This window comes from Melanotaenia boesemani, chromosome 23 (assembly GCF_017639745.1).
Source record: "Melanotaenia boesemani isolate fMelBoe1 chromosome 23, fMelBoe1.pri, whole genome shotgun sequence".
NCBI classification, from domain to species: Eukaryota; Metazoa; Chordata; class Actinopteri; order Atheriniformes; family Melanotaeniidae; genus Melanotaenia; species Melanotaenia boesemani.
The window spans coordinates 6,116,717-6,240,900 of record NC_055704.1 but is presented as its reverse complement, the minus strand read 5'-3'; the positions used below and the strand labels follow the sequence as shown (position 1 = coordinate 6,240,900).

The 124,184-nt window shown below is 42.6% G+C and overlaps 6 protein-coding genes across 11 annotated transcripts in view; 1 reads left to right on the top strand and 5 right to left on the bottom strand.

Moving 5' to 3' along the window:
• Positions 1-3,467: 3,467 nt before the first annotated feature.
• LOC121634349 (GTPase IMAP family member 8-like) lies at positions 3,468-14,891 on the bottom strand. The gene is made up of 6 exons (XM_041976912.1): positions 14,824-14,891; positions 13,869-13,934; positions 9,454-9,513; positions 8,580-9,179; positions 6,755-7,921; positions 3,468-5,670 (listed from the first exon to the last, which is right to left on the bottom strand). The coding sequence occupies exons 2-6, from the start codon at positions 13,882-13,884 to the stop codon at positions 4,298-4,300; spliced, it is 3,216 nt and encodes a 1,071-aa protein (XP_041832846.1). The 5' UTR covers positions 13,885-13,934; positions 14,824-14,891; the 3' UTR covers positions 3,468-4,297.
• Positions 14,892-21,789: 6,898 nt separating this feature from the next.
• Positions 21,790-45,054, bottom strand: entr1 (endosome associated trafficking regulator 1). The gene is made up of 9 exons (XM_041977050.1): positions 44,885-45,054; positions 37,337-37,440; positions 37,004-37,110; positions 35,276-35,408; positions 34,985-35,058; positions 34,792-34,903; positions 34,592-34,654; positions 30,626-30,765; positions 21,790-22,148 (listed from the first exon to the last, which is right to left on the bottom strand). Exons 1-9 carry the CDS (start codon positions 44,970-44,972, stop codon positions 22,058-22,060), a joined length of 912 nt encoding a protein of 303 aa, XP_041832984.1. The 5' UTR covers positions 44,973-45,054; the 3' UTR covers positions 21,790-22,057.
• Positions 45,055-45,107: 53 nt separating this feature from the next.
• chek2 (checkpoint kinase 2) lies at positions 45,108-57,599 on the top strand. 5 transcript variants are annotated; one of them, XM_041977048.1, is made up of 16 exons: positions 45,109-45,277; positions 45,596-45,692; positions 45,774-46,040; positions 46,116-46,240; positions 46,324-46,456; positions 47,318-47,408; positions 47,486-47,582; positions 47,795-47,848; positions 48,001-48,065; positions 48,501-48,600; positions 48,678-48,764; positions 56,164-56,327; positions 56,412-56,527; positions 56,669-56,754; positions 56,907-56,996; positions 57,425-57,599. In XM_041977048.1, exons 3-16 carry the CDS (start codon positions 45,779-45,781, stop codon positions 57,539-57,541), a joined length of 1,587 nt encoding a protein of 528 aa, XP_041832982.1. In that variant the 5' UTR covers positions 45,109-45,277; positions 45,596-45,692; positions 45,774-45,778; the 3' UTR covers positions 57,542-57,599. The 5 variants fall into 5 exon arrangements, with proteins under 5 accessions (XP_041832983.1, XP_041832978.1, XP_041832982.1 ...); XM_041977047.1 differs by having other exon boundaries at positions 45,111-45,256; XM_041977049.1 differs by lacking the exon at positions 45,596-45,692 and having other exon boundaries at positions 45,108-45,256; positions 57,428-57,599.
• Positions 57,600-60,354: 2,755 nt separating this feature from the next.
• On the bottom strand, positions 60,355-67,644 carry gstt2 (glutathione S-transferase theta 2). Of its 2 annotated transcripts, none has more exons than XM_041977051.1 (5): positions 67,366-67,644; positions 66,854-66,941; positions 66,620-66,791; positions 60,723-60,899; positions 60,355-60,636 (listed from the first exon to the last, which is right to left on the bottom strand). In XM_041977051.1, exons 1-5 carry the CDS (start codon positions 67,487-67,489, stop codon positions 60,490-60,492), a joined length of 708 nt encoding a protein of 235 aa, XP_041832985.1. In that variant the 5' UTR covers positions 67,490-67,644; the 3' UTR covers positions 60,355-60,489. The 2 variants fall into 2 exon arrangements, with proteins under 2 accessions (XP_041832985.1, XP_041832986.1); XM_041977052.1 differs by having other exon boundaries at positions 66,620-66,770; positions 67,366-67,641.
• A 9,330-nt stretch (positions 67,645-76,974) lies between these two features.
• LOC121635097 lies at positions 76,975-80,805 on the bottom strand. Its single transcript, XM_041978157.1, has 3 exons — positions 80,693-80,805; positions 78,230-78,371; positions 76,975-78,005 (listed from the first exon to the last, which is right to left on the bottom strand). The coding sequence occupies exons 1-3, from the start codon at positions 80,803-80,805 to the stop codon at positions 77,106-77,108; spliced, it is 1,155 nt and encodes a 384-aa protein (XP_041834091.1). The 3' UTR covers positions 76,975-77,105.
• A 36,544-nt stretch (positions 80,806-117,349) lies between these two features.
• Positions 117,350-124,184, bottom strand: part of LOC121634588 (cryptochrome-1-like) — a 9,268-nt gene continuing 2,433 nt past the window's right edge. The window contains exons 3-15 of the mRNA XM_041977345.1: positions 122,592-122,700; positions 122,377-122,519; positions 122,110-122,294; positions 121,938-122,026; positions 121,710-121,850; positions 120,825-121,136; positions 120,596-120,747; positions 120,320-120,522; positions 120,093-120,191; positions 119,445-119,549; positions 119,299-119,358; positions 119,075-119,175; positions 117,350-117,697 (exon numbers count right to left, since the gene is read on the bottom strand). Coding sequence (XP_041833279.1) covers positions 119,078-119,175; positions 119,299-119,358; positions 119,445-119,549; positions 120,093-120,191; positions 120,320-120,522; positions 120,596-120,747; positions 120,825-121,136; positions 121,710-121,850; positions 121,938-122,026; positions 122,110-122,294; positions 122,377-122,519; positions 122,592-122,700 — 1,696 coding nt within the window. The 3' untranslated portion in view covers positions 117,350-117,697; positions 119,075-119,077. The remainder of the gene's footprint in view (positions 117,698-119,074; positions 119,176-119,298; positions 119,359-119,444; positions 119,550-120,092; positions 120,192-120,319; positions 120,523-120,595; positions 120,748-120,824; positions 121,137-121,709; positions 121,851-121,937; positions 122,027-122,109; positions 122,295-122,376; positions 122,520-122,591; positions 122,701-124,184) is intronic.

Genomic DNA, 124,184 nt, shown 5'->3' with positions numbered 1-124,184 from the left:
ATACAGCATTGCATGATCGCTAACCACAATATTTCCAATTTCGCAGGAAGAGACCTGATGTATATGGGACTTGAGAATGAAAAAATAGTCAATACGAGTGTGGCATTTGTGAGGAGGAGAGTAAAAAGTAAACTCTTTGTTAGTGGGGTGAAGAGTCCACCAAACATCAGATAGACCCATTTCACCACAGATGGCAGACAGGGCTTTGGTTGGCTGGTTAAAGACAGGCCTCGAGTAGGATATCTATCCACCAAAGGATTGAGTAAGCAGTTAAAGTCACCTCCCACCAGGGAAGTGGTGGAGGATAATTCAATGAATTCAGAGAAAGTTTTAATCAAGAAATCTGGAGAATCATTTGGTGGGTAGTACAGGTTCATAGTAGTAATTTCCTCACCCTGCAAGATACCCTTAATAATAACATATCTTCCATATTTATCCTTGATACAAGTCTCTATCTAGAAGGGGAGATCCCTATTCATGAGTATGACAACACCCCTGCTACTGGTTGTGAAAGAGGCAAAGTAAACCTGGCTAAACCCGCCATATTTAAGTTTCAGATGCTCATTATCATTAAAATGTGACTCCTGTAATAGCGCCACATCCACTTTCTCCCTCCTTAACAAAGCAAGAACTTTCCTCTGTTTAATCTTTCCCCTCAGACCCATTCCATGAACAAAATTTGACCTTATTAAATGACACCATGACAGTTACTCAGATATGTAATTTCCCTGTAAAAGTAAAGTAATTCTAATACCAAGATTTGCACCTCAAAACATAACATTAGACCAGTGCTGAGCAGAAAGAACATCCAAAAACACCAAACATGGAAACAAAAAACAACAAAGAACAATGAACTATAATAAACTGAAATGAGAATTTGAGGGATCTCTCCCCAGATTGTGTGGAGATCGCTTTCCTGAGAGGCACCTGGGAAAGGTGCACAAACAACTAGCAGAGATGGCATACCCCGTAGCAGGGAACTACCCAAGCGCCCTTAAACATGTTGTGTTAGGAGTAGTTTTCTATTAATACAATAGAGATGCCAGTTATAAACAAGGTGGGTTATAAATGATCACATCTTAAACAAAAACACTAGGCATAAACTTAGTCTTAATAGAATTCAGTCACATCGCTATAAACGTATAACCCACCGCGTTTTCTGGGACCAGCCTTGCTGGGAAAAGCATGGAGTATTCGGCACCGATTTCTCTCAGACGTTGTTTAGCCGATGTGAATTCCTTGCGCATTTGTAACACTGCAGCCAACAGGTCTTTTCCATCCAGGGTAATTTCGCCCCTTCCGCAGACTTTCTCCGCAAGCCGCCATCACTCTCTGTTTGTCTGGAAATGCGTGGAACCTGATGATGACCGGGCGCGGCCGCTGCCCGTCCCCAGGCTTGGGTGCTAGGGAGCGGTGTGCTCTTTCAAGCTTGACTCGTCCCCCTTTCATATCCACGCCGAGGAAGGTTGGCAGCCAGTGTTCAAAAAAGTCTAAAGCATTATTACAGTCCATGTTTTCAGGAATATTAAAAATGCCGACATTTTTGCGCCACCCCCTGTTTTCCAGCTCGTTGATGTGATCCGCAAGAGTTTCAGCTTTCTTCTCCAGGGCCCGTATGTTAGCATGGAGCGGCTCGTTAGCCGTCTCTAGCTGTAGCACTCTAGCCTCTGCTTCATTTAGTTGCTCACTGGCTCTCTTCAATTCAGTCGTATGTGAAAAGGCTGTTTTAGCTAGCGGGTCCAGCTTATCGTTGATCGTCGACATAAGTTTAAACGTCATTACCTCCAGTGCTTTGGCGAGAGCGGGTTCCAGCTCGATATCACTCTCATCGTCCTGTTCGCCATGTTGGGCCATGTGCACGGTCGAATTATCAGCGAGTTGTTTGGTGGTTCTACGTTTAGGATTCGGCATCATTTGGTGCTGTTCTAAAGTCATAATACACCCTCAGCACAGAAGAAAAATATGCAGACTCTAGAGAGAATTTTCAGATATTCCTTGGGCACCTGAGGAGCTCCCAGCAAACACGTCTGTCCCCTAAGCCGCCATAACGTGACCTCCGAATACTGTGATTTTATTATATGGATGAGGTTTTATTGTACACTTAACAATATTCTACTGTAAAAAAAAACACAGTACTGTAATTGTGATTAATACAGTAAATAATTGTAAATTTCACAGCCGTTTGTTACAGTATAGAGGACCAAAGTCAGGAACTGGAAACAGACAAGAACAGACGGAACCCCCACCTAAAAAGGGATGACTGTGAAAGGTTTACCAATAATGACAGAAAAAATGACAAGACAAACTGAAGATGTCAGATGACCCAGTCCTGGACACACTCTGACAGTCCTGTCAGAGCTTAACAAACCAGGTGCTCTTAAAAGTTCCTAGACGCAGGTTAACGGCAGAGGTGACCGAGCTTTTTCTGTCGCTGTTCCCAGACTCTGGAACATTCTGCCTTTTAGATCAGCACAGAGCATTGAGCATTTTAAATCATTATTAAAAACACTCACTGCCCTTTCCTCCAGCTTAAGCCTTAGACTTTGCACCAAATACAAATGATAACAGATTTAAGAATTAGTTTACAAAAGGCTTAACTTATTACCTCATTTCTACACATGGAGGCGCTCCAGAGCTTTGAAACTCTTCAGAAAAACTTTGGTTTGGAAAAAGATGATTTTTATTGACACCACTTTTACCAAAATATGAAGACAATTCTGGAAGAGTAAGGGTTAGGATTTATACAGGTGTGTATCTTTAACCTAATCATGAAAGTGTAGTAAAGTCATCTCTGGAATACATGAAGGTATTCAAGCATCAGGTATTCAGCATGAGGGGACACCATTGGGTGGTGACCACCTTTCTGGTTTGCGATGCTATTTTGATGTAAACTACTCGAAGCAGGTGATGTGACAAAAATTAGCTGGAAGTAAACAGAGCTCCAGACAATACCTTGATAAATAAGAAAGGTTTGTTCCAAAAAGTGACATCTTAAACAGATCTGCAGCATCTGTGAGGTCTCTGGCCAGTTGTAGGGAATCCCACTGACCATGCATACCAGTGGTCTTACATACGTTCACAGACATTGAACATTTCTCAGTTCACCTCTGACACCTCCCCTGAGCTAACCTAAACATCTGGAGCGTTAGTTGTTAATTGACTTTACCAAGTTCATGTGATACTGTCTACCCTGAAGGTCATTGTGTTTGCTGGCTCCATGTAATACTTACAGAAACAAAGCCTTATGCCAGGGCTACTCAATTCGGTTCTACGAGGGCCGCAATCCAGCAGGTTTTCCATGTATCCCTGTACCAGCACACCTGAGTCAAATTAATGAGTTATTGTGTAGAACCTGATTGGCTGTTAGAGCCACCTAATTTGACTCAGGTGTGTTGGTGCAGGGATAAATGGAAAACCTGCTGGATTGCGGCCCTCGTAGAACCGAATTGAGTAGCCCTGCCTTATGCTTAAATTTGCTTAATGTGATTGTACTACCTACATGATGTTAATAACTAGACATTACACTACATAAGGAGGAAGCAGGGGAAAAGAAGGGGAAACATTGATCGCTGTTGAGAATTGGCAGGAATGATGTGATTTACAGTGAATCAACATCGTCAAACATATGGACTGGGTTCTGTTGGAAAAACATTGAGATTTTTTATTACACCCATCCAAAAACAGGACTGGGATAAGGGTGATGCTTGTTGGAGACTCCGTGGGACCATGGAAGCTGGCCACATTCATATCTTTTTGGAGCTGCCAGTTTATTAGACCCTACTTGGAAGAGATCCATACTGGAATAAATATTCCCTTTCTGTTTATAACTGTGTACCTGGGTGATATAACTGAAGAAAACTGGCACACTGACAACAGAAACCTACTAAATATGTTACAAGGAAATGGCAGAAGTCTCCATTCCTCACTACTTGGAGGAATGGATGAACATGTGTTTGATATGTATCACATCAAAGATTTTGTGTTCTTTGAGGTGAGGTATGTCACACCATCAGGATGTAGGCTCCTGGTTCACTGCTTCAGCTTATTGAAAGGAGAAGGATGATCTTGGGGAAACAATGCAGACTTTTTCATACAACAATAATAACAATATACTCGACAAGGAAAGAAACAAAAAGTCTTGGTGGGAAGTTTGTAAGAGTTAAATTTTTCTTTGTTATTGATCATCTAGAGCAATGTGACAATAAAGCCAAAAAGCTCAGATTGAAGTATTGTATGGTCCTGTACATATGAAAATATAAACCTGTATCAGTAGAAAACAGACATGATCCTGATAGACCTACATGACATGGCATGGTTTAACAGTATGATCTGCAACGTTCAGGAAGGAAGTGTAGAACTTGTATTTCTCTATAATCTCTGCTTGTTTTCTGGCTTCCTCTCTGAACGTCTTGACCATGTCTTCCATTTTCTTCTTGTACCTTTCCTCCAACTCTTTCTTTTCTTGGTCATGCGCTTCTCTCATGCTTTGTTCTTTTCTCCTTTGTATGTTTTCATGCATGTCTTTTTTCCTCTCATATTCTTCTTGGAGACATTTAAACCTTCTTTCCTCCCTCTCTTGACTCTCTCTGTCTTCCCGGTATCTGTTTGCCCACCACTCATTTCGTTCTTTCTCCCAGCCTTCTCTTTTTTCTTTTATTTCTTGTCTGAACTTCTCCAGTTTTTTGTCTATGATTTGTTTTTCTGCTGACTCTGACATGATTTGTTTTTCCAAGGTATCTCGTTCTTCTTCCCACTTCTGTTGCTGTTGTTCTTCCTCCTCTCTTCTTCTCCTCTCTTCTTTTTGTCTAATTTCCTGTTCTTTCTTTTTCTGCTGTTGTTCTTTGAAAATGTTTTCTTCCAGGTCTTGAAGTTGCTTTTCTATCAGTTTTTTCTCTTTTTCTATGTCTGCTCTCTCTTCTTCTGTCCTCCTCTTTATGGCTTTCTTTTCTTCCTCATGTTGTCTCATCATGTCTTCCCTCAGTTTCTCAATTTCCTCATCCTTCTCTTTCAAAATTCTCTGAATTTCTTTCTTCATTGTTGCTTCAGCTTGCTGCAGCATCTCATTGGTGAAACAACTGCCTCCATTCTCCTTCACCATGGTGTTGATCTTTCTTGTCAGCTCACTGACCTGTGAGCGCTCATTAACGCGGTTATTAAAAACGTGGTATCTCCCTCCACAGTCAGAGATTAACTTCTTGAAGGAATCATCAGTTTCCTTTTCAATGTACTCATCAATGTTCTGTCCATCATATTGCAAGTTATCTCCTCCAGTTAAAAGGATGATGGTGAACTTCTCAGAATTCTTCCCAAACACTTTTTTGATATGCTGTAAGGTCTCCTTATCCTCAGGTGTAAATCGCCTGATGTGTATCACCAATAGGAAGACATGTGGTCCTGGAGCCAGAAGGTGGATGCACTTCATCAGCTCCTCCTGAACTTCTTCATGGGTTAAACTGTTGTCAAACAGACCAGGAGTGTCAACCACAAACACAGGATGTCCATCCACTTCTGTCTTTTTCTTATGGCACTTCTTTGTGACTGTGTTTTGACTTGATTTGGTTTCAAACTCTTTTCTTCCCAAAATGGTGTTCCCAGAGGAGCTCTTTCCATTGCCGGTCTTCCCAATCAGCACAATCCTGAGACTCTCTGGACTCTGCTTCTCTTCATCAGCTGCACAATTACAGGACATGGGATTAGAGTCAATGTTGAATTGTGTCGGGGGTGGAAGAAATTACAACAACAACAACAATAATAATAATAATAATAATAACAGAGGCATGAAGTTGCACGTAAATATAAAAAATAAATAAATAAATAAAAGACTCTACATATGAACAAGGAGCAGGTTGTCCAACCATCTGGAGCTGCAGCGTTAACTCTGTCATCTCATTTCAATACAGAAAGAAATTATCACTAACAGTTTCTGCAGAGGCCCTTTTATACAAATATACAAATTTATACAAATTTGTATCTTTTGATGTGTTTTATCACATATGAGAAAATGGTTCAGGATAGGGTAAAAGGATGAGGTGGGTGGTCATTCTCACATTACAAAGCATGAACTCTTTATCACTCTTACTCCTGGTAAGTCATCATCCTAAGAGAAGAGCCTTTGTGAGAAATCTGGGTGCTGATAGAGCAGTTTGTAAGGAACAGCATCTGGTACTGCAGATAAACTCTACCTATTATGGTGGAAAGTTCCTAGGCTCATTAAAACAACCTAGTACGGCAGCCGCACCACTATCTGCTGTACAAAAAAGTCCATCAGGACCCACAATACGTTAAAACTAAAACCACACACCAGGCTAACAGGGTGCAGTGATGGATGTAACCAGGTAGCTGTGATAGTTTACAGTAGAGATCACCACCTCTCGTCCTCAAGGGTCACTGTCCTGTTTTCTTGTCAGGTTCTACACAAGCCTCTTCATGACCCATCAATTTAAATCAGATATGTAGCAGCAGGGAAATATCTGCAGGACATTGACCCTCAGGGGCCAGAGTTAGTGACCCTTAGTTTTCAGGAATATCATAAGTAAGAATGGGTCTGAGGTTCTTAGGTTTGAGCAATCAAAGAGGCCGACATGTGAGGTCTCTGTCCAGAAGACAGCAACAATTAAAACCCTGCGTAGACTCTTGGGTCACCATGATTGGAGCTTTGGGATGGCATAAAACCCTTTATATCAACCCTCACACACACATTCACTCTCCACACACAAGCTGGAGAGAGAGATGGATGAATGAATAAAGAACATACCAGTTACGGTCATCTTTGCTTTGAGCTCCAAAAGTTCAGCACGCAGTTGTACATTTTGATCCAGTTGTGCACATGCAAAGGTTTGGGTTGTATAAGAGTTGTTCTGGTCAGCTTGCATCTCCTCCACAGCACCCAGCAGCTCTGGGATCTGTTGCTTGTCATTGATGTTGAGAACAACAGATTGTCCTCTACAGCTCTGATGGAGCTCCTGGATGTTTTTATCGCCTCCAATGAAGTCAGCAACAGCTGGAGCTGCAGGATCTGACTCCACCATGAACAGAATCATGGTGAAGTCATTGACTCGGGAGCTGAATGTGTTCTGGATGGTCTGCAGCTCTCCCTTATCTTCATCAGTGAGGGGACCCACAGGTAGGACCAGGATGAAGGCATGGACCCCCTCAGGATCAAAAAGGGAGACACACCTGAGTGACTCCTCCATCACTGCCTCCTGAGGCTTTCCATACAAGGCAGGCATCTCCACCAGCGAAAGCCAGCGTCCACACACCTCTCCCTGATGTTTAACACACTGTGATGAACTGGAGGCTGAATGAAGCTCTGTCTGACCTAAAATGGCCTTGGCTACTGAAGTCTTCCCTACTCTTCTCCTCCCAAACAAAACCAAGTTTAAAGATGCTTTCACCTGTTCACACTTGGCTCTTCTCATCTCTCCTGTGATAGTGAGGAAGGTTCCTTTGTTTTCATGCACAATTTTTTCCATCTTCTCCATTAGCTGCTGATGATCACGTTCATACATGTTGTACTGTCTTCCCTCACATTCTTTAAGGAGCTCCCGCAAAGAGGAGTTTGTTTCATCACCTTCATGTGTTACGATGACCATAGTGTGCTTAAAGGCATCTTTACCAAACAAAGTCAGGCTGGACTTCAGACTCTCTCTATCCTTCTCTGTGAAGTCAGAAGGCTTGACCAAGAGCAGCAAAACATTTGGTCCAGGAGGACAGAAGCACTTTTCCATCTCCTCTCTCGTTATTTTCAGACTTTCTGGAGCTTTCTGAATTATCAAGCTCGTTCCTCTCCATCTTCCGTGGAAAACCTGGCTGGTTTTCCAAGATCTTGCAAAATCCAGGTCTTTTTTCTTCATAATGAAGTTACAGAGTACTGTTTTCATTGACTGACTTGTTCCAAAAAGCATGATGCTAATTCCACATCCTGTAAAACAGCAAACACAGAATCAATGGAAGATCCAATCCACTTTATTTATTAAGCACATTTTTAAAACAAAAACATTTCTCCAAAGTGCTGCACCTATTGAGAAAAAACTCTGAGCTACAGCAACTGAAACTGATGATGGACAACAGAAGGAGCCTAGCTGGTGTTAACAGCTAGTAAAAGCCCTTTAACAAGCTGAGGGAACAGCAGTTGTTCCAACCAGGGTGATATAAACCTGCTTCATGCCTTCAGGTGAGACAGATCCAACCATCATGGAAACTTTTATAGTTACCTCTGAAATTAGCTTGTTGTGTATTTTCTGTTTGTTAGAATAATTTGGTTTCTCTTTATTTAAAAGTTATTAATCCTGAAGGCAAAAATCGGAATATCCATCCAACTTTGCTCTGTAACTGAAGGAAGTTTGAACTTCTGTAGGCAGAGCTCCGAAATCTGAGAGCACAGTTTACGACACTTTGTAAATGGCACACTTTATAACTTTTAGAAAACATTTCCACTGACTTGTTTTCCAGCAGATCTGGTACAAAACACGTGAAAAAAAGGAATTCTGACTTCAGGTCTCTATGTTAATGCATCTGTTATGTAAGAGTCAATTACCAAATCATATAAGATCTTTATTAAAACATTTTCTCAGACTCACCACCAGATGGAGCAGATTCCAGAGGTATGGGATCTCTCCTTGGGTTCACACTGTGACAGATTACATGTCTTCCTTTGTTCAGCTCTATGATTTCTTTTATGTTTCTAAGCAAGTCAGAAGGTTTGTGGACTTTCATCCTCAGGGCATTTTTTCTGCATCGTCTGATCATGTCCTGTAAAGGTGGGCGACGTAAGTAGATGTAGGTCTGATATAAACTCTGTGTTCTGGATTCTGATATGAGAAGCAGTGAATGATTAAAAGATTCGTCACTGAAGAGTTGGAGGACTGTGCAGAGCAGCAGTTTGTGTTGTTCAGTAAAGTCTTCAGGCTGCAGAACCAGCAGGAACACATGAGGTCCAGGAGAACACAGTTTCACACAGTTTTCTACATGTTCTCTTATCTGGTCTTCAGACTGGTTTGGAGACAATACATCTGGCATGTTGACAAGAACTGTTTCTGTGTTCTGAATCAGTCCACGGATTCTCACACAGTGGTTCAGTTCTTCTTTAGTGGTGAATGCAGCCTCCCCCAGCAGGAAATTTAAAACTGAACTCTGCTCAGACCAGCGACCCCCCAGCACAACCATGCGCAGCTCTGACACTGAAATGGCAGGAAATAAAAATAGCACTTTAAAAACTCACATACATGCATTTATTTCTAGTTATATGCTGGAATAAAAGCTTTAGTTTCACTTACAAACTGGTTAATAAAGCAGGAGACAGCATTTCTGAATGCAGTCTGTTGCTGTTAATAAAACTATAAAAAATATCCCTTTAGAGTTGTTCTGTTGTGTCTCCTGATTTTGTTTAGGTTGCATTTTTCCATCAGTCATGAGTTTAACCCACAAAGAAGCAGTTTAGTCTTAAAAACTTACTGTAGGGTGGCAGGAATTCATAGCTGTTCCTGCGTCTTCTAGGATTTATCCCCTCAGACACTGTAAACGTAGAAAATATACTTGAAGGAAGTAATTTGTGCCATGTCGGAAGGTAATGAGACACTGCACTCTGCACTCTACTGCACAACATTTTTCAACAACCCAACCCCCCCCCCCCCCCCCCCCCCCCTCTGCTGCCCCATCTCTACTCCACTGACTCTTGCAATTCTCTATAGTTATTCTTCACCCAGAAAATCTCCAACATCCACCAACACCTCTGCTCCGACTCTATGTCTCCTTACACACCTGACCCCGTCATGCAGACTGTACCATTTTCTCATTTTCTACTCCCTGATCCATCTGAGATTACCAGTCTCATTCTGAAATCTAAGCCCTCTACATGCCACCTTGATCCCATTCCCACATTTCTTGTCAAATCCTAACTCCCCTTTCTGCTTCCCCTCATAACTGCCATTATTCTCCCCTCACTTTCCACTGGTGTTGTTCCATCTTCCTTCAAAAGTGCTTCATTCATTCCCATTCTGAAAAAAACCTGGGTCAGATTCCAGTGACTTCAATAACCTCCGTCCTATCTCCCATGTACCCTTTCTGTCTAAGATTCTGGAAAAAACAGTCACTTCTCAACTTCATTCCCATTTATCCAATAATAATCCGTATGAGCCTTTTCAATCTGGTCCCCCCCCCCCGTCACAGCACCGAAACAGCCCTTATTAAAATAACCAATGACCTTCTCCTCGCAGCTGACTCTGGTTTTCTCTCCATTCTGATCCTCCTTGACTCAAGTGCTGCTTTTTTTTTTTTTTTTGCTTTTGACACCATATCCCATTCCATCCTCCTCAGTAGACTCTCCTCACTCAGTGTCACTTCCACTCCCCTTTTCTGCTTCCACTTGTATCTCAATGGTGCACTCAGTTCATAAAACTCAAATCTTTCACTTCCGATCCCTCCCCAGTCTCCACTGGTGTGCCCTAAGGTTCTGTCCTGGGGCCTCTTCTATTCATCACCTATCTCCTTCCCTTTGGTCTCATCTTCCGTAAATTCAATATCTGTTTCCACTGTTATGCGGATGACACCCAGCTCTACCTGTCCTGTAAACCAAATTCCACGCTCCCACCCACCTCCCTCTCTGCCTGTCTCCTGGAAATAAAATCCTGGTTCACCTCCAACTTCCTAAAACTGAACAGTAATAAAACTGAAATTCTCCTTATTGGCACGAATCCACCCTTTCGAAAGTTAACAGTTTCTCCCTGACCATCAACAGCGTCTCAGTTTTCCCCTCCCCCCAGGTCAAGAATCTGGGTGTCATCCTCGACAGCACTTTATCATTTACTTCACACATCAATAACATCACCCGTTCAGCCTATTTCCATATGCGCAATATCAACCGTCTTCGGCCCTCCCTCACCCCCCACACCACCTCTATCCTTGTGCACAGCCTTGTCACCTCCCTCCTGGATTACTGCAGCTCTCTTCTCTTTGGCCTCCCACTAAAATCCCTTCATAAACTCCAAATGGCTCAGAACTCTGCTGCCCGCATCATCACCCGAACTCCTTCCTTTCATCACATCACTCCCATCCTGCAAGAACTCCACTGGCTTTCAGTTAAGTACAGGATAGAATACAAGATTTTCTTCTATACATACAAATCTATACATAAGCTCTTATCTTCTTACCTCTCAGACCTTCTCCACATAGTCACCCCTTCCAGATGTCTTCGCTCCTCCTCTTCTATCCATCTCTCTGTCCCTCCTGCCCGCCTTAGCACCATGGGGAGCAGAGCTTTCAGTCGCTCTGCTCCCCAACTCTGGAACACACTTCCTCCTGACCTCTGCAATACCGACTCTCTCCTCACCTTCATTTCCAAACTCAAAACCCATCTTTTCAGAACATCATACTGTTTGTAACCTTGTTTTCAATCACATCCTCACCACTCTGCCTTTTATGTTTTGGATTTTAATTGTTTTGTATATGTTTCATTTTCCTGAACTGTTAATGTTTTCTTTTATTTCTTTTGTACAGCATCCTTGGGTGTCCTGATAGACGCTTTAAATAAAATGTATTATTATTTTATTATTCCACTCCACCTTCTATCAAGCTGCTATCAACCTCCACTCCACTTGTTCTCCACCTACTGCTAAGTTTCTATCAATGTTCACTCCACCTCCACTCCACCTTCTATCAAGCTGCTATCAACCTCCACTCCACTTGTTCTCCACCTTCTGTTAAGATTCTATCAATGTTCACTCCAACTCCACTCCACCTTCTATCAAGCTTCTATCCACCTCCACTCCACCTTCTATCAAGCTTCTATCAACCTCCACTCCACCTCCGATCAAGCTTCTATCAACCTCCACTCCACCTTCTATCAAGCTTCTGTCCACCTCCTCCCCACCACCTTCTGTCAAACTTCTATCCACCTCCTTTCCACCTCCATTCCACCTTCTATCAAGCTTCTATCCAGCTCCTCTCCACCTCCACTCCAACTTCTATCAAGCTTCTGTCAAACATCTATCCACCTCCACTCCACCTTCTATCAAGCTTCTATCAACCTCCACTTCACTTTCTATTAAGATTCTATCCAGCTCCACCCCACCTCAACTACACCTTTAACAAAGCTTCTATCCACACCACCTTCACTCCACCTCCTATCAAGCTTCTATCAACCTCCACTCCACTTGTTCTCCACCTTCTGTTAAGATTTTATCAACGTTCACTCCACCTCCACTCCACCTTCTATCAAGCTTCTATCCACCTCCTATCAAGCTTCTATCAACCTCCACTCCACCTGCTATCAAGCTGCTATCAACCTCCACTCCACCTATTGAGATTCTATCAACCTCCACTCCACCTTCTATCAAGCTTCTATCAACCTCCACTCCACCTCCTATCAAGCTTCTATCAACCTCCACTCCACCTTCTATCAAGCTGCAATCAACCTCCACTCCACCTTCTATCAAGCTGCAATCAACCTCCACTCCACCTTCTATCAAGCTGCTATCAACCTCCACTCCACCTTCTATTAGAATTCTATCAACCTCCACTCTACTTGTTCTCCACCTTCTGTTAAGGTTCTATCAGTGTTCACTCCACCTCCACTCCACCTTCTGTCAAGGGTCTATCAACCTCCACTTCACCTTCTGTCAAGCTTCTATCCACCTCCTCCCCACCGTCACTCCACCTTCTGTTAAACTTCTATCCACCTCCTTTCCACCACTTCTCCACCTTCTATCAAACTTCTATCCATCTCTTCTCCACCTCCTACCCACCTCCACTCCACCTTCTATCAAGCTTCTATCCAGCTCCTCTCTACCTTCACTCCACCTTCTATCACCTCCACTCCACCTTCTATCAAGCTTCTGTCAAGCATCTATCCACCTCCACTCCACCTTCAATCAATCTTCTATCCAACTCCACTCCACCTTCTATCAAGCTTCTATCAACCTCCACTTCACCTTCAATCAAGCTTCTATCCAGCTTCACTACACCTTCTATTAAGATTCTATCCAACTCCACTCCACCTTCTATCAAGCTTCTATCAACCTCCACTTCACCTTCAATCAAGCTTCTATCCAGCTTCACTACACCTTCTATTAAGATTCTATCCAACTCCACTCCACCTTCTATCAAGCTTCTATCAACCTCAACTACACCTTCAACAAAGCTTCTATCCACTTCCACTCCACCTTCTATCAAGCTTCTATGCAGCTCCACTCCACCTATTCTCCACCTTCTATCAAACTTCTATCCATCTTTTCACCACCTCTTATCAACCTATACTCCACCCTCTATCAAGTTTCTATCCACCCCTTCTCTACCAATAAATCACTATTTTTATACAGAAATCTGTTCAGACCAACTTAGTTCAATGCAGTCTTACATTCTTATATATGCAGTGTTCTCAACAGGATCAGTTTTTTAGCTTTTCTGACTAAATTCTTGCTAAGTATTTTTCTTTTCAGAAGATTTTTTTTTTAGTCAAAGTCGTCACTCAAAACCTGAATATATATTGAAGTGTGTCACACCCGCACCAGTCCTTGTCACATTCTGCCCAGCCAAACTCCCCAGTAATCACTCCCCTGATTGTCCTGCACTACAGCAGTCAGTCCCTGGATTGTTAAGCAGTCACACCTGCACCCAATCTTCTATCTCAGTCCTTTTATAGTCCAGTACCACACTCATATCTTGTCGGACCTTAACGTAGCAACATCAGTGGACTTTTCTCCATTCCCTTTCGAGTCCTGACTCTTTGTATGTGTGGATTTACTCCAGTATAAGATTCCTCTGTGTAAGTTGCTTCCTTAATACACTGTTCTGTAAATAAACCTGTTAAGTTTGATCTGTCTCTGAGGAGTCCTGCGTTACAAAGTGATGCAGATAAATCTGAGTGGACTTACTGGATGCTGAAGCCATACTGTCACTCTGCTGGAAACAGAAATAAGCTCAGCTGCAGGACTTGTTGACTGTTAATTAAACGAAAAAACATTAAATTCATCTTTAATTAGTTTTGTTTGACAAAGTTTGAAACTTTGAAACTGGCATTAGTGCATCTGGTTTGATTTAGCTCATTCACCACACCTGTTCCTGATTAGTCCCTCAGTGTATGTATACCCACTTTCAGCTTTTAAATCTTGCATGTATTTAATTTATTTTGTAAGTGTAATGTGAAATTATCCCCGACTTTTGGTGCTTTCTGCCACCGTTTTGTTCCCTAGTCCGCCGCCATACTTTTTCCCCTAGTGGACTTTATTGTGCATGTGCAACTCTCAGCAGAGAGAAAAGAAGAAGAATGTCTCACTCGGTGTTTTTTTTTTTTTTTTTTATGCCGACAATAGTCGACGGTTCTGATGATAAAACTGCTCTTTCATCCAAATGTAGGCTTCAGCTTCCCATGTACAGGGTTGATAGTCCAAGATGTTTTATCTGTAGTTTTTAGTGTGAATATTAATACTGCAACTAAATGTTAGTTTATCTCTTGACTTTGCACTTTAAGCTTCATATCTGTAATAAAGTTTCCTTTATTCATGTTCTGGTGTCTAAATCCAGTAAATTAAAAGTAGATTTTACATCTTTCAGATAAAGGTCTGAAAATAAAGTCTGTATGTTTAATTTTCTATTAACCATTACGGTTGTTAAACGTTTGTGTAGATTTTCCATCCATCTGCAGGGTTTTGATGTTTCTATATTAGCAACAATATCCATACAATGATAATTAACGTCCATATCATACTCTGCTGTGCCTAAACAGCCCCATGCTCACCGGATGCAAATGATTAAATAACTAATAATATGACATGCTTTTTAAAAGTGGCTTTTTAACTTATTATTGATTGTATATTCAGTTTCACTTACCTCATACATGAAGTGTCTTTTTTCTCTGTTCGCAAATGAGGACAGTTCCACACTGGTTTGAACCAACCTGTGAGATACCTTTTAGTTTCAGGAAACTGAAGCAAGTCAATGTTTAACTTCAACATGCAGCTTTGCGTCACAGAACTCTGATGCTAAAACAGTTTTTGTGATGAACCAATGTTTGTTGGATGTTTGAAAAGCAGCCATTTTACTGATCAGATTCTCAGAAAAAAAGTTAGTAGACAGGCTTTGAAAGACTGGCTCATGATTAGATTTTAACAGGAATGATAAGGGACACCTACATAGGGGCCTGCATTTGTTTTTGACTCAAGTGTGCATACAGGGACATGTACTGCACAAGTTATCTCCACAGAGTGGACTCTGTTGGAAATCTGTCCACGCTACAGTTGTGTATGTCAGTGGTGGTTGGATGGCCAACCCTTTTATTAAAGGAAAAGAAGAATCATCTTTTCATCTGGTAATCTGACCACATGAATCCTTGTTGGACACATTTTTCTCACTTATTGTAGATTTGACTTTTTTGTTTAAAATTATCTTTATTTCTGTGTGTTTTTAGTAGCAGCGTCACCACATTTATGTTATCTCAAAAGATAAATCCTCAGGCTTGATGCTGAAAAACAAGTTTAGTTAATCCTCTTATACTGATTATTTAAGAAGAAACCTGCCACCCAACAGTTAAAACTTTGTACAGTCCAGCAGTAGTTTACAATATTTTATCATCTTCAGCCTTGATTGACCTCTTCTTGACAAGACCCCCTCCACAAGGTCCAGCATGAGGTCCTGCAGTCCAGCGGATGTTAGCAGACAGCAGGAAGCAGCAATGCTAACATGTAGCATAGCAACATGACAGGAGAAACTCAGCTATAAGACTCTACCAAGCATTGGCATTCAAACCAAACACAGTTGTGTGGGAATGTAGAAACAACGAGAACAGCTCTGTCCACTTCAGAGCTTCTGCTAATTTCTCCCCACAAACCAGGAGTCATATAAAAGCTGAGATTCTGCTGGTTCCAGAGATATTGGTCATGTCTCTGTATCCTGCCTACAGTAGACATGCCACACCTTTGTGCTCTTTGTACCCAAAGGAAAATAAACCCTTTGGTTTGATTGTGTCTGTGTGATATGTTTATGGGGCTTATAAAACCTCAGTTACCTTTTTATCCACTTATCACTTTAAAACTGAAACTAACATAATATACATTTATTCTGTATATGTTCTCTGTTCCTGGTAAAGTTGGCCTCAAAACTGTAAATAGTAGCACACAATAAATGTTGGTTAATGCATCTTCAGAGAACTCATGAGAACATATTTTTTCTATTCACCAAACATAAATATTTATTAAAAAACAGAGTTAAACAGATGTTCAGTCGTAGATTATTTAGTATCACTATATACAGATCAAGGACACATATTTCACCTAAATGAGTAATTTTGTTTTGTTAATATAATTTGATAATAACTATTATCAACTGGTAAGTGCATGACATCTGGTAATATCCCCAGACAGCTTTGTGACTGAAATGTCTGCTCTGATGACATCATTTTCAGTCACATGTTAATTTTCAGTCATGTGACATACTCTAACTTTCATGTCAATGATAAAATCTGTTTTACATTCATGTTACTTTGATTAACTTAAACTAAGCTGACAACATTATTCACCGGTTAACTGGTTGTGTTTACTGCTTAACTGGTTGTGTTGACTAGTTAACTGCTGGTATTAACTTTTTAAAACAGCAGATCTTCCTGAACTAGTCTTATTAAAAGTGAGATTATTTTTAACCATTACTCATCAACATTAACAGTGAGCAAATTTCTGATTTTTTTATTTATTTATTTATTTATTTTTTATCTTTAAGAAGTCAGCTACCTAATATTTTTGTATTAAAATGTTCTGTATTGGTGTTTATGGACAATATACAGAAATAAAACCCTTAAGATTTAAATTATTTACCATATGTTTTGTTGAAGCTGTTTCTCTTCATCAGAGTCCAACATTTGACTCTCTTTAACTCATTGCATGGCTTCACGTCCATTTATTAATCTGCCCCTCAACAGGGCGATTTGGTTTACAGCAGACATGTACAATCATCAATCACATTTAACACATAAGACATAAAAACACAAGAAACATAAAATATATAATTATGAGCAGCTAATTAAGATAGATGCACCAAGTGATCAGCCCAACATCTAAAAATAAGGCTCACAGTAATGCAGGTGCACAGAGCAGTTACATCTTCTCTCTGTGGCATTTAGAGCCTGGATAGAGAGGCACCAAGGAAAACTTGGATCTGGTTTTTGGAGCTGAAGGAACAGCAGGTGGAGACCAGACGGAAGTACAACTTTTAAGGAGTTGTGGTGTGCATAATCGTATATGGGCTGGTCTGGGGTTAAAACGCCAGGGCCCATTTGTTGTTGCCTAAATCTGTCCCAGTTAAACCTTTGACACGTCACCCTCGTCAATTCCGATACTAATGCGAGTGGGTGCCTCTCTAGCAGCTACATGTCCTAGTATTACTGTATCCTATGGATATGGATTCTCTAATGCCGAGACTCATTTAGTCGAGAAACTTTTTACATACTCAGAGCAAAGTCCCACATCGGTGAGGTTCCGTGTGTGGCAGGATGAGGTCGGTTCCCTTGTCCCCCTCTCCTCCCTTAATTGCACCTCCTTCCCCAGGTGTAATCTATCTATGGAACAGAGCGAAGGTTGGTGTATTAGATAAGAGCTTGCTAGTCAGGGTGAATTCCCTCTTTCTGGGTGGCCCTGGGAGACCTCCGAGCCATCATGGCAGAGGTGATCGAGCCTTTCAGCTGAGTATACCTGTGGTGTGCAGCGGCGCGCTGCGTACAGGTTGCCGTCACTGGCAGCAGGGGGTTTCCCAATTTGTGGATCAGTCGCTGAGTAGCTTGGTGGCGAATGGAGCTGAAGCCAGGGTGGGATCATGAAGGCCGTCTGGCAGTATTAGTTTCTCCCCCTGTAGAAAACCGCATGTATGGTGAGGCTGCTGTCCCTCTCGAAGCTATTCTAAACCCAGTGAACCAGTAACCTGAATTGTGTGTGTTCCGCCAGGCCAGTGGATGAGTTTGCACTGAGGCACATCACATGTCGGCACTGACGGACATACTGCTGTTTTATTCTGGAATTGTTATCCATTGAACTGGATCCTGCCCACCAGGTATCCTGGACAGGCGGCAGATGGGTCATCGCCACTAGCATCCAATAGCATCTGGCTGTCAAGAAAGGGATGCAACCTGTTTATAGTTTTGTAGAGGATTCTTTATAGGTTTTTAGTATTGTGTTTTTTTATTGGATGTATTAAACCCTTCTTTTTGTTTTCATTGTGATCCCTATAAGAACCCAGCCATTGCACATTGGTTTTATATTGGAGTGATTTTATTTATTTTAACCCCTGTATTTATTTTAATAAAATATTACTTTTAATTTGTGAATCCATTTGTCCGGGTGCATTAATTTGAAACCACGTGCCTTTTCAGGCAAGATTTCCTGGGGTAAAAATCCCCAGATAGCGTTGTCATTTTTAATTTAAAATTATTATCTTTTTTTAAACCAAAATGTATCATTCGCCACACATGCTTTCCTCTGGATGCAAGGAAGCCATGCCGCGGCTGGAGAGCCAGCTATGTCAAAACCTAAGTGACTAACTACAGACTATAATAGTCTGTAGTTAGTTGTGGATAACACGTGACATCAAAGTCCTTCTGAACCAGAAAAAGAAGTCTTTAAAGATGGTGACACAGGAGATTAAACTAATACAGAAGGAACTCAGTCAGGGAGGCAAAGGAGCAGTACAGAAGAAAAATAGAACAAAGGATGCAGAACAACAACATGTCGGTGGTGTGGGAGGGGATGAAGACAGGCTGCAGCTCTAAAGGCAGATTTATACTCGAACAGCGTCTGCATGCGGTCAGCTATGACATAGCTAACGCTGGTGAGTTTGCTCTTGCACTTGAGCATAGGGGGGACGTGTCGTTTTGGTATTGTTACAGTTTCTCCTCCTAACCTGAAGGTGGCAGCAGGGGTGGTATCAACCGGTAAACTCACCAGGTCGGAGTTCTTTTGGTGGTTCACTTTAGTTCAGTAGGGTAGGTATTTCCTGTTTTAAAACAACAATGGCGTCCAGTAAAGTTCAGTGTCTTTATTATCTTGTGGAAGCAAACAAAATAATTCGATCAGCCTCTCATCAACTTGATCCACTGGGTATTGTTTTTAAAAACAGCGGTTACCACACAAATTCAGCAAGAAGATCCAGAAATCCGGAAACTCGTAATTCTAAACTGACCAATCAAAAGGGAGTACCTCCGCGTAACTGTCTGCGTAGCAGGGGTGTATGTCAGGTCTAGAAGAGGTGCGCATCGGGCCTCTGCAGAGCTACGCCGAGCCTACAGTGGTGGCGCAGATGCCTTGCAAGTATAAATCCACCTTAAGAGCGGTGCCCCCACTGAGGGGGACATGGGAAAGGAAAACCAGCTGATCCATTTCTTTAATATGTTTGATCACCCCTACCCATTCACCCCTCTGAACACAGCAGACCCCACTCTCCTACTCTCACAAGCCATCACCAGCACAGAAGAGGACACCTCCACCCCCCCAACACCACCCACAACAGGCCACAGTAGCTCAGGTCTGTGGAGAGCTGAGGAGGCTGCGCCACAGCAAAGCTGCAGGTCTGCATAGAGTAGCACAGCTACTACTGAGGGCCTGCATGAGGTAGACCCCCTTCAACACATATTTAACCTGAGCTTGGGACAGGGGAGGGTTCCCCAGCTGTGGAAGACATCCAGTCCCTTAGAAACCACATCCTGGGGAGCTGAATGACTTCCGGCTGGTCGCCTTGACGTTGCATGTGGTGAAGACCATGGAACAGCTGCTGATCCATGGTCTGAGGCCACAGACCCACCACACTCTTGACCCTCTGCAGTTTGCTTACCAGGAGAAGGTGGGAGTGGAGGATGCCATCATCTTCTTGCTCCACCAATCTCTCTCTCACCTGGACAGAGGCAGTGGCGCTGTGAGGATCACATTTCTGGAATTTCAGTACAACTCAGAGCTCTGCCTGTACAGAAGTTGGCGGACGACACAACCATTGTGGGTTGTATCAGGAGTGGACAGTTGGACAGAATTGATTCAGGACTTCGTCACATGGTGTGATTCCAACCACCTGCTCCTCAACACCACCAATACCAGGGAGATGGTGGTGGACTTCAGGAGTCCCAGGCCGGACCCAAAGCTGGTCATCATCAAAAGGGACTGTGTGGTGGTGGCACACCTAGAAATACCTGGGACGGAACTGGACTGTCCTCATTTGCTTCACATATTTACTTCATTATGACTTCATGAATCACATCACTCATTCTTTCTTTTAGATTACATTTATTTTTACTACATTTTATGACATTTTACATTTATTAAACATGATCCATGTTACATTCACTTTAAGGTTTATTCATCTTAAAGCATGATCTCCCATATCAGAGCACCCTGCTCTGGGTGCGAATAGGCTCCATCTCTCAGACCATGGGCCTGGTTCCAGCTGGTATTTGTGGGAGACACAAATCTAAAACATAGCTGGGTTTCTTCAAGATAACACAGGTTGTTTATCACACAAATCCTGTTATTAACAACATAGGTCCATGGGAGGCTCCAGCCTTAGTTGGTCATGATGACTCCTGAGACAACACGGGGTAGAACACAGCTTTCTCTTGTCTTATCATTCAGAGCCACCTCAGACTTTGCAAGAGTCTGGTGATGCTTTCCTTGTGCAGGATTGTCGGGAAAAAGGGTGATATTAATAAGAAACTCAACCACTAAAATATGTTCTGTCATTGTGAAACAGAACTTCCATGTTATAAAATCCATCCAGTTAAATAAGGTGACAGTCTGCTGCAGTCAGTGTGAAAAGTAGCTTTGGTCCTTCATTCCAGCAGAGCAGGATGCAGACTGGAGGCTGGAGGTCTAGCAACTAGAAAGAAATAAACTAAACTGCTACCAATCACAGATGTATCTGTACATAAAACAAATAACTAAATTACCGTCATCAGTACTGTCATCTAGCAGACTGTAGGATTCGAACTTTAGTCTCCCACATGGCAGACGGATGTCCTGCTGACTGAGATATCCAGCCGGAGCAACTGTGGCGTGTCTTCCCTCTGACATGGCGTTGACAGCATCTCCACCTGCTGCCCTCCTCTGCCTTTCTGACCCTGGTGATGACCACGCCATCCCCACCAGATAAAAACCTGTTCTAGTTTTTCAACGTTGTCCATCAGGATGTTAGTCTCAGACAACTAAGACTGACGGGTTTTTGTTCTTTTCCCTCCTGAGCCATCATGGAAATGATGTGTTGAATATTTATTACAGGCGTTCACCTGACCTTTTATAGCCACCATGTGAGCGTGGGAAGGCGTTCCCTCATGTGCACCCGCTTTAGAGATGATTTGAATTATAAACGGAAACAGGTGTGGGACGTGCATGCTTTTAGAAACCTGGAAGTTTTTATGCACCACATTTTCCTTTTTCCCTTCACGCCACCTGTAGTCTGCTACACACAGTTTGATAAATGAGGCCCCTGGACTACATCTACACCGCCCAAGTCCAGAAGAGGGCTGGACGCATTGCAGCCGACCCCACCCACCTGGGCAATGCCCTGTTAGTAACGCTTCCATCAGGAAAGCTGGACAGGAACATTAAAACCACCAGAGAAAGACTCAGAGACAGCTTCTTCCCCTTCTTTTTACTTAAGTATGTGTGGCAGTTAAATTTCTATTTTCTTATTTATGTGTGTTAAGCCGAGAGACTCCTCAAAATTTTGTTATGCTGCATAATGACAATAAAGATCTTGGAATCTTGAAATCTTACTACACTATCAGCACAAATTAAACACACGAAGAACTTAACAAAAACAAACATGAAACACAAACAATTCTGAGAATATTTAATCAGACTGAAGATAAAAACCATCAACGAGCAGTTCACCAGACTGACCAATCGCCACGCAGCGGTCTGAGCAGCTTGTTAACCAGACGTCTGCTTCACACCACCATGGACGTGGCTGGTCACATGACACTTTTCATTTTATATTTGTCTGTGAGTTCCTTCAAATACAACACCTGTACAGAAACATGATGGACTGGCTGACATCTCCTTCGTTTCCACAACAACCACATCCTCGCATCCGTTTGAGGGGGTCAGGACTCTGCGTGGACAGTGGAGATCTTATCGATGGACTGCAGCAGCTGAGAGACCAAACGGAGACGTTCTGCTTCACCCAACAGCTGCCTGAACACACACACACACACATACACACATGTTATAATGACAGACAGGTGAAGAGGTAAGAAACATCTATATATATATATATATATATATATATATATATATATATATATAGCACCCGTATGATCCTGTGTTTCCTGTTCAGTGGTCACATGACCTGTATCAACTACTACACGAGTGGATAAGAAGTGGTAGATTTATAGATTAATCACTGAAATGGTCGTGTTCCAGTAACACTTTGGGATTGGTTCTTGCCTCCTCCCTCTGGTCCAATCAGGACTCTTTTATTTTTCCCTGTTCCACCTTGGGGTCCAGCACGGGAGGGTGGGACGGGTCTCCTATATGGTTGGTACATCTATAGCGCCACCATATCGGTCCTGGCCAGTTATATTAATTAGTGTTTTATCCTGTTGGTGAGCAGGTGTGAGAGCCTTTAATTCCTTTTCAGACATATTCTGACCACATGTGGATGATCGTCATAGTACCTCTTCAGTAGCGTTTATATGATTTATTACTGTATATCCTGTCACACGTAAATATTGGTGTCACATAAATACTGTATTGCCGTAACACTTCAGAATCAGAACACTTTATTAATCCCGGAGGAAATTGTGCGCACACAGTCACTCAATACCAAAGAAGAAAGCATAAGATAAAGATAAAATAACAATAAGAAAAATTACCAACAGTTACAGGATACATCCTGCTGTGAGTACTATGATAAACGGTAAAGTGTAAATGTAGTGCAGAGTGTAAATGTATAACAGTGGATGTTGTTGCTATATGGAGGAGTTATACAGTGTGATGGCCACAGGTAGGAATGATTTCCTGTGTGGTTCAGTGAGCATTTAGGTGGTATCAGTATCTCACCGAACGTACTCCTGTGGCTGATCAGCAGGTTGTAAAGCGGGTGGGAGGTATTGTTCAGTATTGTCTTTATTATGGACAACATTCTCCTCTCAGACACCACTGTCAGAGAATCCAGCTCCATCCCCACCATGTTACTAGCTTTGTGGATCAGTTTGTTCAGTTTGTTTGTGTCTTCAACCCTCAGCCTGCTGTCCCAGAATGCAGCAGCATAGAGGATAGCACTGGCCACAGCAGACTCATAAAACATCCTGAGCAGTGTTTGGTAAATGTTAAATGACCATAGCTGTCTCAACAAATAGAGACGGCTATGGCCCTTCTTGTAAACTGCAATGGTGTTCTTAACCCAGTCCAGTTTATTGTCAATATGCACCCCAAGGTATCTGTAATCCTTCACCACTTCCACATTGACGCCCTGCATTGAAACAGGTGTTACAGGTGTTTTGGATCTCCCAAAATCCACAATCAGTTCCTCAGTCTTTGTCATAATAAGCTGCACATGATTCTGCTCACACCATGTGACAAAGGAGTCCACAGCAGCTCGATATTCCACCTCATCTTCTCCACTGATACATCCACCTACAGCAGAGTCATCAGAAACCTTCTGAAGGTGGCAGGTCTCTGCAGTCAGATGCTGTGGCCTTCTGGTCAGGTAGGTCACAATCCAGGACACCAGAGAATCCTCTACCTGCATCGCTGTCAACTTCTCACCCAGGAGGGTCGGTCTGATGGTACTGAATGCACTGGAAAAGCAAAAAACATGACCCTCACAGTGCTCGCCGGCTGGTCCAGGTGGGTGTAGACACGATTGAGCAGGTAGATGAAGACATCCTCAACTCCGAGATGAGGCTGTTATGCAAACTGAAGGGGGTTCATATGTGGTCTAATCATTGGTCAGAGCCAGTGTTGTTTTTGGCTGGCATCTCAGTTTTAGTCTTAGTTTTAGTCATCAGGACGAAAATGCTTATTAGTTTTAGTCACATTTTAGTAGTTCCTAAGTTTGATAGTTTTAGTCTCGCTTTAGTCGACGAAAACTCAAAAAGGTTTTAGTCTAGTTTTAGTCAAATAAAAAAAGTATTAGTTTTTAACAAATTACTTTAGGTTAATAATACGTATTAAAAGTGGAATCAAGGTTGACAGGTTATAACAAGTATTGCAATATATAAAACATTAACCTTAATGCTTTTACATAATAATCAGGTCCTTTACCAGACTGATAGCTTTAGCCGAGACTTTCCCATCAACAGGGATGCAATGCTGCCATGATATACTTAACTGCTGTTGGGCAGAAACCTTTAATTTCTATATTTCACCTTTTTTCATGAATTGATGCCCTACTTCATCATACAAAAATGTCACACAAGAAAATAGCTGATCTAAAAGTTCAACATATAGCAACACATTGTGAGCTTGTTGTTTGGTTATTTTCATCAATAATTACAAAATTAAAAGGAATGCTTTTAGACTTAGAAGGTTTCCCAACCAACAGCAAATACTGTAATCAATTACTCCAAAAAAGCAAAGAGCAACAACATCCTTACTTTGGTAACTGTGACTTTATTTCTGAGAATTTTCTGAAGTGCAATACTCCACCCTGAACATACACATGCCCAAAATATGAGCAGTGGATGAAGAACATATGATGGATTATAGTTAAAATATGTCCATATATCATTTCATCGCTTCTACCAAACCCCTTTGTTGATGCTGCCGCCATGATTCATCTTTGTATTATGGGATGTGTCTAACTGCTGTGTGTGTGGTTCAGCCAGTTCAGTGCATGTGTGAGCGTGAGTGAATGTGCACATGGAGGGAAACGCACATCGGGAGTGAAGAGAGCGGAGAAGTGGTATAAAAAGTATGAACGAGGTCAACTGCTGCCTTCCTTTCCTCGTGTTTCATTCCGTTAACAAGTGTAAAGAGCAGCATAGGGAGTTAACCCCAAAGCAAACGCTACTTCAGCCCTGGAGAAGAAGGACCTCCCCCGTGTCTTCCGACCAATGTCAGAAGAGGAAAACTGGAAAGGCATATGAATGAATAAACTACTTGTCTGTCTCGTGGTGGGCGTGGCCAAGGTGCAGCTGACAGATTGCGCTCACAATAGGCAGAAATGTCCTGCATTTTTAATGTCGGTCCATCAGCCCCTGAACATTTTTGTCTCATCTCGTCAACAAAATCCAACAAACGTCTCGTCATGTTTTTGTCATCAGAGAGCCATTTTTAGCTCGTCACAGTCTTGTTATCGTCATGAAAAAAAGGTTCGTCAACTAAATAAATTCGTCATCACCATCGAAAACAACACTGGTCAAAGCTGATCCAGTATGGGTCTCAAGGGTCTCCATGACATGTGAAGTCAGTGCCACAGATTTGTAATCCTGGGGGCCACTGGGATATGAGGTCTTTGGTACAAGAACGAGGCATGACGTCTTCCACCACACTGGTTCCCTCTGCAGACTCAGACCCATGATGAAGATGTAGTGTAAGCCTCTACGAGCTGGGAGGCACAGGCTTTAAGGACACAGGGACTCACCCGATCCGGTCCTGCTGCCTTGCCTGGGTGTAGTCTTCTCAGTTGTTTCTCAACCTGATTACATGTGAAGCTGACAGGTGAAGGACGATTGTCAGGTCTATTGCCGGAGGCAGAGGTGCAGTAGGAGAGGAAGGGAGATTGGGTGGTGTGCCAGGGGGTTTCAGGCTTGCTCCTGACGACTCAGAAGGGGGCTGAGCGAGTCCAATCTGTTAAAAACCATATTCAGCTCGTTGGCCCTGTCCTCATCGCCCTCAGCTTCTCCGCTGTTGAATGGCCTGAAACCAGTGATGGTCTTCATACTGCTCCAAACCTCTCTCATGCTGTTCTGTTGGAATTACCACTCCAGCGTTCTCCTGTAATTGTCCTTAGCCTCCCTGATCTTGACTCTCTGTAAGCTCTGGATCGTTCTCACCTCTTGTGTCCAGCCCTGAAAGCCTCTTCTTGTCATTGAGGAGGACTTTGATGTCTTTTGTCACCCACGGCCTGTTATTTGGGTAACAATAGACTGTGTTGGGACAATGCTATCAGTGTAGAAATCTATGTAGAGTGAAATACACTCCTCAGTGTAGGGCTCAGAGTGCTCGCCAGTCTGTCGCTTCAAAGCATCCCTGTAATTTCTCCAACGTCTCATCCGACCAGCTCCTAGCAGCCCTTGTGGTCACCGGCTGCCTCTTCACAATCTGGCACATAGCATGAAGACAGACAATGAGGTTGTGGTCTGATTTCCCCAGTGGGAGGAGGGGAGGAACAGTAGGCATCCTTAGTGTTTGCATACAACAGGTCTATAATTCTCTCCTCTCTGGTGGGACAGTCCATGTACTGCACAAAGTTTGACAGTGTAGCGTCTATGGTCACCAGAGATCACAATGAAAGCACTCGGGTGTTGAGTCTGTAACCAGGCGATGGTAACATGAACAGTGTCACATGCAGCAGTGGGGTTTGCAGAAGGAGGGACATAAACTGTCACTAGGATGACATGGGAAAATTCCCTAGGCAGATAATATGGTCTGAGACCAACAGCACACAGTTCAATGTCCGGTCCCCAGCTTTGCTCTTTGATGATCATGTGGGCCGGGTTACACCACTGGTTGTTGACGCTCATGGTGCATTTTCTGTCGGCCCGGACAGTGTGAAAGCCCACGATGGATATGTTGTCATCGGGAATATTCTGATGCAGCCTTGTCTCCAGGAAGCACATGAAGCTACACTCCCGATACTCCCTCTGACTCCGGGTTAGTGCTGTCAGCTCGTCCATCTTATTTGCCAGTGACCTCACGTTCCCCATTATAATAGACGGGAGACACGGCTTGTAACTTTTCCTCTCTGTACGCCTCCACTGTCTCACCGCCTCCCTTTTTCTTTTCTTCTGTCCTCCTCCTCTGCATCTCTGGTGTGTTTTCAGCCAGTAAATCGCTGGGTCTGTCCACTGGTCCGGCCGGCTTCAGGGCGATCAGCTGATCTCTGGATTTGCTATTTGGTCCCAACTCTCCACGAAAGTAAAAGTTCTGCCGTGATAACAAGTACAAAAACTCTTTCAACCCACATATTGAGAGAGCAGCTAGTTATGGCCAACAAAACAAGACGTACAAAGAAAAAGCAGAAGGAGTTAAAAAGAGTTAAAAGTACGGAAAGGGCCGGAGTGACTGAAAAGCTTTTTAAAAGCATGCTTGTTAACACATGCGCACACTTGAGACCATTAAAGATGTAAATATCTTTATTATTGTTTGTAAAAGGGTGTCTAAGTATTTCACCGCTATGAAAGCAATGACAGCAGTTGTTTCACTCTTTGATTCATATTTTCTAAAACTTTGACGTTTCTGACATGATAAAATGGATCTGTTTATGTCTGCATTAACATACAGTAGAAGCCTGAAAGGTTGTCTGGGAGCTGCTGGAGGCGGAGTCTGGGAGAGGCTGGGCCGCATCAAGTGTTCCACAAAAACAGTACAACTGATCCAGTCTTCTCAATCTTTATCATTAACAGATCTTCAGAACAGGGGCTTTTCTCACCTCCGCCTTGCTGCAAGAGACCTGGTCACTCACGCCTTATATTTAACATTTTTATCACCCGGTGTCCACAAACAAACTTTTTACTGGAGTCCTTTTAAAAATCAGAATCTGACTTCTTGCTTTAGCTGCTGCCCCTGTGACCTGACCCGGGTAAGCGGTAGAAAATGGGTGGATAAATTTGGTTATCGCGGCAAGAGAAGCTGATTGTGGTTGTGTCGTGGCGGTGAACAGAATCCATCAAAAACCACTTTATCCTAACAAGCTTGGCATGTGGCCAGATGTTCGTCCTCTCAGCATCACAGACAGCTGCTCTGATAGTTTACAGGTTTCAGTCCCTGTCACTGTTAAAGCTCATTTCTGCTGCCTTTACGTACGTGAACAGCTACGTCTGTCTCAAACTTCACTACCTTCATACTTTTGTTAGCATAGCTGTTAGCAAACACATCCACCAGAAGGCAGTGCAGAGTTCTCCTCCGAGTTCTGATGTAAGTTTCATAACAAACATGGAGGATCATGATGATCATGCTCAGAAACGGATCAGGAGGCAGCTCAGTAGATAGAGGAGGTCTAGTCTTTTAATACATCACGGCTGCTTCTTTTTCTTTGTTCCTTTTACTGGTCGCATGTCAGCTATACTGCTCAACACTGCCCCCTGTGATTTCTTGTGGTATAGCTCTATTCTATTCTACTATTCTATTCTACAGTCATTTAGCAGACGCTTTTATCCAAAGCGACTTACATTTGAGAGTAAGAACAACACAAGCATGAATTCAAACAAGATGGGACATCATAATTAAGTGATAGTCATACCGCTTTTGGACCCAGGTGCTGTCATGTAGTGCTAGTGCAGTGCATGTAATTAATTTTTTTTTTTTTTTTTTTTTTTTTAGTCATTTTATTTAAATACAAGATTACGATTTCATCACACAATATCAACTTGGTCATAAGTGCATGATTTCATCACATAATATCAACTTGGGCATAAGTGCACACAGCTTATTCAGTACTTGGTTGAGCCAAAGAGCTGGACAAATCTTTCTAACTCATTTAGTTAAGCTAAATGTGGAAATGCTCCTTAAACAACTGAGTCTTTAGCTTGGTCTTTAGCTCTATGTGCTCCATCAGGGAATGCAACTGCAAGAGCAAATTATGCGAGTAAAGGACGCAGGAGACGAACGAAGTGCTCCGTATCACCGTCTTTTGGGCCTTCATGTCACCATGGTTTGTATGCGTGCGGTCATGCCAACCTTTGGTAAAAATGGAGCACACAAAACAATTTGGAAAAAGAAGGTGTGTTCTAGGGCTGGGAGTTTGAGACCCATGGTATACAACAAATAAGGCTGCACTACTTTATGTAGGGATGCCTTTTAAACTAGACGATAATCATAGTCAGAATTTTTTGTCTAAACCAGGGAAATGAGTACAACTACTCATGATTAACACCTGTGTTAGCCTTTCCCACCTGGTATATAACTTAATGAAAGCCATAAACTCTCTATTGATCATCTGTCAGTGATAAGTGTTTATCCATCCATCTGTACATCCATCCATCCTTCAATCCATCATTCAATCAATCATTCCATCCATCTGTACATCCATCTGTCCATCCATCCATCCATCCATCTGTACATCCATCCGTACATCATTTCATTCACCCATCCATCCTTTTTCTGCCACTTATCTGGTGCCTTCTCCCGGTGGGACTTACCCAGAACACCTCACCAGGGAGGCGTCCAGGAGGCATCCTGACCAGATGCCTGAGCCACCTCATCTGGCTCCTCTGGATGTGGAGGAGCAGCGACTCTACTCTGAGCCCCTTACAGCAAACTTCTAACCCATTCTCTAAGGTAGAGCCTGGCCACCCTGCAGAAAAAACTAATTTTGACGGCTTGTATTCGAGATCTTGTTCTTTCGGTCTCTACCCAAAGTTTGTGACCATAGATGAGGGTGGGAGCGCAGATCGACCGGTAAATTGAGAGCTTTGCCTTTTGGCTCAGTTCCTTTTTCACCACGACAGACCGATGCAAAGTCCGCATCACTGCATACGCCGCGCTGATCCACCTGTCGATCTCCCGCTCCATCCTTCCATCACTCGTGAACAAGATCCCGAGATACTTGAACTCCTCCAATTGGGCAGGACCTCATTCCTAATCCAGAGACAGCACTCCACCCTTTTAACCTTAAATTTTAAAATAAAATCTCAATCAGATTAAACATTTATTCCAGTTTAAAAGTAACACTGGTTCACACGTTTAATGAGCTTTCTCACCACAACAAGGACGCCGGACACGTCCCAGCAACAAGCTGAGGAAGTCTGTGTTCAGGTACATGCAGTGTTCATGTATGTCTGAGCATGTGACCCCTCCCACACAGTGTCCCCTCCTACTTTTAGTTACTCCTTGACTGTGGCAGAGCATGTCATCTGAAACCACCTCAAGTCAGTTGGTAATGTCCTAAGCCCTCCAGGAGGTAAGAAAGATCCATAATGACCAAGGGAAGACTTCCCAGATGTGAGGATGGTCGATATAAGACAGAAAGCTGACCCAGAGTCCCTCAGTCCATCAGCAGTTAAACTATTTATTATAATGTTAAACCTTAATGTGATAGTCAAGTTTATATGATTAAAACAGAATTAAAATTTCTAGAGTTCTTAGTTAAAAGGAAACTAGTCAGCAGGATTAACTTAAAACTGAGAAGTTCCATTTTAATGGCTGATACTTTCAGCCATCAGGTGTGTTTACCTGCTGGAATTGAAAAACAGGATTATAAACTCACATCTTCTACTCTGTGAGAGGAAACCTGGTTTTACCAACTTTTTAAAAGTACAGATTTAAAAATAATGAGAAATGCTGTGCAAAGAGAGAATTCCTAGGCTTTCGGTAGTAACGCCGTGATACAAGTGCAGCACATCAGGGACAAATCTTTCCTGTGTGGATCAAGCTGAGCTTTGTTGGAACTGGAGGAGGAACAAACCTTGGTTCATGTGAGTGCGTTGGGCCACCTGAAATGTTCTTCATGGCAACAAAACTGCATTAATGTGTGTGTGTGTGTGTGTGTGTGTGTGGGTACTGACTGGATGGAAGAGTGGGCGTGGCTCGCTGTCTTGTTCAGGTACTCTGATGCCACCTGGGCATTTTGTCTCATCGTCATGACGAGATGAGAATCTGCTGCTTTCAGTTTGTTGTTCTCAGAGCGCAGAGAGTCCACCTCCACCTCAAACACACAAAAACACCCATGAACACATCCTCTAAATCTGAGATATAGATCAGTGATTCCCAACCATGGGGCCGTGGCCCCTGCTCAGGCCTTAAGTGCCACCTAGAGGGCCAAAAAGAGCCCAGAGGCTACATTGGTTTTATAAGTTAGCAGTTCAATCCATACAAAATATTTGAAAAGAGTGCCACACCAGTGGCTGGGAAACCCCCGCCATGTAACGTCAGCAAGAGAACAACTTACTACTGGATGACCATCTACAAGCACAATAAAAGTGGCTGAAAACATGGAGCACATCTAGTCTGGTTTGTGTGGTGGAGCCATCAGTCAGTTCCAGTTCAGGAGAGTGTGGTGATGCCGAGGAATATGCTAGCATCACACCTTAGAAGATCGAACTGTACCGAGCGGACTATATGCTTCTGAGTCAGACTCTGAGTTGGAGAGAGACGGTGGAGAAGCAAACATGGCCACCGCAGCAGCAAACACATGGCAGGGGAATACAGACTGGTACAAACTATTTTTCATAAATGTAATTTATTTAAACCAAATTTCAAACAAAAGCAGAACAGTGTATTTATTATCAAACTGAAATATTTACCTGATTCTGTGATGAGGATACTATGTAAATAATTAAATCTGAGACTACTGTAATTGTTGTAATATAGACATAACATGACTGTACATGTGATAGTAATCTGACCAGAAAATTTAATACTAGAACGACCAAGGTGGACATTTTGATTGCTTTGGAATTTGCATAATCAATAACTTAGTCAAATAAAATCAGGAAGCCATGCTGCTCCCTGACTTTTCCTAAAACTACTTGAATTTTTCATTAAAACTAGTTTTAATATTTACTATGTAAAGAACAGTGGAAATACGATAATTTCTACCTATTTTGGCTACAGGAAGTCATTTTGACTAAACGCTGTTCTATGTTTAGATTCCTGACATTCTGGATCAGATGATGTGGAAGTATTCTGTAAACTAGGGTGTATGCAAAGATGGATCCATGCTGGGTTTTACATCATACTGGACCTTTTAGGAATAAATGTCCATCTCAGCATCAAGAAGTGTCCTGAAACCCAAACAGCTGAAAGGGGTGTCTGCAGAGGAATGTCTAGCGAAGTTTATGAAGGGAAACAGCCAGCAAGGTCGGTGGAACCAAGTGGACTGCAGTACAATTTAAAGCTGCAACAGACTCCTGAAAGGAGGAAGAGCCAGGTAGGAAGAAGCTCGGAAAAAACCTCTGACACTGGCAGCAGGCAAAGTTGTAAGCAGAAGCTGAGAAGTGGTCTGTGCTGCCAGGACTTCTGAAGAGTTAGATTTTTGCCTCATAGTAAATTACTCAAATTAATTAGTCATGGTGCAGCTGTTAGATCCATTTAATTTGATGCAAATGTGTTGAAGCAGGGACACATGGAAAACCTGTTGAATTGCAGCCCTTATAGGACCAAACTGAATAACCCTGATGTAGATGGCCATGACAAAACCATCTGGCCTCACTCTTACTTATGTCATGTTGTCTGGGTGTTCTTCACTTCAGGTTTATCCACCCCAGCTCCGTTTTTTTGTAAATATATAGGCTTCTGCAATTTGATGTTTAGATTTAGTTTGTTTCTCTGGAAAACAAGGCCACGGTTGCTGCTTTATACTTTGTTTTGTAAAACATTATTTGATTAGGGCTATAACCTATAAGGTAGAATTAGTTTAGCTGTATGTTAGCTATAAATGGAATTAATTGAAGTTTAAATGTAGTGGTCAGATTTACCGCTGGTGGCCATTTTAGTAGTTACAGAATCTGGATCATTCTAGTTTTAAAATGATAAGACCGACCCGTTTTTAAATTTTTGAGGGGCCAGTGTTATCTGTGTGTGAGCATGACAACGGAGGAGGAGAGTATTTGCTGTTAGCAGCAGGACAAGGTGAAGCAGAATGATTTGGATGGTGCCATATCATCAGTCATCAAAACTTTCCCATGGTGTGTCTAAATGAACCAGCTCAACCTGCAACATCTCGCCAAGGCACAGGCAAAACTGTCTTCAGAGCACCTGGTCCAGGTTCGAGTCCTGGCTTTGGAGCCTTTGCTGCATGTCATTCCCCATACTCTCTGATCCCCTTTCCTGTCAAGCTACTAAGGCCCCTAGGGCCTCAAAAATGTTGTCCGGTGTTAGCTAATGCATTCAGTGTTGAATAATGCCATCCAGTATTAGCTAATGCTATCCAATCTTAACTAATGCCATCCAGTGTATTTTACATCATACTGGACCGCATACAGCGTTACCTAACATCATCCAATGTTAGATAACGTTATCCAGTGTTAGCGATTGTGATCCAGTGTTAGCTAACGTCACCCAGTGTTAACTAAAGCCATCCAGTGTTAGCTAATGCTATCCAGTGTTAGCTAATGCAATCCACTGTTAGCTAACATCACCCAGTCTTAGCTAACGTCACCCAGGGTGTGTCCCAAATCGTGCACTTCTATACTTCGAACACTACATTTAAGTGCTTAGTGCGCTGACACAGAAATTTCAGTAAAAACTCAGTGCACTGAAAGTGCCCGGATGCTGCCCTAAACTCGGCCAAAAATCTAGTGCGAAACGATGGACACTACACGCACTAAACGGACGCCATCTTGCTGACGTAGCGGAAGGGGAGGGACTTTCAGCCAGTTTTTCAGCGCTGGCAGCCACCGACTCAGCGGTACCGATGCAGGCGAAGGGTGTTTTCTACTGTTGTAAGTATGAAGTTATTTGATCAAAATTCTAATATAAACTGTAGTATGCTTCTTATCTCTTCTATCCCTGATGACAGTTATGGATCTGATTATTTGTTGGAGGCTGCAGTAGAGTTAGCAACGTAAATGTCAGCAGTTTTATAGCCGATTTATATAAGTGTTAAAAATTATTAATGCTATAGGTTCCGTATGTTTATTCATGATTGTTGAACCTCCAGATTAAGCACTGCGGGGTCTCTGGCGTAAACGAAATGGTCCTTGATCTGAAAACTGATTAGGAAACACTGCTGGTTAGAGAACCGGCCCGTTTCCATGGTACCGCTGACGAAGCCGTAGCTGATTGCAGACGCTTATCTAAAGTGATGTTAAAAGTACCCATAAAGTACATAATAATGTTTGCTTTTATATAAACTTCCATTCTGTGTTCACCGTAGGTCACTGTGGCATCAAACTACCAAGCCAACAGTGACACTGAGGCATTTACCACCTGCGGGCCAGGACGCTGTTGTGGAGAAGAGGAGGCGGCAAGAGAGAAATGTTTTAATAAAAATTTTAAATAAAATGTTTTCTTTATTTCAGTTAAGAAATCTTTGCTTATTTAAAAGCTGTTTTTCAGTGTTTTAAATTGCACTTTATACTAACAAGTATGGGGGAGACATGCGTGTGCTGATGGTTTCTATTGTTATGCAAACACATATGTTGACGTGATTTTGGATTTTGGAAGAAAAAAAAAAGGTATATTAACAGAGCGGCGCTGCTAAGCTGGTACGTCACTACCGGTAAATGCAAAACGTTAGTGCTCAATTTGGATCAGGACTTACCCACGATAGTGTGCACTACAGAAGGTAGTGCTTAGTGCGCACTACGCACTACCTTCCAGTGCACTCATGTAAGTGCGCGGCTTGAGACACACTCCCAGTGTTAACTAAAGCCTTCCAGTGTTAGCTAACGCCATTGAGTGTTGGTTTTCTTGCTGTTCACATGATAAATAAATGTCTTTGTGATGATATCATTGGATTGTGTCATTTAACTGATGACGTTAAGTTTGATAAACTGGAGATGGATTTGGTTTAGATACAGAAAACTGACCTGCAGCTGCTGAAGCTCCGCCTTCAGTTTGGAGACGCTGTTTTCTGCTTTCACTGCTCGCCTCTAACACACACACACACACGCACACACACACGCACACACAGACGCACAGAGACTCCAGCTTATCTCAGACGTTACAACCTGTTTGTAAACACCAGAGATCAGCAAATGCAGAGTGTGTTTCTGTGTGTGTGTGTCACCGTCATCAGGTGCAGGTTCTGCTCCACAGATTGGACCATGCTCTCCAGGTCCTGCGCCTCCTTCTCTTCCTGACGCCTCCTCAGCAGCAGCTCCTCCGACAGCTCAGAAGCCCTGCAGGATGGAGGAAGAGACACAGAGCCATTGTGGGTAAACAGTCATGGCAGTGCCATGCTGTGATTGGTCGTTGCTGACCTGCGATGGTTGTCCTGGGCTCTCCTCTGCAACTCCCGAATGGTTCTCCTCAATGACATGTTCTCCTCCTCCAGCTGAGAGACAGCGTTTATGTGATCAGACACTCGAGTTTCAAGTTGAACTTTCTACCAGATTGTCCCCTAGTGTCCAACAAGACATTTCTTCTAAACACCAACCAGGTTTCCTGTTTAAACACATTCAGCTCCTCCTCTTGTGTCTCACATTACATCTCTGATTATTTTCACTCATCATAGAAACATCACAGTTATGTTTAAAAGGAATTTGTTTCACCTTCTGCATCAGGCTGCTCTTCTCATTGCTCCTCCTGCTAAATGAGATGAATTCTTCTGCAATTGAAGTATCATCTCCTTCATAGTTCTCTTGTCCTTCTGCTGTGGGACCCCCTTCAGGTTGAGAGGAAAACCTGGAAAAGCAGGTGATGCGTTAACCTGGAGCAGCAGGCATAGCGCTAACCTGAAGGAGCGGACATAGCCCTAACCTGGAGTAGTGGGCATAGCGTTAACCTGGAACAGCGGGCGTAGCACTAACCTGGATTAGCAGGCGTAGCGTTAACCTGGAGGAATGGGCATAGCGATAATCTGGAGTAGTAGGCATAGTGTTAAGCTGGAGTAGCGGGCATAGCGTTAACCTTGAGGAGCAGGCGTAGCGTTAACTTGAAGTAGCGGGTGTAGTGGCCGTAGAGTTAACATGGAGTAGCAGGTGTAGCGTTAACCTGGAGGAGTGAGTGTAGTGTTACCCTGGAGTAGCAGGCGTAGTGTTAACCTGGAGGAGCATGCATAGCGATAACCTGGAGTAGCGGACGTAGCGTTAACCTGGAGAAGCGGGCGTAGCATTAATTCGGAGTAGCGGGTGTAACATTAACCTGGAGTTGCTGGCGTAGCATTAAGCTAGAATAGTGGGCGTAGTGTTAACCTGGAGAAGCGGGTGTAGCATCAACTGTCGACTGGTCTGCCTGGGGTGTCCCCCACGGGGCATGGTGGGTGGCTTATGTGTGACGTGACTGTGTGATAGTGAGTGCTTGTGGGTACGGAACAGGGGAGGGTGTGAGTGTGGGGTGAGATGGGGGGGGGGGGGGGGGGGGGGGGGGGGGGGGGGCTGTGCCTGTGCCCCAATACCGTGGGGGACTCTTGCTGGGGCTCTCCTCTGCTGCCCTTCGGGTGGGGTTGGAGTCGTCTTCGTGGTGTGGTAGCTTGGGTTAGTGCTCTGGGGCTGCTGCTGAGGGCCCGGGTCTCTGGGCTGCCCTGGTCTGCATCTGACCTCCGTAGAGACGTGGTCGCATTTGCACGATCTCACCACTCTTCATCACTGATCACTCCTTATTCCTCATGCTCTGCATGCTGACACAGTCACTGAGTTGTCCAGTGGGTTTATACACTAAGAGATAATTCTTCTTTTTTTTCCTGTGAGGTAGCATCTGGTCGCTGTTGTGCTACTTTCATGATATGTCTGTTTGATTTGGTTATTATTTAAGAACTCTTAATGACTAGCAGCTCCGTTTTTTTTTTTTGTTTTTTTTTTTTGGTAAAAGTTGTAGGACATTTTTTGGTGTGTTCATGTACAGGAGTTTGTTGTCTGGGGATGGTGTGGATTGAAGGGTCGTTGCCTTCTGTCTGTGATGTTTTTGTGTCCAGCAAGATTACGTGATTAAAAGTAAATTAATAAATTAATTAATTAATCACATTATCAAGAGGAACCTTACCTATAGGCCTCCCCTTGGCAGAGCAAATTTGTTCAGCACAATACAGCAACCAGATTATCATATTGCTTGCTATGATGCTGGACAGGACAGGTTAAAAAAAAAAAAAAAAAACCTGAAGGAGTTGTCGTAATGTTAGCCTGGAGCAGCGTGTGTGCGTTAACCTGGAGTAGCAGACGTAGCATTAATCTGGAGTAGAGGGCGTAGTGAAGGTGTGTCAACCTACATTAAGCGTTTCCACCTCAGATTTCAAGAAAACGTCCAGCTTCAACACAGTCAGGATAAGATTTTACCACACTCACCTGGTCTTTTCCACCTCCTCCTTCTCTTCCTCCTCTTCCTCCTCGGTGCAGAGGGAGGATGTGCTGTCTACACCTGACAGGAAACTCCGCCCCCACTCCTCCTCCTCCTGATTGGACAGACATCACACAAACAGTGATGAGATCGTTATAGCCAAGTATGATGGGAAGCAACAAACTGAACAGTTAAGCTATGATGATGTCAGTGATGATGTCACTGCATGTGCAGCCAGAGGAGCCTCTCACAGGAAACAGCTGCTAAAGCTCCCAGAATTCAGAAACAGATTTTAGACCACTTCTGAAACTCTTTCTCTAGTTCTGCTGGTACTTCCATACCTGCCCATGACTCTGGTCGTGGTCCAGATCTTGGTCAGAGTCCTTCCAGCGGAGAAACTCTTTGAAAGAGAATGGGTTCAGTTCCTCGGCCGGCTCCTCGTTATCTGAAGAAAGATGAAAAATCTTTAAGCACTAAAAGGCCAAACATCTAAGAAACCTAGCAAACCTAACAATAGACCCAATCGGAGACGGTCTGTCCGCAACACGTCACTAAACCACGGGTCGGAGACGGTCTGTCCGCAATACGTCCCTTAGACATGCGTCAGAGACGGTCTGTCCGCAACATGTCCCTTAGACACGCGTCAGAGACGGTCTGTCCGCAACATGTCCCTTAGACATGCGTCAGAGACGGTCTGTCCGCAACATGTCCCTTAGACACGCGTCGGAGATGGTCTGTCCGCAACATGTCCCTTAGACACGCGTCAGAGATGGTCTGTCCGTAACATGTCCCCAAAACCCGTGTCAGAGACGGTCTGTCTGCAACACATCACTAAAACACGCGTCGGAGACGGTCTGTCCACAACATGTCCCTTAGACGCGCGTCGGAGACGTTCTGTCTGCAACATGTCCCTAAAACACACCTAGGTGACGGTCTGTCCGCAACACGTCCCTTAGACACGCGCAGAGATGGTCTGTCCGTAACATGTCCCTAAAATACGCGTCGGAGACGGTCTGTCTGCAACATGTCCCTAAAACACGCCTAGGTGACGGTCTGTCCGCAACACGTTCGGCTGACACTTCCCAGAGATTAGTGGACAGTTGATTAATCACATTTTAATCTCATAACATTATTTGCCCCAAAAATCAAATTTTTTTTTATTTAAATGGACAACTGAAGCAAATAATAGACACAAATATTAATATTTTAATCTGAGCTCTAGAAATGACTGCTCATTGAGAAGAAGTAAACGTGCTTTCACATCAGTTTCCAAAAGTTTCCAGTAACACCAGAAAAAGTCTCTAGATTAGTTGCTAGTTGCTTCTTTGAAATCGAGTCAATAGACAGGTCTAAAAACTTGCTAAATATAGCGCCAACATAGCTCAATTAGCATCACTGACCTGACACACTAACCTGTGTCTCAGTTTAATTGGTGTACCAGAAACCCTGTACTGACCAACGTTCCACGTTGTTTGGAACGTAAAATCAAATTAAACGCATTAATTTTTTAAGGCATTAATTTTATTTAGACATGAAACCTATAACATATTAACTGATCAGAAATTAACCAGACAGGCGAGTAGATATGGATCTGATTCCAGATCAAAAATGAAGCTATAAATGATGAGTGTGATGGTGAAGTAGACTGGCAGTTTTTATCCATCCGTCTGTAAAACGTCTGCTTTAACATTTAATTACAACGTTTATAGATCCATGACAGGTGTAGGAACGCCCACAAACAGCAGGTAAACACTGACAATGGAACAGGTGGAAACATCTGGTTCAACCATTAATCCTGTTTCTGTATCGTAGCGACTCCTGTCAGCTAATCATGGCAACGTTTCTTTCTAGCATGTTTTTCTAGCATGTTTTAGACTTGTTTTTTGCAGTTTCCTAGTGAGAAACCTGAACCAGGAGCCAGGTTCCCCCAACATGGCAGACAAACTACACCATGTCCGATGCACGCTCTTGTTCATGGGAAGGGTTAAAACTGTGTTCATCTACCAAAATGACTCGTTTGGGTTTCCATCCTCACTGCCAGAGTTTTCCCTCAACCGCTGACCACAGTGTCAGGTGACCAACAGAGCATGATGTGACTGGCTGGGTGCCGGTTTGACGTCACCCTGGACTGATGACGGATTTTCTGACAGCTAATTTTAAGCATCGACTTTGGCCTTTTGATTTCTTTTCTTTGGTTTATTTATCTTCAAATTTAAACTTAATTTAAAACACTGAAAAAACAAGTCAAAATCAACTATTGAGAAAAAGAAGAGTTTAATTCAGATTTAAAAATTAAATGTATTCATTTGCTGCATAAAACTACTGGTTGAAATCCAAACACTTGTATATATGAAGTTGTGTTAGAGCAGATTTACTTCATACCACCGTCTCACACCTCTGAAGGTTCTGGGTAGAAACTTCTACATCTTGCAGGTTTCACAATAAACCGTTTTTTGGGTGAAAAGGCAAGAATTGAGGAGGAAAAAGAAAAAAAAACCTACAGATGAGTTATAATATTGAATATGTGAAGCTTTACTAGCTTAGCTCTTTAATGTTATCAGTAATTATCATCAAACTAAACATGATGCAGCTCCTGTCCTCCAGAAAGACAGGAAACACCATCTGGACAAGCTGAGCCTATCCCAGCTAGAGGCGGGTTCACCTGGTACACCTGACAGATCAGCTGGACAGATCAGTGTTCACTCTAAATCCTTTTAGACAAATATGGGGCTATTATTGTAGCAATATTATCTACAAATCCGTGTTGAAAGTCACAAATGCATACAGAGAGTCGTGTATCCGTATCTTAATTTGTGTGTGCACAGTTGGATTCGCAAATGTGTAAATAAATCCACAAATGTGTGATGAGATTTCTGTGTCTGTACAAGAATCTGCAAATGTGTAAAACAACTTGTGTGTAACCCGGTTTGCAAATGTGTAAAAAAATTCCACAAATCTGTATTTAAAGTTGCAAATGTGTAGACCAATCTGTAAATGCGTGCTAAGATCTGCACATGTGCAGACCGATCTGTATCCACAGAGAGACATGAATGCCTGGAGTATTTCAGCTACAAGACCCAGAAATACAGACAAATCGCTGGTTACGAGTCAAGCAGCTTCTGGATTGGCTCTCTCTACACACGTGGATTTTGCTACACTTGTTCCGTGAGAAATCCACAAATGCGTGTCAGGATTCGTATCCGTAACGCTTGGGTTTGCGTGCCCTGACGCTGGCTCACAGGCTGCCTCACTCCGGCTGCCGTTGGTTCGCTTGCTCTGCTGCTGGCGGTAATATAATTACTGCGGTCAAGCCAGCCGCCTTTCGTTTTCGCGTAGTCAAGCCAGCCGCTCCTACATTTTCAGTGCGCACCTACCGTCAGTTTACGGTAAATGCAAGCGTACTGCTGCAAGGAAATTATTTCCGGTTCACAAAATAAAAGCACGAATTTAAATGTGTATTATCAAGTGATGTTTTAAGAAACTGATTCACGTTAACTGTAAACTATCGGGGTATACTGCTAACATTTACACTAAATAAATACCTTAGAATGTATGGAGTTGAAAACAGTTTTATCTATCTATCTATCTATCTATCTATCTATCTATCTGTCTGTCTGTCTGTCTGTCTGTCTGTCTGTGCTAATAAACATATACTGAGGCCTTAAAGCAAATACTAAGTGGTGTATGTTGACCATCCTTGACGGCACTATCATTCTGGACTGCTTTGGGGTCAATAGGTCACATGACCTCAAAGCTATTGAGCGAAAATGCTCATATTTACACTTTAAAAATCATTTAAAATATATTAAGACCTTAAAGCAAATACTAAGTGGTGTATGTTGACCATCCTTGATAGCACTATCATTCTAGACTGCTTTGGGGTCAATAGGTCACATGACCTGGGAGTTATTGTAATAACTTTTGAAATAACATGAAATATATATGTGTGTGTATATATATATATATATATATATATAATACATTTTATTTAAAAACTCCTTTCAAAAAACCCAAGTACACTTTACAGGAGAATGAAAACATTTAAAAACATAGGAGAGAGAAGTATACAAAAAACTAACAAGCAAAGCACTAACAAGCAAAACAGACGACAACAGTGTAATGGTGAGTGAAAAACTAGATGGCATAGGACTGTCTGAACAAGTGTGTTTTCAGTTTAGATTTAAAGAGAGGGAGAGAGTCTATGGCACGAAGATCAGGGGGGAGGGAGTTCCAAAGACGGGGAGCAGAGCGGCTGAATGCTCTACTCCCCTTAGTGACAAGGCGGGCAGGGGGAACAGAAAGTTGAAGAGAGGTGGAGGAGCAGAGTGAGCGGACAGGAATGGAAATGTGTAGAAGCTCAGATATGTATGGTGGAGCCTGATTGTGAAGTGCTTTGAAAGTGATAAGGAGTATTTTGAAATTAATTCTTTTTTTTATGGGAATCCAGTGAAGTTGTTGCAGGATGGGGGTGATATGATGAGTGGAGGGTGTCCGGGTGATGATTCGAGCTGCAGAGTTTTAAAGGAGCTGCAGTCTTTGGAGGGCTTTGTTGGGGAGACCAAAGAGAAGTGATTTACAGTAATCAATTCGTCAGGTGACAAGGCTATGGACGAGAATGGCAGTGGTATGGGGGGTAAGAGACGGACGGAGACGGGAAATATTTCGCAGATGAAAATATGCTGACCGAGTGATATTATTAATGTGGGACTGAAAAGAGAGTGTGCTGTCAAGGACAACACCCAGACTCTTTACTTGAGGGGAGGGAAGGATGGTTGAATTGTTGATGGAAATGGAGAAACTATTAGATTTGGAGAGAATATGGGGCGTGCCTATCATTAGGACTTCTGTTTTAGAACTGTTGAGTTCTAGGAAATTGGAAGAAAACCAAGAATGAATTTCTTGGAGACAGTGGGTAAGGGAGGTTGGTGGAAGTGAGGAAGATGGTTTGGTAGAGAGGTAAAGCTGGGTGTTGTCCTTGTAGCAATGAAAATGAATATTATGTCGACGAAAAATGAAGCCAAGTGGAAGAATGTAGATGATGAATAGTAGGGGCCCCAGGACCGAGCCCTGGGGCACACCAGCAGAGACAGGGTAAGGGTTGGATTTGTGTGATTTAAGTTGAACAAACTGTGTGCGGCCAGAGAGGTAAGAAGTTAACCAGGTGAGAGGGGTGCCGGAGATACCGATAGATGACAGTCTGTCAAGAAGAGTGCGGTGAGAAAGTGTCAAATGCTGCTGTGAGGTCAAGAAGGATGAGAATGGACAGTAAACCAGAATCTGAAGCTATAAGGTCATTGGAGATTTTGAGGAGTGCCGTTTCAGTGCTGTGGAGGGGACGAAAACTGTACTGAAACTGCTCGTAAATATTGTTTGTGATGAGGTGGTTATGAAGCTGAGAGGCAACAGACCTTTCAAGAATTTTGGAAATGAAAGGTAAATTGGACATAGGGCGTAAGTTATTAAAATTGGTGGGGTCCAAACCGGGTTTTTTCAGGATAGGTGTAACTGTAGCCGTTTTAAGTGCAGGAGGGACGATTCCGGAAAGTAAAGAGGAATGAATGATGTTGGTAATGAGAGGAGCAAGAGAGGAGGAACAGGTTTTGTTTTTTGTTGTTGTAATTAGGTTACACATGTTAAGGAAATGTTTTTGTTTTAAAACTATTTGAAAAGTGCCTTTAAGATAGTTTGATATTGATGTGTAAATAGTTACAGTAAATATATATATGTTTACCATTTTTGGTCATTTAAATATTATTGTCTTTGTTTATTTGTTATTATTATTATTGTTGTTATTTTCAATTTTATTGGTACTATTGTTGTTCTTAGAGTGATGAGGTTACACATGTTGAAGAATTATTTTTCTTTTAAAACTATTTGAAAAGTTCATATACCATTTGACCATTCTATTTATTTTATTTAATTTTATTGTTCTATTGGTTTTAGATCTACTTTACTTCCAAATATATATTTTGATAGACATTTTGAGAGTGACATGTGTAAATAGTTAAATGTATATATTAACTATTTTATGGTCATTTCCTAATTCAAATTGTTATTATTACTAGTATTATTTTTATTTATTATCATTGTGTATTTATTGATGTTGTTTTTGAGGTCATTTTAATGTTAGATATCATTATCATCATTTTTTCCCCACAATGCTTAAGTTACACATGTTGAAGAATTGTTTTTGTTTTAAAAAGGTTTGAATTTGAGATATCTGAAGTCCTTTTACTGTGTGACCACTGTATATATTGTATTTCATTTCATTATTCTATTGGTTTTTGATCAAATTTACATAACAAATGGGAGCATTTTCGGCTCAATAGCTTTGAGGTCATGTGACCTATTGACCCCAAAGCAGTCCAGAATGATAGTGCTATCAAGGATGGTCAACATACACCACTTAGTATTTGCTTTAAGGTCTTAATATATTTTAAATGATTTTTAAAGTGTAAATATGAGCATTTTCGCTCAATAGCTTTGAGGTCATGTGACCTATTGACCCCAAAGCAGTCCAGAATGATAGTGCCGTCAAGGATGGTCAACATACACCACTTAGTATTTGCTTTAAGGCCTCAGTATATGTTTATTAGCACAGACAGACAGACAGACAGACAGATAGATAGATAGATAGATAGATAGATAGATAGATAGATAGATAGATAGATAGATAGATAGATAGATAGATAGATAGATAGATAGATAAAACTGTTTTCAACTCCATACATTCTAAGGTATTTATTTAGTGTAAATGTTAGCAGTATACCCCGATAGTTTACAGTTAACGTGAATCAGTTTCTTAAAACATCACTTGATAATACACATTTAAATTCGTGCTTTTATTTTGTGAACCGGAAATAATTTCCTTGCAGCAGTACGCTTGCATTTACCGTAAACTGACGGTAGGTGCGCACTGAAAATGTAGGAGCGGCTGGCTTGACTACGCGAAAACGAAAGGCGGCTGGCTTGACCGCAGTAATTATATTACCGCCAGCAGCAGAGCAAGCGAACCAACGGCAGCCGGAGTGCGGCAGCCTGTGAGCCAGCGGTCAGGGCACGCAAACCCAAGCGTTACGGATACGAATCCTGACACGCATTTGTGGATTTCTCACGGAACAAGTGTAGCAAAATCCACGTGTGTAGAGAGAGCCAATCCAGAAGCTGCTTGACTCGTAACCAGCGATTTGTCTGTATTTCTGGGTCTTGTAGCTGAAATACTCCAGGCATTCATGTCTCTCTGTGGATACAGATCGGTCTGCACATGTGCAGATCTTAGCACGCATTTACAGATTGGTCTACACATTTGCAACTTTAAATACAGATTTGTGGAATTTTTTTACACATTTGCAAACCGGGTTACACACAAGTTGTTTTACACATTTGCAGATTCTTGTACAGACACAGAAATCTCATCACACATTTGTGGATTTATTTACACATTTGCGAATCCAACTGTGCACACACAAATTAAGATACGGATACACGACTCTCTGTATGCATTTGTGACTTTCAACACGGATTTGTAGATAATATTGCTACAATAATAGCCCCATAGACAAATCGATATGCAGAGATGATGACCTGAGCAACTAGTTGTCCTCAGTGCTGATAAACAGACTTGTAAAAGCTCTACTTGTCCTAGAAGACACGTCCCATGTCTGTCCTGTCATTTGTGTTTAATTTCTTTTTTCATTTCAGTCTAACTCTTGTCTTTGTTTTCTTAGAAGAAGAAATAGTTTTATTTACAATACCATCCTGAACTGAGGACGTCCATCCCGCCCAGACCTCGTCCCACTGCTTTGTCACAGCGTGTAAAATATTCCAGATTCGTTTCTGACCCGACCGGATCCGGGTGTAAACTGAACCAGGTAGACCTCAGGACTCACCGTCTGCGATGATCAGGGTCTTCCCGCCTCTCTGTCTGGACATGACGGACCCACAGAAGCCGGTGCGGTTCTGTTCGGCCGTCAGCATCAATTCTGACTGATCATGGTATCAATTTGTTGATCGCGTCTTCTGATAAAACCAAACCCGGAAACGATGCCTCCTCCATACCACGTGGCCTTTGTTTAAACTTGTCATTGGCCAAAGTCGTCACGTGACATCAGGGTAAGAAAAAAAATGACATAAGGAAGTAAGTCTCCTTTGGAATCCCGGGAAAATTCTCATGCGCGTGCCGCGTTTGACGTGTGCTGTTGGTTTGTTGTGGAACTGTTCCGAGCCGAAGTAAAGCCGGACTGCAGCAGGCAGTTTGAACGGTTAGTGCACGCGATTTGTCGGTAAGTTAGCCCGGTTCAGCACGGCTCAGCACACTTCATTCTGCGATGGTAGTTTGAAGTTGCGCGGTGGGCTGGAAGATGTGGCACCAGTTGGTAAATCACGTGGTGTGGTTCTGGTTTATGTTCGGTCTTGTGTCATTACTGGTTCCTGTGTTGACTGGTCCCTGGCTGCAGGTCCATAACGTTCATGTCATACCGTGCCGATCTCCGCTGACAGTTAATGTAAATTAAGAGCCACTTTCCACGTGTTAATGTGCAGCATTTCGTGCGTTTTATTTGTCAGGTCCTCGTCGAGCCATTGATTTTCTCTGTGTTTAGTTAAAGCCGAATTAAAGAGCGAACCATCAGAAGGTGAAGGATGTCTCAAACTTGTTTCTATGTTGCTGTTTGCACTCACGAGCCAAGTGTTGTTAAAGTGAGAAAATTTAAAACGCAGTTTGGCCGCCCTCACCCCTACAGTACAAGACCTAACATGTCCTCTGATGTGTCTGCACAGGCGACATGTCTGAAGAGATTCCATCCGTGGGAGAACCGTCTCAGTCCCCATCCCAGTCCACTCTGTCCCCATCCCAGACCAGGACCCAGTCTCAGACTGGTTCTAGTTCCTCCAGCGGGCCGACCTCAGGAAGCCAGTCGTCCAGTGGCTCAGGGACTCTGAGTAGTGTGGACACCATCCCTGTCACCCTGCCATCTGTCCCTGAGGAGCCAGAACCACAACCCTGGGGTCGCCTGCTGCCTATGGCCCGAGGCTTCAGGAGCCATGGTAACCATGCTAACATCACACTGACATCAGACAGTCGGTCTGAAGACCAGCACACATTTGATTGTTTGTTTACAGACTGCATAGAGGACCAGTACCTGTTTGGACGGGACTCCAGGTGTAACTACGTCCTGGATGATCCTGATGAAAGAGGATCCACAAAGTTCCGGATCTACAGCAAGAAGCACTTCAGGATTTACAAAGTGAGGAACCAATGCTGCAGGGAGACAGGCCTGTCCTGGAACTACATTTACTCGCATCCACCTGTCTTCCACCTGTCTTTCAGGAGGACTCTGAAGTCTTCGTGGAGGACTACAGTAACAATGGGACCTTTGTAGACGGGGTTCTGGTTGGGAAAGGAAAAAAACTTCCGCTGGTCAGCAACGCTGTCCTGGCTCTGGCTGAGCCGAAGAATAAAGGTGACACCTGTCCCACCTGTCCTTCCTCTGACCCACTTGTCCTTCATCTGTCTCATCTGACCTTTCACTGTCTCACCTGTCTTTCCAATCTGTGCTTTCTCTGTTCCACCTGTCCTTCCTATGTCTCACCAGTCCTTTCAGTGTCTCAGCTGTCTTCCCTCTGTCCCATCTGGCCATCCTATGTCTCACCTGTCCTTTCAGTGTCTCACCTGGCCTTCCTCTGTCCTATCTGTCCTTTCAGTGTCTCAGCTGTCTCCTCTGTCCCATCTCTCGCATAACCTTTCATTGTCTCACCTGTCCTTTCTCTGTCCCACCTGTTTTCCTCTAACTCGTTCTTCCACTGTCCCACCTGTCCTTCCTCTGTCCTGTCCTTTCAGTGTCTCGCCTGCCTTTCCTTTGTCCCATCTATCCTTCCCCTGTTTCATCTGTCCTTCCTCTGTCTCACCAGTTCTTCCTCTGACCCACTTGTCTTTCCTCTGTCCTATCTCTCTTTTCAGTGTCTCATCTGCCCTTCCTCTGTCCTATCTGTCCTTTCAGTGTCTAACATGATCTTCCTCTGTCTCACCAGTCCTTCCTTTGTCTCACCTGTCCATTCTCTGTCTCAACAGTCCATCCTCTGTCTCACCTGTCCATCCTCTGTCCCATCTGGCCTTCCTCTGTTTCATTTGTCTTTCCTCTGTCTCATCTGTCCTTTTAGTGTCTCACCTGTCCTTGTTCTGTCCCACCTGTCTTTTTAGTGTCTCACCTGCCCTTCCTCTGTCCAATCTGTCCTTCCTCTGTCTCACCTGTCGTTTCGGTGTCTCACCTGGCCTTGTTCTGTCTCACCTGTTTCCACCCTGTCTCTCCTGTCCCCGTCTGCAGTGTTTGTGTACTTAGATCTAATGTCGGATGATCAGTCCGCTCTCCCTGAAGGCCTGAGGGAAAAATACATTCTGACTCGGCGAATTGGCACGTGAGTCTCCTCCTCCTTTTGTGATGTCACTTCCTGTGCACGGTGCCTGGTTCATAGCGAACATGTGTGTGTTTCAGAGGAGTGTGCGGTGAGGTGCGTCTGGCCTTTGAGCGATCCTCCTGCAGGAAGTTTGCAGTGAAGATCATTAACAAGAAGAACTTTTCCTCTGAGATGGTGAGTCGTCTCTTCTGCTCTGGTTGGTTGACACCTCTACCTTCATTCAGCCCTGCTTCCTTCACCTTTTTCCTTCCCCCCTTTTCTCCATCCTTCCTTCCATCCTCTATGTGCAACATCAGAAATGACCTCTGGCACTCGCAGGGCACTGACCAATGGCAAGCTGAGGATAGCTAACATGTGACCTGTTTGCTTTCATTGTCCAATCACAGACAGCGACCCGCAATGCAAAGACAGAAATCGAGATTCTGCAGAGGATCGACCACGTGAGTGTGAAACCAATTAAGAAGATGCACACTCCATCATTAACATTTCTCCTCATTTACTTCTCTTGTTTCCTCTTTTCTCTCCTCATTTTGTCTCCTCATTTCCTCATTCCTTCTGTCTCTGAGTTGTATCATCTCATTGTCTCTTGTAGCCTTGTCTCATAAAGACAGAGGACTTCTATCAGACGGAGGACAGTTACTACATCGTCCTGGAGATGTGAGTTCAAGCTCTGTGTGTGTTGATGCTAAGCTAACTGTATGTGTGTTGATGCTAAGCTATGCTTACTGTGTGTGTGTATGTGTGTTGGTGCTAAGCTATCTGCGTGTGTTGATGCTATTCTAAACTAAATGTGTTTGATGCTAAGTTATCTGTGTGTGTGTGTGTGTTGATGCTAATCTACACTAAATGTGTAAATGCTAATCTAAGCTAACTGTGTTTGTTGATGCTAAGCTGTCTGTGTGTATGAGATGATGTTAAACTGTGTGTGTGTGTTGATGCTAAACTAACTCTGTTGATGCTAACCTAAACTGTTTGTGTTTATGCTAAGCTGCATGTGTGTTTGTTGATGCTAAACTGTCTGTTTGTTGATGCTAAGCTATAGGTGTGTGTGTGTGGGTTTTGATGCTGAGCTAAACCAATTGTGTTTGTCAGGATGGAGGGCGGAGAACTCTTTAACAGAGTGAAGTTGAAGCAACAGTTGAATGAAGCAGTTGCAAAACTGTATTTTTATCAGATGCTTCGGGCTGTCCAGGTAAGCTTAGACTGCTGTTGCCATGGTAACCGGTACTCACAGGTGCTACACTGGTGACTTTGTGTGTTTTTGTGTAGTACCTACACAGGAGGGGGATTATACACAGGGACCTGAAGCCAGAGAACATCCTGCTGTCCTCCAATGAGGACACGTGTCTGATAAAGGTTTGCCTTCATCTTCCTCATGACGCCAGTGTGTCCAGTCTGTGAGATTACGTGTGTGTCTGGCAAAGACGGGGACTCACGTCTGGGACTGACATAACCGCACAAAAACACAAATACTACATATCGCCAGCACACCTGCTGCACCTCTCATCAAAGTTTTTGGTTTAAAAATTTGATATCAAGGACAAATTAGCAGTAAAGGTCTGTGGAATAAAAATCCACGTCCAAATTACTCCACCTTGAAACACACCTGGAGGAGTTAGTCTCTGAAATATGAAGCTTATGTTAGCATCTCTGTTAGCAACAATTTTCACCCTTTAAAAACGGAACAGCTGCAGGCAGCCACCAGAAGTTCCATATTAGCGTAATTACGTTTAACTGCTCTAAAATAAAACTCTCATACCGAGAACAATGAAAAATTTTTTAGCTTAAAGCAAAGAGTGCTTTCTCAATCCGCAAACTTACCTGAGTGCACTGGAAGGTAGTGCACTCAGTGGGTAAGTCCTGACCCAAATGGAGCACTGATGTTTTGCACTTACTTAGTGACATTCTAGCGTTTTGACGGCGATTCTTCTGCCCACTTTAATTTGCAGAATGAATTTCCAACTCTTGATTTTACCTGTCTTTACTCCTTACTTAACCTCACCTGTAAACTACGTTCCATCCAACGGCAGCGCAGGATCCTCCTCCGTTTGGCTGAATATGAGTTAGAATGCAGTGTCCAAAATTAACTTTTTGACTCACTGGCCAAGTTTGCCGGTAGATGAAAAACTCCATCGGCCAAGCATATCTTTTCCTGGCCAAAATATTAAATTATTTTACACACACATGCCTCTAGACACATGTTATTTCTATAATACGCTGTTGTGTTGTATCCAAACTGAAAGTGGATGTTACAGCAACATTAAACAAAAGCAACAAGAAAGATGGTTTTATCTGATAAAGTGTTAATGTCTGAATTCATTAACTAAAACTTGATCAGACTCGTCCCTTTCTACTATAAATTTGAACCTTATTGATCTGATTCATAATAAATCAGTAATTATTGACTATAAATAGCCTATCAATAATCATAAAAGATGATTTATAATAATAATGAACTTAATAACTGATCAATGTAATAATAATAAGCATCATTATTATTGATCAGTTAATCATTAGACAGCTGTTTGTCGTCTGCTCGTTATGCAGTCAGTCTTTGGGTTGAAAGCAGCTAAGCTAACAGGCTAAGATCACGTCCAACATAGTGCTCCTGTGCTGACAGCGCGGCACACGCCGGTGTGTTACCGCCTAACATGACAAGCGAACGGAACCGAACCGTGAAGCGGACAGAAGGCACCGCTATATCCAAACCATCATTTTTCACTGAACTTTGTGGTTGGGGCTGTAAGCCCTGCTGATTTATCCTCCAGTTCACCTTACTTTCTTTTGGAAAGCTGGCCGGCTCCTGCTAAAAATCTCCACATATTTACCCTACTTAATTATCTTGAGCTAAATAAAAAACAGATCTGAAATAGTGCATGCGTGTTGTCGTGTCACGTCCAAGTGTTTGCGTCAGTGCATGTTTGTGTACATGAGCGTCGTTCATACATGCAGACAGCAGAGGAACATGAAGACATCCACCAAAAGGAAGACTGAAAAACATGACTAATTTGTTACAAACATTTACTCGCCATTTGGCGGATAGCCCTCTGAGATTTACTCGCCAAACAAAAGATTTACCCACGTTTGGCGCCTGGCGAGTGTTTATTTCGGACCCTGTTAGTATGTATGCTTATTAATTTATTTTAAGGTATGTAAAATACAGGTGAGACAAACGATCAGATCCATAACTGTGGTCAGGGGTAAGGGGATGGGTAGCATGCTGCCGTTTACATTAGAATTATAACTGAACAACTCCATACTTCTGTACAAAATAGCCTCTGCCTGCACCAGTATCACTAAGTCGTTGGCTGCCATTATTCAGCTCTGGAAAACTAGTAGAAAGTCCCTCCCCTTCCATTGCGTCAGCAAGATGGCGTCTGTTTATTGTGCGTCATGTTCACCATTTCACTCTAGATATTTGGCTGTGTTTAGGGCAGCAACCGGGTACTTTCAGTGCACTTTTGGTGGAAGTTTCATCTCCACTGCAGCATAACAGCTAAATGTTGTTGCTCCATGGTCTGGACTCTGTTTTGGACCCTGCAGATGTAAGTACCTACACAGAAGTAAAAAGGATGTTTCTCTCCATCCCACAGTGCAACAATACAAAGTTAACAGAGTTAAATGTATCTGGAGGCAGAGGGAGGGGAGAGAGTTCAGCTTTCTGACAGCCTGGTGGGTGAAGCTGTTCATAGGTCCGATACAGCAGCCTGAAGGCTCCAGTTCCTTCTTCCAGAAGGCAGGAGGCTGAACAGGCTGTGCAATGGGGACTTGAGTCCCTCACAATGCTGGCTGCTTCGCAGGTGAGGTGGGTGTTACAAATGTCCAGGAGAAGGGGACGTGAGACACCAGTGATCTTCCCCGCTGTGTTCTCTATGTGCTGCAGGGTTTTTCTGGTACAGTGTAACAGCTGGTCATGATGCTCTCAAAGTTGCACATGATGGGTTGGGGGGCTCTCACTCTCTTCAGCCGGTGGAAGAAGTAGAGGCACCGCCAGAACAATCTTCTTGGTCTTGTCGACATTTAAAAGGAGATTGTTGTTGGTGCACCACATGGACAGATGGCTGACAGATGGCTTGTTGTTTGAGATAAGACCACCACAGTCTTATCTGCAAACCTCTGTCGTTGGTGACAGTCATAGGTCAGAAGGGGGAAGAGCAGGGGACTGAGCACACATCCCTGTGGGGCTCCTGGCTCAGTGTGATGGAGATTGAGGTATTTTTGTCGACCTGTACTGCTTGTGGCCTCTCACTGAGGAAGTCCTGCAACCAGCTGCACAGTGAGGTGTTGAGTCCTAGCTGGTCCAGTTTGGTGATGAGCTGTTGTGGGACGATAGTGTTGAATTTTGAACTGAAGTCTATGATCTGCATTCGTACATATGAGTCCTCAGTGTCCAGGTGTGTGAGAGTAGCACAGATTACATCCTTGGGTGACCGGTTAGCTCTGTACACTAACTGGAATGGGTCCAGGGTGGAGGGGAGGGTGGGCAGCTGCTTTCTCCCTCTCCTCTCATGTTTTTACATGAATCATGATGGCTGTTGGTGATCAGCCGATCGGCTTTTCTCTCTTGCTTTGTGTGTTTATGGTTCAGCTGAGAAGGAGGAAACTAGCGGTTCATGGTTCACACCGTCACATATTTACCTTCTCTAACATAGTAGCTAGCAGGGACGGGTCTGGAAAAGTCCTGATACAGGGCCAGGCAGGGGCACTGACCAGGAAAAGGGGGGGCAGACATGAGACCATTTTTAGGTCTAGATCACAGGTTGGCAACCCGCGGCTCCGGAGCCGCATGCGGCTCTTTTCATCCCTCTGATGTAGATATTATTTGAAAATAATAAAATATGTATTCAGTTAAAATGTATTTTCACACTTTGAAAGAAGTGAAAACTTTCCTGAGCAGCAAAGGGCTCACACATCCTGAGTTGGAATAGCCAGAGTGGCTGGAAAAACTACACTTCATGGTAGACATGACAGCGCACCTGAACACGCTGAATACAGCTCTTCAGGGGAAAGGACGCACAGCCCTGCACAAGTTGGAGGTTTTGGCATTCAAGCGCAAGTTGACTGTGCTTGCCAGAGATTAACAGAAAGGTACACTGTCTCACTTTCCCAGTTTGAGAGCGTTCAAAGACGCTCACATGATGAATTCAGAGTATTTACATTCTGCAATCACTGCAAACGTTGTTTAGGAAACAATTCTGTGAGCTCAGAGAGGGGAAAAAAAACTACATTATCCTTCCCTGTCATTACCCTAAGCCTTAATCCATCCTAAATACCTCTGCATTGGCAGGAGTCAACCTGATCTTCAGATGGAACTGGCCGACATAGCAGACAAAGACAGGTGGGTGTTCAAGTTTAAATGCTTGGCAGCAGACCTTGAAGATGTTACCCGTCAGAGGGCCTTTCTCGATTAGAATCACAAATGGTGTTCTATTGAAAACCTCCCCAAACCGGACAAACTTGTGTTTGAAACTTGGAATGCATTCCCCAACGTTCATGTGAACATGAAAAGGTATGCACTTGGAGTCCTGTCAATCTTATCAGGTGTTCTCCAACATGAACTTTATTAAAAACAAACATTGCGCACGCCTCACAGATGACAGCTTACAGCTGAGTAAAGATGAAGGTGATACAGCCCAGATAGAGACGCTGTATGCTGAGGTTCAGGAGCAGAAATCACATCAACCAAGTATGATTTTAATTGCCTATTATTTTGCAAATATTCATATTTTTTCATTGTTCAATGAAATAATCCTTTTTTTGGGGTAAACCACTGACTGCACACGTCAGACGGCACCCAGAGAAAGGACGGCATTTTTGGTTTGCTGCTGGTGGATAATTTAAGTTTGTGCTTTTTCATAAATACAAGGACTCAGATATTGGGTATTTTCCTTGAAAGTAACCTTCAACCCAATGTCTTTGTTATTTAAAATCTTTTCATTGCATACTGAAATGTAATGTCGTTTTCTCTGCAGTCGTTCATTGATTTAATAAATGCAACACATTTTGTTTATATTTAAAATAAAGGAAATAAAGGTAAAGGAAAAAACATTATATGCAGTGTTATTTAATTTTAAATTTCAAAAGGGATTTGTAGCTCCCAGTGTTTTAGTTACCGTGGGAAACAGGTTCACATGGCTCTTTAAGTGGTAAAGGTTGTCGACCCCGGTCTAGATTTTATAAAATATTGAACTGATTATTATAACTAAAGTGATCATCCAATGTAAAGTGAAGAGAAACTAGTAAAACAAGCAGCCAGTGATGTGTTTTATCAGCAGGTGTTTACTTTAGGTGATGCTGCTGTAGGACTTTTATCACTGCTGCACACTATCACTTACACTTCAATGATAAAAGGAAAAAGCTGTTTTTATCCAGATCGTCAGTTTTATCAGTTTCTTCATCAGTGTTAGCTGTTTAACTTCAGTCGTCACATCTGCTGTTTTTATGGCAGAAATTATCACCATTGGTGAGCTGATGGTATATGATTGTGATCTAGAATCTAGTGATCTAGGTCTCAGATGTCTACCTGGTGCAACACACCTGATTCAGATTAAATAGATCTCTGAAAAGCTCTGCACAAGTCTGCTAATGAGCCATTAATTTGAATCAGGTGTGCTGCAGCAGGATGACATCTGAGATCTGCTGGATAGTGGGCCTTGAAGACCAGGGTTGGGAATCACTGATCTAGAACATGGTAGAGATTATTTAGAACAACATATAGAAGTACATTACCTGCTGCATTTACTGACCCTTGGACATCTGACGTTTCCCCAAGAGAAGGTCAGTTAACACTAAATATTTGTAGCATCGGCTTGTTCTGTTGATACAGTAAAAACAGGCAGATTTCAGGCATAGTCATGAATGGTGATTAAATATGATTCATTTGTAAGCTGTGATTAATCCGATTAAAAACTTTAATCATTTGACAGCCTAATTTGTACACATCCAGGCTTTAAGACAATATGAAAGTTTGCAATATCCATAGAATATACATATAAGGTACATTAGATTGGTAGATGCAGGGGCCCCCCGAAAGACTGCCTGGAGCTCCCAAATGGCTAAGTTCGCAACTGGTTCAGAGTGCTTCCTTTCCATCAGTGTTGTTAGTGGTGGGAGAATATAAACTGTGGTCAGTAGAATCGCTGTAAATTCCCTCGGTTAGTAGAAAGGACGGCACTTTATGATCATAAACTCCACTGGGGTGAACAGTGTCTGTATACCACCACAGAGTCCTGACACCAAGTGTTGATGTAAACACAAACTCCGCCGCTGCGGGATTTCCCCCTGTGGGCTCTGTCGGCTAGGTAGCATGTTAGCCATTCCAACTGCACAGGGGCGTCCGGGACATTTTCATTCTTCCATGTTTCCATAAAAACAAAACCACAGCAGTCCCTCACCTCATGCTGGGCGACCACAGTGGTAGTGATGGTTTAATGAAGCCCCGTGAAGGTGTTGAGTCTTTCTGGCCAATTGCATCGCTAAAAGTGTCATTACTCGAGGCCCCATTTAACACTTTATTTGGTAGTACTGACATCTGCTGGTCATTTGATGTCCAGCAGTCCTGTAAACTACATATTGGTGGAAATGTAAACACAATGATGCAACTGTATTGTCTATAAATATATTAAAATATATGAATAAAGTAATATAATTTTATCTAGCTATCATTTATTTCAGCAGTTTAAAGTTAAATCTTACGTTATTGGAATGTATTATATACAATCATTCCCAAACTACTGATGTATTTTGCTTTAGTTGGTGCTGCATGTGTTGTATCACCTCACTGTCACCTGGAATTACGCAGAGCATTTGTGGCAGCTTTTTCAGCAAACGAATCACAGGAGACACTCGCGTGAATCAGGGAAAACGGGGCCTCATTTGTCTTTGGTCACGTGATGTTCAGGAAAATAATACGGACTTTGCTTCAGGCTTCATATGGATACGCCCCCTTTCCTCGATTCAGGCTTTGGGGCTTTTATGTTAGACGTAACATCACTACTCAGCGGTAGTACCTGATCCAGTTTGTTGTCCAGGGATTGTACATTTGCCAGGAGAATCGAGGGGATGGCTGGGCGGCTTGGGTTTGCTGCTAGCCTAGCATGGACACCTCCACACTTGCCTCTCTTCTGCTTCCTCTCACTGCTTTTGGTGTCTCCTCTCTAGCAGAGGGTCAGTGGTCTGGTCTGACATAGCTGCAGGACAGTGGTGTAATCCCTGCACCCTCAGAGTCCCCACTAGAGTGTTGGACAAAGGGTTTTCCAGTGCATGTCTGCCAATGTCTAATAAAACCTGGCGACTGTCCTAGTGTTCAGACACAAAGACCAGACAAAAACTTAAAACTTCACGAAAGAAACGGGACGAAAACACTGAGCTATTGGGACAGAGAGGGTCGCTGCATCCACATGCCCACCATCTTTTATACATCATAAATGCGGTTAAAGGTCTGGCTGCAGCATTCTGAACAATTGGTAAGCGGTAGTGGAGGCTTGAGACTAGTATTGGACTTGAAATCAGAGGCTTGAGACTAGACTTGGACTTGAGATCAGAGAATCTAGATTAGACTCTGACTTGAGATTCGAGGTTTGAGACTAGACTTGAACTTGAGATCAGAGGATCTAGATTAGACTTTGACTTGAGATCAGAGGATCTAGACTAGACTTGGACTTGAGATCAGAGACTTGAGACTAGACATGGACTTGAGATCAGAGGCTTGAGACTAGACTTGCTAAGGCTGACTTGTGACCTGATGTGGTGCCAGGTAACAGACTTCAACCAGTCACGCATCCTGGAGGAGGCGGTGCTGATGAGGACTCTGTGTGGGACTCCATCTTACCTGGCTCCTGAAGTCTTCACCCACGCCTCCACCACTGGCTATGGCCTGGCCGTGGACTCCTGGAGCCTCGGCGTGCTGCTCTTTGTCTGGTAGGCTCCATCCCGTGCACCTGCCTCACCTCCTTACTGCATGTTTGAGTTTGAGGTTTGAATGTTTCCGTCTGTGTCCGTCAGTCTGAGTGGTTACGCTCCGTTCCACGAACAGTTCAGTGAGCATTCGGTCACCGAGCAGATCATCCGAGGAGAGTTCACCATGGTTCCATCCAAGTGGAGACATGTTTCTGATGAAGGTGCGACCACCACAGTAGGACCACCAGGTTCAGCTGGAGAAAGGGTTAAATCTTCATGACCTTCTGATATCAGCTGACACAGAAACTTTGTGCTGCTCTTGTTACTGCTGAGTGATAATCTCATCTGATGGTGTGTTTCAGCCAAAGACATGGTGAGGAAGCTGCTAGTAGTTGATCCCACCAAGAGGATGACCATCGAAGAAGCTCTGCAGCACCCCTGGTTACAGGTGAAGTACCACACCAGTCCAGTCTGGTATAATTCCCCCCAGCAGCAGAACCAGTGGTTTCTGTCTATATTAGAATAAATAGTGAGGCATTGGAGGGGACTGTGGTGCTTGATGGGAAGTGAAGGGAGCTTATTGTATCTGTCATGTTGTAGGATCAGGAGATGTTGAGGACCGCTCACAGGCTCATGTACCCATCAGGAGGAGATGCTGGCCCTGGTCCTGACCCAGCTCCCGTTCCCATGGTAACCATACATGTACACACTTTCAGTGTACTCAGTATATTTGACTACAAACTGATGCAGTTGCAGTAAACTTCAATGTTGAAATGGACCATCAGGCATTGCAGCCAGGAGCTGACAGAGGTAGCACGATGCTAATGTTACACATTTAGCTCATTTCTGCTCTTCTGTCTGAGCTGGAAAATTTCAGTTTGTTCTGGACTAGTAGTTAAAACCAACCACTGGAACAGAAGCTGGTAGATGTGTAAAATTATTTCATTATGAGCACCGTGACTTCCAGCTGCAGCACATCTTGTGTTGCTTCATCAGGTGATGACGGATTTGTGTCATAAAGTTTGATGTTTTGGATTGACGATGATTAAATCAGTTTGTTTCTGTGGGAAAATCTGCTGGAATCTACAACTGAACTCTGACTCTGCCTCTTCTCCCAGCAGGAGGCAAAGCCAGCAGCAGGAGAAACCAGAGGCAAGAAACGAGGAAGAGAAGATGAGGATGATGAAGCACAACCTGCTAAGCGGAGCGAAGCCCCGCCCCCTGTTTCTGTGTAGAAGTGAAGCTGTGTAAATATGTTTATTTTTGTATTAAAGCTGAGCCGTTTTCTAATGAGATTCTGTCTGATGTTTGTTCTGAAGATGTGAATCTGTTCTGCTCATGTTCAGCTCTCAGCTTTATTTGTATAGCCCCACTTAACATCTCAAGACTTTACAGACAAATCAGTCCAAGCCAATTCATAATCAATAACAACTTAGCTAAGGAAAACTAACAGGTTGCATCAACTCTTGACTTTGATCCAATCCTCCATCCTACGCTGCAAGAGGCGACAGTGGAAAGGTAAAAACTCCCTTTTAACAGGAAAGAAAAGCCTCTGGCAGAACCAGGACGCGGTACAGGGAGGGGCAGCCATCTGCCTGGACCGGTTGGGGTGGAGAGGACGGGAAAGAGAGACCAACAGAGAGGAGAACCACATTAATGAAGCTGATACTGTCACTTTTCTACATGGAGGATGAGGAGCAGAGAGATCAAGTAGAAGTGCCCAGTGCATCATGGGACATTCCTCAGCAGCTCTGTCTCCCATTGGACTCTTAGTTCTGTTCTTGGAGTTTAACCGTGGCTATTAACTCTACCACAGCTACATCCATCCTTCTGCACCTTGTGGTCGAGTCCACGGTGGAAATCGGAAAAGCCACTGAATCTGGTGTCAGGGCTTTCTAGATAGACGAGTGTTATGGATCGATCTCTTCTGTTAGTCATGCTAACCTGCTAACAGTTGCTAACAATAGCCAAACAAACGTGTCACGTGACCTGTGTTGTCCTGTAAATGACAAAACTTTTTCTATCTTTTGGCCATACAAGCGCAACACTCCTGTTCGATTATGTGGGGTGAACACACTAAGATTCTTTTTGTTTCTAACAGAAGGGGCATGCGGACAGAGAAGTAATAAGAACAGAGTTCTAAGAACTGTGCGTTGAATTTTGTGCTGTTGTGCATGAACCCACATCTACCATACCACTAGATGTGATCAGCTCCAGCTGACCGCCTCAACAACAGAGGTACATAACACAGCCCACTCGGACTCAATGTGCCCCACCTCACCTGGGACATGGTTGAAGCTCTGCCGGAGATGAGAGTTGAAACTCTTTCTGACAGGGGGACTCCGCCAGACGTTCCCAGCAGACCCTCACAACACGCTTGGGTCTGCCAGGCCTCACCGGCATCCTACCCCACCATCTGAGCTAACTCACCACCAGGTGGTGATCAAATCATCGTTGACAAAAAAAACACTGATTGCTTTTTAGGATTGGCTACTTGTTACGCATCATTTAGCAAAAGCTGGAGCTTTAGTTTGCTTTTTGTTCAAGGGAACCGCTACAGGAACCCTGCTGTCTGAGATGGACACCGCTTAGTCCAATTCAGGGTCGCACAAAGCTGGAATCTGTCCTAGAAGTTAGCAGGCGAGAGGCTGGTACATCTGGACAGGTGCCAGTCTATCACAGGTTGTTTCTCTAAATGAGAATGTCAAAGATTGTTCTTTAAAGAACTGGAAGTGAAGTGTATTTTAAAGATTCATGTTATAAAAGTTAGAAAATACCTGTTAAAGTTGCCACTAAATGTTTTCTACGAATCCTATCTTTGTGCTAGATCCAGCGGATATGGACCCCACGGAGAGTTTAGGCTTGGACCCTCCTGAAATTTAGTTGAATACCCCAGATCTAAATCTACTTGTAAATTACTGGAGGCTCCACAGTGATGAGCAGCAGCTTTTGGCTTCTCCGTTAAGGTGGTTTGTTCTGGACCCTCTGAGCAGCTGTCCATCCTCAGCACTACTTATGCAACAGATACAGATCGTATTGGGCCTCAAGTTGTACTTTTTCTTTTTCAATAAAATTGTTTGAATCTTTCCTCTTGGGTTGGTGAATTCCAATCTCCAATCTATTGCTGCTTCTACTGCTACTAGTGCTACTACTATTGCTGCTGCTACTTCTACTGCTGCTGCTACTACTGCTAGTGGTACCACTGCTACTAGTGCTGCTACTTCTGCTACTGTTACTACTACTGCTGCTGCTGCTACTACTACTACTACTAGTAGTAGTGCTACCACTACTGCTGCTACTACTACTGCTACTGCTACTTCTGCTACTGTTACTACTGCTGCTGCTACTGCTACTACTGCTACTATTACTGCTACCGCTGCTACTGCTACTAGTGCTGCTACTACTACTACTGCTACTACCCACATCCTGCTGCTGGATGTGGTTTTAATAATTAAAGTGTCTTTTTTGTATAAATTAGTTTTAAGAAATCTCAGTTATTTCTTGGTTAAAAACACCTGTCAGGATCAATCTCCACTCGCTTCGTAGGTGCATCTCAGAAGGATGGAGGAGGAAAAGGTGTTATGTAATGAAACTCTGCTCTACATTTAGCCATGGCACCAGAGGATTGTTAGGATTAGGGGTTCTTGACGTGCTCATCGGACCAGACTCCAGGCTGCTGTCCAGGTTCACTTTGTCATGATGTTTGTTATTTTTCATCCTCTGGCTGCACACAGCCCATCCTCACCTTTTATGGGCATTTCCTTGCAAAGTGGAAGCAGTTGGTTGTCCTTTCAACTTAACAGAAATTGGTATTCACCAACCCAAGAGGAAAGATACGAACAATTCCACGGCCTACAAACATGAGCCTGAACCCGTTGTCATGACGACAGTGAGGCAGTTTGACAGCTTAGTGGGTAAGCAACCACAAAAAAATGACAAATAAATATAAAATCAACTTTATTAATGTTTTCATTGCAAACAGTTAAACAAAAAAAATCTGATAACGATAAGGATGATGATGATAATGAAGGCAGCTTTAAAACAAATGTTTGACTTAAGCTTCTGTTAAACATTTTGATTGTTATAAAATTTAAAGTTTCAAATTACTGATCTGAAATCAAACCCCTCCTCCAACCAATCTGCTACACTGAGGGTCATAATGATGCCCTGCCCCTCGGTGACATCAAAGCCGGGCTTGGCGACGGTCCCTGACGCCGTACAGCACAGCATGAGCTTCATCGAATGACTCGCCAACAGCTGACTGGACGCGATTCTTCCATCGCTGCAGCAGTGGGCGGTCCTTAAGGACATCCCGCCCCCCTCCCAGAGGCTGCAGACACACAGTAAGCATGCTCAGTATCAGACATCCTGCCCCACTCTCCCCTCCCCAACACGTGAGCAGTACAAACATCTGACCTGCATGAGCTCACAGATGGCGAGCAGGTCGGCCACGGTGATGTCATCGCCACAGAGAAATGGCTGCCGACGAAGGAACATGGACTCCAGTTTATCCAGCGTGTCATCCAGCTCCGACAGCGCCAGCTTCAGACGCTCTTCATCCACCTGAGCACCAAACTGTGTCGGCAGCAGCACCTGAGGGGGCAGAGCCAGAGACAGGTGAGGATGGTGTGATCGTATTCATTCTCTGGACCTTAGCAGAAGTGTATTTCCAGCTGCCAATGTACTTCTGCCTTCAACCTGATGAGGATGACTTCATGGCAACAAATATAAAAGAAACCAGATTCTGATAAATTACTATAAGATTGTCCTATTCAGTCTTGCTCAGACCATCTGTTCAGAGATTAGACTCCTCTTCATCTTAGTCTTTAAACGCACCACAGAGACTAGTCCTAGTCTAGTCCTTGCCTCTTCATCTTTGACCTTGTTCTAGTCTTCGTCAGGAGTTATCCAGCTTTCTGAAAGTCTAAAAGATTTTCTTTGGACAGTTTCAGATTGTTCCCTTATTTTCAGTCCAGTCCTGGTACTGGAGCAGTTTCTGTCCTGGTACTGAGCCAATTTCAGTCCTGCTATTGGAGCAGTTTCTGTACTGGTATTAGACTCATTTCTGTCCTGTTACTGGTCCAGTTTCTGTCCTGGTACTGAACCAGTTTCAGTCATGGTACTGGACCTGTTTCACACCTGGTATTGGACCAGTTTCTGTCCTGTTACTAAACTAGTTTCTGGCCTTGTACTGGATCAGTTTCTGTCCTGGTAATGAACCAGTATCTGTCCTTATATTTGATGAGTTTCTGTCCGGGTACTTGGCAAGTTCCTATCTTGGTATTGGACCAGTTTCTGTCCTTGTACAGGGCTAATTTCAGTCATGGTACTGGAACATTTACAAGGCTGGTACTGGACCAGGTTCTATTCAGGTACAGGGTCAGTTTCTGTCCTGGTACTGGGCCAGATTCTGTCTCGGTACTGGAAAAGTTTCTGTCCTGGTACTGGGCCAGCGTCTGTCCTGGTACTGAACTAGTTTCTGTCCTCGTACTGGACCAATTTCTGTCCTGGTACTGGACCGGTTTCTGTCCTGGTACTGAGTGTACCACCGCTCATTTCGGAACGGATTGGGCTCAAACTCGCAGGACACACGCAGGGGACCTTGCCGGATATGTCCTGTCAAGTTTCACCTCTCTGGGACGAGGCGTTGTGGAATTATGAACTAAAAACGTCATGGCGGCCATCTTTAAAAATCCAGAACTCTGCGATGGTCCCCGATTTCGCTTTGGTGTTCTTTTTCTGCTTGTCTGACATAGCCCAAATTTCCCTTCAATGTTGGAGAGGGTTCAAGGAACCCCCCTTCCAAATTTGAGCCTTTTAGCTTCAAGAATGGGGAAGTTGTGCGTGTTTGAAGAGAGGGACCAAGTCTGACACTTGGATTTTGGGCTTTAAGTCATGTTCTTTTCTGTTCATCAATCTGAAATTCATGTGACACACTCATTGGGCCTTCAGGAGTCTGCATCTCGAGTTTCAGCTTTCAACGTGCACGTATGACCGAGTTATGACCGAGTCCTAAAACTAACCTGATATAGTCTTAGACTTAGACCTTGCTTCTACATCGGAAGAACAAAGCGCAAATTAAAAGCAAGGTTGGCTGAACATAAACATGCAATTAGAACTGGTAACCTACAATATCCTATGGCTGTTCACTATCTTGATGCTAACCATGGTAATTGTAATTCATTGAAGGTATCTGGAATAGAGCATATAGAAAACCCAATCAGAGGTGGAGACAGACTTAAAAAACTCTTACAAAGAGAAGCATTTTGGATTTACACACTAAAAGCGACACAGTACCCAGGTTTGAATGGGGAACTGGATTTTTCTCCTTTTTTGTAAGGGTCTTGTAATGTAATTGATTAATCTGTGGTTCCTTGAAGAAGAAATGAACAATATTTATTTATTTTTTTGTTGATATATGATGTTTCTATACATATCTGTTGAATCTTGTTATATTATGCTGTATTAACCTGTTGTTTAAAGAATCTGACTGTGATTGTCATTGGCAGGCCACGGGTACCATGTGACCATTTACCTGCCCACACAGAGCAGCTGCTGGTGATTGTCTATATATTCAAGAATTAAGCTACCAGACAAACATTTTGCCACTCGCCCTGATGAAGGCCCCTTAGGCTGAAACGCTGGCGTGGATGTGTTTTTTAATAGATTAGCCATGAGTTAATAAAGGCTTTTTATCTTCCATCTTCTTGAGTGCCTCAGTAATCTTTTCATTAATTCTACTGGATCCCATAACTGAAGAGCACCAGAGGAATACCACCATTTTTTTTACACCCAAGCAGCACTCCAGGCACTTTTCTTTTTTCCATAACCTAATATAGTCTTAGACGTGTACACCTGTTTTCAAACTGATATAAGTGGACTGTACCTTGTTCACGATTTTCTTCAAACTTGGTACACTTATAGAAGGGTTCACAATGGACAAACAGTGCAAATTTGAGCACCCTAGCATCATGTATGACCGATTTATGACAGATAGAAACCCAATGTCCACGTCTAATACTTTATTATTGGGCATCAGTTCAGGTTCGTGTACAGCGGTTATAACGTGGTCATTTCTGAACAGATCGAGCTGAAATTGATGTCATACACTCTTTGGAACTTCAGGAGTCCATATCTGGAGTTTCAGCTTTCTATGTGCGCATACGATCGAGTTATGAGCCTTGTACTCGAACCTGACCTGACGCTCAATGATAAAGTCTTAGACGAATACACCTTTTTTCAAACTGACATAACTGGACTGTACATGGTTGCATGGTCGAACCTGTGTTCAGGTTTGAGGACACACTCTTTGGATATTGAGGAAGATGTGTGAAAAGTTTCAGAATTTCAGAATGATCAACGGTTGGCGAGTTATGAGCGAGAGAAGTCTGACCGACCCGCGCGGCGCACTCTGCGCGAGATAGGAGCGCTATGCTGCGGGGAGAAGGCAGAGGAACGCCCTGGTGAACTCAACCGCGTTCAGAGGCCATAACTCGCTCATTTCTCCACAGATCAAGCTGAAACTCACACAATCTAATCACAGGCCGTTGGGGAACCTGTGTGTAAATTTTAGGACAATCGCTTAGGGAGTTATAAGCGAGAGTTGGTCGAGCACCTATCAGCGGCTGACAGAGCGCACGCTGGCGGGGATTGCAGCGCTCTGCTGCGGGGAGAAGGCGGAGAAAGGCGGGGGAGAAACGCACGGTGCACAGAGGGCCATAACTCTCCACAGATTGAGCTGAAACTCACAGGATCTACTCATAGGGAGTTGAGGAACATATGTAAAAAGTTCCACGTATGTTGCACAAAGCATGGCTGTGATATCACCAAGTACTCATTGTGCCCCTGGTACTCCACAGTGAAATACTTTGAAAAAAGTACACAAAGTCCCATTTGTGCCCCTGCTCGTCTAGAATTAAACATTAGAAATGATTAAAAGTGAGTGGAAAACTGCAATAAACACTATGTGTCCCTGGTAGAAGACAGTTCCGTTTGTGCCCCTGGTACTCCACAGTGAAATACTTTGAAAAAAGTACACAAAGTCCCATTTGTGCCCCTGGTCGTTTAGAATTACACATTAGAAATGATTAAAAGTGAGTGGAAAACTGCAATAAACACTGTGTGTCCCTGGTAGAAGACAGTCCCGTTTGTGCCCCTGGTACTCCACAGTGAAACTTTCAAACACAATTTCACTTATTTCTGTTCGTGCCTCTGGTACTCTAGAAATAAAAGTCTAAAAATGAGTAAAATCAAGTGGCAACCTGAAATGAATACTTTATTGGGTCACTGTTAGAACGTAATTATTGTGCCCCTGGTACTCCAGAGTGAAACAGAAAAATTTCATTAAATTCTGGTCGTGCCCCTGGTAGTCTAGAAAAAAAGTAAAAGAATTAGTAAAATTAAGTGAAAACCTGAAATAAATACTTTATTATCTCCCTGTTAGGAGATATTCCTTGTGCCCCTGGTACTCCAGCATAAAACACATATAAAATATTTACTAAGTGTGTTTGTGCCTCTGTTAGTCCAGAATGCGCATACATTGAATAATATTGTGGCGCACCAACTTTAATCTTAACCTTTTAACACCGCGACAGGCTGATACTTGAGGTTTTATCCAAAACGCGTCACGCTAAAAGTGCACATGTCATAATGCTTTATTGTTTACATCCATATCTCAATCTCAAGAAGCATACACTACTTTGTTTAATGAGCTTCAGGATGCATAAGGTTGTATGAAAATAATGCATTTAACTGATGTTAATATTATACAATGACAGTGACAATGACGATGACGGTTAATAGAAAGTTTCAGCTCAAGCTCACCCTGTCTCCATGCTCCAGGCCCCAAACCAACACAGGTGAGTACACTCATTAATAACCTCAACACACCCAAAGTGCCACCCACAGTGCCACCCACAACCACCGGTGGTGTCACTGCGCAAGTGCACACATACTTCAAGTGGGAAATAAATAACCCAACATATGGCTCCTACAAACAATGTAGGCTTGACCCCAAAATCCAGCCAAAAATCAAGTTTCTCAGACTTCCTTCCTTATTTTTCCTCCCTTTCCTACAAAGAACAACTGGTAAAAATTTCAGGTCTCTAGCATAAAAAGTGGCCAAGCTAGGCCAGGTTGAATAAATGTGTCCATGTCTAATACTTTAACATTGGTAGGTCAGGTGGAGTTTGAGGACAGAGGCCATAAAGTGGTTATTTTCAAAGATATTGAGCTGAAATTGATATCACACACTCAGTGCACTTATCTGAGTCCACCGAGTGAGTTTCAGCCCTCTAGGACAAAATATGACCCAGTTACAGCCTGTGTCCACGAACCTGAACTGAAGCTCAATGTTAGACGTGTACACATTTCTTCCAAACAGCATAACTCCCACATACTTTGAGCTATTTTGCTGAAATTGGAAGGTGGGGTCCCCAGAGGGGTCAGGAAGATGTGGTGTGAAGATGGTGATGATTGGACATAGCTTAATTTTTCACACTTTAACACTTTTAAGGTAATTTTTTGGCGATTTTTTTACCTTGTCTGATTGACTCCAAACTTCACACGCTGGTAGTACATGCCACCAGGACCACGTGGTTTAAATTTCACATCTCTAGACCCCAGGATTGGGTACTTATGGACCTTGGAAAGTGGGCCCATGGCAGGCCTTTGTTTACATGTGTGAAGAAGGGTGGCGTTTTGCACACAGACTAATTAGCTTCACCATTCCACTGCACACTTGTAGGGCATGACTTGTGTGTGTTTCTTCCAATTAACATGGAGGGCACACACTCTATTGCAACTCAGACACACGCACGCACCGTCTCACTGCGCACAGGTAGGTGATGCACCGTGTTGCTCATAACTGTCTTGTGTACAATAATAAACCAGGTCTGCACTGGTGTGTTAATAACACCACCGACCTGGTTATTAACACCGCTGACCTGGTTAATAACATCACCAACCTAGTTATTAAAACCACTAACCTGGTTAAGAGCACCACTGACCTAGTTATTAACACCACTGACCTCAACATCGCCATTCTTTTCCAAAACCAGTCAACATTACTGAAGCAACATGGGATCACAAGGCAGAAACATCCAAAGAAGAATTTTGGAAAGTCTTTTAAGGATCCTGGAGAACCACTCCTGGAAAGTCCTCCAAGGATCCTGGAGAACCATTCCTGGAAAGTCCTTCAAGGATCTGGGAGAACCATTCCTGGAAAGTTCTTTAAAGATCCTGGAGAACATTCACATTCCTTAGAACTGCAGTTTCCATGGCAACAAATGAAAAATGTGCATGCATGTTGTCACCTCCAGAATGAAGACTTTGGCGGCGCGTGCCCGTGTGTTAGTGTGGTGCCAGGCCGTGTACTCGTCCACTCTAGCTCGTCGCTCCATTTGCCGTGGATACCAGTGCTCGGGGATGTCACACTTGGTCACCAGGTACTTGAGGATGGCGTCGCTGTGACAGTTTACAGTCAGACTATCAGAGCAGGTGTGGGTGTGTTTGTGTGTTTGTTTGTGCGTGCGTACGCGCTGGCTCACCTCTCTGTGAGGACGAAGCCGCTGTCCACCATGACAGGAACCTTCTGCATGGGGTTCAGTTTAGTGAATTCTGGACTCCGATGTTCTCCTGCAAACAATCTGTTTTAAATGTCCTAACATTGGCACGCGGCTGTTTGCCAACACATACACATTTCACACATTTCTGTCCAGATCCAACCTCCGACTGAACACACCTGTAACTCAGGTGAGCAGCACCAACACGTACTGAGTTAAACCATGAGCCGAATCTATTAACTAACACATACAGATTAGTTTATGTCTGTATTTACCTTCTGACGTCATTCATTTAAAACATTTTCGTAAAATCCTGGAAGTGCGGATTTTTTTTAGCGGAGTTTGGTGGAAGTGGGGGAAAAGTCACTGGAGCAGAGGTCAGACGCTCCAGAGAGCAGGAACATCTCACACTGCTGCTTAGTCGTTTGGTTAGTTAGCTGGGTAGTTGGCTGGTTAGTTAACTGGTTAGTTATTCTGTTAACCGGTGAGCGGCTCACCTTTGCGCAGCGCCACGGGTCGGACTCGGTGCGGGATCTTGTTGCAGGTGAGCAGGATGTGAATCGCCCGGCAGGGCTGCGACAGCAGGTCCAGGTACACCTCTACGAGCCTACCCGTTGCCATGCAGACGGAACCGTTATTACCCGTTAACCCTGCGGAATAAACTGCACGATCCAAAACACTGAGCGTTCCTTCCTCTGCTGTGTACCTGCGGTCCGTCTGCTCACGTGCTCTCCCTGCAGGCCGTCCCGCACGATACAGTTGCACCAGAGTCCACTCAGCTTACGGCAAGCAAAGGGGGTCAAAATTCGTCCCTCAAATAGTACGCTAACAATGAAACGGCGGAAAAACGCCATTTTATGTGTGAAAATTGGTGTTAAAAGCGCAATATTTATTGACAAAACAGTCCCTGAACACCGCTTTTTGCAGCGTTCAATGACCGCGCATTAAAAGCGCAATTTTATGGCACTTTAACATGCGTTAAAAACAGTGTTTTGTTATATTATAATTATCCCAGCCCCCTTTATGACCTGCCACTAAAACTGAACCATGATTATCGAATCAGTACTGGTTGTAAAGCATGTAGCAAAACAGTATGACCCAATTCTGTGTTACACCTTGTTAGTCAACTTCACACCAACTCAGTCCCACCAATTTTACTTATGGAATATCATCATTTACATAGAACCACCCAATGGGGTGCAGGTCAAACTAGCATCACAGGTGAGAAGAAACTGAATAAAACGGCCATTATTCAGCATAACTAATCAAATATTAAATTTTATTTAAAAGTGTAGCACAGAACCATTGAATTTGTAAATGAAAAGTGATCAGCAAGACCACAGAAGGGTCAACATAATGAACTCAGCCAAAGTTTCCAAACACATTGTCTGTGATCATTGGCAGAGATAAATTCCTGGCAGAGTTTCTTCCTGTTCAAGGCATCAACTATTTCTTGATGTATGTGACAAACTGCCACATTGTTAAGGCGTTTTTGCCTCATGCAGTTGCGAAGCAAGGTCTTTAATCTCTTCAGTGCACTGAAACTCCTCTCAGCTTTAACAACAGCCTACCCTAACAACCCTATCTGCCCACCTGATCAGCACAGACCTCCAGCTAAACACCCAACTTACAGTAACATATTAACAAGGGGTGTGTCCCAATTCGCACACTTCTATACTTCGAACTCTACATTTAAGTGCATAGTGCACTGACACAGAAATTTCAGTAAAAACTCACTCAATGCACTGAAAGTACCCGGATGCTGCCCTAAACTCGGCCAAAAATCTAGTGCGAAATGATGGGACACTATGCGCACTAAACGGACACCATCTTGCTGAAATAGCAGAAGAGGAGGGACTTTTAACCAGTTTTCCAGAGCTGAATAAAGGCGACCACTGACTCAGCGGTACCGATGCAGGCGGAGGCTGTTTAGTACAGATGTTAGTATGAAGTTATTCGATCAGAGATCTAATACAAACAGCAGCATGCTTACTATCTCATCTATCCCTGCCAACAGTGATGGATCTGATCATTTGTTGGAGGTGGCAGTAGAGTTAGTACACGGAAATGTTAGCAGTTTTTAGCTGGTTTCACAGACATAGGTAGATAGGCTATAAGTGTTAGAAATCGGTCTGTGTCAGCTGACGTCCCACTCGGGGTAGCCGCAGTCGATCGCCATGTTGCATCCTTGTTGTAGACCACTGTTCATCGTCTTTGCCTGTGTTATGATCTTTGATAAAATGGGAGTCTTGTGTTGTGTGAAAGACCGTTATACTAAGTTACACAATAAAAAAGGCAGAAAAGTAAGTCATAACGTTAGATTTTTTTCGGTTTTCCACTTTTAAAAGAGGCTTTGGACAGCAGGTTGAGGATGTAACTGAGGCGTCGGATGGCCTGGGTTGCAGTGGTGAGAGGGAAGAACATCACTTTCACCACCATATTTCCCTTCATGCGTGTTTGCTCTTGGCATTTTCATAAAGGCAAGTAGGAGAGTTTTTTTGTTGTTGCTGGTGTTTTTATTGTGTAAGTAATGTTAATGAATATACTTTATTTGGCTTTTTAAAGTCGCTTTTTTCACATTGGCTAACTTCACTTGTAAACAACAGGCAGAGAGGGAAGGAAAGAGGGAGGGAAATAGAAATGGGTTCATCTGTTTGTGTTTGATAGGCAAGGCAAGGCAAATTTATCTGTGTAGCACATTTCATGTACAAGAGAAGTCAAAGTGCTTTACATAATCAGTGTTTATTTAATCATCTTATATCAAAACGTCACTGAGTGAATGATTCTAAAGCTACAGGTAAATACAAAGAGTGCTCAGAGAGATCTGATGGGATGGTTAACTGGTTGGATTAAGTGGTTAAAATTGTGAAATTTAATTGAAGCCTCCAATGTTAACTAGTTTTTTAATAACACCAATTATGTAATTGCAGGTCAACCAGCTTAAGAAATTATGGAGGCTGGCTCAGATTGGGCACCATCCCTGCTTCTAGGACACACATCAGTTACACCCACAAACGCTGCACGCTCTGCAAGACGAAGAAGGCGGATAAGCTGAGGAAAGAGACACTGCAAGCAGCAGAGATGGAGTCCACCAGGATGCAGACACTGGAGAGATACAGACCATGAAGAGGATACCTGACGCTGGAGAGGAAAGCGGTCAGGTACAGACCAGAGAGGACACATAAGGGTGGAGATGATGGTGATCAGGTGATCAGAGAGGATAAGACACATGATGACGATGATGTATGTGTACAATTGGAAGTTTTTTTTAATATTATTTGTGTAGCAAAAATGTGCAGTTGTTTTTGTACATGGCTTAAATTTGAATAATAAATGGTGTCAATGGGAATGGGAATTGTGGAGGGAGGAATGTGCGGCAACTTCCCTCCTCTGAGCTAAGTGTTTATTTTGGTTGCGTGGGCTCCGCTTTGCATGGACTAGATGTTTTCCTTCTTTGTTGGGCTTGAAGTGAATTGTTGTGTGACAGCGGTAGCCCTACTTTGACCAGACAGTGAAACCTGCAGAGTAATTCCTGCTGCCGGCCTGCTGAGTCACGGCCTGTCCCCTACACAGGTGTTCCAGCTTTCGGCGTCCCCAGAGCGGAGGAGCAGCGGAGAGACTGAGAGAGACGCGCAGGTGGAGCCGTGGCGGGGGAGAGTCCGACAACCCCCCTCCTCTCAGCTAAGTGCTCCTTTCTGTTTTCCTCTGGTGGCCTCTCGTGCCATACGACATAAGATCGGTTAAAATATCACTCATTCGACTCACGGATCCCCCCCAACCCCCACCCCCTTGGTACAGGATCAGAGGGACCCGGTCACGTATAGGAGCTGTCAGTAGAGGGCCACCCCATTACTTGGACTTGGCTGAGGCCTGGCTTCTACATTTTATTTCTCTTTTACCTTGTTTTTTATAAAGAACTATAATAAACATTTATTGGTGGGGTATCTGTTGCATGTTCTTTCCTATAGAGTACTCCCTCTCGGAACTACAGCTGGTATATCAGGGCTTTCCGCCCTGTGACATAAAAAACAGTAAACAAGTAAAGTTACCCTAACCACCAGTCATAACTTCGGTCTATCAAAGCCAGAAAAAACAGATCCCAGAGCTGTAGTGTTTTTAAATGAATATGCCTCACCTTCACTAACATGCAGTAGATATAGATAACAGATGAGTGACCAGGCTGGCCAGTCTAGTACTGATAATTTAAAAGCTTCTGCTAAGGGGAAAACCTGATTGCCCCTCAACAGATTGGTCTAAATAATCAGTAATCGTATTAAATAAATGGCGAAGTTTTCCTTCTCTGCCTGATGATGCATCATGCATGCAATGGTATACTTGTTGTACACTGATGATTGGACTTGGGTTTATTTAATGATACTCTGATCAATCTGATTTTACACGGAAAATTCAATGATGGGGTGACTAGACGAAACAACTCCCCTCTTTAGCTCCAATTCACTGTTTGGACATGGACTGTCCAAAATCATCTTCAAGCACCACCAGGAGCAATCCGCTGCCATTACATGCCCCCTGGTGTTTCAACAAGCCCCGCACCACAATGCGCAATTACACATGAAGATAACGGCTCTTACACAGCCAAATTGGGCTTCTCATTTTCTATAATGCCCATTAAATAATGATCCCAGCTTTCATTCTCTCTGTGCGTAGTGGTAACCAGATGGATCATGTTCATGTTCAAACTGTAGGATTCAGATGTGTTTAATGAATCCGACTCTGATCAAAGATGCCAGATTATGGCTGTCGATAAGATCTTTACTTGATATTGGCCTAGAATCATCTTCAGGTTCCTCCATGACCCATCCATTACAAAAACCACTGAAACATCACTTTGATTGGGCAAACTGATGGAAGCATTTTAATGGGAGCACTGCCATTAAAGATCATTAAAACATGGACTTTGTACAAAGACAAATGAACAAAACAGTTATGACATTAAAAATAGTGATATAACAGCAATAAAAATATCACTACCAACTACAATCAGTTATTTTTAATGATTGTGTCAGTAACGACAGTAAAATCTGCATAAGTCTCTAAAAACATCTGCATCAGTCAGCCTCGTACAACTTGTGCTGAACTTTCCATTCAAACATGGAACACCACACAGAAACAAGCTGCATCAACTCAGTTTGGTCATTTGCTTCACGTATGTGTGCCCTGTTGGGTTTGGATGGGAGATAACAGACCAAATCAAGCAGCCCTGACCTACACCTTCCCAAACCCCAATGAACCCTCAGGGCTGTGTCCATCAGTTTTCTAAAATCTGCTTCCTCTTTGACTCCCCTTGGAGGAAGAGGGACAGGCTACATGTGGATATATAGGGCAGACGCTGTGTTCCTACTACTTGGTCAAAGAATTCAACTTTGCATCCCTTGGAGAAGCCTAACGGGGCAGATGGTTGGCTCCGCTCACAAAGACGAGTACTTCCTCAAACGTAAGGTCCACTTCTGGCTCTGTATTAAAAATAATGTGCACATGAATAACAGTAAGACTTATGGTAATATGGTATCACAGTATGATTTCTATTTTTTTTCAGTTAGACATCTCATCATGTCCTTAACATACATTTTATTAGCTGGAATCATGTATAGAGAAGTTCTCATATGGACAAGAATTCAGTTTTCCATCATACTGTGCTTGACCTGTGTTAGCAGGTTACAACACCAGTAATTTGACAATCCAATGTTATTTTGATAATTCATACATTCTGAAAAAATATATCTGTAATTTGAATTGGTTTTATGGTTTACATATTCTGCAAGACTGTGTGAGAGTCAATGAAATTATATACATACACTGCATTAATTTTTGCATTGAGTGGCATTGTCACGTTTCCATCAGTCTGCTCCAGGAAAGCTGTAGCTACTCATGTAGCTTACCATCACCAAGAATGAAAGGAGTGAATGAATAATGGATTCAATATAAAGCACTTTTGGTACCTTAAAAAGCACTATATAAATTTAATCCATTATTATCATCATCACAATCATTATAATGGATTATATTCTTTTGGATTAGGGACAACTTACAGGGCATGTGTTAAATCAAAGGTTGTCTTCCACCACCTTACCTTACATCACTACACCCACCATTACCTGATACCCAGCTGGAACCACTAGGAAGTTATATAACCCAACCCTTTAGACCAGTCCAGTTTTTTCCATCCAAAACCATGAGCAAAAAGGAACCACCTCAATATGTGCTTCCCTGATGTCAATACTAAAGATGACCAGCTAAAGTCAAGTCATCCTCCCCCAAATCATGTAAATAAAATGGTGGAACCAGTTCCTGGAATCCTGTGTTTAAATGTACACACCACATAGGCTGTTTAGTGAACCAGACTTTTTTTTTTTCTTGTTTTTTCAACCTTTCCTGTCCAGCATCATAGCAGCAGAATGATGGTCTGGCTGCTGTGTTGTGCCGAACAAATTTGCTCTGCCAAGGGGGAGGCTTATGGGTATAAGACTCCTCTTGATACTCTGATTCATTTATTTGTTTATTTACTTTGAATCATGGAATCTATGTAATCTTGCTGGACCTGACTGGAGGGGACAGAAAAAAGAAGACAGCCAAAAGAAGCAAAAGGGAAAGCAGAAAGAGGAGACAAAAACACCACAGACAGAAGGCGACAGCTCTTCAATCCAAACTATCATCAGACAACAAACTGCTACACCTGTACAGAAACACACCAAAAAATTTCCTACGTCTTTTACAGAAAAACAGAGCTGCCAGTGATTAAGAGTTCTTAAATAATAACCAAATCAAACAGACAAATCACAAACGTATCACAACAACAACCAGATACAAATTCACAGAAAAAAAGAAAAATGATCTTAGTGCATAAACCCACTGGACAACTTAGTGACTGTGTCAGCATGCAGAGGATGAGGAATGAGGAGTGATCAGTGATGAGGAGTGATGAGTGAGATCGTGCAAATGCGACCTCTAAGGAGGCTAGAGGCAGACCAGGGCAGCCCAGAGACCCGAGTCATCAGCAGCAGCCCCGGAGAACAAACCCAAGCTACCCCACCCCGAAGACGACTCCAGCCCTACCTGGAGGGTGGCAGAGGAGAGCCCCAGCAAGGGCTGATTCCACAGCTGGCGTAACTCCGCAATTTGTCTTTGTGTTGTCATGGTGACAAGTGTTTTTCGTAGAATAAAGAGGTCGCCCCATTCCTGCCCATCTTATTTATGCCCTCCCCGTCCAATTAAAGTTCCCTCCACAGCTGCGAGTGTGACTTTATTGGGAGTGAAGTGGTAGGGCCAGTTTAGGATTGAGCCTATGATCCTGATCCGATGGGATCTCACCTACTTTGTTCCTGGAGAATCAACGTAGCGCAGCTCCCCCAAACCACAGGACCATGCCAGGTAGCTTCAGCTGCTCTCTCATCTCTAGGTCTGCCTGCCAGAAGCCGTCAATCTCTTTCTGTATTGTTTTGCAGCAGCAATCCAGAATCTGGAATCTCCTCAGACCAAGGAAAGTTCCTCTACAACAGAGCTAATTGGTTAGCCTTCCTTCTAACCTCTCCAAGAAGAAGCAATGAGTCTCCACCTTCTATGAAACACCCAACTCAACATAACCGAGACTCCACTGGACACAAGAATCCTATAATCCAGTCGGCCCTTTAGACGGGAAGTTTAGGAATTATGAAAACAAAGACGGAACCATCAATAAAAACACTCATGTGCAGACGGAGCAGGAAGGAGTTTTAGTTTCACTGAAGCATCTCAATGTCAAGCATGCATTTGTTGAAGCAATTTTAGGTTCAACACCTAGTTTTCTACAAACCGTGAGCTAGGTCTTTATATTCTGAGCTATCCTGTGATTAACCTGTTAAGCCCGACGGACCCACCGGTGGGTCCAACAGGTGTAAACACAAGTTCATGTGTGTAAAAAAGTTACTTTAGTGATGTTAGGATATTTTATTTATAATGTGTCTTAAAGAAGAATACCCAATGCCACTAAATCAACTCTTCAAGTGCATTTAGTCAACAAAGAATTTGTTTAATAACTTTAAAATACGTATGCCACAAACAACAGCGCCACCATAACCAGTAACACCCGAAACAAAATGCAACACAACACGTGATCCGTTTACTCCACCCCAACATATTGGGTATCAAATGAAACTAGAAAAGCTGCACTTTCATATGATACCAAGCATAAAAAGATATTCGCCAAGCACCTCATGTCAGTCTCAAAACAAACACAAAGCTAACCGTCGCATATCACAGCAGCCTTATCAGATAGCATGTTTATCACCAAATACAGCACCAAATCCCAAAGCTATTCTCACAAAAAGCGCTATTTTTTATTTCCTTACCTTTTTGTGGTCATTTTCAGTCTATCCACATTGTTCTTCGACCAAAACTCACAACGTAGTAATCCATAATCGTGAAAATACGCTAACATGTCATATGCTCCCATTCACAGCCATTTTGTTGTCTTCTTGTGGGTCTTGGCAGTGTAAATAAAGTTTGGTCGAATTCTACATCTTACAAGCTTTCTGACGATGTCTTACACTTGAACGACACTTTATCTGTCAGGTATAAATACTTGCGCGTAAACAAAGGAGCATCATTGCCATTTTGCTGCAGTTCCGCACGTGGGCGCACCGGAAAGAGCGAATATCGAACAGTGTTCATTTCTTTGCTTCATTATAACTTTTTATCCATTTAGAACGAAGGATAAAAGCCATGAACATGTCCAAGAAATTACAAAGAACCAAATACACCGTGTTGGAAGTTCTGGAGGAAATACAGAAACAGCACAATTTGGCACAGTTTGTGTATCCAAGTGGCCAAATGGAGAGTCCGCCTGGTTCTATCCACACTAAAACCTGCATAAAAGCTATGAGCTTTGTTCTATTCTCATGAAACTTTGTACAGTTGTAGTCAAAGAGTTGCTGAATCCATGCAGTGGTATCTCTATGCACAGAATGATTTCTGTCATGATGTTTTCATCTGTGTACAAAAAAACCCCAAAAAATTGCAGAGGATTTTTTTTTTTTTACCTATGGTTTATGACAATTTGCACAGGCATATTAACATTCACAATGTTTCTGACACTGGATTTATATTCCATAGGGTTTTACTTATCCATTGAGATCACGCTTATGTATATTGACCTAAAAATTACAGAGTTATTGTTGATTTAATTTGGGTAGGTCTGTTCAGGCAAACCACACCTCCAAAAACCCTCGGGCTTAAAGGGTTAATTAGATTAGAGATTTTAGTCGCCTTAAACCCAATTAGACTTCAAAGTGGACTTTAGTGGCTTTTTTTACTTCTTTCAACCTTAAAGGAACAAAGTCTCTTCTTTGTTTTGTTTTCTATTTTCACTAAAAGCCATACTGGAAACATAACTGTGTTATGATCAGAGTTGAACTGTAAGAACTGGGGAAGTCAAGGTGAAGACGATAAATTCAGCCTCACTCTGAACAGATGGAGTGATGCTGCTGAGCTGCTTTCATCTCATCTTAGATGGACTTTTATTTCTTCATCTCTTCAACAGGTCAAACAGGAAAAACCACAACATATCAGATTCAAACGAGACTTTAGAAAAAGAAAATTATCAGAATGAGTTCATACAGAGTCACAGAAGAACGATTGATATGATTGATTGTAAGATCAATGAGTTTCTAAATATCAGAAGATTAACCAGCAACAACCATATAGCATCATATATGTTTCCCCCACTAATCTAATGCTTCACCTGTGAGTCTTCAGATCTGGAGATAAATTAGACTTCATGTGTTGCTACATGAGGGAGGCGATGACGTGGAGTATTGGTAGTCTCTTCTTTGTTTTGTTTTCTATTTTCACTAAAAGCCACGCTGGAAACATAACTGGTTTAGGATCTGTAAGAGTTGGGGAAGCCTCACTCTCAACTGATGGAGTGATGCTGCTGAGCTGCTCTCGTCTCATTGAGCATGTCTTCATCTGATCAACAGGTCAAACCGGAAAAACCACAACACATCAGATGCAAATGAGACTTTAATAAAAGAAAATCGGAATTAATTCATACAGAGTCACAGAAGAATGATTGATGTGATTGATTGTAAGATCAATGAGTTACATGCTGGTAGAATCAAACCACAGAGATCACAGAGTTGAAAATGTTGTTTCAGAAGGAGAAAAACTATCACCAAACTGATTAAACTTTTTGTTTTCGTTTAGTTTTGCTGATGATGCTCAGATCTGTTACCATGACAACTCACTTATAAAAGCACAGGAACATCTGGGTTGCAGGCCAGCAGCCAGAGCCATTGCCTGAGTTTAGGCTTTTATCAAAAACATGGACCCCGGCTTGTTGAAACGGCTCCACCAGCTCCTTGTTGAAGATTACAGTGATGGTTTTGATTGGGGAGTTGCAGTCGGCCTTGTTGTACCACAGAAACACATCGTTTCCTTGGGTCCCCTCGTTGAGATCCTGGTTGACTGGTTGGTAGTTACCGTTTTGAAGGTTCTCATACTCTTTATCATTGGTGGAAATCTGCAGATCTGTGAGGCCTCCCTTTGGGTCGGTGGTCAGACGGTACCAGATGAAGATGCTGGCCTCTCCTGCACCTCTGTTGGTGTTTTCATCCACTCGAATGTAACCGTTCTCAAAGTACTCTTGGTCACCTGCAGAGGAATCAGTGGCAGTGATGTCACAGACGTACACCTGTTTCTCTCTCTGCAGCCACAGGTAGATCCAGTGTCCTCCAGTATTTCGGTTCAGATCACAGGTCATCCGCTCCCAACCAAACTTAAACTTCTGGGCTTCATCGTCAGTAGAGACATCAACTTTCACAATGGGGATATCATACACTGAGGAACCCTTATAGTACCACAGGTAGATCTCATCTCCACCCGTTCCAGCATTGAGGTTTTTGTCCACCTTGCGGTAGCCTGCAGAGTTCAGGCCCTCACTCATTTCAGTGTTGAAGGAAAACTGGATCCTGGTGATTGGTGAGCAGTTTTCCTCTTTGTACCAAAGGTGGATTTCCTTCCCTCCGGCTCCTTTGTTCAGATCAATGCTGAGCTTTTTAAAGTGATGTTCACGGAGCTCAGCCTCCTCGGCTTTATTCAGAGACACTTGGAGCTCGGTGATGTACATGGTCACTCTGGGTTTCTGCTTTAAAATGAGAGGACACAGGAGTGAAGACACAATGTGGCGATGACAGGAATGTGCAAGAAGAATCATCTGATTCAGGTTTCAGACAGAAAAACTAAACAGAAAAATAAGTTAATCAAGCTATAATCAGAAGAACAGGAACTGCAGTGGTGCTGGCTGCTGGAGATGCAGGACATTTTCAGCCTCCATAATATAGAGTAAGAAGAGTGTTGAGCACTTACGTGTCTGCAGACAGTGTTGGACTGTAGAAAGTCACCTGGACGGCTGAATGCTGCTGTTCCTTCACAGAGTCGGCTGCCCTTATATACACAGCTGACATGCTGAGGCTGCACTGTGACGAAAGCTGATGGGATGAGAGTGTTGCTTAGGAAATGATCATGAAAGAGACGTCATTATTCAGAGGCACGATCCACCCAGTTCAGTCATTCAGCTGTGTCATCTATTGGTCCTGACTGGAACTAGAGTTCCTGCAGAGAAACTTTGGGCCTCTATCTTTTTTACTTTTATTAAACATTTATCCACACAAATCTTGTCCCACCAAGAGAAGTCAGGTCTGTCCTCCGATGTAACTACAGACAGTTCCACAGTGATATGGAAGAATCAGCTGGTGGGGAAAAGTAGCAAGAAAAGGCCAAAGGTGGGTCCTCTCGTACATCATTATGTTCAAATTCTCTGATCCCCCTGCAGATGAAAGGGAGTAAAGTGAGAAGCAGTGGGATATAGTAGGACATTTATGCACATGTAATGTAGTAATATGTAGTAGGATATAGTGATCCATATAGTTTACAGCACTCTGGTTCTTGTTGTTTCCCTGCTCCAACATATCTGACTGAAATTTATTTAAATAAATAGGGTTGGATGATGAGAGGGTGTGGACATACTTACTGGTCCCTAGCTTGGTGTGTTGGAGCAACTACAACCTGCAGGATAGTGGCCCTCAAGTACCAGAGTTTGGCACCCCTGGGTTACATAATATACACCAGGGCAGCCTCCTGGAGCCAGGCCTGGAAGAGGAGCTTGTGTGGTGGCCAAGCCTTAGTACCTGGGGCTTGGCTGGACTCAGCACAAAGAACTCACCATCTGCAGGGAGGAAATCTGAGGTCAGGTGCTTTGTGAACTGGGTAGTGGCTGAAGGTGGGGACCTTGGCAATCCTCAGCTTCAGAAGATGGCTCTGCAAACGTGGAACGTAACCTGTCTGATAGGGAAGGAGCCTGAACTGGTCTGGCTAGAGGTAGTTGGATTGCCTCAACGCACAGCTTGGGCTCTGGAATCAGTCTCCTTGAGAAGGGTTGGATGATGAGAAGGTGTGGACATACTTACTGGTGCCTAGCTCGGACCCTGTATGTTGAGGTTTACCCCAGTGATGAGAGGGTAGCCTCCCTCTGCTACTGAAGCAGTTAGATTAGATGATATTGTACCTCTTATAGGGAGATCAACAGGCATTGAGCCTATCCCGGTAACTACTAGGTGAGAGGAGGGTACACTTTCCACAGGTCCCCAGTATCCACAGTAGCTTGTTTTAGATTCTGTCCCCATTGTTGGTATTCCAGTTGAAACTGACAGGTTGTAGGTCACATTAAAGGTAGTTAAAGTTTGGGAATGATTTATTGTGGTTTCATTTTTAACATCAGAAACCTAGAATTTAAATAGGGCTGTGAATACTTTCTAAATGTACTGTAGGACCTAAATGTTCAGAGTGGGCATTGAGGGGATGTCAGAGTCTGGCCTGTAGAGGTCAGCATGGTCACAGGCTGAATCCTGTCTCAGCAGCACCCTAAGAACAGAGGGAAGACATGTATAAGATAAGTTATTAGTTTTTACAAATTTTGTCCAAATTTGAACTTGAATAATTTAGACCTTCTATAGGGATAAGTGTAATTCCCAAAGCTGAAGCATTATCTCAGGGCCATGTTGCTTATCTCCCATGTTTTAGGTCAAGAAAAGGTGAAGGAAGTTCTGTGACTCTGCAGGAGATAATTCATGTGATGCAGTCAGACAGAGTCAATGCACAAAACTCTAATGTCTGCAGATTCTGCAGCTCATTGTGAAATCTTCATCTACAACTTCTGCTCTTATCAGGCAAAACATGGGCGTAAACTGACACTGACACAATAACCTGATCCACCTATCTCAAAGGTCAAAGGTCACCTAATTTCTCTCCCTCGTGACAAGTTTGTCTTGGACAAAGATACTTGCTGCACATCACACAACAGCATAAGATACAATCAATATACAACAAGTAACCACAACAATTAAACAAAACTTAATAAATAGCTTAAAATAAAAGTAATTTAAACTGAACTGGATGTTTTTATTGTCATTGAATGTATCTCATACAATGAAATGTCACCACCACCCAGATGAAACAGATAAAAAATGAGGGAGTGGAAAACTAAAGTGAAGTAAAAAGTGATGGGGAATTAGCATACTTTGCACTGAGGTGCCATGGTCAGTTGGGTTTTATGGTAAATGGTGTGTATTTATACAGCACTTTTCTAGTCATGGTTACCACTCAAAGTGTTTTACACCACGTCACATTAATCCATTCACACGCAGGATTCAGCATTCTGACGGCTGCTCAAGAGGCTGATCCTAACCCCATCTCCCAGAGGCCAGCAGAGTGAAGAGCTTGTGAAATGGAGAAGAAGCTCTGCTGCAACTATTGGAGTAGCAGAGCTTCTACCAGAAGTAGATGTCATCCAAAGGGGTCGGAGGGGGGCCGATGATCTTCCTCCTCACTCTGAAGAGCAGCTCCGTCAGCAGCAGAGCAGTTTCCAAACCAAGAGGTGAGGGCATAGGTTAGAACTCTTTCCACCGAGCATGGACTTCCTTCAGTGTTCTGAGAAAGTAGAGCCTCTGTTGAGCCTCTTCTACAACAGCAGCGGTGTTCCCAGACATTTCAGATCCTCGCTGACTGGGGTGCCGAAAAGTGGGAGTAAAGGAAAAGAATTCTAGGGACCCATGGTTAACAGGGGCCCAGAAGGGCCCTCAATGCAATTGTAATACTAACAAAATTATCTAACACTCAATGATAAACTTACAATCATGCAAACATTTTAGTTACAATGCAATGGTATCACTAAGTTTCTTTGTTTTGGAAACATTTATGAACACCCACTCCCCCCTTCTATATTTCCCTTAAATGGTTCAGTCAGAATTAATTGATTATTGGGGAGAAAACACACACACACACACACACACACACACACACACACACACACACACACACACACACACACACACACACACACACACACACACACACACACACAATATTATTCTGAATTAATAATAATAAATAAAAAATTGTTTGTATTTATTTTAGAACAATTCCAATTGTTGAGAAAATCCTCAGCTATGACTGTAATGTAGGTCAGGTCAGCAGTTTGGGACTCATCCTCCTGCTTTGCAGTAGGAACAGAGACATTTCTAGTGCAGCAGACTGGGTGACTGCTTATTATCCAATCAGAGAAATATTTACATTTTCTAGATATCAGAAGATTAACCAGCAACAACCATATAGCATCATATATGTTTCCCCCACTAATCTAATGCTTCACCTGTGAGTCTTCAGATCTGGAGATAAATTAGACTTCATGTGTTGCTACATGAGGGAGACGATGACGTGGAGTATTGGTAGTCAGATCAGTTTCTCTTGGCATTTTTGGTGAAATCACTGAAAGCACTTTTAAGTAAAACAAAATAGTGGGAGGCCACCAGAAATAATGATTGTGATGCTATTACACACAACATTACCTCATTGGAGACACTAAATAATAGAATAGCAGGATAGAATAGAAAGCTGGACTTCAGGACTTAATAAGTGATCTTGCAGGGAGAAAGCTCCACATTGGGTTCTTGGTAAAAAAAAAAAAAGGCTGAGCAAGGGAAAGTGATTGTGAATGAGAATGCAAGAGCTTGACTCAGCAGTAGTGTACCTTTACCTCTCCTTGATATCTTATTACACAAAGTTCTACCTTTTAAAATGTGATTATTTAATTTTAAAGAGGCTCCTAGCTGTTGTTTGTCTGTAAATCTCCACAGTGGTTTGCTTGTGATTACATTCAGTTCATATAATACAATATACCATGTGAGGTCCCACTAGTTTCTGTTTCTGAGCCTACCTAATTTATTTTACCATTTGCTTCTGATTTTATTTATTTATTTGTTTTTATTTATTAATTATTTATTGCCTCTTGTTCAGCGATAATGTTCAGTGATAATGCTCACAATACAATAAAAAACGAGCAGCCATTTTGTTTTTGATGTCTTAGTGGAGATTTAATTTGTTTCTCCACAGATTATAAATGCATTTCATTTTCATGCAAGAGGTTATTTTGTATTTAAATTTTCTATTTTAAGTGATTGATCTTGAGATAATTAATTGTTTACGTATTTTAATGTCCACACATTGGCCCTATTTTAAGGACAAAAAGTAAGGCTCCATGTCGTTGATGCAACTTTGGCTCTATGGAAGATAAGGACTCAGCCAGAATACATTATTTATGGGGGGGTTGGCCTATGGCTCTTCAGTATTTACATGAAGAAGGTCCTCAAGGAGGCAGAGGGAGGGAGGTGTGGCTGATGACTTTACTTTGGGCAGAAACAGCAGCAGTATGAATTACCCTGCTTGGAGGATGACTGGCTGGTCAGCAGAGTCCAGATGAAGAAGGGCCCCAGTCCTGCTGGTTTTCAAACGTTGCAACAAAGTAGTTCAGCTCTGCCTGAAGCTTGTTAGGGGCTGTACTCCACACCACATATGTGCTGTGTGTGGTTTTTAGCTGCCAGGGCCATGAGTGTCTTGTGTGTTGTGTATGTTGTGTAGGGGAACACCTAGCTGATATTTTGTTGTAAATATTCATTTTAGAGGTGCCAGGCTTACACCTTTCCCGGGAGTGGGTTGTTTGTGTTGATTGATTTAATTGACATTCTTTTCCTCTTAATAGATCACCAGTCAGTACAATTTGAAATCATTTTATGTTGATTTTATTAAAGTTATTATTTTTTATTCATTAGTGTTTATAATAAATATTTTGCTGTTCAAGGCAATGTCTCTTTCATCATCACACCTTCTTCAATGCCTGGAGGTTTAAGTTAAAACTGTGAACCAGTACACCTCCAGCTACATGTACATGAGCTGATGGTGACTTCTAGAAGCAGATGAGTTCTGGAAACAGTCCTGCTGTTGTGAAGTAGCATCTTCTGCCCATGGCTGTGGGTTTCACTTTTCTGCAGACGGGGATATAGGCTGGAATTAAAACAGAGTTCATTACAGCAAACCTGTACCCATGACACAGTAACCTGATCCAGAGTCATGATTATCAGCTGGTCTTCATTTATTTCAGTCCACATAGCTGCTTCAGGGCAGAGGTCCTCCAGAACCAGAACTTGACAATCCTGCTCTGTAGTCCCGATCAAAACGTTTCTAATGCAGAACTTTTTCATTGTCTATTAAAGTAGCATGAAATTTCCCATGAGAGACTGTTGAGGGACATTTTCCTGTAAAGACTAAAGCTGTATGTCCAGGAGTTAAACTGGGATGTGTGGCATGAGTGATTCCAGGTTGCCATGGCTACATGTCACAGGAGTGTGTGTGTGTGTGTGTGTGTGTGTGTGTGTGTGTGTGTGTGTGTGTGTGTGTGTGTGTGTGTGTGTGTGTGTGTGTGTGTGTGTGCGTGTGTGCTCTCGCCCTCCCTCCATGTGTCACAGTTACCTGGTAATTAGAATCACCCGTTTACAGGGCAGGTGGAGAACGATTGGCTTAAACCCTCACTTTCAGGTGTGAAGCAGTTGGGATAGGGAAAGTACAGCTGCTACAACGCCACGGACAACAATGGCAGCACGGACTTTTAGCGCCAGACCTCGTCGAGCCAAAAGACAGCCATGATCCGACTGCAGGAACGCGAGCGAGTGTGGTGATGGAGTACAACCGAGAGCCAGCGAGCAGAGCAGCCGGCTGTTGGGGAGGCGCCTATTTGGAGAGAAGACGCCTTGTCAGACACATGGCAGGTGCTTCACCTCTTCATCCAGTTAAGTAGCCTCTCTCATACCCTTACCCTCCTTCCATCCAACCCTCACTGGAAATGAATCTGACTTACTGCCGGCAATGCAGTTCTGGCACCAGTTGTTCAGGGATCAAACATCTTGTACAAGGGGATCACAAGTACTCAATACTCTTGAGGAACTCCTCACATGACTCCCCAAGAGAAACTGTCGAACGCCCTCTCCAAGTCCACAACGCACAAGTAGACTACTTGAGGAACCTCCCATGCCCTCTCTACAACTGAAAAATCACCCCACCACCCCAGTCTGCCAGTTCAAAGGCACTGACCCCAATATACCTGTGTGTTAACCAAGACAGTGCCACAACTAGACATTAGTTAACAAGTAGTATGGGTCTTGGTGGCACATATTCTTTTGGATATTGTTTTCTTTGAGTTTTGTTTTTACATGTTTTATTATTGGTTTTTGTTCATCTCCAAGGATAAAGGACATAATGTCATACTACAATGACTGGACTAATAGAGCATTAACATTGCTAAATAATGGTAAACAAACAAATACCAAATTCTTCAAAATACTCACTAATGAACCCATCAGCTCTAAAGTTGTGCCTGGTCAGAATATGTTTTCTCGAGATAGCTGTGTCCTTTTAATGGATACCAAAAGCAGTGATATTTCAGAAATGAAACTGCTTAAAGTGCATCATCAACTTATCTGATTTCCTGTTTTCTAAATTCTCATGATTAGATTTCAACTTATGGAACATTCTGAAACCCTGAAAACAGAACTGCATTTATTTATTTTCTTTCAGTTACTCAGTTTAGTTTTGATTCCAAGAAAGGAACAGCAGCATTCAGCCGTCCAGGTGACTTTCTACAGTCCAACACTATCTGCAGTTTAACACTCTTCTGACTCTGTATTATGGAGGCTGAAAATGTCCTCCATCTCCATCTCCAGCAGCCAACACCACTTATTTCTCTGTTTGGTTTTTCTGTCTGAAACCTGAATCAGATGATTCTTCTTACACATTACTGTCATCACCACATTGTGTCTTCATTCCTGTGTCCTCTCATTTTAAAGCAGAAACCCAGGGTTCCTCAGTGTATGATATCCCCATTGTGAAAGTTGATGTTGCTACTGACGATGAAGCCCAGAAGTTTAAGTTTGGTTGGGAGCGAATGACCTGTGATCTGAACCGAAATACTGGAGGACACTGGATCTACCTGTGGCTGCAGAGAGAGAAACAGGTGTACGTCTGTGACATCACTGCCACTGATTCCTCTGCAGGTGACCAAGAGTACTTTGAGAACGGTTACATTCGAGTGGATGAAAACACCAACAGAGGTGCAGGAGAGGCCAGCATCTTCATCTGGTACCGTCTGACCACCGACCCAAAGGGAGGCCTCACAGATCTGCAGATTTCCACCAATGATAAAGAGTATGAGAACCTTCAAAACGGTAACTACCAACCAGTCAACCAGGCTCTCAATGAGGGGACCCAAGGAAACGATGTGTTTCTGTGGTACAACAAGGCCGACTGCAACTCCCCAATCAAAACAATCACTGTGATCCTCAACAAGGAGCTGGTGGAGCCGTTTCAACAAGCCGGGGTCCATGTTTTTGATAAAAGCCTAAACTCAGGCAATGGCTCTGGCTGCTGGCCTGCAACCCAGATGTTCCTGTGCTTTTATAAGTGAGTTGTCATGGTAACAGATCTGAGCATCATCATCAGCAAAACTAAACGAAAACAAAAAGTTTAATCAGTTTGGTGATGTTTTTTCTCCTTCTGAAATAACATTTTCAACTCTGTGATCTCTGAGGTTTGATTCTACCAGCATGTAACTCATTGATCTTACAATCAATCACATCAATCATTCTTCTGTGACTCTGTATGAATTAATTCTGATTTTCTTTTATTAAAGTCTCATTTGCATCTGATGTGTTGTGGTTTTTCCTGTTTGACCTGTTGATCAGATGAAGACATGCTCAATGAGATGAGAGCAGCTCAGCAGCATCACTCCATCAGTTGAGAGTGAGGCTTCCCCAACTCTTACAGATCCTAAACCAGTTATGTTTCCAGCGTGGCTTTTAGTGAAAATAGAAAACAAAACAAAGAAGAGACTTTGTTCCTTTATGGTGGAAAGAAGGAAAGAAGCCACTAAATCCACTCTGAAATCTGGTTGGGTTTAAGTAAAGTTGAGAAGGAAGTGTAGTGTGAACACTTTAAATAACAGAATTAAACTGTGGGAGCATCATCCTTCATACAGGGAAATAAAATTTGTATTTAAATAATTCAATCCCACATTATTACTTGTAGAGTTCTCATTTGAATTTACCTAAAGACAACACAAGAAAAACAGACAACAACCCGTTAAAATAATATGATATAACATAAACATAAACATAAACATAAAAAAAGTTTAAAAATGATATGTAACCAAACTTAAAACAGTGAAGATATGTAAAAACATAAGAAAGAATTAATGAACTAATTTAACTATAGTATTCATTAAAAAAGAAGGAAGGTTATCTGAACTACACTCAGTTTGGTCAGCTGTTTAAGATGTGGGCCTTTAATAATGATTAATATAAGAAGAGCAGCTTATGTTGCTGACGCATTGCTGACAAGTTGATGTTGTGGTTCCAACATGGTAACTTGTCAGAAACACTTCGCTGACACGATGCTGACATGTTGCTGACATGTTGAAGCGTTGCTGACATGTTGCTCATGCGTTGCTGAAGGTGGCTAACACGTTGCTGACATGTTGCTAACATGTTCCAGCTGTATTGCTAATGTGGCAAGATGTCAAGATGACATGTTGCTGACATGATACTGATACATTGCTGACACGTTGCTGACATGCTGATGTGTTGCTGACATGTTGCTGATGTTTTGCTGACACGTTGCTGAAATGTTGCTGATGTGTTGCTGACATGTTGCTGAGATGTTGCCTCTGTGTTACTGATGCGGTAACATGTCAGAAACATGTTGCTGACACGATGCTGACATGCTGCTGACATGATACTGACATGTTGCTGACACGTTGCAGACATGTTGCTGATGTGTTACTGACATGTTGATGTGTTGCTGACATGTTGCTGATACATTGCTGAAGGCTACTGATATGTTGCTGACATGTTGCTGTCATGTTGCTGACATGTTGCTAACATGTTGGTGATGTGTTGCTGAAATTTTGCCAAGGTCTTGCTGATGCGTTGTTTAAGGTTGCTGATGTGTTGCTGATGTGTTGCTGATGCATTGCTAAAGGCTACTGATATGTTGCTGACATGTTGCTGCCTTGTTGACGTGTTGCTAATGCATTGCTGATGCGTTGCTGACATGTTGTTAACATGTTGATGAGGCGTTGTTCAAGGCTGCTGACGTGTTGCTGACGCCTTCCTGACATGCTGCGTATTTCTGACTTGTTGGAGACATGTTGCAAAGATGTTGCTGATGTATTGCTAATGTGTTGCTGACATGTTGATGTGCTGCTTACTTGTTGCTGATGTGTTGGTGACACGTTGCTGACATGTTGCTGACATGTTGCTGACATGATGCTGACGCGTTGCTGACATGTTGCTGACATGGTTCAGATGTGTTGCTGATGCATTGCTGAAGGTTGCTGACATGTTGCTCACGTGTTGCTCAAGGTTGCTTACATGTTGCTAACATGGTGCTGACGCATCTGTTTAGGCGAGTGTTGTGTTCCTGCTATGTTGCTCCCATGTTGCTCATGTGTTGCTGAGATGTTGCTGACGTGTTGCTTACATGTTGCTGAGGCGTTGATGAGGCGTTGCTGACATATGTTGCTGACTCATGGCTCAAGGCTGCTGACGCGTTGCTGATATGGTGCTGACATGTTGCAAACGCATTGCTGACATGTTGCTGATGTGTTGCCGCTAGAAGACAATGGCACTTACCGTTGTTTACTGGCAATTCCCATTGTACAGCGGTATAAGAAAGTATGGTAGTTATGTCTGGACAAAATAACATCCTTCCATCTATTCTTGAAAACAGAATAAGTCAATTAAACAGCCCGGCTGAGCGGCTATGCTGACACGATAAATAAAATTAAACAGAACTTTTGCAATGACGCGCTGTATTGTTACCTGGGTGGTTGGTGTGAAATTTGCACAGAAATTTGCACAGGCATTAGGAGTTTGTACTAATGTGAAAAGTCTGCGACAAGCCCATAGTGGTAAAAAGCTGAGAAACGGCAACTACTGCTACAGAAATATATACAGAAGTATATCCAGAACAGTGCAGCCAGGATCCTGATGAGGGTGCGCAAGCAAGATCATATAAACCCCCATCCTGAAAACTCTTCACTGGCTCCCCATCCCACTCAGAATAAAATACAAGGTCTCCCTCCTCACCTACCAGTGCATTCGTGGACATACCCCTCTTTACCTACAGGAACTCCTAACCCCTCAGACCTCCTCACGAACCCTCCGTTCTGTTCTCCAAGTTCCCAGAACCAAGCTTTGTAGCATGGGTGATCGGGCCTTTTCAGCTGCTGCCCCAAGACTGTGGAACACCCTATCAGACCACCTGGGGAGTCCACAGTCTTTAGACGTTTTTAAGCAAAACTTGAAAACCTTCCTTTTTAAAAAAGCCTTCTGCAAAATAGTATTTTATTGATTTTTTTTTTTTTATTGCTGTTTTCTGTAAGCACTCAGAGATTCCCTGCAATATAAAGTGCTATACAAATAAAATTTATTATTATTATTATTATTATAAGTACCGCTACAGTAGCGGGAACTACTGCTACAGGAATGGCAACTACCGCTTCAGAAATGACAATTACTGCTACAGAATTTTCAAGGTCGCCGCCAATGGCTGGTGTGATTTGTTTGGCTCTACAACTTTTCATGCTTTTAATATTTTTAATATTTTTCCTCATTTTTTGTCCAATTTCGCCAGTGTTCTTCTACAGAAATGCCTTGATGCAAAACAGTGCTAGGTTTCAAGTCAAGATTCTATCAACAGGTACAGAGGAAGTGGTTATGTTGGGACATTGCTGCTTTGTCTGTGGCATCTGATTGCTCCACCTGCTCAAGGCCTTTGTTTGGTAGGTAGTCAAACATCTACTTTTGGATCTTTTAAACTTCCCAATATAACATACCAAGACTGATTTTTTTGTGAGCATGGATACTTGGAGACTTATTCTGTCTTCTGGCAAAAAGAGTTTTACAATGAGAAAAACATCAGTCCAAAAGAGACTACAAGTGGCATGCTTTTACTGCTGCTGCTAAGTGACGATATACAACTCAACTTGGGTCCAATAAAAAATTTAACCCTTGATCAAATGATAAAATGGGACATTTCAGAAACAAAGTGGAATCATTGCTTTCCATCAGCCCTGCCATTATTGGGCCAGCTTGCAACTGGCTAGGTCCAGAATCTGGTGGTGGCAGCTCTGCTACAACCAGGCCAGTTGCTATCAACTCTGCTACCAACAACCCAAGCTCCAGTTGTTACAGTCAAGCTACCATTAACAGGCCCAGGCTGTAGCAGCCCAGCTACCATCAACTCAGGCCTAGGGTGTAACCTAAATACCAACAAACTGGGCCTGAGCCTAGGTTGTAGCAGCCCATCTACCACCAACTCAGGCCCAGGCCCCAGCTGTGGCAGCCCAGCTGCCCAGGACTAGGATATAACAGCCCAGCTACCACCAAGTCAGACCCAGGCACAGGCCCCAGCTGTGGCAGCCCAGCTATGAGTACCACCAGGCCTAGATTGGCTAATCAGGGTTTTTTAAAAAGTCGGAAATGCTGTGTATTTCAAACTCTGTCATTCTCGACTAGTTAATCAAAGGCCCAACAAAGCTAACTCACTCCTCCAAAACTCTGACTGATTTAGTGTTTAGTAATAGACCTGAGAGAATTTCTAAATCTTGGAAACTGACTGACTGGTATGTCTGATCACAATCTGATCTTGGTGTCCAGAAAATTATCTACTAAGCTTTTTAATTCTTAAAGATTTCGAGCCATTTAGAATCTCTAAAATCAGTTGTGACATTTCAGAAATGCGATGATTTGAATTGGGATGAACAATCTGAAATCAGTTTAAAATGCTGACAGCATAACATCATGAAGCAAGGAAACAAAGTGAGCTCAACCTGGATAGAAACATCACAAAGAACTCAGTTGAAGTAGCAGGAGCTTTAATTCAAGAGCTGAAGGTTGCTGACGTGTTGGTGATATGTTGCTGGTTTTGATGTATTAATTTCAACAACATAGAGCATGTTAATGTAGTTGAAATTAATACATCAAAACCAGCCGTTTGTCTTAAGTATATATCTGAACTAGAGGTTAGGAGGATAGATTATTAGCTAGTCACATAATTAATGTTCTTTATTTTGTAGAAACAGGTGATGTGGAAAAATAGTTTGTAATGGCATTCTGTAGTTAATTGTCCTTGATAACATTCTGTAGTTAAGTGAAGCCATCGTATGGTTGACAACTTCTCCTCTCTTCTCTGTGCCAGACTGTTGTTTCTTCTTTGGTGCCCTTGTTGTCTACATATTTGTTTCTATGATATTGTGACCTCATCCTATGAAGATCTTCTCCTCTGGATCATTCTATTTTGTAGTGAATTACTTCAAGCTAGTAGTGCGACAAAAATACTTTGAGGTAAAACAAGAGCTCTGGACATCAGCTTGATGTATACGAAATGATGATTTATTACAAAAAGTGACATCTTAAACAGATCTGCAGAACCTGTGAGGTCTCCGATTTTGAGAATCTGAATGAAAACATATATGAGACATATACTTTTCAGACAAAGACATTCCTTGTTAATAAATTGACCAATCCTGTTTGAGACATATGTTTACATAGAGGAGGTTGGGTGCTGAAGTCTTTAAGGCACCTAAGACACTAAGTACCTTATATGGTAAAAAGCTGTGTGCCTTTTATCAGCCTGTCTATACATGGAGTCTAAAATTCACTACTCTTAGCAAATTGATGTCTACTTACAGCTGCAATCCAATATAATCCCCATCTATGTAATTTGAATTAATTCTAGTTATGAAATGTTGAAAATAAGATAATTCACTAAAAAAAATAAGCCTTTCAATAGCTTAGGCCAAGTTCCCAGATGTCTGAAAATCTGCGATTGTTACTCCAATTTTTAATCTGGTGATCCTTTTTCTACTAGTAACTACAGGCCTATCAGTATTTTACCTGTGATGTCTAAGGTCACAGAGAAATGGATAGCTGAGCAAATAATCCACCATCTTAATAATAGTGTTTTTTTCTGGATCCAGTGCAATGTGGCTTCAGAGCAAAGCACTCTACTGAAACAGCAAATTGTGTCTTATTGGAAAAAGTAAAATTATTGATGGATAAAAGTGGTGTTGTCGGTGCAGTGTTCTTGATTTCATTAAAGCATTTGATACTGTGAACCATAGGGTTTTCCTGTCCAAACTGTCCACCTTTCACTTTTCTAATGAGACCCTAGCATGGATTGAATCCTATCTCTCCAACCGCTCCCAAGTTGTTAAAATACAGAATCATAGGTCAAATGACTTTTGTCTGTCCACTGGGGTACTACAAGGGTCCATATTAGGCCAATTATTATTTAGCTTATATATCAATGATTTGCCATCTGTATGCCCTGAGACTGAGATCCAAATGTATGCTGAAGACATAGTATTGTACATGGCAGCACTAAAAAATATGTTGCTGCCAGACTTACAAATGCCATGGTCAAGGTAATAAAATGGCTCAGTCAGTGTTGTCTACAACTAAATGTGCCCAAAACTGTTGGGATGTTCTTCACCAAGAAAAACAATATTTCAGAACCAGATGTTTTTGTCATAGGAGAAAAGTTACAGGTGGTAAATTAATTTAAGTATTTAGGTATTGTGATAGATTCTAACCTTAACTTTAGGGCTCAGGTGAAAAATGTTTGTAAGTGAATTAAATTTAACCTAGCCAATTTTAGATCTGTAAGACATTGTATGTCTACTGAGGCAGCTAAAATGTTCATGCATTCAATGATTATTTTACACATGACATGCTGTTTGACAAGCTGGTCACAGGCCAATTCTACCACTCTCAAACTTTTGAAATCATTATACAAACAGACCCTGAAAACTCTTGACAACAAACCTCACAGTTATCATCACTGTTAGGAAATATAGCCTTCTGAGCTGGGAGAATTTTATAAAGTATACAAATGTATACTCCATCTTGGACAAGTGCTTTTAGTCAGTCTGCCTTCTCAATCAGAACCTCCCAGCAGTGGAACTCTATTCCAGATCATATCAGACAACTCGACACTTACCAGTCATTCAGTTCCACAACAAAAAAGTGGCTTATTGATACCTATATTTGTCAACATTAGTGTTGTTTTTATATTCTTAATATGTTCTTTTTTTTATCCTGATGTTGCATGAAACTATGGTATGTGTTTCTTGTGAGTTTGTTACTGATTATGTACAATTTTCATGTGTGTGTTTGTTTTTATAATGTTCTATTAGTTACCAGGTAGCCTTGTAAGATCTGGCCAGGGACTACGGGTGAAAATTAACAATAACAAAACAATTAGCCTTTTGGCTAACCCTGGCTTATTTACACTGATTGTTATCTTTGTTTCTTAATATGTGCTGTCCCTGTAGAGAAAAAAAAAAAGAAACGGCAACTACTGCTAAAGGAATGGGAACTACCGCTACAGTAACGGCTACTACCACCACAGTAATAGCAACTACCAACCCTGACCCAGGAACCAGCATGTCCTATGGATGTACCAAAAACGTGGACACAAACTACCCCCTTTCCTTAGACCTGACATCCATGAAATAACACTGTACAGCCAAGAAAAAATAATAATAAATGAAATGGCCAGGGTCCAAGATGTGTAGACATGCAGGAAGTCTCCTGCATAGTCTCCACAAAGCTATTGTGAAGACCTGTCTGCACACTAAATTTCTCATTAGGGACAATAAAATAACTTGAACAGACAATGTTGAATTTGGTTTCCAGTCCAGGACACTTCTTTGGAACAATTGTCTCATATACTGGCTCAGGACTCCAGAGTCCAGACTCCAGACTCCAGATTTCACATTGACCTACCACAACAAGAGAGTAATAAGGTCCTTTGATGTGTTTTTACAACTTTATTAACTCCCAGATGTTGACCTTAAAGCAACAGTGTCCTGTGAAAACAGTTCTGTTCACAATCATTAAATGACAGCTGTCCCTCACAGACAGTGACAATATCATCAATCCATAAGATTTTTCCATCAGGGAGTTTGAAAACAAATCCCATCCAGCCATCCGTCCGTCCGTCCGACCATTCATCCATCCATCCTGGACCCCAGGTTGGGAACCACTACCCCAGTGAGCCCATCAGGTCTAAAATGATCCCTGGTTGAAATATGTTTCTTCCATATGGCTGTAAATTTTTATTGGATGAACCTCTGCTGAACCTCTGGCTTTGGCAACCCAGAACACGAGATATTTCAGAAATAAAAGTGCATCATCAGCATTTCTGACTTCTTCTTTTCTAATTTCTTAGAATTAGGATTTGACTTGTGAAACACTGTACACACTATCTACACTCCCAACACTGAACAGGTCAGTTCCTACATATACTTGGGAGTATTCCTTGACAAATCTTTAATGTGGACCACTCATGCTGACCACCCCTGTGGCGGCGACTACACTTTCTGCACAGACTTAGAATTCATGGAGTGAACACAATGGTCATGTTGTTTTATCGGGCTCTTCTGAAGAGCCTTGTGAGACATAGCATCACAGCTTGGTTTGGTAATCTTACAGTGAAACTGAAAAATAAGCTGCTACACTTATTAAATACTACATGGAAAATCACAGGCAGCGAAGATCCCATGTTCATGCAGACCATCTATGAACAGGCCTCTCACAGACAGTCCGTAAAAGGATTGATATGTTTTGCACAGCGAGTATGAGCTACTGCTGTCAGGGAGGAAATAGAGTCCCTCCATGCAGGTTAAATAGATAATTTTAACAAACCGACCACAGAGGGTGAGAGTAAATGGTGTTTTATCAGATGTGCTTTTATCCTCCACAGGCTCGCCCCAGGGTTGCGTCCTTTCACCACTTTTATTTATTTTATACACAAATGAGTGCAAGAGTCAGCATCCAAACAATCATATTGTCAAGTTTGCTGATGACACAGTGATCGTGTCATTACTTAATTCCCTGGACACAGATCACGGCCTGGTGGTGAAGGATTTTATTGATTGGTGTGAAAGCTCATTTTTAAGTATTAATACTTTTAAAACAAAAGAAATGTTGGTTGATTTCAGGAAGAACCCTCCACCAATCCAGCCTGTTTTAATTCACGGCCAGACAGTAGAAATGGTACAGCAGTACAAATACCTGGGCACCATCATTGACGATAAATTAACATTTGAGGCAAACACTGATGCTGTCTGTGCAAAGGTCCACCAGCGCATGTATTTTTATCGGAAATTGAGAAATTTTAATGTGGACACCACTTTCATGAAGATGTTTTATTCTTGTTTTATTGAATCTGTTTTAACTTTCTCTTTTATCTGCTGGTTTGGGTCTCTGACCTTGAAAGATAAAAATAGATTAAATAGCATCATTAAAAGATGCAGCAAGTTAGCAGGGGTCAGCTTCACTGAGCTCTCTGTCCTGTATAGAAACAGAGTCATTAGGAAAGTTAGAGCTGTCGCTGCTGACCCGACCCATCCCCTGTTCCATGAATACAGGCTGTTACCCTCAGGTCGCCGGTATGCTATGCCACGGTGCCGGACAAATAGACTAAAAAATTCATTTATTCCGGCTTCCATTGGCTTAATGAATAGTGGGTGTTTAAATTAACCTGTGTGATGTTGTTGTTTTGTTTTGTTTGCTTGTTTTATTTTTAAATTGAATGTGGCGTCATTTTCATTGTCATTGCTGGCTGCACAACAAATTGCCCCTCAAGGGGATAATAAAGTTTTCTAATTCTAATTTGTCCCTGTGTTAATTAGGCTTTTAAACACAAACAAATAGGACAGTCCAAGAATTCAAATTTTTATGACTACTTTTTATTTATTAATTAATTATATTATTCTATTTTATCTTTTTTTATTTATTGATTTTATTTGCTTATGGTTCCTCTTTTATGTAATTGTTCTTTTTTATAGATTTTATAACATATTGTGTATATAATCTGAATTTTCTGCGCTATTTTTTTTATCGTTGGCATGTTTTTATGTTTGATGGTGAATTTGATTGCTGCTCATCACTTTATGGCTGCAGCCGGGGTGAAAGCTCAAGATGAATTTCCTTAAAGAGGGACAATAAAGTTGATCTTGATCTTGGGAGGGAGGGGATATTTGGGGTTTGGGGGAATAGGATGGAGGAGGGGCTTATTTGGGGGGAAGGAGGACAAGATGGGAAGGAGGGAGGGAGGAGGAGGCATTTGATGAGCAATGCCCTGGTTTCCAAAGTGTCTGACTGGGGTGGGTACCGGCCCATATACATACATACTCACCAAAAATCTTTCTGATCCCTTAAATGTGAATTTCAAATGCCTTCAAACCACTAAAGCCATGCAGTGAGTTGTAGGAATCTACAGCTCTGGATCATTTAGCTGTGCTCTGGATCGTGTAGCCATGCTCTGGATCATTTAGCTGTGCTCTGGATCGTGTAGCCATGCTCTGGATCATTTAGCTGTGCTCTGGATCATTTAGCCGTGCTCTGAATCATGTAGGCGTGTTCTGGATTGTCCGACATTGTTTGTTTGTAGTCAGGAAGTTTCCAGGACCTGTCAGCACCAATACAAGCATTGATAAGTCCAGTAGTATATGGAAATTTTGGAACCATCTCCTGAGTTGAACTGGTTTTCAGTTCCCATTCTTATCCCAGATAGGAGCCTGTAGAGGTTTAGGTGAGGTCAGACAGACAAGGTGTTATTGATCAACACTGTGAGCTTTTGGGGAGAAAGTCAATAATCCACAGGATTAGCTGATTATCCAGGAGGATGTATGTGGAGAGTTTTTCTGCAAGGATATCTGCCAATAACATGTTGAATGTTGTATGCAAACGGAATGTTTATCATTTACTTTCCATTCCCACCTGGTATCTAAACTAAAGACGGTACAGTGCATGGCCTGTTGCTATGATGATGTGTGTTTTTATGATCCTCTCCAAAACCTACATCACAAGAGAGAAGAGAGTCACCACCAATCTGAGGTTATCTAGATCTTAACAGAGCTCCTCCTGAAGCTGGGGAGTACTTCCATAGCTGAGAGACTGTCCATGGATCTTTGAAACAGAAGGTGGAACACACACCAGTGTTTACCTGGAAGATTCATACCCGGAGTACTGACCTTTTCACTAAGAAATGCTGAAGTCAATGTGACTCAAAAATCAGATCAGATTGAACACTCACCTGTTCTTGCTCCACAGTGGCTGCCATCTGGTACCTGTGAAAGAAGCTGTTGTTTCTACTGCTTGGAAGTCTCATCCCCCAGCACGCCTGATTAGGTCATCAGATGAAGGCCTTTCAGCTAAACCCAGATTTAGATCTAGACTCCTGAGGATGTTCTAAAACAAGCTGATCTGACCCACTGCACAAGGTGATGTCCAAACAACACCTTTTCTAAGTTGTTTTTGGATGTCCAATTTTGGTCCCCACAAGATGCAGATTAACGTTAGACGATGTCTTGTTTCTGACGTCTTCAGAACATCGAGTTTTTACATCCATAGGACATCTGTCTCAGAGTTAATTGTAGTCCAAATGTGGTTGTTGTGGACGTCTTTTATAAGTCAAAATTAAACTTATTTTAGATATTATCATTTTACTGCTTCTGGGCCCTGTGCAATGCTCATCCCAATGGGATGAATTTTATTGTACAGTAGCTCAGTTTTACACATATTTACAATACGATTATTAAAATAATAGGTTCAATGAGTAATATTAGTTCCCCATTATAGGTTATGACAAATATGTTGGAAGGCACTGTTGTCCAGTCTGATGGCCATAGGTACCAAGGATCTCCTTAAGCTCTCAGTCCTGTAGCCCCTCCCTGCAGCTGCTTCTCTGTCCTGTCAGGGTGTTATGGAGGGGGTGTTTATTATTGTCCAAGATGACCCCAATGTGTTACCATTCTAATAGGGTACAACTCTCTACCCAGCACAGAATTGGCCTTTTACCAGCTCGTCCAGATGCCTAGCCTTTTCCCACATCAGACAACAGCATAGAAAAACACACTTGCCATAAATAAAATCAAATAGCATCACAAATAGCATCAATAATAACTAATTTCCAGTTCAAACCTGCTGCTGAGCTAAATGAAATTCTAGTAGTTCAGATTTTTTAGATTTAATGTACAGTAGAGGACTTTATCCAATGATTACTCAGCCAAGTCGAATAACTACGAATTGTGCTACATTAATTGATAATATTTTTGTTACTGTACTGGGAGGCACTGTTAAAAGTGGTCTTTTGATAAATGACACAACTGATCATTTACCAATATTTCTTACTTATTGTTGTGAGGTAAAAACAAATAAAGAAATGGGGAAAAAGGTTGTAAGATTGAGAAATGAGGAAAGAATAAATGCATTTAAGAATGATCTTATCAAAGAAAATTGGAACAGTGTTTACAGCACAAGTGATGTAAATAAGGCCTATGAATGTTTTTTTACAAAAATATCTATGGTTATATAATAAAAATTGCCCAAAAAAGATATGGGAGGATAATGATAATGCAAGATGCAACAATAAACCCTGGACCACAAAAGGAATATTAAAATCTTGTAAGAAGAAGAATAAACTTTACAGGGATTTTGTAAAATACCGGACAGAAAATACAGAAAAGCGATATAAGGCCTATAAAAATAAGTTAACAACTATAATGAGATATGCAAAGAAAGATTATTATACCAAAATGTTAATGGAAAATAAGAATAATATTAAAGGAATGTGGAAAGTGTTAAGGAATGTTATAGGTAGTAAAATGGTTTGTAGTCATCCTGCCTATTTAATTAATGAGCAGAATCAAGAAATAAGTGTTGCACAAATAGCAGATGAATTTAATTCATTTTTTGTTAATGTTGGCCCAAATCTTGCCAAAACGATATCACCACATAATGATAATGAAAAGGAAAGTTTGAAATGTGAAAGCAAAGTCATGCAATCAATATACCTTGGTAGGGTAAGTGAGAATGAAATTATTTCTGTTGTATCCAAATTACAAAGTAAACGTTCATGTGACAGTGATGGCTTAGATATGTTTATTGTTAAAGAGAGTGTACACTGCATTAGTAGACCATTAGTATATATATTTAATTTGTCCTTCAATACTGGTGTCTTTCCAGAAAAAATGAAGGTGGCTAAAATTATTCCACTTTTTAAATCAGGCAACAGGCAAAGCATCACAAATTATAGACCTATATCTTTACTTTCGCAGTTTTCAAAAATTTTGGAGAAGCTTTTTGTTAAAAAGTTGGACGCTTTTATTGAAAAACATTCTTTGATATATGACAATCAGTTTGGTTTTCGTAGTAATCGTTCAACAGCTTTGGCAATAATGAAAATTACAGAGGACATAACCACAGAACTGGACAACAAAAATCACACAGTGGGAGTTTTCATTGACCTTAAAAAGGCTTTCGACACTTTGGACCATCGTATACTGATTTCCAAATTACAGTCATATGGAATTAGAGGTATAGTGTTAAACTGGGTTATTAGTTATTTAGAAAACAGACAACAATATGTGGAGTATCTTGACCATAAATCTATGGTGAAAACAATTCTCTGTGGAGTCCCTCAAGGCTCTGTGCTTGGACCTAAACTTTTTACGTTATATATTAATGACCTTTGTGATGTATCAAAAATTTTACGTTTTATTCTCTTCGCAGATGATACAAATTTTTTTGTGTCAGGAAAGAACTTAAAACTACTAATGAAAATAATAGAACAAGAAATGGTACTACTTCAGAAATGGTTCAGTGAAAATAAATTGTCTTTAAATTTAAGTAAAACAAGGTTTATGCTGTTTACAAACCAAAAATGCCCTGAAAATATTGATTTAAGTTTAAATGGAATCAGTATAAAGAGGGTGTCTGAATTTAGATTTTTAGGAGTAGTTATTGATGAAAAATTAAAATGGAAGTCACACATAGCATTCGTTAAAAAGAAAATTTGTAAAAACATTGCTGTGTTGAGTAAGGTCAAGTTTATGTTAAATTATAAGGCAATGCGAATTCTCTACTGTTCTCTTATTTTGCCATACTTGATGTACTGTTTGGAAGTGTGGGGTAATTCCTATAGCACCAATCTAAGCCCTCTAATTGTCTTACAAAAGAGGGCAATACGAATAATTAATAAAACTGCTCCTAAAGAGTCGACAACAGAATTGTTTCTGAAGTCAGGACTGTTAAAATTGCAAGACTTGGTTGTGATGAAAACATTATTAGTAATATATAAAGCTAGACATTTCTTGTTGCCACTTGGACTACAAACGCTTTTTATCCTAAATGATGAATCAAGTAGACGATATTGTGATTTTCAACTTCCTTTTGCAAGAACTACACTCAAACAAATGAGTGTTTCAGTGGTTGGTGTAAAACAATGGAACTCACTTAAAACAGATCTTAAATGTTGTTCAAATATTCTCCAATTTAAATATAAATATAAAGAGTATATAATTAAAATGTATGAAAAGAATTGTCTGAATGGTTAAGAAAATAGAGGCATCTGCTGGATGTATTTGTGTTTTAAGAATCTACTGTTGATGAGGCTGTCCTGTTCGTTTAGAAATGAGGATGGGGTAGGAGTTAATAAGATTAATTCTTCTTCCTACTCCAATTCTCTCTGTTTTTTTTTTTTTTTTTTTTTTTTTTTTTTTCTCTCTTTCTATGGAATGTATTACAATTGTTGTATTTAAATTATTGTAATTATGAAATGTTTTGTTTTGAATTTGATGCATTAACGTGGGAAGAGGGGAAGGGAGAAGGGGGAAAGAAGGGAAAAAAAAAGAAGAGAGAATGAAGATCATATCATATCATCATATCATATCATATCAAAATACAGAAACAACTTAACTGCTGGAAACTGGGTCTCCACCCTCTAGAAGCACTGCAGTTACACACACAAAAAAATGATCAAAACATGTTTTCCATCTTCATTTTTATTATTTATTTTATTAATAACAGCAGAACATGTCAAAACTGGTGGTAAAGTGGTAAACTGGTGGTTAACACTGGTTGTAAAACTGAAATAAAATTGCACAGTGCACCTTGCTTGTGCAATAACTGGATTTTACCTAAAAAAAAACTTCCAAACTGTAATAATAAAAGACTAAAAGGGATGCACAGGGGTCCTAACAACAGGTGGAGGATGCACAGGGGTCCTCACAGCAGGTGGAGGACACACAAGGGGTCCTTATGGTAGGTGGATGACACACAGGGGTCAGTCATGGATGTGTATCCTCCATGTCTTTGCAGTGTATGCTTGAGATGCTCTGAGGTGTGAATCTTTATAAAGTCTGTTAAAGTTATAAATTCCATTTGCATGAGTAGAAAAAGAGAAAATTATTAGAAATAAAGCAAAATCAATCCACAAAATATGCAGATATGGTGCTGTGGCACCCACTAGCAATGCTTTCATAACACCAAACCATCTCAACAAATGGTTGGTAGGCATAGTCATGGTAAGTGATGGTGGGTTATGGCAGGTCATGGTAGGCTATGGTAGGTCATGGTCATAGTAGGCCAAGGTAGGTTATGGTAGTCCATGGTCATGGTAGGTTATGGTGGGTTGTTGTAGGTTATTGTAGTTCATGGTCATAGCAGGTTATGGTTGGCCCATGGTAGGTCATAGTAGGTCATGGTCATTAGATCATAATAGATTGTGGTAGGTGATGATGATGTGATGGTAGGTAGGTCATGGTAGGTTAAGGCAGGCCATGGTAGCCTATGGTAGATCATTGTCATTGGTCATGGTAGGTTATGGTAGATTATTGTAGATCATGGTAGGTTGTAGTAGGTTAGGGTAGGTCATAATCATAACAGTTCATGGTAAACAGTTGAAATTATGTGCGTGTTTGTGTGTTTTTTTAACTTCTCTTTTCCAACATCACAGCACTGTATTTAGTTGTTTTTCATTTTACCAACAATGTCTACTTTTTCAAAACTTTTCAGTTTGCTTTACTAAAGAGAACATGACCACATTGGTTACCTTTAGGTGCAAAATGCACTAAAGTGTCCAAATCTGTGTAATCTGACAGAATATACTCATGCAAATCACAACATTGGCTACTTACTATGAAACACAACATTGTATGATTTGTTCGCTCACTGGTTTGTTTAAAATATTTATTTTTATTTGTCAGAGACCATGAACAAAAATCATTAATTTAAGCCATAGCTACAAACAGGTATCTGGTGCATCTCAGTCCTGACACAGGGGAGGGTTGTTCCTCTTTCTGTGTTTCTCTGTCTCTCTGTCTGTCAGTTTCTGCCTTTCTTTCTGTCTCTCTCTGTCATTCTGTCTTTCTGTTTATCTGTCTGTCTGTCTTTCTCTGTCTTTGTCTTTAATATTGTTAATCCATTCACTTTTACATTTTCATATTGTGTGTTCTCATTCTACAGAATACTGAAGATACAGTTTTCATTGTGTATGCATGTGTGAGGTCAGACTGACCACTTTCTTCCCAGAGCTCTGATATGACAGAGTTGAGACTGGTTTTCGCACCTGCTGGATAGCAATAGTTGTTTGGGATATCAACTTGTTCTGGTATGTGGGCTTTGTCTGAAAACTGGAAGAAAGTGGCACCACTTAGTCTTCTATTCCTCATTTATTATTTTGCTGTTTGACCTTCAGCTGGGGACCAGCTGAATAAAACTGTTTCTCTCTGATGAACCATCAGAGTCTCTGCCGACTCCATGCGAGTCGGGACGGCCACTCTCTTTACTTGCAAGTAATTCTTTATTCAATACTTCTCCTGTAAATAAACCTTATATACTTTTACTCATTCCAGACTCTTGGTAATTTTTCTACAACACCCTCTGTCTGTCTTTCTATGTCTCTCTGTCTGTCTGTCTATCTTTCTGTCTGTCTGTCTCTGTCTTTCTGTCGTTTTCTTTTTTTTCGGTTTGTCCCTCTGTGTCTCTTTCTTGCTGTCTTTCTCTGTCTGTCTTTCTTTGTCTGTGTATATGTGTCTCTGTCTTTCTGTCTGTCTCTGTCTGTCTTTCTCTGTCTTTCTGTACTTCTCTGTCTGTCTCTGCCTTTTTCTGTCTGTCTTTCTCTCTGTCTGTGACTCTTCCTTACTCTGTCCTCCTCTTCAGCCTTTCTCTTTCTTTCTGTCTGTCTCTGTCTGTTTGTCTTTCTGTATTTGTGTCTTTCTCTCTTCCTCTGTCTCTGTCTGTTTCTGACTTTCTTTCTGTCTCTGTATCTCTGTTGTTCTGTTGTTCTCTTTGGCTCTGTTTGGCTCTGTCTGTCTGTCTTTCTGTCTTCCTCAATCTCTCTGTCTGTCTTTTGGTCTTTTTCTTTCTGTGTTTCTCTGTCTTTCTTTCACTGTCCTTTTATCTGTCTTTGTCTGTCTGTCTCTGTCTCTGTCTTTCTTTCTGACTTTCTCTGTCAGTCTTTCTCTGTCTCTCTGTCTTTGTCTGTCTCTATGTCTTTCCTTCTCTGAAAATGAAAAAACTAAATTTAATCAAGAAAAGGGATGTTTTTTTTCCAATCAATGCATTATTTACAGATTGGCATATCTCATTATCTTTCCTTTGGCCATCATTAAATATGGACTTACCTTACCACCCATTTACATTTTCTTTCTCCAATGACTTCTTACCTTTTTTCCCCTGCATATTCAGTTTTGCCGTTTAAGGCACTAAAGCCTAAGGAAAAAATCACACAACATCAGTGATATTTAGGATTAATATTATACATCATAAACCCTTTCTACTCTGTTAAGTATCCCCTAGGGTGGTCCCCTCTTTTTATCCATCTACAACAAATAATCTCCTTGACAAGAACAGTTGGTCTGTCAACACATGATTCACTGCTGTGAATGTGCAATTGAGTATTTTTCAAGGGTTGCGCAAGAGTTAAGCAAGAAAAATGACACATGACAACATGCAGTATGGTCCACACCTAGAAACAAAAAATAAAAAGATCATTTGGACGGGTGGGGAACCGGCAAAAACCAGCTGCTACAGATGCGGGACGCAATCTAGGCATGATCTGCACGTCCATCAGATGTGTTTAGTGGAGAGGTCAGTCAGGACTGTTTCTGCATCTAAAACCATCATTTGGTTCCTTGATATCTCTCCATGTGTTGGGGTGCTCTCTACCTGTACAGGTGTATGTTTAGTAGAATGAGATTCTGTATTTCAGCTGTTCATCATTCAATCAGCAGATTTCCACAACACTTGATGGGGCTCAAGTGCACGAAACCGATGACATCATTATATCCAAACACACAGTTGGAGACCCTGTTCATGCAGAGCGTCAAGTCCTGTCAAAGATATCAAGACTGAAGCGCAACCGCAATGGAAACTTCTTGCTTATCTACTCGTACCTGTCTCCATGTAGCAAGTGTACTGACTGGGACCACAAGTACAGTGCTGTTAAGCCGTTGTACTATAATGTCCAAGACTGGATAGATGCTGCCTTTGTGTTTACACGGGTTTATGATAAACCCAGTTCTGGCACAACCATACCCAGAAAGGTTCTGAACGACTCCCTTACTGATCTTGGGCAATCAATGCGCGGTCTCCACAAAGTCTATCAATGTTATGGAGCCTCAAATCCACAGTTATAGTGTCACAGCTGCTCCTCCCACAATCAAATCTCAGAGGTTTGTCTCAGTAACAATGCAGGAAGCCCACAGATAAGTCAGAATGAAGGTGGTGCAAGCAGCAACAACAGAGGAAGAGACAGCAGCAGTAGCAGCAGCAACAGAGGAAGAGATAGTAGCAGCAACAGAGGAAGAGATAGCAGCAGCAGCAGCAGCAGCAGCAACATCAGCAATAAGAGAGGCCGGTATGACAGTCAGGGCAGCAGATCTCCAAGCAACCAGGGTAGATCCTGAATCTGAGACCACAGTGCTTCATGCTTTAAATGATTTCTTCTTTGCCTGCAATGCATCCAGTCTATATTGGCTGTTAAAGCACAAGCTAACAGCGTTTCTACGAGGCCTCAAGTCTGTTTACTAACTAGTTTTTATGTAAAAAAAAAAAAGGCATCTAGGGTGGTTCTGTCTGGTTTTGCTCATAGTAATGAAACAATCTGTTCTTTTTCTAATTCAAACTTGACAACTGTCTCAAATTGAAGCTCATGGTGGGAGTCCACATGTTCCTGTTCTGTTTCACATGAATATTAGCCTACATTTCTTTGCAGATGATGTTCAGATATATCCACCCATTAACAGTCTAAACTAAATGTTAACTTTCGTTGTTCTACAGTGTAATGATTTTTCTCCAGAGGCAGAAACAGCTGATCAATAATATGATCAGCCATGTGAGGAACTGTTTTTTCTTATGTCCCCCCTCCCCCCAGTTGAGCATCGGCTGTTTGAGGTTGTATGATGTTTGGATAAAACTGATAAGATTATAAAGATATCTGGTAGTGCTTGTGTTTAAAATCATGTTGCTTCTGTTTCTGCTCACCTGAATAAAACTTTCAAAATTGTCTGTTACTGCATCAAACACCAAGCCCACTACACCACCCCACTCATGATCAACAACAGAGGTGGTCTCTATTTTCTATTTCTACTAGAAGCTATAAGAGAGTGGAGATAAATTCTCATTTTAAACCATCATCTTCAATTTATTTATAAACCACTTTAACACCAGCAACAGCTGAACAACAATGCAAAGTAAAATAAAAACATAAAAAGCGTAACTTTAAAAAATTTAAATGATTGAAATATAGTAATAATGGTAAAGTAGAAAAAAACTAAACAAAGTTAAATCCTTACAATAGAAGTGAAATAACATAAATTAAGTCTCAGGTTGGGTGGAGGGCCAATGAGTAAAAGTGAGTTTTAAGACAGGTTTTATAAAAGGGACAGTGGGGGAGCCTGGCGAACGGGCAAAGGTGCACAGATAGAGAAGACGCTGTTCCTGCTGAGCCTCCATTTAGAGCTGGGGACAGCTAGAAGCAGCTGATCAGCTGACCTGAGGGAACGGGAAGGAGTATAGTGGTGGAAAAGCTAGGATAAATAAGGTGGAGCAAGATCATTTAAAACTTTAAAAGCAAAGATACACATTTTAAAATGGACTCTGGAGCTGGTGAAGCCAGAAACTGAGTTTTTGTTCTCTTTTCTGGGTTCCTGTCAAAAGTAATGTAGCATTCTGAAAAAGCTGCAGACATGCAAGTAAAGATTGACCAAGTAATCCAGCTGTAATGATGTAGAGGCATGGATTATTGTCTCCAGCTGCTGACTAGAAAGAAAATGTTTTATCAGACTGCCAGTTCCATGCTGTCATGTCCTCAGGGCAAGCTAGAAGAGGTTTGATTGGCCACGCATCTCTTCGCTTTAATGGTACGTAAATTTGGCAGTCATCTGCATAAAAATGGAACCACTCCAGAACAGCCCCACGAATGCCTACCTGGTGTTGTAAGTATGAAATTCAGATACTATGGCCTACCGTATCAAAAGCAGCAGTAGGTCCAGCAGGACATGGACTGCATGGTCACCTGAGTCGTATGTCAGAAGAATGTTGATGCAAAGCCTCAACGGTGAAGGGATTTCAATCCAGACTGAAACCCTGCCCATCAAGACAGGATTTAAGCTGTAAATGCACAACTTTCTCCAGGATTTTAGATAAAATGGGAGCTTGGATATTGGCCTAAATTTCCCAACACAGGATGATGTAAACCAGGTTTCTTTATCAGGGGCGGCATGTTTAAAATTAGCACGAGCCACACCAGATGACAGAGTACTGTTAAATAGCAAGAACCTGATCACCTGAACAGTAGAAAACCTCCAAACAACTGTGGTGGAAGAGCATCATGGGAGGAGCCAGAAAGTTAAATATGAGCAAAGTCTAAAAGGGATGGAGACACAGGCTGAAAGTGGGCGAGGACCACAGAAGGATCAGAGTCAGGATAAGAGATGAGAGCAATAAGAAGAGAATAAATGGTTTCAAAAAGCACTCATGGGTTCTGACTGAGATAAAATAATCTTCCAGAAGTACTCGTTCTTGGCACCTTTAAGTGCAACCTCGTAGTTTCGCACAGCTCTGCACATGTGCTGTATGTGTTATGAAGCAAAGCATAAAGACTTGAGTTTTAAAAATATCACCAAGGCAGAAATATTTGGCTTTACATGGGAAAGTTCTGGTCCATGCAGGTTGCACTGTTGGTCCCGGAAACATTGTGCAACTCTGTGAAATTAAGAAAGGATGTGAAACTGCTGCTAAACCAGAAACTATAGTGTCTGGTGGTGTGTGTCGGTGAGATGGAGAAGCAGTGGCAGTTGTCCTGGCTGGGCTGCATGCTTTGAAGTAGCTTGGTCTCATTATTGTGAAAGATGATAAAGTTCTACTTACTGGTTCAAGTGTATAAACCATTTGTGTTGATGAACATTCTCACGCTTTTAAGATTTTGTTCAAGCCATCTCAGGCACTTGGATGTTGAAGAGTTGCTGTGTTTCCAACCACTGAATGAGCAGATGGCGTACAGCCCGCAAGATTCTTCCATTTTCATTGTACCATGTTGCCGTCTAATGCAGCCGTAACCAGGTGTTTCAGTGTTTTAGAAAATATACATGTGTAATCCTTAAGTGGTGTTAACATTTGAAAATACTGAGTTTCTAATGTGGAGGGTGAGCCGGGAACCAGGATGACCTAATAATTTAGCTATTAATCTTTTAAAGCCCATCTTGAAAACCTGAGAATGCTCTAAATCTGCTGTCCGTCATTTATTGACCTTTATGTAGGAAAATACTGGTTATCTGACTGAGATGAGTCAGTCAGGCATGAGTTATGTGTCGGTTTTATTTCTTAAAGGTTTTAAAAATAATAGTGAATGCAACCTAAGGGCAACCTAATGATAGCTGATATAACTATAATAAATATGACTACTGTGTTTATTTATTATATCTCATGCTATACAGCAGTAGCTCTTTTTCCAGTTCTGTATATCTGACATTTTATTTATCTCCAGTACCTCCTGCAGTACTTCATACTAACCCCATTACTAATGCTGTAGAAAAGCAGTGTCACCGTTGCACCAGACTCTGCCACACCTGCTCCGGTCAATCACCGCTGCTCTCCCTCTCCGGAATACTAATCACGCACACCTGCAGGTAATCCCGGATCCAGGACTTATAAGCTCCAGTTCAACTACCAGTCTCCGTCGGACCTCGTTCAAGCAAGCTGAACTTTTCCACGTCCCCGTCCCGGTCCCGACTCACCAAGCTGTCAACTTGGAATACTGCTGATCTTCATGATCAGAAGACTCCTGCTTCCATCTGTTTCTCAGTTTAGAATAAAACCTGTTAAACCAGTCCTGTCTCAGAGGGGTCCTTCGTAACAGAAGGTCCAACCTGAACCGACAACGACACCAGGATGGAATCCTCAACAACCCGGTATTCCAGAGATCCCCAGCTCTGCAGTGGATTCCTTCTCCAATGCTCTCTTCATCTGGAAATGAATCCAAGCAAGTACCCCACAGACCACTCAAAAATTGCTTACATCATCTCCTTGCTTACAGGATCAGCTCTCCAGTGGGCGGATGCACTCTGGCAACAGGACAGTGCCATGACCAAATCCCATCCCCAGTTCACACGTCACTTCAAGGAGGTGTTTGGAATCCCTCCGGGCGATTCCCCCATCCAGGAAAGGCTGTTCCGACTAAGGCAGGGAAGCAACTCAATTACTGACCATGCCCTCAGCTTTCGCACACTAGCGGCAGCCAGTGGTTGGAACGAGGCAGCCCTGATCACCCATTTCAGGATGAGTTTGGAACCAGCGCTCCGCCTCCAACTTTCCGCCTTTGATGATACCCTGGGTTTAGAAAAGTTTATCCAGCTGGCTATCCGGGTGGCGCATCACCGTGAATGTTGACTGCAAGAAAGAACCTCTGACGTCGCAGACAAGAGGGACAAAGCAGAACCCATGCCCGGCGGAACAAAATTACGACATCGGAAACCAGGAATTACTTGCTATCAAACTTGCCTTGGAAGAATGGAGACATTGGCTGGAGGGAGCAGCGCATCCGTTTGAGGTCCTCACAGACCATAAAAACTTGTCCTACATCCGGGAAGCCCGACGGCTGAATCCTCGGCAAGCCAGGTGGGCCCTCTTTTTCATAAGATTTCGTTATTGTTACTCGTTACTCGTTGCCCCTCGTTACTGGTGGCCTGGCATGTACAGATTCTAAATATCTGTAATATCTTTGTTTTATGTAAAGCACTTTGAATTGTCCTGTACATGAAATGTGCTATATAAAGAAACTGCCTTGCCTTGCCTTGCCTTACTCGCACATCTGTCAATTCGTGGCCACATGCACAACCTGTGCGCAAACAAAGAGTCCTCGACATCAGCCAGTGGGCAAACTCCGACCCCTGCCAGTCCCACAACGACCCTGGTCCCATCTGGGTGTGGACTTCATAACAGATCTTCCAGCTTCCCAAGGTAACACCTGTATCCTTGTAGTAGTGGACAGATTTTCAAAAGCCTGCAAACTCATACCCTTTTCAAGCATCCCTACTGCAGCAGACACCGCCAGAGCCCTGTTCAAACAAGTATTCAGGAATTTTGGACAACCTGAGGACATTGTCTCCGATCGAAGGCCCCAGTTCATTTCTCGGTTTTGGCACACCTTTCTTCGTTTACTGGGGGTCTCTGTCAGCCTCTAATTGGGTTACCACCCTCAAACCAACGGCCAAACAGAAAGGAAAATACAAGAAGTCAGCAGGTTTCTACGGACTTTCTGTCATTCACATCCCACCTCCTGGAGCGAGTTTTTACCCTGGGCCGAATATGCCTAAAACTCGCTTCGCCAGGCAGCTACAGGACTTACGCCATTCGAATGTGTCTTAGGCCGACAGCTACCTCTCTCCCCCTGGAATGGGGAAACTTCGGACATCCCTATGGTGGATGAGTGGTTTAAGCGCAGTGAGCACGTCTGGGCTCTGGCGCATCGACATCTACAGCGGGCCATCGGGCACAGTGTGCCCACGGCGGATAGAAGACGCTCCCAGGAGCCTGCATACGCCATCGGGGACATGGTTTGGCTATCCACCAGGGACATCCGTGCCCGTGGTTCCTGCAGCAAGCTAAGTACCAGGTTTATTGGGCCGTTTAAGATCAGTGCCTGAATTAATCCTGTCTCTTTCTGTTCAAATCCATCCTGTTTTTCATGTTTCTTTACTCAAGCCTTACCATCCTCCTGTTGATCTGCCTCCCCAAGAGTCTGGTGTGACGAGTGATCTCCCTCCGCCGCCTCCTCCTCATCTGGATACAGAGGATGGCTCGGTTTACACCATCCGGGACATTCTGTATTCCCGGCGGCGTCGGGGTCGGTTGGAATACTTGATAGACTGGGAAGGATATGGTCCTGAGGAGAGTTCGTGGATGTCCTGGACCTTTCTCCTCAGGGACTTTCATCACCGTTGCCCAGATCGCCCTTGACCTTGTCCCCGTGGCCGTCCTCGGTTTCCTCGTCGCCCTTTGGGGGCTCCTGGTGGGGGGGGGGGGACCTGCGACACCTGCTCCGGTCAATCACCACCGCTCTCCCTCTCCGGAATACTAATCACGCACACCTGCAGGTAATCCCGGATCCAGGACTTATAAGCTCCAGTTCAACTACCAGTCTCCGTCGGACCTCGTTCTAGCAAGCTGAACTTTTCCACATCCCCGTCCTGGTCCCGACTCACCAAGCTGTCAACTTGGAATACTGCTGAACTTCATGATCAGAAGACTCCTGCTTCCATCTGTTTCTCAGTTTAGAATAAAACCTGTTAAACCAATCCTGTCTCAGAGGGGTCCTTTGTAACAAGCAGGAAGGTTGAAAGCTTTTATTGTTGCTGAAGGGGAATGTTTTTTTCTCTTGAGCAATTTGTTTTTAACATTTTATTGTCTTTTTGGTCGTTTTCTGTAGGAAGGAAAGTGAGAGAACGAGGGAAGAGAAAGGGAAAGCATCAGGAGCAGGTGAAGACAGATGAACTGAAATATAAATGTTTTTACTTTAAATGAAATGTTCTTCAACAGAAAACATCACATTATACATCATCATCCAACTAGATGGAACCGTGTGCAGTAAAAAAAAATACTACTAATAAAATAATTTTAATATTTGTTCACTGACCTGCATTATAAATATATTTTCTGAATGTCTCCAATCATTTTTAACATTATCTTAAGTAAAATAACTGAATTTGTGCATTTTCTGACCAAATCCAGGTCAGAAACCCGAGATGAGGCATCACCTCTGAATGATCCATCCCAGACACACTAGGTTGTGTGGCGAACGCTGAAGGGGAAAAACAGATTTGCTGTGGTATTTGGAAATGTAAGTGTCTACAATAGTCAGCAATCATTCTGACTTATACAGCATCTTGTTTAGCTATGCTAGTGCTACCTAAGCTGCTATACTTAGCGTTAATGCAGCTGAACTGCGACATCTCTCTGTATTGTAAGTCTTGTTCTTATTTCTAAAAAAATAATTAAATCAGATTTCTTGACATTTAAACCAGTGGGAGTCCAGCATTTGCTTTGGCAATAAGGGAATCAAAATTTTTGTCAGAGAAAAAGAAGTTAGTATTATCAGCGAATAATATAGGTGATAATATACTTTAAGTAATTAGCAAGATCATTATCATAAATTAAAACAACAGTGGTCCTAAAATGGACCCCTGGGGAACACCACGTTTTAGTACAGCCAGCTGTGATGGATTCCCATTAAAAAGAACAAATTGCTCTTCTCTTTCAGTAATTAGCAACCCATTGTTAAACCTGTTTTTTAAAACCATAACAAAACATTTCTGATAACAAAATTTCATGATTCACCATATGAAAAGCCTTTGATAAATCTAGAAAATGCCTAGGGCGTATTCATCTTTCTCCAGAGCAGCAGTAATTTTCTCTCTGAGGTGTCCATCCATCCATCCACCCATCCATTTTCTTCCGCTTATCCGGAGTCGGGTTGCGGGGGCAGCTGCCTAAGCAGGGAAACCCAGACTTCCCTCTCCCCGGCCACATTCACCAGCTCATCTGGAGGGATCCTGAGGTGTTCCCAGGTCAGCCAAGAGATGTAGTCCGTCCAGCATGTCCTGGGTCTTCCTCGGGTCCTCTTTCTGGTGGGACATGCCCGGAATACCTCACCAGGGAGGCGTCCAGGAGGCATCCGTACCAGATGCCCCAGCCACCTCATCTGGCTCCTCTCGATGTGGAGGAGCAGCGTCTCTACTCTGAGCCCCTCCCGGATCACCGAGCTTCTCACCCTATCTCTAAGGGAGGGCCCCGCCACCCTGCGGAATAAACTAATTTCGGCCGCTTGTATTCGAGATCTTGTTCTTTCGGTCACTACCCACAGCTCGTGACCATAGGTGAGGGTAGGAATGTAGATCGACCGGTAAATCGAGAGCTTTGTCTTTTGGCTCAGCTCCTTCTTCACCACGACAGATCGATGCAGAGTCCGTATCACTGCAGATGCCGCACCGATCCACCTGTCGATCTCCTGCTCCATACTTCCCTCACTCATGAACAAGACCCCGAGATACGTGAACTCCTCCACTTGGGGCAGGACCCTATTGCAGACCTGCAGAGAGCACTCCACCCTTGTCCGACTCAGGACCATGGTCTCGGACTTGGAGGTGCTGATTCTCATCCCAGCCGCTTCGCACTCGGCTCTCTGAGGTGTAAAAGAGGTGTATATGTAGAATACTTCTTCGTTAATCCATATTGGTGTTCCAACAAAATATTGTTATTATCGAGGTGTTTCATGATTCTATTATATACTAACTTTTCAAGAACTTTCATGGTCACGGACTAAAATCCTGCCCAGTATAGAGACCAGTAGAACTGTCTCAATACTGATGTAAGAGATTCCTAAACTGCTGAATACACAGATTATTTTTGGTGTTCCAGTTCACAAGGACAGTTTGATTAACTTAAGCTTTATCAAAGGACAGAATACATTATTATCATGAGAATGTCACTTTTGAAAGCATAAAATCAGGTATGGTTTCAGCACAGGGTCCATGGCTTTTTGGTGTAGGCATGAAGGAGTCCCCAATGAAAAGAGGCTGGAAACCACTGCTTTAGGAGATGCTTTAGGAGTGTAGGCAGTTTTATACCAAGCCTGTATTTAGTGGGTTTAGCTGAATTTAAGTAGGAGCAAAAGGACTGAAAAGGGAACATGGAACTTCCTCTTTTCAATCTGTGTCTGTCTGTGCTGGGAGAGGGGGGAACCGGGTTTACGGATTTCAGTACAAGCATGTCTGGTTAAAATAAAGAACTGAGCTGAAACTGAAAAATCAGCATCTGCCGTCTTTTAAAAGGCTGAGTGCAGAATTCGTTAAAAACATGTCACCAAAACGTTCTACAGTCTGACTGAAATGTTAAAAAAACCTAACAAAATATAAAAGACTTTTATATAAACACTGAGTAAAACTTTACCAACACAACCACATAGAACAAAACTATCAATACTTTTTACGATGAACAGTGTCAAGAGCCTTCCATCACTGGTAAGTCATAAATTCTGCTTTACCAGAAGCTGCTTTGGTGAATGAAGCGAATCGTTTGTGAACAAAGAGCAGCTAGATGAGGGGAGACATTTAAATGGAGACGTTTGAGAGGAAAAAGCTAAATGTGGTGGTTAGACGATGTAAACTAGGCAGGTTAGTAACTCACTAGTCACTTTGTTTCTTGCTGGAAAAAATATTCAGAAAATGTTGTTAAGCGTTTTAAAATCAAAGTTAATTAAAAACTGTTTTCTGGTTAAATGTGTTCAGTGGCTGATAATCAGGACTATTTTACCTGGATAAACCTTTGGCTAGTGATGAAAAAAGTTCATTTAGTGCCCTGTACAGGAGCGTTGCTAGGCATAAAGCTCTACTGGGGCCCCTACCACATATCCCCCGTCTCCCATATACAAACACACACAGACACACACAAACACACACACACACACACACACACACACACACACACACACACACACACACACACACACACACACACACTTTGCCCTGTGCCATTGCCACATTCCTATGGAAATACTAATTGAGATATTAATGAGTGTTAGAACATATTTAACAAACATGAACACTTTCAACATGGCAGCAAAGCATAAATACCATAACAAACGATGTTAAGTCAGAACTCTCTTCATTCACATTCCACAGTGAAGGTTAGTACCTGGTTTTCAGGGTGATAGTTCAACTCATTCTGAACAGTTTGTTTATTTTTTGAGCATTAAAGCGTACTGCCTATTTTTCAATTCCACAAAGTGGTCGATCACTTGGCTGTGACTCAGCTTTAAGAAAGTCAGGAAGAGTTGTGTCTCGTTTGGATGTTCATTAATTCAGTTTTGGTTTGAAGTGACTGGGTCGCTTGGTTTAGAAGCAATCAGATTTTATTTCTTAATAAATTATTAAAATCTCAATTAAAATTTGAAGCAATTCAAAAGATTTGCACTGTGCGTATATTATGTATAATAAATATATATATTGTCGAAAAATAATCGTAGCACTTGTACTGGGGCACAGCTCATTTATACTGGGGCACGTGCCCCAGTAAATGGGGTCTGGCGACGCCTCAGACCCTGTATACACCTGTGTTTTTGCCATGTCTGTGATCAGGGACGTGAAGTGAAACGGGTTTTCTTTAAGCCGACGTGATATCAGGTTACTGTGATGCACAGCGGATTCCACTGGTTCCATTAACGGACCTTTCCCAACTTCGCTGGTCGCGTATTCGCTTATTTTCATAGCTGAAAAATACAGAAATGAAACTTTTAGGGTTTTTCTCTGTCCAGCAAGGAGAAGCATGAAGGACTCTGGCAGCATTTACTGATTTATTCTCTCTGTTCACAAAAGACCTATAAACAACAGTTCCTCATACGAATTCATACACAAAAGTCAAAGACAAAATGTAACTACAGCCCTAGCATCATTAAATTGGGACCCAATATTATCAAACGATGATCTAGAAGTCAGTTCTAGAGAGTTCCTCAGTGCTGTTAAAGATGTCATATCATCCTATACCACCGGAGGGAGGCACAAACATAACAAAAGATGCCACTTGCCATGGCTAAACAAAGAATGCAAAGATCTTATGAAATCTAGAGATCAATTACTGAAACAGTACCTGAAAACAGGTCTAACCATAGATTGGCAAAGATTTACACATATGAGAAATAAAGTAACGCAGACTCTTAGGCTAAAGCTACCTTTTTCATGACGGTTATAGAGAATGCTAAAGGGAATGGTAAACTAATATGGCAAACTCTACATAAACTAATTGGTAATAAGCTAAAAAATAACACCAGTAAGGCAATGGAGATTCAAATAAATAACTCCATAATTAGCGACCCTTTTACCATAGCGATAAATTTGAACAACTTCTTTGCAAATTCTGTGCAGGAACTTACGAAGCACTTTAGACCATCGGTTTGTATTAACAACAGCACTGATTCTGACCAGCAAGTCTTTAGAATCACTGATATATCTGAATATGAAGTAGCTAAAATCACTACTGGCATAAAAAAATCGAAAGCACTTGATGCTTTTCAATTTAATACCTGAATATTGAAAGAGCAAAGATTCTTTAGTATGTCCAATTATTCATCTATTAAATATGTCTTTCAGGGGATCAGTTGTCCGGTATGGAAGGTAGCGGCCATAACACCAGTTTTCAAAGCAGGGTCCAAAAAAGACATAACTATCGACCAATAAGTATTTTACCCATCATATCCAAAATAGCTGAGAAGTGGGTGGTTAAACTCTTAACAGAACATCTAGAGAACATACACCCCTCACTTCACCCGTTACAATTTGGTTTCCGACGTCACCACTCCACAGACACTGCAGTGTGCATGTTAATTGAGAACATAAAAACTTACTTGATAAGAATTTCTGTGTCGGAGCCGTCTTTCTAGATATGAAGAAAGCCTTTGACACCGTAAACCACCAAATTCTGCTATCAAGGTTGATGCAATTCAATATCTTTGATCAAGCATTGGCATGGATTACCTCATATTTAACACATAGAAAACAGTATGTAGTAGTGAATGGTGTCAAATCCCCCTGCCTGGACTGTAATATTGGAGTCCCGCAGGGGTCGATCCTTGGACCTGTTTTATTCTTGCTTTTTATCAATAACTTACCGAAACTTACCGATGTCCAAATGTATTTTCCCAGATGTATGCGGACGATGCTATAATTTATACTCAGGCTCCAAATGTTCAGCAAGCCGCTAAAACCCTAACAGCTGCATTGTCCTCTGTACACAAATGGATTATCGACTTTTGCCTCTCCCTAAATACCAAGGAGACTGTTTGTATGTACTTCTCAAAACGTAACTTACAGATATCTCAGTCTCATGTAGTTTTAAATGGTAAAGAACTTGATTTGGTAAAGGAATTTAAATACCATGGAGTAATTTTGGATCCCACATTAACATTTAAAAATCATGTAAAAAAAGTAGCACAAGTAATCAAATTTAATATCCAAAATTTCCGACACATCAGAAACAACTTGAACTTAAACGCAGCCAAGATGTTTTTTTATTCTATGATCATTTCTCATTAGGGCTATTGTATAACCAGTTGGTCACTTGCCTGTCCTACAACTATTAAAACTGTGGAAACTCTATATAAAAGATCACTGAAAATACTTAATAAAAACCGAAATCACATCATTATTGCAACATTTTAAGAAAACTCAAGTTTTTAAATTTTCAAAATATGATACACAATGCTTGTCTGATTTATAAGGTGCTACACTCTCTAGCACCCCCACCACTGGGAGATTTCATTAACTGTGGCATTAGTGAACAGAGGACAACGAGAGCCACCACTAGAGATGTGATAATCCTACACAGACGTACCTCATTTGGCCAGGTTGTGTTATCTGTCAAAGGTCGAAAGCTATGTAATAGTCTGCCACAAACAATAAGACAGTGTCCAACATATAACTCATTTAAAACCCAATTAAAAAGCTGGCTTTGGTCGAATCAGGACTGCACCCACATGTAAAATGAACTTTAATTTACGATAAATAAAACTCTGGATGGTTTTATAAGTATGTAGTGTTCACTGAGCCTTGATAAGTAGGGGGTTGGTAATTGTATATGTGAGTCTATTGTTTTAGTAGTAGTAGTAGTGTATATTTTTATAAGTGATGTGTAAATATTAAGTGTTTTTTTTATATATATATATATATATATATATATATATATATATATATATATATATATATATATATATTCTATTACATTGTTCTCTCATTTCCCCCAAATCCCCGGGACAACGGATGGAAATTAGCATTTTGCTATAATCTGGTATGTTTACATTCATGCTTTATAAGCCTGTCTGTTCATTGGCATGCACTGTCCCGCTCAAATAAATAAATAAATAAAATAAGAAAAGTTTGTGCAGAATGGTGGTGGGGCCGTGAGCAATGTGGAGGAAAGAGGGTTAAAACCAGCCAGGAGGTTTAGACCCAGGATCAGATTTTCAGGTGAGGTTAGAAATGAAGCTTTAAAGAAGAAAAGAGGATTCTTCTCCACTTGCTGCCTTTTTCACTACATCTGGTTCCTAACAGCAGATAAATGTTCTGTACCCGCTTCTACAGACACACCTCTCTCCTGATCATCACACCCCCTGTAGAAATTACCTGGAACTAATCAATCTGATGGGGGAAACTGGACATTATCAATAAGTCTGAATTCATCTTGAGAGACCAGCACATGGAGGAGGAAGCAGCACTGATGGAACGCTGCATCGTGGTGGTACATGGTTTAATACAGCTGCAGGCCATAACTAACGAGGATAACATGATAATGATGGCCGTGCTGTGGCGAGGAATGAGACAGAAATGTTCTTTATACAAATGATGCCTCATCAATACAGCACTGGAACATGAATGATAAATGGTCTGTACTTATGTAGCGCATTTACCCAAAGTGCTTTACATCATACATCATACATCACATTCACACACATACACACACACTGATGGTGGAAGCTGCCATGCAAAGTGCTGAACCACGACCCATCAGGAGCAATTAGGGTTTCGATGTCTTGCTCAGGGATCAAACCGGCAACCCTTGGGCCACAGGACGACCACTCTACCCACTGAGCCATGCCGCCCCATGATACGTTTTAAATTGTTTATATATGGACTTTAACTTATTGTAGACATTGAGTTTTTACTGAAGGTCCATCCAGAACGATCCATCATATAAAAATATATCAGTGTGTCTGTGGCCACAGACAAAAAACACACACATACACATACAATATCCAAATATGTACAAGTTGTGTGTAAACTGGAGCAACAAATTCAATATGTGCAGAAGACATTAGTCCCTGTGTGACAGCACAGCAGTCCTCCATGTTAGCAACGCTTCCTCCAACCAGTATGTTTGATGAAGGAGTCAGGGTAGGCTGGGGGCTCGTCCTGAAGGTGCGTTCTTGCAACACGTGGTGTGTAGAAAACCAAAGTCTTTGTGTTTTATTTGGTTGATTGTGAGTCTGCAGGGACACCTACAGGGAAAACAACAAACAGACACAACTGTTAATGGACGTACGTCAGTTTCAAAGAAGGAAACTCGTCTGATCCAAACATGGCAGATTCAACTTCTACAGGTCAGTTTCACTAAAATCGAACCTTAGGACCCTGAATAAACAAAGGTTTTTTCTTAGTCCAGATCCAGTCATGGAGGCAACGGGTTCAGGAGAGACACCCAGATCTCGCTCTTCAGCTCTATTCAGGGGAACCAGAGGTGTTCCTGGTCCAGAGGGGACATATAATCCCTCCAATGAGTCCTGGGTCTCCTCCCAGTAGAATGTGCCTGGAAAACCTCCAAAAAAGGAGGCATCCTAATCACATGCTGAACCACCTGATCTTTCACTATGTACGGGCTCCACACCAACCTCCCTCTGGATGGCCAGGTTCCCCACATCCACTAACTACGGACCTCCAGGACCACCATCCTGCAGGGACCAGATGCTTCCTGCTGCAGCACATCAGACCCAAAGAGAACAGATCCCACAGCTCGTCTAGCAGGGGAGGAGCTAGACTTCATACATAGGGGGGTCCAGTCTTCATGAGGGGTTTATTTAGTAATGAAGGACCTGATTGTGTTCCTAGCTCTCTCTCTGCTGTGAGAACTTTGGTCACATCAGAGAAACAAGTAGTAAAATATCTTTACATGAATAAAGTTTCCAGAAAGGTCCGCAGAAGCTAAGTTGGTGGTTTGGGGTTCAGTATGTGGATCCTGATGTGGTAGTAGGTTGTACCAGCACAGGAAGTAAATCTCCTCTAGAGACGAGCAGCCATGTCAATACTTTATGGGATGAATAATTAGAAACTAATATTTACTTCAAACTAGTGCAGTGATACTGGTGATCCATGCAGGTCTGGAAAGATGCTTCTGTCCTCCTACAGTGACCTGTCAGTCACCTGAGGTGGTACCTGGGGTGTCCAATCACAGTGGCCAGTTCCACCCTGCCCCCCTCTAGCTTCTCCCCTGTTGTAAAGTTCTGCTTAAGGATCAAGTCATTTTAATCAGGTGTGTTGCTGCATGTAAACGTCTAAAACCTGATCCTGCATGTCCCTGTGTTAGACCATTGGTGAGGGTTGGAACATAGACCTGTTTGGGACTGAATGAAATTGTCCCAGATGAAGAAGATCGTGGTCTGAGGAAGCCAACAGAACCACATCTTCTGTCCCCCCTCCAGCTTTAGATCCTGTCCATGAGCACCACCAACAGGCCTCATTGTGGACGAGTCATACGGCCAGAACGTTGGGACATCCTCATGTCGTGGTTCTTTGTCTGATTCTAGATTCCCCACCAAATTCCTACCAGCCTTTCATTAACCTGCCTTAAAGAAAAACCTGCTGGTGGGTTAGTGACTAACCGTCTACTGGTTCTGTCTCTGGACCTTAGAGCCTCGGAGAGTCCCGGAGTCTTCACTGTGTCGTTTGCCACCGGTCTGGGCGCTGGCATGGACTTCAAACCCTGGAGGACAAAAACTGATTACAAAGAGCTCAGTTTTCTTCTATTTAGAGGCAAATGTCTGGCCAAAGACCACGTTCACCCCAATGAAGGGAGCTGCAGGGATGAGTAGGAAGTGTAGATCACCTGTGTGAATCTGCTGGCTGTCGGTGGTGAAACCCACCAAACTGCTGCCAGCTGCGTAGCCTGAAACAGACAAGAGTCAACATGAGGCTAGCAGAGAGAAAGTCTAGTTTCAGCAGGTGTGAGGTGGCGAAGCAGCTGATCCCCACCCTGCTGGGGAGCCCCGGCTCCAGCTCCAGTTTGTGGGTCACCCTGCAGATACGTCATGACACCACTCTGCCAGCCTCCCAGGGAGTGAACCGGCATCTGATAGGCTGAAAAACAAAACCACAAAGAAACAAAACTCCTCTCAATTCCACCTTTTAATTCATCACCTTCATCCACCAGCTCCTGCAGGTGTTTATGTATTTTTTATTATTATTTTTTTTTATGGAAGTCCCATCGGGATTACAAGATCGCTTTTCCAGAAAACCGCAGTCCAAATCCTGTTACAGACAGTAGTCACTAAAACAACCAATCATAAAACCTACAGCATCGAACATATAAAATATAAATCTAAGAAGAAACGAGAACACAGAAAGCATAGTCAGCTGGACAGCAGGTGCAGACGCCTACTGAGTCGGCTTTATAAGAACATAAATAGAAATATGGAGAAAGGTGGACCGAGAGATACTCAGTGTTCAGACCAGGTAATTCTATGGAAAAGACATTAACAAGACATTTGCTTTTTACAAGATATGGAATAAAAGCAGCATCCAGACCGCTGTCGGGGTCCGACTCATTACCAGAAGTAACTGGGTAAGTGCCAGTAACTGCAGACGGCAAGTAATCCAGAGAACAGGTCTTCTGCTACTCACCAGATGAAGCTGCAACCTCAACAGGGAACCCTGACCCATCTGAGGACGTCTCATTATTCCCATTACCGCTGGAGTTGCCTGGGACGGTAGCCAAAAGACCTGCAGAGCAAACCCAGATAACAGATCACCAGCTTATATGAGCAGCCATCAACTTAGCTTCCAGTGGGAGCTGCTACTAAGTCCAGTCTGAGACGTAACGGGGAAGATGCTTAGAGGCAGGTCCTCACCCAGGCCCCTGTAGCAGGACAGCTGCTGGTAGATCTGCTTCATCCGCTCGATGTTGAGGCGGCTGGCCTCTGCATGGTGCACCATGGGTTTTGGAAAATGCACTCCGATAATGCATTTCGCTGCCTTCTGCACGGCTTCCGGAGCGTTCCAGGGGTCGTAGATGTATTTGGCTGGAAAACCCCTCAGAATGGGCAGATAGCGCCTGAGCAAGGACAGGAGGAGGGTTAGAGAAAAGAAGTGTCAATTCCACTGACAGCTGGGAGGGGGAATAATACCGGATGTAATCTCCGTTGGGGTCGGTGCGCCGGCCAAAGCCCACAGGGCAGTAGCAGTGGAAGAACTGCTGGAAGAAAGAGCTGCAGGAGAGCCACATCCAGCTGCCAGCATTCACGCTCCAGTCCGCATCCAGCAGCAGCTCCTCAAACACCTGAAACAAGTCCAACAAGTCATCCTGCTGAGCCAGTCTGCATGCTGCCATCAGATCCTTGTCCTCTGCCTACCTACCTTCATGCCCTCCTCCCAGCTGATCCACAGGTCTCCTCTGGTCAGGAAGCACGCCACGGCGTGTCTGGCCAGGTGGTGGATCCAGCCCTCTTGCCTCAGTTGGGTCATGATGGCATCAATCCAGGGAAAACCAGTCCGGCCCTCCGCCCACTTGGCCAGCGCCTCGGGGTTGCGGTCCCATGGGATCTGGACGCAGATGGGATTGCTCTCCATTTTATCAAAGCAGGGGTTGTTGGTGGCAGCTGTGTAGAAAAACTCCCTCCACAGCAGCTGACCGTAGAGCGAGAGAGGAGGGGAGCTGTTCTTCTTCACCTGGGAACGGTAAAGCAGTCTGGACTCAGAGTCAAGACATATTTCACACATTTAAACACCTCAAAGCAAACAATGCGCTAAAATCAGCAACTTCTTATAAAGCTTATATCCAGCTAATAAGTCTTTCTGTCTATTTAATTCCTTTGTCACAAAATCCAGAAGCTGGTTTAGTTCTAGGTGCATGTTCTCCTGACGAGGACTATTTTTCTGTCTCCCGTCTGAAATCGCATCCCCTAAATAAATGAAGTACATCTCCACAACTAGCACTGTATGTAAACTCTAGGTCTTTACAGGAAGCTGGGACACGTGAGGTTACTACAGACGTTCCTAGAACACAGTAGAAATGGTATCTACTTTTTGAGTTAAAGAACAAGTATTTCTCAAGTCCGGATATTTCTACCAATCTGGCAGATTATTTCACTGGATTTTAATCTGAATCTTCTCCAGCTGTTTCCCTTTGCAGTGATTATAATCTAGTCCTGGCTGACATGTATAATTAGGCAACAGTGTTTTGTATTGTTGGTTTAGTCCCAGCATGAGCTGGTATCTCTGAATGTCAGCGTGAACACTCGCCTTCCTGTACAGGTCGGTGAGTTTGAAGTAGAAGAGGCGGCAGGAGAGGCAGCCGAAGCGCAGGTATGGGCTGAGGCCCGTCGGGCTGGCCAGCAGCGAGTTGGCGTTCATTCTGGGACGCTCGAAGTTGGCCACCCACGCCTGGTGGAAACAGGTCAAATGAAGAGAAAGATAAGGGGCTAAAGACTGGGTTCCATCACCTCGTCGTGGTTCTCACACTGGACCTACCTTCCTCTCCAGATGCCTCTCCAGTCGTGTCAGAGCCTCATTCTCTCCTCCAGGCCAAACCGCTGAGGACAGGCCTTCAGTGTCAAAACCTGCAGGAATCAAAGTATTGTCACATAAATCCACATTCTGACCGCTTTTGTCCACCTGGCGCTGAGATTCCTGCTGAACTCACCCAGTTCTTCCAGGGAGGGGACCCCAAACTTGTCATCGTGGTCTTCAGCCAGTGGCGTGGAGCACTTCCCCATGATGTCAGCTGTAATGGCCTCTGCAGGCATCTCCACGGCATCCATATGACTGATGAGAGACTGGAACCGCTTGTAGGTGAGGGGAGACTGGCCCCCGTTTAACTCTATGATCCTGCAGTGGAAGACGGTGGGGGGTCATGGACGAAATGGATGGACAGAAACTACATGGAAGATAAGTGGTGAAGTGAACTCACCTGTCCAGGTCATAGAGTGTGTGTGAGATACGAACGGTCACCTCCACTCCAGCTTCAGAGGCCAGCTTCCTGATGGCAGCATCCCGCTCCTTCCCGAACGGCTCGGAGTCGTACTCGTACGACAGACGAGTTATCTTCCACTCCTGCCACAGAAACACCCGTTACTCAACCGTTCCCATGGCTGCTTCTGCAGCTTCATCACACCAACGCATCACCTTGAAAAGCCGGGGAAAGACATCGGTGGGTTGGCCTCGGATCACAAACAGCCGAGAGTTGAGTTTACGGAGGCTGGAGTCCAAATCCTCCAGACTCTGCAAGAGGAACCTGCAGAACCACAGGAAGGAGAGACGATACGTCACATCATTAAACATCTGGAGAAGAAGAACTCGCTGATTAGAGGGTCTGTTTTCTCTGGACTTACACAATGACATCTGAAACTGTGAAGAATAAATGTTTGCTGCTCCACCACAACATCAGTTCCTCAAAGAGTCAAGCCACATTTTATTCCCAGTAGAAGATAAACAACAAGACATTTTCCCATTTGAAGGAAAATATGAGCTGATTCTGATGGCAGCAACACGTCTCAATAAAACATGCATGTACTTTTCAGCATTGATGGAGCTTCACAGATGTGGAAGCTGCCCACACCATAGGCACTAATGCAGCCCCATCCCATCAGAGATGCAGCTTTTCACCTGTCCACTGATAACAAGCTGGATGCTCCCTTTTCCTCTTTAGTCTGCAGGACACGCCGTCCATGCTTTCCACAAACTAGTTCACATTTTCGTCCAGGTTTCCACTTTGCCTCAGACCTTTTTAAATGAGCTTTGGTCCAGAGAAGATGGCACTGGTTCTGGATCGTGTTCACATCTGGCTTCTTCTTTGCATGATAGAGTTTAAACCTGCATTTGTGGGTTTCAGGGTGAACTGTGTTTACAGACAGTGATTTCTGGGAGTTACCTGAGTCACTGCAGTGGTTTCCAGTGGAGAATCATGTCTGCTTTTAATGCAGAAGATCACCAGCATCCAGCCTTGTCCCATGCACACAGAGATTCCTCCTTATTCTCTGAATCTTCTGGTTAGGGCTGGCCGATTAATCGAATTTTAATCTCATTTATGAAATGGGTTTTCAGTGTTCATAAAAGTAAAATGAACATCTCGATCTGGAAATCGAGCACCACTGGCATTGCAGCCCTCTGCTGTAGATTCCTCCCACAACCCCAGCCCCTTTGGTTTTATTCAACATGAGTTGCAAACACTTCTCAAGCTCTGGGCTGGACACACTCCATCATTTTCTATATCACCTGTGTGATGAGGCGAAAATCACTGCCCTCCTCCAGCCAAGCGAAAGGGCGATATTTGTGCATGTGAAACATTGTGCTCGTTCACGTAGACGTGCACACAGGGGCTGGCAACACATGAAAATAGAAAAATTTTCAACTTTTGTGAGTCGCAACTAAATAATCCACCAGCTCCAAGAAACACGAGATAACAAACATTAAAAACAAACAACTTTTTTTCCTCAGTTAACACATGAACAACCCGGGATTTAAGAAACTCATCAACACTTTGGACAAACGGGATCACTGCCATCTCGTCTCCATGTTAGTGGAGTCTCTCCCTGTCCTGTATGATGAGGATGATGAGGGTGGTGTGAAGGACATGGCTACAGTCCGGTGTTTCGCCACCACTACAGACCTGTGGTCAAGCTGCACCGTACAGCCGTATATAAGCCTCACGCTACAGTTCATTGACGCGGATTTCAAGGTGAAAACAAAATGTCTCCAGACTCACTTTTTCCAGATCAC

What these genes read in the sequence shown, in the direction of transcription:
- LOC121634349 (XM_041976912.1), bottom strand. An exon ending in TGAATTCCTGCCACCCTACA is followed by an intron (nt 9,180 to 9,453) that starts GTAAGTTTTTAA and finishes CTGCCATTTCAG; the next exon opens with TGTCAGAGCTGCGCATGGTT. An exon ending in AGCAAAGATGACCGTAACTG is followed by an intron (nt 5,671 to 6,754) that starts GTATGTTCTTTA and finishes GTAATTGTGCAG; the next exon opens with CTGATGAAGAGAAGCAGAGT.
- entr1 (XM_041977050.1), bottom strand. Translation starts at nt 44,972, where the DNA reads ATGCTGACGGCCGAACAGAACCGCACCGGCTTCTGTGGGTCCGTCATG. An exon ending in AGAGCAGCCTGATGCAGAAG is followed by an intron (nt 35,059 to 35,275) that starts GTGAAACAAATT and finishes GCTGTCTCTCAG; the next exon opens with CTGGAGGAGGAGAACATGTC. An exon ending in AGAACCTGCACCTGATGACG is followed by an intron (nt 34,655 to 34,791) that starts GTGACACACACA and finishes TGTGTGTGTTAG; the next exon opens with AGGCGAGCAGTGAAAGCAGA.
- chek2 (XM_041977044.1), top strand. Translation starts at nt 45,779, where the DNA reads ATGTCTGAAGAGATTCCATCCGTGGGAGAACCGTCTCAGTCCCCATCC. An exon ending in CCGAGGCTTCAGGAGCCATG is followed by an intron (nt 46,041 to 46,115) that starts GTAACCATGCTA and finishes GTTTGTTTACAG; the next exon opens with ACTGCATAGAGGACCAGTAC. An exon ending in TACTACATCGTCCTGGAGAT is followed by an intron (nt 48,066 to 48,500) that starts GTGAGTTCAAGC and finishes TGTGTTTGTCAG; the next exon opens with GATGGAGGGCGGAGAACTCT.
- gstt2 (XM_041977051.1), bottom strand. Translation starts at nt 67,489, where the DNA reads ATGGCAACGGGTAGGCTCGTAGAGGTGTACCTGGACCTGCTGTCGCAG. An exon ending in GGCTTCGTCCTCACAGAGAG is followed by an intron (nt 66,792 to 66,853) that starts GTGAGCCAGCGC and finishes CTGCTCTGATAG; the next exon opens with TCTGACTGTAAACTGTCACA. An exon ending in CCATCTGTGAGCTCATGCAG is followed by an intron (nt 60,637 to 60,722) that starts GTCAGATGTTTG and finishes GTGTGTCTGCAG; the next exon opens with CCTCTGGGAGGGGGGCGGGA.
- LOC121635097 (XM_041978157.1), bottom strand. Translation starts at nt 80,805, where the DNA reads ATGCCCTCACCTCTTGGTTTGGAAACTGCTCTGCTGCTGACGGAGCTG. An exon ending in TTGGATGACATCTACTTCTG is followed by an intron (nt 78,372 to 80,692) that starts GTAGAAGCTCTG and finishes TCATTTCCTAAG; the next exon opens with CAACACTCTCATCCCATCAG. An exon ending in CCAACACTGTCTGCAGACAC is followed by an intron (nt 78,006 to 78,229) that starts GTAAGTGCTCAA and finishes ATTTTAAAGCAG; the next exon opens with AAACCCAGAGTGACCATGTA.